This window comes from Pseudophryne corroboree, chromosome 7, assembly GCF_028390025.1.
Source record: "Pseudophryne corroboree isolate aPseCor3 chromosome 7, aPseCor3.hap2, whole genome shotgun sequence".
NCBI lineage: Eukaryota > Metazoa > Chordata > Amphibia > Anura > Myobatrachidae > Pseudophryne > Pseudophryne corroboree.
Genome location: NC_086450.1, coordinates 165,259,349 through 165,381,244, shown reverse-complemented (window position 1 = coordinate 165,381,244; position 121,896 = coordinate 165,259,349). Strand labels below are relative to the sequence as shown.

Sequence of the window (121,896 nt, the reverse complement as noted above, 5' to 3'; positions counted from 1 at the left end):
CTGACTGAGTCAGTGGGCGGGACTATGTAGTGGAGGCCCCAATGCATCCTGGGAGGCCAGAAAGCTCGTGACCGTGTTGGTGCCATTTTCGCTGTCGCTCGACAATATCCCAATGTTATCCTGTGGACCCAGCCAGAGAAAGTTAGTTACCATTGCATCAAAACTTTTGATGGCGGAAGCCCGGCCATCATTTGATGCTGGGCTTCCGATGTCCATCCCTATGACTAAGTGATTTGTTCATATTTACTGTAACCTTTTATGAAATAGAAACAAGTCAATAAAAATAAGTGTAATTTTCATTTTTATTGGTTTTGGTTTTTTGGTGGGGATAGCATACAGGTTTTATTTGTACAATATTTAACAATCACTTTTACCAGGGTATTTTCTGTAGGTACTTGCAAAAGGAAAAACAAAAAAACTGCAGTTAAGAAACAGTAGTGCAGCAACCTGTTCCTGAATGCTTACCGATACACAGAGCCAAAGCTAGGATTGTTTACTAAAATCAGAGGTAACGGATTATATGGACTGAGAACTGCATAATAACATAGTTGCTGGTTGAAATATCTGAGGTAAATGATTTTCAATCAAACGACACTTTCCCTTTGCATCGTTTTGCAATTAAACCATAAATAAACTTTATGCATATTTACACCAAATGCACCTAAGTAAGAAAAGTCATAAAAAGTTTTCAAACAGAGACTGGAAAACACTGGTAAATTGAAAAAACCCTTAGCAAACAAAAAATTGGCAGTTGTAATAGTTTTGAGCTATTGTCACAGATAACCGGGATTAAAAGACCTTCATTACATTCAGTACATGTCTCAAGGCATTTGGAAAATGAAAACCGGTCAGACAGTTCTTACATCATGAAATGTGTCACTCATTTGTATTGTGAAACATTGATTCAGTAAGCTCAAGTCCAGGCTGCATCGATAAGCTCTGCAAATACACCCGCCAGGATATTCTCAATGTTTCTCCACCAATTTCTATGCCGATTAAATTTAAATTTGGATTGTCATTCGTAGCATAAACCAAATATTGGGTACAGAGCCAAGAGTCACTAAGGATTTGCAAATGTCAGAATGAAAATGTAACTGATGCATAAACATAGTAGAGGCCGCCATATTGTGGCATAATAGTAGTGAGTAAGCCTATCACCAGTCTCTCCTGAACGTAAAGCCTAGATACTGGTACAATGGCAGCCTCTGCTATATTAAAGCAATAGAGAGAATGGAATAGACTGCAAGATAAGAGCAGGAGATGCATACAAACTTAAGGATGTTCCTATCTGTACATAACTATACATCTGAGCTCGAGACAAACTATACAATTAGTGAATAGTCTGGCAGCAAAGTTTTATAGCTGAAATCAGCTAAGTTTGTTCTATAAATAATATATGTGGTATTATCGGTTTACTGTGAAAATGTGTCTATACAGGAGGCAACTGTGACATTGTACATACAAAGTAAAACTTCAAAATGGTAAATTCATTAAATAAAATACTCATTGAGCACTATTTTTACCATTCATCTAAAGAAATACATGATATTTAGTGTGTAACACACATGTACTACACACTGTATACAAGAATTCCCATCCAACAATGCCTTTCTACAGTTTATTTAAGGAACCAGTACATTATATTGAGTCTGGCAAATGCCAGTAGGTAAGTTATATTAATTGATCCATCAAGGAAAATAACTTTATTGACAGCATGACAACCAGGGTCCCATTCCCCAGCCTATAGCATTGTCCATCTGTTCCTGGGTGATCAAAGCAGATGCAAAGCTCACTGCTTGTGTCTCGGGGCTGCTTTGTGGAAGATGGTGAAGAAATTGTTGCTGCACTAAAGCAGCCATATACAGCAAAGATGGGAAGATACAGAATATATATATGGGCATGATTTTCTTCAGCAAACACAAAACTGTCCAAGCATTAAAATACGCTCTTTATCACCTGGGTACTTTCTATCCAGGCAAAGAGCACTGCGAGCTTGCACGAGAGATTTTACCTCTAAAGATAAATTAGAGATTTAAGAATACAATACAGTTATTTATTTAAGGCAATTCACCAGACAAATCCCACTGCTGCCAGTTGTCATTGGCACATTTGAAAGGGAGAAATAAGTTAACATCTCACAATTATTTTTTTTTAAAACACACAATAATTCCTGGTCAATTGCTAGAATACAATTCGCATTACAATTGCATGGGTTTAAGTTACACATGATTTTAGGGAAAACAATTCTGTTTAAATACTTGTTAGAACAAACAACTTATGTCTGATAAAAGTATCAGATAATATATTCACTCAAAACGATGCGTTTTGAAAAGAATCTCTTATTTTAAGAACACTCAGAGTACCATTTAACCATTCCTGCGGGTGCATTGGGGGAGGGGGTACAGCTACTGAAACCTGAGGGAACAAGGTCACAAACTGAAAGTTGTTTTTGCATGTTAAACTTAAACAGACGTCCATCAATTCCTTGCCTCCTTCAGCATTGGTCACCCTGCGGCTTGTGAACTGTGCTGCTCCCAGAAAGTGAGTGACCAATGTTCTGCTTGATGATATCTGCATCCTAGGACATTGCACGCTTACAGTGAGCCTGATTGGTAGAAACAGTGTAAAAAAATTTCCTGCATTTATAATTGACAAAACGTAATACTTGCTAATGTATAGGTTCACTGAAAAATTCAGACACAGAAAGCTTTACTTTGGCATGCACAAAAAGTAATGTACACCCAGTGCAGTCCGTTCATTTGTGAGCCGCCAGCATTCTTGGTAAACGCACCTATGCATGCCCTAGGAACCGGTCACATTCAGGCCTAGTGCATAGAATAGAGGTTACAGTCTAACATATATTGGCTCAGCGCACAATATGGCTGCTTCCACTATATGTAGGCAATGGATGCACCTTAACTTCCTTTTCTCCACCCTAACACAGACTTTGGCACCTATTCCTATGTCCAACCAAAACACACCAATGGTGTGTCAAGTCTATTTTCCTGCTAGTCTGTCCTATCCATATCAGTATTGGTTACACTGTGAAACAGTTGCATAATGGAGAGTATTACATTTCACCAATTTTCCCTGATTTTTTTTCCTTTATTAAACGGCAACACATGAAATCTGTGGTGCAAAAATCTGTATCCGTTTAAAGAAACGGGGAGATCGCTAGACGGCAGATTTGGAGTACTGTGCTGACACGATGGCACTGTGTGATTGTAATTCTGAAAGCATAGTGAGGAATTCTGGGTCGCGAAACTTCCTGAGGAGATCCGGAAACAGCTGTGCTGGCCGTTCTCTGAACAGACAACACACAACATAAAGAAACTGAGGAGAACAGAGTGTTCCAGTGTTAGAGCTTTTGCAAAATTAAAAAGAAACATGCTTCTATTTTCAATAATTCCTCAGACACAGCAAACCTATATAATACATTGGCAGGTAAGAAAGAATTACCTACCTGGGGGTGGGGTGGTTGGGCTCCAAGAACTTAAAAAGGTTATAAAACACTGTTTAGGAATGGTTACTTGTTGTGGACATTAACCTTTCCAGTAATAGAGGCGCTAGAAAGTCATTCATTTAACCCACAAGCAATGTATTGAAGACACCTCTGATGGGTTCAACACAAGTTACTGTGTTTTTTTCTTAAGTAACACAAAAATGTGATACATATAAAACTGGTTGCATTTATTATTAAAATTGCTTAGTGTTTTCAAATGTATAATTTAGAGACTGTGGAACTGAGGTATAGCTTGTTGAGGGAGGTTAAAGTACGCTTGGAAGCCTCTTTAAAATGTCCCACAAATTATTTTAGGTTTCTATACATAAAACAGCAGCACAGGGAGCATTCACAAGCTGTGTCATATTGGTATTACAATAGTCATTTATAGAAACACAACAGCAAATGCAATAAAAAGTTACCCTTTTTAAGTCTGAAATGAAATGCTTTGATTTAAAAAAAAAAAATATTACATATATATATATATATATATATACACACATATATATATATCTATATATATCTATAGCAGTAGTTCACTCAAGGTTTCAGTCTTTTCTGACATGATTAGAAAACTGGTGTCAGTTAATTATCCAGAGCAAGGACAGTGTTTTCTTCATGTTTTATTCATTCCTCAATTTGTTGCAGAACCGTTCCAGGTCCTGTGGAATGAAATAAGTCTGGTGCTTCCTGTATGACGGACATCGCAATAAAAGACCAACCATTCTAAGAAAGTCATTCCTTAGCTTAGCAGCTCTGAGTTCTGTTGGTCAAGTGCAAGTATCATAGACTAGATTCCTTGGGTGGGAAGTCCACATTCGTCACCATGGTAACCACTGTTACAATGTCCTCTGTGGTAATAATGTTTGTGAGTCTTTGCATCTGGATAACCCTCTCCTCTACGCAGCCGGCCGATAACCTGGCCTCCGCGTCGTGATCCCAGCATTCTTCTATCGTTTCACAGAGCATCGCCAGCCCCTGCAAGGGAAAACAAGTCTTCAATGACCAGGCCCTACTGTACAGAAACGGGGACAAACACCACATGCCTGTAGTACTGTAAAGCCTGTGACAACCAATAAATCAATGTCAAAATACTGTTGGGTGTAGGTACAGTTGTGCTCATAAGTTTACATACCCTAGCAGAATTTGTGATTTTCTGGCCATTTGTCAGAGAATATGAATGATAACTCACAAACTTTTCTTTCACTCATGGTTAGTGGTTGGGTGAAGCCATTTATTGTCAAACAACTGTGTTTACTCTTTTTAAATCATAATGACAACAGAAACTAGCCAAATGACCCTGATCAAAAGTTTACATACCCCAGTTCTTAATAGAGATGTGCACTTGAAATTTTTCGGGTTTTGTGTTTTGGTTTTGGGTTCGGTTCCGCGGCCGTGTTTTGGGTTCGACCGCGTTTTGGCAAAACCTCACCGAATTTTTTTTGTCGGATTCGGGTGTGTTTTGGATTCGGGTGTTTTTTTCAAAAAACACTAAAAAACAGCTTAAATCATAGAATTTGGGGGTCATTTTGACCCCAAAGTATTATTAACCTCAAAAACCATAATTTCCACTCATTTTCAGTCTATTCTGAATACCTCACACCTCACAATATTATTTTTAGTCCTAAAATTTGCACCGAGGTCGCTGGATGACTAAGCTAAGCGACCCTAGTGGCCGACACAAACACCTGGCCCATCTAGGAGTGGCACTGCAGTGTCACGCAGGATGGCCCTTCCAAAAAACACTCCCCAAACAGCACATGACGCAAAGAAAAAAAGAGGCGCAATGAGGTAGCTGTGTGAGTAAAATAAGCGACCCTAGTGGCCGACACAAACACCTGGCCCATCTAGAAGTGGCACTGCAGTGTCACGCAGGATGGCCCTTCCAAAAAACACTCCCCAAACAGCACATGACGCAAAGAAAAAAAGAGGCGCAATGAGGTAGCTGTGTGAGTAAGATAAGCGACCCTAGTGGCCGACACAAACACCTGGCCCATCTAGGAGTGGCACTGCAGTGTCACGCAGGATGGCCCTTCCAAAAAACACTCCCCAAACAGCACATGACGCAAAGAAAAAAAGAGGCGCAATGAGGTAGCTGTGTGAGTAAGATAAGCGACCCTAGTGGCCGACACAAACACCTGGCCCATCTAGGAGTGGCACTGCAGTGTCACGCAGGATGGCCCTTCCAAAAAACACTCCCCAAACAGCACATGACGCAAAGAAAAAAAGAGGCGCAATGAGGTAGCTGTGTGAGTAAGATAAGCGACCCTAGTGGCCGACACAAACACCTGGCCCATCTAGGAGTGGCACTGCAGTGTCACGCAGGATGGCCCTTCCAAAAAACACTCCCCAAACAGCACATGACGCAAAGAAAAAAAGAGGCGCAATGAGGTAGCTGTGTGAGTAAGATAAGCGACCCTAGTGGCCGACACAAACACCTGGCCCATCTAGGAGTGGCACTGCAGTGTCACGCAGGATGGCCCTTCCAAAAAACACTCCCCAAACAGCACATGACGCAAAGAAAAAAAGAGGCGCAATGAGGTAGCTGTGTGAGTAAGATAAGCGACCCTAGTGGCCGACACAAACACCTGGCCCATCTAGGAGTGGCACTGCAGTGTCACGCAGGATGGCCCTTCCAAAAAACACTCCCCAAACAGCACATGACGCAAAGAAGAAAAAAAGAAAAAAGAGGTGCAAGATGGAATTGTCCTTGGGCCCTCCCACCCACCCTTATGTTGTATAAACAGGACATGCACACTTTAACCAACCCATCATTTCAGTGACAGGGTCTGCCACACGACTGTGACTGAAATGACGGGTTGGTTTGCACCCCCACCAAAAAAGAAGCAATTAATCTCTCCTTGCACAAACTGGCTCTACAGAGGCAAGATGTCCACCTCATCATCATCCTCCGATATATTACCGTGTACATCCCCCTCCTCACAGATTATCAATTCGTCCCCACTGGAATCCACCATCTCAGCTCCCTGTGTACTTTGTGGAGGCAATTGCTGCTGGTCAATGTCTCCACGGAGGAATTGATTATAATTCATTTTAATGAACATCATCTTCTCCACATTTTCTGGAAGTAACCTCGTACGCCGATTGCTGACAAGGTGAGCGGCGGCACTAAACACTCTTTCGGAGTACACACTTGTGGGAGGGCAACTTAGGTAGAATAAAGCCAGTTTGTGCAAGGGCCTCCAAATTGCCTCTTTTTCCTGCCAGTATAAGTACGGACTGTGTGACGTGCCTACTTGGATGCGGTCACTCATATAATCCTCCACCATTCTTTCAATGGGGAGAGAATCATATGCAGTGACAGTAGACGACATGTCCGTAATCGTTGACAGGTCCTTCAGTCCGGACCAGATGTCAGCATCAGCAGTCGCTCCAGACTGCCCTGCATCACCGCCAGCGGGTGGGCTCGGAATTCTGAGCCTTTTCCTCGCACCCCCAGTTGCGGGAGAATGTGAAGGAGGAGATGTTGACAGGTCGCGTTCCGCTTGACTTGACAATTTTCTCACCAGCAGGTCTTTGAACCCCAGCAGACTTGTGTCTGCCGGAAAGAGAGATCCAAGGTAGGTTTTAAATCTAGGATCGAGCACGGTGGCCAAAATGTAGTGCTCTGATTTCAACAGATTGACCACCCGTGAATCCTTGTTAAGCGAATTAAGGGCTCCATCCACAAGTCCCACATGCCTAGCGGAATCGCTCCGTGTTAGCTCCTCCTTCAATGTCTCCAGCTTCTTCTGCAAAAGCCTGATGAGGGGAATGACCTGACTCAGGCTGGCAGTGTCTGAACTGACTTCCCGTGTGGCAAGTTCAAAGGGCATCAGAACCTTGCACAACGTTGAAATCATTCTCCACTGCGCTTGAGACAGGTGCATTCCACCTCCTATATCGTGCTGAATTGTATAGGCTTGAATGGCCTTTTGCTGCTCCTCCAACCTCTGAAGCATATATAGGGTTGAATTCCACCTCGTTACCACTTCTTGCTTCAGATGATGGCAGGGCAGGTTCAGGCGTTTTTGGTGTTGCTCCAGTCTTCTGTACGTGGTGCCTGTACGCCGAAAGTGTCCCGCAATTCTTCTGGCCACCGACAGCATCTCTTGCACGCCCCTGTCGTTTTTTTAAAAATTCTGCACCACCAAATTCAAGGTATGTGCAAAACATGGGACGTGCTGGAATTTGCCCATATTTAATGCACACACAATATTGCTGGCGTTGTCCGATGCCACAAATCCACAGGAGAGTCCAATTGGGGTAAGCCATTCCGCGATGATCTTCCTCAGTTGCCGTAAGAGGTTTTCAGCTGTGTGCGTATTCTGGAAACCGGTGATACAAAGCGTAGCCTGCCTAGGAAAGAGTTGGCGTTTGCGAGATGCTGCTACTGGTGCCGCCGCTGCTGTTCTTGCGGCGGGAGTCCATACATCTACCCAGTGGGCTGTCACAGTCATATAGTCCTGACCCTGCCCTGCTCCACTTGTCCACATGTCCGTGGTTAAGTGGACATTGGGTACAACTGCATTTTTTAGGACACTGGTGAGTCTTTTTCTGACGTCCGTGTACATTCTCGGTATCGCCTGCCTAGAGAAGTGGAACCTAGATGGTATTTGGTAACGGGGGCACACTGCCTCAAGAAATTGTCTAGTTCCCTGTGAACTAACGGCGGATACCGGACGCACGTCTAACACCAACATAGTTGTCAAGGCCTCAGTTATCCGCTTTGCAGCAGGATGACTGCTGTGATATTTCATCTTCCTCGCAAAGGACTGTTGGACAGTCAATTGCTTGGTGAAAGTAGTAAAAGTGGTCTTACGATTTCCCCTCTGGGATGACCATCGACTCCCAGCAGCAACAGCAGCAGCGCCAGCAGCAGTAGGCGTTACACGCAAGGATGCATCGGAGGAATCCCAGGCAGGAGAGGAATCGTCAGAATTGCCAGTGACATGGCCTGCAGGACTATTGGCATTCCTGGGGAAGGAGGAAATTGACACTGAGGGAGTTGGTGGGGTGGTTTGCGTGAGCTTGGTTACAAGAGGAAGGGATTTACTGGTCAGTGGACTGCTTCCGCTGTCGGCCAAAGTTTTTGAACTTGTCACTGACTTATTATGAATGCGCTGCAGGTGACGTATAAGGGAGGATGTTCCGAGGTGGTTAACGTCCTTACCCCTACTTATTACAGCTTGACAAAGGCAACACACGGCTTGACAAATGTCGTCCGCATTTCTGTTGAAATACTTCCACACCGAAGAGCTGATTTTTTTGGTATTTTCACCAGGCATGTCAACGGCCATATTCCTCCCACGGACAACAGGTGTCTCCCCGGGTGCCTGACTTAAACAAACCACCTCACCATCAGAATCCTCCTTGTCAATTTCCTCCCCAGCGCCAGCAACACCCATATCCTCCTCATCCTGGTGTACTTCAACACTGACATCTTTAATCTGACTATCAGGAACTGGACTGCGGGTGCTCCTTCCAGCACTTGCAGGGGGCGTGCAAATGGTGGAAGGCGCATGCTCTTCACGTCCAGTGTTGGGAAGGTCAGGCATCGCAACCGACACAATTGGACTCTCCTTGTGGATTTGGGATTTCGAAGAACGCACAGTTCTTTGCGGTGCTTTTGCCAGCTTGAGTCTTTTCATTTTTCTAGCGAGAGGCTGAGTGCTTCCATCCTCATGTGAAGCTGAACCACTAGCCATGAACATAGGCCAGGGCCTCAGCCGTTCCTTGCCACTCCGTGTGGTAAATGGCATATTGGCAAGTTTACGCTTCTCCTCCGACAATTTTATTTTAGATTTTGGAGTCCTTTTTTTACTGATATTTGGTGTTTTGGATTTGACATGCTCTGTACTATGACATTGGGCATCGGCCTTGGCAGACGACGTTGCTGGCATTTCATCGTCTCGGCCATGACTAGTGGCAGCAGCTTCAGCACGAGGTGGAAGTGGATCTTGATCTTTCCCTAATTTTGGAACCTCAACATTTTTGTTCTCCATATTTTAATAGGCACAACTAAAAGGCACCTCAGGTAAACAATGGAGATGGATGGATACTAGTATACTTATGGATGGACGAGCGACTGCCGACACAGAGGTAGCTACAGCCGTGGACTACCGTACTGTTTCTGCTGCTAATATAGACTGGATGATAATGAGATGAAATTAATATATATATATATATATATATAATATCACTAGTACTGCAGCCGGACAGGTATATATATTTATTATGTAATGACTGATGACGGACCTGCTGGACACTGTCAGCTCAGCAGCACCGCAGACTGCTACAGTAAGCTACTATAGTAGTATGTATCAAGAAGAAAGAAAAAAAAAAAAAACCACGGGTAGGTGGTATACAATTATGGATGGACGAGCGACTGCCGACACAGAGGTAGCTACAGCCGTGGACTACCGTACTGTGTCTGCTGCTAATATAGACTGGATGATAATGAGATGAAATTAATATATATATATATATATAATATCACTAGTACTGCAGCCGGACAGGTATATATATTTATTATGTAATGACTGATGACGGACCTGCTGGACACTGTCAGCTCAGCAGCACCGCAGACTGCTACAGTAAGCTACTATAGTAGTATGTATCAAGAAGAAAAAAAAAAAAAAAACACGGGTAGGTGGTATACAATTATGGATGGACGAGCGACTGCCGACACAGAGGTAGCTACAGCCGTGGACTACCGTACTGTGTCTGCTGCTAATATAGACTGGATGATAATGAGATGAAATTAATATATATATATATATAATATCACTAGTACTGCAGCCGGACAGGTATATATATTTATTATGTAATGACTGATGACGGACCTGCTGGACACTGTCAGCTCAGCAGCACCGCAGACTGCTACAGTAAGCTACTATAGTAGTATGTATCAAGAAGAAAGAAAAAAAAAAAAACCACGGGTAGGTGGTATACAATTATGGATGGACGAGCGACTGCCGACACAGAGGTAGCTACAGCCGTGGACTACCGTACTGTGTCTGCTGCTAATATAGACTGGATGATAATGAGATGAAATTAATATATATATATATAATATCACTAGTACTGCAGCCGGACAGGTATATATATTTATTATGTAATGACTGATGACGGACCTGCTGGACACTGTCAGCTCAGCAGCACCGCAGACTGCTACAGTAAGCTACTATAGTAGTATGTATCAAGAAGAAAAAAAAAAAACACGGGTAGGTGGTATACAATTATATATATATTATATACAATTATATATATATATATATATTAAACTGGTGGTGATTAATTAAACTGGTGGTCAGGTCACTGGTCACACTATCAGCAACTTGCAAGTAGTACTCCTAAGCAGACAATCACAATATATACTGGTGGTCAGTGTGGTCACAATGGCAGTGTGGCACTCTGGCAGCAAAAGTGTGCACTGTACGTTAAAATATGTACTCCTGCTCTCAGACTCTAACTGCTCCCCACTGTCTCCCCCACAAGTCAGTTATACAGTCACACTATCACTTCAGCAAGTAGTAGTACTCCTCCTAATGCTCCCCAAAATTACTAAAGTAAATACTGTGTCTCTCTCTACTCTAGTCTCACTCTCTTCTCTATAAACGGAGAGGACGCCAGCCACGTCCTCTCCCTATCAATCTCAATGCACGTGTGAAAATGGCGGCGACGCGCGGCTCCTTATATAGAATCCGAGTCTCGCGATAGAATCCGAGCCTCGCGAGAATCCGACAGCGGGATGATGACGTTCGGGCGCGCTCGGGTTAACCGAGCAAGGCGGGAAGATCCGAGTCGCTCGGCCCCGTGTAAAAAAACCTGAAGTTCGGGCGGGTTCGGATTCCAAGGAACCGAACCCGCTCATCTCTAGTTCTTAATACCGTGTTTTGCCCCCTTTAACATCAATGACAGCTTGAAGTCTTTTGTGGTAGTTGTGGATGAGGTTCTTTATTTTCTCAGATGGTAAAGCTGCCCATTATTCTTGGCAAAAAGCCTCCAGTTCCTGTAAATTCTTGGGCTGTCTTGCATGAACTACACGTTTGAGATCTCCCCAGAGTGGCTCAATGATATTGAGGTCAGGAGACTGAGATGGCCACTCCAGAACCTTCACTTTATTCTGCTGTAGCCAATGACAGGTCGACGTGGCCTTGTGTTTTGGATCATTGTCATGTTGGAACGTCCAAGTACGTCCCATGCGCAGCTTCCGGGCTGATGAGTGCAAATTTTCCTCCAGTATTTTCTGATAACATGTTGCATTCATCTTGCCATCAATTTTGACCAATTTTCCAGTGCCTTTGTAGCTCACACATCCCCAAAACATCAGCGATCCACCTCCGTGTTTCACAGTAGGAATGGTGTACCTTTCATCATAGGCCTTGTTGACTCCTCTCCAAATGTAACGTTTATGGTTGTGGCCAAAAAGTTAAATTTTGGTCTCATCACTCCAAATGACTTTGTTCCAGAAGTTTTGAGGCTTGTCTCTGTGCTGTTTGGAGTATAGTAAGCGGGATGCTTTGTGGCATTTGCGTAGTAATGGCTTTCTTCTGGCGACTCGACCATGCAGCCCATTTTTCTTCAAATGCCTCCTTATTGTGCATCTTGAAACAACCACACCACTTTTTTTGATAGAGTCCTGTATTTCAGCTGAAGTTATTTGTGGATTTTTCTTTGCATCCCAAACAATTTTCCTGACAGTTGTGGCTGAAATTTTTGTTGGTCTACCTGACCGTGATTTGGTTTCCACAGAATCCCTCATTTTCCACTTCTTAATTAGAGTTTGAACACTGCTGATTGGCATTCTCAATTGTTTGGATATCTTTTTATATCCCTTTCCTGTTTTATACAGTTCAATTACCTTTTCCCGCAGATCCTTTGACAATTATTTGCTTTCCCCATGACTCAGAATCCAGACACGTCAGTGCAGCACTGGATGAAAGATGCAAGAGTCTTTCAGGAGTCCAGAAACTCACTGACCTTTTATACACAAACACTGATTACAAGCAAACACATCACAGGTGAGGATGGTTACCTTTAGTAGCCATTCAAACCCGTTTGTGTCAACTTGTGTGCATGTTATCAGGTCAAAATCTCCAGGGTATGTAAACTTTTGATCAGGGTCATTTGGGTAGTTTCTGTTGTCATTATGATTTAAAAAGAGTAAACACAGTTATTTGACAATAAATGGCTTCACCCAACCACTAACCATGAGTGAAAGAAAAGTTTGTGAGTTATCATTCATATTCTCTGACAAATGGCCAGAAAATCACAAATTCTGCTAAAGGGTATGTAAACTTATGAGCACAACTGTATACAGTTGAGCAGGCCAGGTTCATACTTACCGCATGTTTCTGCCAACATTCCCTTAAAATGGGTCTTTTCTTTTTATGTACAACCACCTCCTGCATATCCTCAAGAGACGGGTGCTGGCCGACTTCCTCCTCAAAGGGTAACATGTATTCATCCACAGGCCCTACGGAGAGGTGTCAGAAAATACAATGGTCACTAACACTTGTGTTGAACAATAAATCCCACTCCCTATACTAAATGATGAAAACTGAAGACAAGTAGCAGCTTTGTAATCCTGTAAAAAGCAATAACGCCGGGTGACGCGTGTAGTATGACAAATTGTATGCTGAAACAGAGCAGTTTCATACTAACCATCAGATGCTGTGCACCGTGACGCCAGCTCCCAGAGAACCAAGCCTAGCGCATACATGTCTATCCTCAGGAAGGAGTCTCTCTGGAAATTGATAGCGCCCTCTAGCACTTCTGGTGCCATATACCTCCGAGTGCCCACCTGAAACAAAAATCAACCTATGTCAGATGAATGCGAGTTGGAAGTCACACTGGTTGTGTACAGCAAATTGCAATGTAAAAATTAGAGCTATATATTCTACAGGACAATCTTCTCTGCTATACCTTCCTGACAGCGTTGATGTACAATAAGATATAAAAACGAGAAAATGCAATACAAACATGAAAGCGCGCAAGACGCAGTTTAAAGTATGTACGACATACGGATACATTTATTTTCCCTGTGTTTTACTATTAAACTTGCTGCATTTGTGGCACAATCACACAAAAGACCATAAGATCCAGGGGGGAAAGCTGCTCAGAGAAACAAATACTGAATGCTGCGTTCTCAATGTGGGACTCCCCTTAACACTAGCAGCACCTGCTTCCATCCTGCTCTATTTTCTGGACAGCACCTACTGTGTGACAGGACACAAAGCTAGAGGTGCATCAAGAAAGTATGAGGGAAATGATATAGCTGGGGAGCAGACAGAATGGCGGCCTTTTCTAGACTGGAATCCAGATTGATCTTCATACCACATGTTTCAACAAAAGAATATCATCACACTAGTTTTAAGAATTAATAACATTCTTGTTAACAATTCCCAATCTGTCTGCACAGCCTAACTATGTTTTAAGTACCTTCTTATTTTAAATATGCTTTTCTTGACACTTTCCATAGAAATCTTTTTCCAAATGATCAGAATTCTGTGCAGAGTTTATATGTGCTTTTTGCCTACTTGCATAGGTAGTATGTAGAGTCTTTGCTATTCATACGAATTTAAGTGCAATGTATAGATATATTCTTTTGCATATTACTTTTATATATTGTGTTTCGTTAATGTCTTTTTTTTTTTATACTTTGGTCTTATTTTCCTTATGTGTATGGGTCACTTTTCTTCTTTATCTGATGCTGTTTGTGTGCACACTGGTGTTTTCTATTTTTTCTAGGCAGCCAGAGCCCAGATGGGGTGTTAGTGGTTGCCTAGGCAACCATTGGGACTAGCAGGTCTATGTATTAAGCCTTGCAGAGAGAAAGCGGACGGAGATAAAGTACCAGCCAGCTAGCTCCGGTCATTTTTCAAACCCAGCCTGTAACATGGCATTTTGGAGCGGATTGGCTAGTACTAGTATCTCTGTCCACAGCTTAGTACATAGACGCCTAGGTGCTCTGATGTCATCATGATGCACTATGTACCTTCCAGTCCCACCCACTTAAGCTCCTTTCTCAAACTGACATAGTGGGGGATATAAGCTTTTACTACCTTTTATGCTTATTTGTTTTGGATTCCCTGACAACAGGACTCCCAAAAGCCCAGAGACTATTTTGTAACATTTGTTCTACTAAACCCTGAGGAGCAGTGCTGGTTACATATACTGTGATCTATACTTTAATTGTACATGGTACAGGTTGGCAATAATTATACATGACTTTGGAGTCAAATTTAAACACTGCTGTTTCACAATACAGCAATATCTATGGAGGCCTGGGGGTTACGTTGGCAAAATCTGTAAAATTCCAGCCTCAACCCCATTTTTGATGGTTGAGATCCCTTACCGAGAAGAAATTGTACACCAAGATTAACAATCAGACAGAGATTAACAAGCCCCACCCTCTTTCAGCATCACTGAGCAGGATATGTGTGACCACCGCCCACACCCAACATCTGCCCAGTCTCTAATCGCATGGACATGAGCCACACTTACCTGACCATGAGTGTCACCAGCAGATTTACCAGCTTCAAACTTTAAAGCCAGACCAAAGTCTGCTATACATGCTGTCAGGTTGTTTTTCAGGAGTATATTTTTGCTCTTGATATCCCTATAAAGAAATACATGTATTAAAATGTGAGTCAGTGATTAAGTACTTAATGAAAAAGAAACTAGACATCTTAATAAGCACATCTTGGACACATGTAATTTGAGGGCAGAGAAGAACCACTTGGCCCATCTAGTCTGCCCCTGAATACACAGACGATAGATATCAGGTAGATATGAGGGATATTGGGGCAGATTCAATTGTTGCCAGTGCCCCCTGCAGGGCGTCTATGCTAATGGGCGTCTTTCAGAACTAGGGAGGCCAATCCCGGGCCGTTTTTTCAATCCCGGGATTCGGGATTGAAAAACGGTCAATACCGGGATTGCAGTAGGGATCAGTGAAGGTTGTAGGGAGCAGCACTGAAGGGAGGGTGTAGGTAGCAGTGCCGGACTCAGGAGGGAGGGTGTAGGTAGCGGTGCGGGAGGAAGGGAGGGTATAGGTAGCGGTGCGGAACCCGGGAGGGAGGGTGTAGGCAGTGGTGCGGGACCCGGGAGGGAGGGTGTAGGTAGTGGTGCGGGACCCGGGAGGGAGGGTGTAGGTTGCAGCGCGGGAGGCAGGGTGTAGGTTGCAGCGCGGGAGGGAGGAAGGGTGTAGGGAGCACTGACTGCACGGAGGGAGGGAGGGTGTAAGTAATACTACTTACTATTAGGCGGGCGGCAACCATGGACACACTGAACGCGGCGGCATTTCAAATGAGTTGCGGACCGGCAGCCAATCAGCCGCCTAATATTAGTAAGTAGTATTACTTACACCCACCCTCCCGCACATGCGCAATGTAATCCCGTGAATCCCGGGATTGGAGGCTCCAATCCCGGGATTCAAATCCTGGCATTTTTGGGCCCAAATCCCGGATCCCGATCCCAGGATTGGCCTCCCTAATCAGAGCTATTCAGCTGTTTCTCCGATAGATGCCCATTAGTAGTTAACGCACCTGTCCGTTAGTCTAAAGCACTTGACTGGGCGTCCAAAGAACAGGTTTGGGCACCCAAACGACAGACTTTTAATAATTTTTTTCTTCTAGCTCCGGAACCTGCAAGAAAAATTTGACTGCTGCAGCTAAAAACACTGGCCTATCTACCTCATATCTATATACCTACCTTCTGTCTCATATACAGTATATCTACCTCATATCCATCTATAGGGCAGACATGAGATATAAAGACAGATGAGATAGATAAAAGATTAGTGTTCACATTAGCCTGACTGTGCCTTCCCACCGCGGGCCGCAGTGTTCCAAGAGTGGGAAAACTTGCAGTTACCGATCACCGGCGTTGGAGTGAATAGATGCTGTGTGCGCACGGCATCTATTCACAGTGAGGGGAAGGCTTGGGGTAGCCCAGAATGTCTGTAAGTGCTGGGCATGCCCCCAAGCATGACAGCGACAGGACTTTCTCCTATTTTATCATCCACGTGGACTACAATTCAGAACCTGTGGCAAGCGAAACAAGGCACCTTGCCAGAAGCATGCCATGCGACGAGACGCAGTACACTAACTGGGGGGTTCCACGTGCTCAAATGTACAAATTGACTCACACACAAAAAAAAAAAAAACACTAAAAAACCTCATGTCAACCTTTTGGGGTCGACTGTTGACCTTTTATATCATACCCCCTTCCTTACAGGCTTTAATAAGGTGCTAATACCTTCAATATTTTCACCAATTTTCAGCATTGGTTTAATTTCCTAAATGTTATCAGTAGCTCATTAGCATAAATTACACATCACAATCCTCTACCAACCAGGATCCACTGCCTGCACCCATGATCCGCTCAGCCTACCTTAGGAAAGGATGCCCTATTTAAACCAGCTATGCCAGTGAACTTATTGCCAGAACTACTTCACTCCAGATACCTGATTCCTGGCTCTTTGCAGTGTACCTGCACATCTGTTCCAGTTCCTGTGTGTGCATTATCTACTGATGTCTTGCTATCAGCTTCAAGCTGTGCTCCATACCCCGCAAACTCCACCAACAGCTCGAGGTTGTGCGCCATACACAACAAACTCCACTAACAGCTATATAGACATCAAACTCCAACATCCGCTGCAGGCTGTGCACTATACACATCAAACTCCAACATCGGCTGCAGGCTGTGCACTATACACATCAAACTCCAACATCGGCTGCAGGCTGTGCACTATACACATCAAACTCCAACATCGGCTGCAGGCTGTGCATTATCATACCATCCAACATGACCGTCTCCAGGAGGGACAGAATGCTCTGCTCCTGGATTTCACTCTTAATTTAGGATTGCCATCACCTGTGGTGAAACAATTTTCTTATCCATTAACCTGTTCAAAACAGGTGCCAGCAATCATACATTAAAAGAAAAGTCCAGAAGCAGAGCATTGTGTCCCTCCCGGAGAGGGTCATGTTGGGAGGTATGCACTATACACATCAAACTCCAACATCGGCTGCAGGCTGTGCACTATACATCAAACTCCAACATCGGCTGCAGGCTGTGCACTATACATCAAACTCCAACATCGGCTGCAGGCTGTTCATTATACACATCAAACTCCAACATCGGCTGCAGGCCGTGCATTATACACATCAAGCTACAACATCGGCTGCAGGCTGTGCATCATACACATCAAACTCCAACATTGGCTGCAGGCTGTGCATTATACACATCAAACTCCAACATCGGCTGCAGGCTGTGCATTATACACATGAAGCTCCAACATCGGCTGCAGGCTGTGCATTATACACATCAAGATCCAACATCGGCTGCAGGCTGTGCATTATACACATCAAGATCCAACATCGGCTGCAGGCTGTGCATTATACACATCAAGATCCAACATCGGCTGCAGGCTGTGCATTATACACATGAAGCTTCAACATCGGCTGCAGGCTGTGCACTATACATCAAACTCCAACATCGGCTGTAGGCTGTGCATTATACACATCAAACTCCAACATCGGCTACAGGCTGTGCATTATACACATCAAACTCCAACATCGGCTGCAGGCTGTGCATTATACACATCAAACTCCAACATCGGCTGCAGGCTGTGCATTATCATACCACCCAACGTGACCGTCTCCAGGAGGGACAGAATGCCCTGCTCCTGGATTTCACTCTTAATTTAGGATTGCCATCACCTGTGGTGAAACACCTTTCTTATCCATTACCCTGTTTAAAACAGGTGCCAGCAATCATACATTAAGAGAAAAGTCCAGAAGCAGAGCATTGTGTCCCTCCCGGAGAGGGTCATGTTGGGAGGTTTGCATTATACACTTCAAACTCCAACATCGGCTGCTGGCTGTGCATTATACACATCAAGCTCCAACATCGGCTGCTGGCTGTGCATTATACACATCAAGCTCCAACATCGGCTGCAGGCTGTGCACGATACACATCAAGCTACAACATCAGCTGCAGGCTGTGCATTATACTCAAACTCCAACATCGGCTGCAGGCTGTGCACTACACACAGTTTGCAGCCGATGTTGGAGTACATGAAAAGGGTTCGACTATGCAATATTCTGCAACCTTGCTCAACATGGCACTCCCCAGCTAAGAAAAAGGATCAACATGACTTACCTGTGGGCAATTGCAGGTTTATGCCCATCCTTTAGACCTGGGATATCTTCATGGAGGTACGCCAGACCTCTAGCCATTGTTTCAGTAATGTGGTAGAGTTCATTCCAAGTGACAACATTTGCCTTGAGAAAGTCTGTAAGTGATCCCTGCGTGGAAGCAATAATCACCATTACACAGAGGTTTTAACACAGTTGTCCAGTAAGAGCTATTCCTGTACCGAAAAACAAATTCAGAAGGTGACAATCTAAGGTACTGATAGAGGTGCACCTGTTGCTGCCCCACACACACAGAAAAGGGAGACATTTTGATGAAGCCCCCTGGCATCTATGAATGCACTAGGTCTTGAACTTTCAGCGGTTCAGGTCCAAAATGTCTGCTTCCACTGTGTGTACATATCGTTTCTTGGTGATTTAGGCTACATTTCAGTGAACCTTTGTGGACTCTGTCCTAAGCTCTCAACAGCTGTTTACCTTGTCGTGGAACATTGTAATAAGCCACAGATCTGTGTCAAGGTTCGTTCCACGCTTTTCTGCACCAATAAACTGCAGAATATTTTCATGCTTCATGCCTGGCAGGCTGTAAATTTCATACTCGTTTTGCCACGACAATTTGTCCTAAATAATGAAAAAGTGAAGAAAATTAAGTTTTAGGTGAATTAATACAATAGTACAGTACATCTATAGCAAGTGCATGTCATGCATAAATACCTGTCGGATTCTCTCTACATCATTTGGGAATATTGTTGATAGGAAACATCACATAACTGATGTGTCTGTACAGTAACACCAGGACGTGAGCTCTGTAGTTCCTTGTGCAAAATGTAATATGAACCAATGTGTGTCTGATGTACCAACTACCAGGCTAACATGTTCTTTGTTAAATGTAGCCATCTAAATGCCAAATAAAATTAGCTTATTTCCTCTGAAAACTACTGAATTGTCTCTAAAATACATAATAATTTAACAAACACACGGGAATAATTACCAGTTATTTATGTAGCGCACACATATTCCGCAGCGCTTTACAGAGACTATTTGGCCATTCACATCAATCCCTGTCACAGTGGAGCTTACAATCTATATTCACTACCACATATACACGCACACACATTCATGCTAGGGTTAATTTTGTTGGGAGCCAATTAACCTACCAGTGTATTTTTGGATTGTGGGAGGAAACACATGCAAGTACGGGAAAACATACAAACTCCACACAGTTAGGGCCATGGTGGCAAACTCATGACCTCAGTGCTGTGAGGTAGCAATGCTAACCATTACACCATCTGTATATATGTGTATAGCCATATGCTGAAGTGCTTTCAATAAGTAATCATTCACTGACCACTGGAACTTACAACCTAAATTCCCTAACGCACACTGTGACCACCTCAACCTTTCGTGGGAGCAGCTAGCAGACACTGGCTCAATGTTGCAATTTTCCTTAAGTTCAATTATTTCACCCATATCCTCACAGAAAACACCTGCGTGTAGAAAGTTTAATAAGGGCAATCCTACACACACTATAAACAGGTTTTTCATTGTGATGCTATAGAACACTTAAAGTGCTGTTCTCTTGGCTCGGCCACAATCAAGGTAAAATAAATATACACAAATATTTGAACATTTGTGTATGTTTGGTAAAGCAACTATTATTTCTTTAGGAACAGTTTCTTATATAATGCAGCATATTCCGTTGCGCTTTACAATAGGAAACAACAATGATAAAACAAAACTGGGTAACAACAAGTAGTCAGAGGTAGGAAGGCCCTGCTCACAAGCTTACATCAACTCTAGATTCATCGCCAAATAGTCCCCTCCCATGTGCCGGGTAACTAGGCCGGATGTCTTTCACTCAAAATGTGCATCTTATTCGCATAATTAAAACTAAGAGAAGAAACAAAGCTACATTGCTAGAGTACACAGATACATTCGGTGTGCAACATTTGTTTAGCTGTGGGCGACTGAGTCTGTATCTGTCTGAAAAGGGCTCCAAAGCGAGCAGCTGTAACTTTATCTCACACCAAGTTCCACTGTGTTCTTTCTGCAACTTTACAAGGCTGGCGTCTTAGGTGCACTGTGTGCGGCTTTTCATTGCGCTGCGACTCTAATAGTCTAAAGTAAAATACAGTACGCTACACCTCTCGGCACGTTTTAGTCTCAGCGGGTGTCCTGACGCCTTATCACCCAGTAAGTGAGGACACATCTGTATTACAAGTTTTGTGTCTAAAAGAATTTCTACCTATCAGCTTAAACTAATGAAAACCTTTCAATGTTTTAAACAGTAATTCCATTTCTCTGAAAATGTTGGGGGTTCTGGTAGGTGGGCAGGAATTAAACACATACTCAGGCTACACTGAGAAAACATTTCCTAAAAACACATTTTTGTGTACTTTGAATAGCGATAACAAGTCTGAGCAATCAGAATGAAGTATTTGGATAATCAAGTTTAAACATGCCAAGACATACCTGTAAGGGGAATATTTTGACAGCTACAAGTTCGTTTAATAACTGTGCTTTCCACACGCAACCAAACCTTCCTCGAGCTTTCACCTCTAACAACTGCAGAGGTTTTAACCCCAGCAGGGGAGAAGGTGGGGGAGGACCTGGATCCTGCAAGAGAGAGGGCGGTTAATGTCAGGTTCAGTTATGGGAACAAGTTATTAAGCTGTCCTTTTCATACATGCAATAACTAGGATATGCATATACCCACACTGTAACCCAGCATGTTAAATTACACTATCCTGCCAGATTGGGCTGTACAGCTGGAATCGTTCTTAACAATAATATTCTGACAGAAGGATGAGAAATGTTGCAGACATGTAGCACATGCAATGTGATACGTGTGAATTTATGACATAAAACAATAAAATGAAAACCTTTTGTAGGCTTTTATAAGGAGTAAGACAGCAGTGAGGGCAACTCCCGTGGAGCTATATATTATGGGGCTGATGCAGAGTTCCACGCAACTCTCCTGTACTAGCTTCTGCATTGTGTGCATGGAACTAAGGGAGGAATTCAATTCCCAGCTCCACAAAGTAGCTCTTGGGTTAAGTCAGTAGTGCAATAAAATGGACAACATTGAGGCTGGCACTGTAGTCAGGAGATAACCTGGTTTACCATGCAACCAACTGAATAGCTCAGGACACTTCACCCAGTAGCTACATCACCATGCTGGGAATTGACTCCGTCCCCGCTAAATGCGTATATTTGCCTGTATGCATAATTATATACGTCTCTATGACCAACTCAACCATATCCATATGCTTGCTTTCATAGCCGACACTATCACCAGTCGGCGCACTTGCAACAACCCAACCCCTAGTGCAAACGATTAGTATAAAAACAGGCATAAATATACATATGCACAATTCTGCTTAGCCCGCAATCCCATCTAAGTGCCCTCTGTGAAAACTCTGTTACCACCCAGAAACATTCCCTGCAGAAACCAGCGGAGAGGCAACAGAGTTGCATATGTGCACAACACCAAGCTAGGTATGATGCTAGGTATGATGGTAACTCTGCATTTGCCCCTATGTGCGAAACAGCCAGTGGGGAGATGCCTCAAACAGGACACATTTAAGCTACAATGCATGCCGTACATTAGAACAAATATTTTAAATTGTTACCATTGAAAACAGATCTAACTATAAAATCCAGCAGCTTTACCCAAACCCATACAGTTCCTGTTTAAATTACAGAATATAATAATAATAATAATTAAAAAAAAATGAGCAGAACACAAAGTATTTACATTCATCTTTCCATAAGGCAGCTCCTGCATCGGTGAGCAAAGCGATTTGTTTATTTAGAAATGGTTAGGGAGTTTTGTGTCGCTATTAATGCACTGCATTGAATCCAGAATTGCTGAGTGAGCAAGTGCACAGGCTAGTGTGTGTCTACATGTTATAGTCTGGAAGAAACCCACAAAAGTATCATGCATAGCATTGGGGGTTACCAATCTGCAGAAACAAGTCATCTTACCTCTATCATAATGTGAAAGGCGTGCTTGTGAAGAAAAACACATATGCAAAAGGAATTACTATCTGCACCTCATTAATAGCTCAGGTCAAACTTACATTCTTAAATTGCATGTGTTTTTATAATCTCCCCAGGACTACAAAACAATGTCAGGCCAAATCAATCCCATCCGTAATTCTAAACATGATTAGACTATTGCAGCTATAATTACTAACACACGTAAAGACGGTGTGCACTTTTACTCTTGTCCACAAGAGGTCGCTATTGTAATAAATAATAATTAGTCAGAAGAGGACAACAAGAAGAGACCTGCTTTGCTGAAAGGAGCACACAGGCCACTTCTGTGTGTAATCAACTGAACAGATATGTGTGTCATTTCCACTCATTACTTCCTACCCGTAAGGTGCAGAAATAGCTACACTTTCTCTAGTAACTAGACAGCACAAAGTGGATTTGTTTATATGAAATTCACTGATCAGGGGAAATATAAATGATTGTACAGGGGCCAGCTTACAAAGTATAAACTATTCGGCTAACACACTGGAAGGTAGTAAGTGACAATTCTTGTGCAGAGTACAGCACTATGCAGCATATTACTGGGATCATGGCTGCCGAATGGAGGAAAATCTACTCCAAGTAACAGAACCCCTATAGAACAAGTGACAGCACCACCAGTTGCAGAGACTGCGTCAGTCCTGTCACAGAATCGTGCGCCACAAGCAAATGACTCCATACATGGAAAGAGAAGAGAATGAAACTAAAGTTAATCACGGGAGTTTCACAAAAAACTAAACCAGTTCTAAAACAACAGACAAATATTAAACCGCAGATTCAAAAACCTCACAATTTCATATTATTTCTGCTAAATAATGCAGGCAGTAATTATATAACTTTACCGCACTGTATAGAAAAAAAAAATACTAAATAAATCTACTAGAAACTTTACTTCCTTAATCAGCAAGTCCATCAGTGGAATATCTATGAGGAAAGGGGCAATGTCCTCCAAGCTCATATACAAGCTGAGGCCTGTCCCTCAACAATGTACTAAATTCTGCCATGTCCTCTAACTAGCTGCTTAACCCTTTATGACCCACTGCATGTTTTCAGTGCAACCCAGCGATGATACTGGTAAAGTAGACGGATGAGGCCCTAAGTAACCCAAAAATAATTATTGTTTGGTCATTTTCATTTTTAGTACATAAAGCAATGTAGCTCGTACACAAAAACATTGGGGTCGATTCAATTGTTTTTGACGTCTAAAAATCCCGTCTAAACTGGACTTTTTAGATGCCCAAACAACTGTAACAATTCAATTGCGTTTGGGCACCCATGCACATTGCGCATGTCACGCCCAAACAGACAGGGTTACCTCCTCTAAATTCCCTGCTTTGGGCGTCCAAACACCTCAGGAGGCAGCGAGAAAAAATAAGATTTTACACCTACCGTTAAAAATCTATTTCTCGTAGTCCGTAGAGGATGCTGGGACTCCGTAAGGACCATGGGGTATAGACGGGCTCCGCAGGAGACATGGGCACTTTAAGAAAGACTTTGACTCTGGGTATGCACTGGCTACTCCCTCTATGCCCCTCCTCCAGACCTCAGTTAAAGAAACTGTGCCCAGAGGAGATGGACAGTACGAGGAAAGGATTCTAGTTAATCCAAGGGCAAGATTCATACCAGCCACACCAATCACACAGTATAACTTGTGATAAACTACCCAGTTAACAGTATGAACAAACAACATAGTCCCAGTCCAAACCGATGAAACTATAACATAACCCTTATTAAAGCAAGTAAAATCTTATTTTCTCTAACGTCCTAGAGGATGCTGGGACTCCGTAAGGACCATGGGGATTATACCAAAGCTCCCAAACAGGCGGGAGAGTGCGGATGACTCTGCAGCACCGATTGAGCAAACAGGAGGTCCTCCTCAGCCAGGGTATCAAACTTATAGAACTTTGCAAAGGTGTTTGAACCCGACCAAGTCGCTGCTCGGCACAACTGTAAAGCAGAGACCCCTCGGGCAGCCGCCCAAGAAGAGCCCACCTTCCTAATCGTGTTACAGATCCAGCGAGCAATAGTCTGCTTAGAAGCCGGAGCGCCAACCTTGTTGGCTGCATACAGGACAAACAGTGCTTCTGTCTTCCTGACCCTAGCTGTTCTGGCCACATAAATCTTCAAAGCCCTGACCACATCCAAGGACTTGGAATCCTCCAAGTCACGCGTAGCCACAGGCACAACAATAGGTTGGTTCATATGAAAAGATGAGACCACCTTAGGAAGGAACTGAGGACGAGTCCTCAATTTCGCCCTATCCACATCAAAAACCAGATAGGGGCTTTTATGTGACAAAGCCGCTAGTTCCGAAACTCGCCTTGCTGAAGCTAAGGCTAACAACATGACCACCTTCCAAGTGAGGTACTTCAACTCCACCGTGTTGAGAGGTTCAAACCAATGTGACTTTAGGAAACTTAACACCACATTAAGGTCCCAAGGCGCCACCGGAGACACAAACGGGGGCTGAATATGCAGTACTCCCTTCACAAAAGTCTGTACTTCAGGAAGAGAAGCCAATTCTTTTTGAACGAAAATGGATAAGGCCGAAATTTGAACCCTTATGGACCCTAATTTTAGGCCCAAATTCACTCCAGTCTGAAGGAAGTGAAGGAGACGGCCCAAATGGAACTCCTCCATAGGAAAATTCCTGGCCTCACACCAAGAAACATATTTTCTCCATATGCGGTGATAATGTTTCGATGTCACGTCCTTCCTAGCCTTGATCAGGGTAGGAATGACCTCATCCGGAATACCTTTTTCCGCTAGGATCCGGCATTCAACCGCCATGCCGTCAAACGCAGCCGCAGTAAGTCTTGGAACAGACAGAGCCCCTGTTGCAGCAGGTCCTGCCGTAGAGGAAGAGGCCACGGATCTTCTGTGAGCAACTCCTGCAAATCCGGAGCCACGAGGATTGCGCTCACTCCTCTTTGTCTTATTATTCTTAACACCTTGGGTATGAGAGGAAGAGGAGGAAACACATAGACCGACCTGAACACCCAAGGTGTCACCAGGGCGTCTACCGCTACCGCCTGAGGGTCTCTTGATCTGGCGCAATACCGCTTTAACTTTTTGTTGAGACGGGACGCCATCATGTCTATTTGGGGCAGTCCCCACTGACCCACGATCTGTGAGAAGACTTCCTGATGAAGTCCCCACTCTCCCGGATTCAGGTCGTGTCTGCTGAGGAAGTCCGCTTCCCCGTTGTCCACTCCCGGAATGAACACTGCTGACAGTGCGCTTACATGACCTTCCGCCCAGCGAAGAATTCTGGTGGCTTCTGCCATTGCCACCCTGCTCCTTGTGCCGCCTTGGCGGTTTACATGAGCTACTGCTGTGACATTGTCCGACTGAATCAGGACTGGCTTGTCGCGAAGCAATGCCTCCGCTTGACGTAGGGCGTTGTATATGGCCCTCAATTCCAGGACGTTGATGTGAAGACAAGTCTCTAGACTTGACCAGAGACCTTGAAAATCTCTTCCCAGTGTGACTGCTCCCCAACCTCGGAGGCTTGCGTCCGTGGTCACCAGGATCCAGTCCTGAATGCCGAACCTGCGGCCCTCTAGGAGGTGAGCACTGTGCAGCCACCACAGGAGAGATACCCTGGCTCTGGGAGACAGAACGATCCTTTGATGCATTTGTAGATGAGACCCGGACCACTTGTCCAGTAGGTCCCATTGAAAAGTCCTCGCATGGAACCTGCCGAAGGGGATGGCCTCGTAAGACGCCATCATCTTCCCCAGGACACGTGTGCAGTGATGCACTGAAACCGTCTTTGGCTTTAATAGGTTCTTGACCAGAGCCATGAGCTCCTGAGCCTTTTCCATCGGAAGAAAAACATTTTTCTGGTCTGTGTCCAGAATCAGGCCCAAAAAGGTCAGAGGCGTTGTAGGAACCAGCTGCGACTTCGGAATATTGAGAATCCAGCCGTGTTGCTGTAACGTCCTCACAGACCGTGAAACGCTGTCAAGGAACTTCTCTCGAGATCTCGCCTTTATGAGGAGATCGTCCAAGTATGGGATAATTGTGACACCCTGCTTGCGCAGGAGCACCATCATCTCCGCCATTACCTTGGTAAAAATCCTCGGGGCCGTGGAAAGCCCAAACGGCAACGTCTGAAATTGGTAATGACAGTCCTGTACCGCAAATCTCAGGAACGCCTGATGAGGAGGGAATATCGGAACATGAAGGTATGCATCCTTTATGTCCAGGGAAACCATCCAATCCCCCCCTCCAGGCTGGCGCTGACCGCTCTGAGCGATTCCATCTTGAACTTGAACCTTTTTAAGTACAGGTTCAGGGATTTTAAATTTAAAATGGGTCTGACCGAACCGTCCGGTTTCGGGATCACAAACAGGGTTGAGTAATACCCCTTCCCTTGTTGCAGAAGGGGAACCTTGATTAACACCTGCTGAAGACACAATTTTTGAATTGCATTTAACACTAACTCCCTCTCTGAAGGAGAAGCTGGTAGGGCCGATTTGAAAAACCGGCGAGGAGGCACCTCTTCGAATTCCAGCTTGTATCCCCGGGAAACAATATCTATTGCCCAGGGATCCACCTGTGAGTGGACCCAGATGTGGCTGAAAAATCGAAGACATGCCCCCACTTGAGCTGACTCCCCCAGGGAAGCCCCAGCGTCATGCGGTGGATTTTGCAGACGCAGGGGAGGACTTCTGCTCCTGGGAACTAGCTGTGTGCAGCTTTTTTCCCCTGCCTTTACCTCTGGCAGGAAAGGACGAACCCCGTACCTTTTTGTTTTTAATGGAACGAAAGGACTGCATTTGGTAATGCGGCACCTTCTTAGGTTGCGGGGGAACATAAGGCAAAAAATTCGATTTACCTGCTGTAGCAGTAGAGACAAGGTCCGAGAGGCCTTCACCAAACAACTCCTCCCCCTTGTAAGGCAACGACTCCATATGCCGCTTTGAGTCGGCATCCCCCGTCCACTGCCGGGTCCACAAGAGTCGCCTAGCAGAAATAGACATAGCATTTATTCTGGAGCTTAGTAAACAAATGTCTCTTTGAGCATCCCTCATATATAACGCAGCATCCTTGATATGCCCTAGGGTCATTAAAATGGTATCCTTATATAGGGTCTCAATCTCCGTAGATAAGGAATCTGTCCATGCTGCGACAGCACTACAAACCCAGGCCGATGCCATAGCCGGTCTAATAATAGTACCAGAATGTGTGTAAATGTACTTCATGGTAACTTCCTGCTTACGATCAGCAGGATCCTTGAGGGTAGCTGTATCCTGGGATGGTAGTGCTACCTTCTTTGATAAGCGTGTCAACGCCTTGTCTACTTTAGGCGAAGATTCCCATCGTATCCTGTCCTTTTGTGGGAAGGGATACGCCATAAGAATCCTCTTGGAAACTTGTAATCTCCTGTCTGGAGATTCCCAAGCCTTTTCGCACAATTCGCTTAGCTCATATGAGGACGGAAAGGTGACCTCAGGTTTTTTCTCTTTATACATGTGTATCCTCGTGTCAGGGACAGGGGGTTCCTCCGTGATATGCAAAACCTCTTTAATAGCAATAATCATGTAACGAATACCCTTAGCCACTTTTGGCTGTAACTTTGCATCCTCATAGTCGACACTGGAATCTGAATCCGTGTCGGTATCTGTGTCAGTGATCTGGGATAATGTGCGCTTTTGAGACCCGGAAGGTCCCGGTGCCACTGGGACAGGCACGGTCTGACTACCTGACTGTTCCCTAGCCTCAGCTTTGTCTAATCTCTTATGTAATAAAATAAGAATTTACTTACCGATAATTCTATTTCTCGGAGTCCGTAGTGGATGCTGGGGTTCCTGAAAGGACCATGGGGAATAGCGGCTCCGCAGGAGACAGGGCACAAAAAAGTAAAGCTTTACTAGGTCAGGTGGTGTGCACTGGCTCCTCCCCCCATGACCCTCCTCCAGACTCCAGTTAGGTACTGTGCCCGGACGAGCATACACAATAAGGGAGGCATTTTGAATCCCGGGTAAGACTCATACCAGCCACACCAATCACACCGTACAACTTGTGATCTAAACCCAGTTAACAGTATGACAACAGAAAGGGCCTCTTAAAGATGGCTCCTTAACAATAACCCGAATTAGTTAACAATAACTATGTACAAGTATTGCAGATAATCCGCACTTGGGATGGGCGCCCAGCATCCACTACGGACTCCGAGAAATAGAATTATCGGTAAGTAAATTCTTATTTTCTCTATCGTCCTAAGTGGATGCTGGGGTTCCTGAAAGGACCATGGGGATTATACCAAAGCTCCCAAACGGGCGGGAGAGTGCGGATGACTCTGCAGCACCGAATGAGAGAACTCCAGGTCCTCCTTTGCCAGGGTATCAAATTTGTAAAATTTTACAAACGTGTTCTCCCCCGACCACGTAGCTGCTCGGCAGAGTTGTAATGCCGAGACCCCTCGGGCAGCCGCCCAAGATGAGCCCACCTTCCTTGTGGAGTGGGCTTTTACAGTTTTAGGCTGTGGCAGGCCTGCCACAGAATGTGCAAGTTGAATTGTGTTACAAATCCAACGAGCAATCGACTGCTTAGAAGCAGGTGCGCCCAACTTGTTGGGTGCATACAATATAAACAGCGAGTCAGATTTTCTGACTCCAGCCGTCCTTGCAATGTATATTTTTAAGGCTCTGACAACGTCCAACAACTTGGAGTCCTCCAAGTCGCTAGTGGCCGCAGGCACCACAATAGGTTGGTTCAGATGAAATGCTGATACCACTTTAGGGAGAAAATGCGGACGAGTCCGCAGTTCTGCCCTATCCGAATGGAAGATTAGATAAGGACTTTTATAAGATAAAGCCGCCAATTCAGATACTCTCCTGGCAGAGGCCAGGGCTAGTAACATAGTCACTTTCAATGTGAGATATTTCAAATCCACCTTTTTCAATGGTTCAAACCAATGGGATTTGAGGAAATCTAAAACTACATTTAGATCCCACGGTGCCACCGGAGGCACCACAGGAGGCTGTATATGCAGTACTCCCTTGACAAAAGTCTGGACCTCAGGGACAGAGGCCAATTCTTTTTGGAAGAATATTGACAGGGCCGAAATTTGAACCTTAATGGATCCCAATTTGAGACCCATAGATAATCCTGATTGCAGGAAATGTAGGAAACGACCCAGTTGGAATTCCTCCGTCGGAACCCTCCGATCCTCGCACCACGCTACATATTTTCGCCAAATGCGGTGATAATGTTTCACGGTGACTTCCTTCCGTGCCTTAATCAAGGTAGGAATGACTTCTTCTGGAATGCCTTTCCCTTTTAGGATCTGGCGTTCAACCGCCATGCCGTCAAACGCAGCCGCGGTAAGTCTTGAAAAAGACAGGGACCCTGCTGTAGCAGGTCCCTTCTCAGAGGTAGAGGCCACGGTTCGTCCGTGAGCATCTCTTGAAGTTCCGGATACCAAGTCCTTCTCGGCCAATCCGGAACCACTAGTATTGTTCTTACTCTTCTTTGCCGTATGATCTTCAATACCTTTGGTATGAGCGGCAGAGGAGGAAACACATACACTGACTGGTACACCCAAGGAGTTACCAGTGCGTCCACAGCTATTGCCTGTGGATCTCTTGACCTGGCGCAATATTTGTCCAGTTTCTTGTTGAGGCGAGACGCCATCATGTCTACAATTGGTCTTTCCCAACGGTCTATTAACATGTTGAAGACTTCTGGATGTAGACCCCACTCTCCCGGATGAAGATCGTGTCTGCTGAGGAAGTCTGCTTCCCAGTTGTCCACGCCCGGGATGAACACTGCTGACAGTGCTATCACGTGATTCTCCGCCCAGCGAAGAATCTTGGCAGCTTCTGCCATTGCACTCCTGCTTCTTGTGCCGCCCTGCCTGTTTACATGGGCGACCGCCGTGATGTTGTCCGACTGAATCAACACCGGCTTTCCTTGCAGGAGAAGTTCCGCCTGGCTTAGAGCATTGTAGATTGCTCTTAGTTCCAGAATGTTTATGTGAAGAGACTTTTCCAGACTCGTCCATACTCCCTGGAAGTTTCTTCCTTGTGTGACTGCTCCCCAGCCTCTCAGGCTGGCGTCCGTGGTCACCAGGATCCAATCCTGAATGCCGAATCTGCGGCCTTCTAATAGGTGAGCCTTCTGCAACCACCACAGAAGTGACACCCTTGTCTTTGGTGACAGGGTTATTCGCAGGTGCATCTGCAGATGCGACCCTGACCATTTGTCCAACAGATCCCTTTGGAATATTCTTGCATGGAATCTGCCGAATGGAATTGCTTCGTAAGAAGCCACCATTTTTCCCAGGACTCTTGTGCATTGATGTACTGACACTTTTCCTGGTTTTAGGAGGTTCCTGACCAGATCGGATAACTCCTTGGCTTTTTCCTCTGGAAGGAAAACCTTTTTCTGAACCGTGTCCAGAATCATTCCTAGGAACAGCAGACGAGTTGTCGGGATTAAATGGGATTTTGGAATATTCAGAATCCACCCGTGTTGTCTTAGCACCTCTTGAGATAGTGCTAAAGCTGTCTCCAGCTGTTCTCTGGACCTTGCCCTTATTAGGAGATCGTCCAAGTATGGGATAACTAATACGCCTTTTCTTCGAAGAAGAATCATCATCTCGGCCATTACCTTGGTAAAGACCCGAGGCGCCGTGGACAATCCGAACGGCAGCGTCTGAAACTGATAGTGACAGTTTTGAACAATGAACCTGAGGTACCCCTGGTGTGCGGGGTAAATCGGAACGTGTAGATACGCATCCTTGATGTCCAAGGATACCATAAAGTCCCCTTCTTCCAGGTTCGCTATCACTGCTCTGAGTGACTCCATCTTGAACTTGAACTTTTTTATGTAGAGGTTCAAGGACTTCAGATTTAGAATAGGCCTTACCGAGCCATCCGGCTTCGGTACCACAAATAGAGTGGAATAATACCCCTTTCCTTGTTGTAATAGGGGTACTTTGACTATCACCTGCTGAGCGTACAGCTTGTGAATGGCTTCCAACACCCTCTCCCTTTCGGAAGAGACGGTTGGTAAGGCAGACTTCAGGAAACGATGAGGAGGATCCGTCTCTAATTCCAACCTGTACCCCTGAGATATTATCTGCAGGATCCAGGGGTCTACCTGCGAGTGAGCCCACTGCGCGCTGTAATTTTTGAGACGGCCCCCCACTGTCCCCGAGTCCGCTTGAGAGGCCCCAGCGTCATGCTGAGGTTTTTGCAGGAGCCGGGGAGGGCTTCTGTTCCTGGGAAGGAGCTGCCTGTTGGTGTCTCTTCCCTCTTCCTCTGCCTCGTGGCAGGTACGACAAGCCCTTTGCTCTCTTATTTTTGTAGGAGCGAAAAGGCTGCGGTTGAAAGGTCGGTGCCTTTCTCTGTTGGGGAGTGACTTGAGGTAAAAAAGTGGATTTCCCGGCAGTAGCCGTGGCCACCAAGTCTGATAGACCAACTCCAAATAACTCCTCCCCTGTATACGGCAAAACCTCCATGTGACGTTTTGAATCCGCATCGCCTGTCCACTGTCGTGTCCATAAGGCTCTTCTGGCTGAAATGGACATAGCACTCACCCGAGATGCCAGTGTGCAAATATCCCTCTGTGCATCACGCATATAGATAAATGCATCCTTTATTTGTTCTAACGACAGTAAAACATTGTCCCTATCTAGGGTATCAATATTTTCAATCAGGGATTCTGACCAAACTACTCCAGCACTGCACATCCAGGCAGTTGCTATAGCTGGTCGTAGTATAACACCTGCATGTGTGTATATATTCTTTTGAATAACTTCCATCTTTCTATCTGATGGATCCTTAAGTGCGGCCGTCTCAGGAGAGGGTAACGCCACTTGTTTGGATAAGCGTGTGAGCGCCTTGTCCACCTTAGGGGGTGTTTCCCAGCGCGCCCTAACCTCTGGCGGGAAAGGGTATAATGCCAATAACTTTTTTGAAATTATCAACTTTTTATCAGGAGCAACCCACGCTTCATCACACACGTCATTTAATTCTTCTGATTCAGGAAAAACTGTTTGTAGTTTTTTCACACCATACATAATACCCTGTTTTACGGTATCTGTAGTATCAGCTAAATGTAACGTCTCCTTCATTGCCAAAATCATATAACGTGTGGCCCTACTGGAAAATACGTTTGAATTTCTACCGTCGTCACTGGAATCAGTGCCCGTGTCTGGGTCTGTGTCGACCGACTGAGGCAAAGGGCGTTTTACAGCCCCTGACGGTGTTTGAGGCGCCTGGACAGGCATTAATTGATTGTCCGGCCGCCTCATGTCCTCAACTGACTGTTTAAGGGAAGATAAACCATCACGTAATTCCACAAATAAAGGCATCCATTCTGGTGTCGACCCCCTGGGGGGTGACATCTGCATATTTGGCAATTGCTCCGCCTCCACACCAATATCGTCCTCATACATGTCGACACCACGTACCGACACACACCGCAAACTCACAGGGAATGCTCTAATGAAGACAGGACCCACTAGCCCTTTTGGGGAGACAGAGGGAGAGTCTGCCAGCACACACCACAAAGCGCTATATATACAAGGGATATCCTTATATTAAGTGCTCCCTTATAGCTGCTTTAATATATATATATATAGCCATTAATGTGCCCCCCCTCTCTGTTTTACCCTGTTTCTGTAGTGCAGTGCAGGGGAGAGACCTGGGAGCCGTTCTGACCAGCGGAGCTGTGACAGAAAATGGCGCCGTGTGCTGAGGAGATAGGCCCCGCCCCTTTTTCGGCGGGTTCTTCTCCCGCTATTTTTCCAGTCAGGCAGGGGTTAAATATCTCCATATAGCCCCTATGGGCTATATGTGAGGTATTTTTAGCCTTGTATAAGGTTTATATTTGCCTCTCAGAGCGCCCCCCCCCAGCGCTCTGCACCCTCAGTGACTGCCCAGTGAAGTGTGCTGAGAGGAAAATGGCGCACAGCTGCAGTGCTGTGCGCTACCTTATGAAGACTGAGGAGTCTTCAGCCGCCGGTTTCCGGACCTCTTCACGCTTCAGCATCTGCAAGGGGGTCGGCGGCGCGGCTCCGGGACCGGACTCCACGGCTGGGCCTGTGTTCGATCCCTCTGGAGCTAATGGTGTCCAGTAGCCAAGCAGCAAATCCACTCTGCATGCAGGTGAGTTTACTACTTTCCCCCTAAGTCCCACGTTGCAGTGATCCTGTTGCCAGCAGGACTCACTGTAAAGAAAAAAACCTAAACTAAACTTTCTCTAAGCAGCTCTTTAGGAGAGCCACCTAGATTGCACCCTTCTCGTTCGGGCACAAAATCTAACTGGAGTCTGGAGGAGGGTCATGGGGGGAGGAGCCAGTGCACACCACCTGACCTAGTAAAGCTTTACTTTTTTGTGCCCTGTCTCCTGCGGAGCCGCTATTCCCCATGGTCCTTTCAGGAACCCCAGCATCCACTTAGGACGATAGAGAAATTTACATTAGCATTCAAGACATTCCACATATCCATCCAGTCCGGTGTCGGCGTTGCCGACGGCGACCTGACAATCATGCACTCCCCCTCCTCCTTAGGTGAGCCTTCATCGTCAAACATGTCGACACACGCGTACCGACACACTCCACACACACAGGGAATCTCTTTTCTAGACAGGTTCCCCTTTTAGGCCCTTTGGAGAGACAGAGAGAGAGTATGCCAGCACACACCCCAGCGCTATATGACCCAGGAAAAAACACAGAATGTTTACCCAGTAGTGCTGTTACAGTATATATATATATATATATATATATATATGCGCGCCAATTATGTGCCCCCCCCCCCCCCCCCCCTCTACTTTAAAACCCTCTTTCACCGTGCGTCAAGCAGGGGAGAGTCCGGGGAGCTTCCTCTCAGCGGTGCTGTGGAGAAAAAATGGCGCTGGTGAGTGCTGAGGGAGAAGCCCCGCCCCCTCGGCGGCAGCTTCTGTCCCGCTCAAAATATGTAAAACATGGCGGGGGCTCTTTAATATACATGCACAGTGCCCACCTGTACATGTATATAGTTCATTTTGCCATAGGAGAGGTTTATATTGCTGCCCAGGGTGCCCCCCCTGCGCCCTGCACCCTTACAGTGACCGGAGTATATGAGGTGTATGGGAGCAATGGCGCACAGCTGCAGTGCTGTGCGTTACCTCAGTGAAGCTCACAAAGTCTTCTGCCGCCTTTGAAGCCTTCCTTCTTTTTTCCGGCTCTGTGAGGAGGACGGTGGCGGCGCGGCTCCGGGATGAACGCCCAGGACGAACCTGTGTTCCAATCCCTCTGGAGCTAATGGTGTCCAGTAGCCTAAGGAGCAGAGCCTATCATTTAAGTAGGTCTGCTCCTCTCTCCTCAGTCCCTCGATGCAGGAAGTCTGTTGCCAGCAGTGCTTCCTGAAAATAAAAAACCTAACAAAGATACTTTCTTAGCAGCAGACTCAGGAGAGCTCCCTGCAGTGCACCCATCCTCCTCTGGGCACAGTCTCAAAATGAGGTCTGGAGGAGGGGCATAGAGGGAGGAGCCAGTGCACACCCAGAGTCAAAGTCTTTCTTAAAGTGCCCATGTCTCCTGCGGAGCCCGTCTATACCCTATGGTCCTTACGGAGTCCCAGCATCCTCTAGGACGTTAGAGAAAAAATGTGTCCTCTGCGTCCGCTGGCCACCCAAATGGCAGAACATAGCGGCTGCAGAAAAACATTTGAATCTGCCCTATTGCGAGTCATTCAAATGTATTATTACTATTTATATAGCGCACACATATTCCACAGCGCATTACAGAGAATTTTTGTCCATTCACATTACATACATTCACATTAGTCCCTGCCCCAGTGGAGCTTACACTCTATATTCCCTACCACATGTACATATATTCATGCTAGGGTTAATTTTATTGGTAGCCAATTAACCCAATAGTATATTTTTGGTTTGTGGGAGGAAACCCACCCCACGCAACCACAGTACTTTCATTTAAATGGACATTGGAATTTGAATGGCAGCCGTCATCACAATACAGTCTACGCAATTAATTATTTTTAATAATGTTCATCTAAGGGGTCATAAAGGGTTAATCCTGCAAATTTATAGCTGAAACTTAAACCAATGTCACCCTAATGACAATAAAAGTAATTAGATTAGTACATTTCACTATAATGGGACTTAACCTTTTAAGACAGTGCAGTTTCTTATTGAGATCACTATAAATGGAGTATAGTCTTTGGCCAGCACAGGGCTCCTGTAGTTACAAATGCATACAGTAAGTAAAAGAAGAATGTGGAGCAAAGAAATAAGATCTACACTAAAAAGGTTTACAGTCAAGAGGTCAACCACTAATGGTAGACAGGGTCAAAAGGTCGCCACGCATATGGTAGACACAAGGTTTTTTTTGTTTTGTTCTTTTAATTTTCAACTTTTTCATACTTTACCATCCACATGGACTACGATTGTGAATAGTGACCCTGCCTTTGCTCGCCATGCGAGGGGACGTGGTACACTAATGGGGTTTGTTTGTTGCAAAAAAGCGTCAAAACGCCCCCCCAAAAAAAAGAAAAGAAAAAAAATGGTGTCTACCTTTTTTGGGTCGACCATTTCCATATTGACCTTTTGACCCTGTCGACCTAATGCATGTCTACCATTAGCGGTAGACCTATTGACTGCAGACCTTTCTAGTGTAGATCTAGTAATCCACTCCCGAAATAACCCCAGAAACACTTACACTTGTACCTGCTAAACTCAAGAATACATTATTGTTCCCACTGAAACTTTCTGGAAAGCCCACGAGAACATCCTATCATTACTACACTTTGTTACACACTGTAGTGACTAGACGAGTGGCCGGCCCAGTACTGACACGCTACAGATACGTGGAAAGCACATCTGTCATACAGATGCCATTTTCTATGCACAATCACTAACATTCACCCATAGGAAAGGTCATTCTAGAGGACACATATAGGCAGGAAAATATGATCAGTTACCATGTGGTGTGAACAGATAACAATGTAGAAAGAAAACAGTAAGGAAGGGACAAGCCCTGTTATTTGGGGACAATGCTACACCATGAAGAGAAGTCACTTTTGCTTGAGATTACTGTTCATTAAAGACTTGCACTGGCAAAGACAGCAGGCACCAGGCATCTGGGCAACGCTAATTTACACACACAGAGCAGACCAAGACATTTTATGAAGCCCACTGAGCAAACACAGTTTACTCCTTTGCGTTTCTATAAGTCTATACTGAAGAGCACGACTGCCATTTACAGCACCTACTTGTAGATTTGTACACTTTCCATTAAACAAAAAACAAATAAAGTGTTTAATTCCACGGTAGGCAATGTGTTTCGCCTTCCTACTGTACACTTGGCCCAAATTACTATATACTCTGGATATGCAAACAAATGACCCAACAAAACCATAGCTTTAGCAGGCATGGATGCGGCACAGTGTAACGGATTAACGGAACACAAGACCTTTTACATAAGCTGCGTCAGAGCAACAGTGACAAAGCCAACATGTCTGTCTATGCAATGTGTCTATTAAAGCAATGTGTTCACCATTTCTGAATAATGCATCGCAAAAAAACGTAATAGACTGAACACAGCAACATATGTACAGAAACACTGTTATAATACTTTGTTCTAACATTAAGATTTAAAAGTACTATATCAAAGGCCCGGGACCTGAAATCTGAGAGACTGTTAATATAGTACCTGCAATGAGTTTCCTGATTTATTTTCCAGATAAGCTTAAGATACAGTAATGTCAATCACTCTACAGTACAACACATTAAATATGACCTGCTACAGGCCTCCTAGAACCACCATTCCCCAAGGAATTTATTTAGCGCACAGCCAAGAGACATGCAGAATAAAAAGTACAGGACTGGTGCAAGGCACAATGCAGTCTGATGGTCACTATAGGGTGCTACTAATAGAACCCTGGTTATTGCATAAGGCATAACCACCATCAGGGTTTGTTCTATTTAAGGAACTCTTCTACTCAGTCAGCAGTTACGGAGACAAGTATCATACTGGCTATATCCTAGACCCATATTTGAGCTGTCATTATAAAAAAAACCATGCACCAGGTACAAAAACAAAGTCAAATTAATTTTCTTAAAAAGATAGAAAACCCCTAGGGAAATTAGGGATGCGGTCGTTAGGTCGACAACTTAGGTCGACATTGGCATTAGGTCGACAGGTCAAAAGGTCGACATGAGGTTTATTTAAAAAAAAAAAAAATGTTTGGACTTTTTCATACTTTATGATCCACGTGGACTACAATTGGGAATGGTAACCTGTGCCGAGCACAGCGAGGCACCTTGCCCGAAGCACTGCGAGCCATGGTGCACTAATTGGGGTCCCTGTCACTTTACGAAGAAAACGACACCAAAAAAGTCCAAAAACTCATGTCGACCTTTTCACCTGTTGACCTAATGCCCATGTCGACCTTCAGTGGTCGACTTAATGACTTTCGACCTAAGTTGTGTCGACCCAATGACCCACACCCGGAAATTATTATACCATTGCTCATATCAATACAATAAATCAGAATATTTACATAAGAAAACCACTGCACTATAGAAGAATGGGGTCTCACTGAATGCACATGTAAGATGAGTGACTTACCTGTGTGGGGACCAGTACCGGAGGATAAGCAAGTTTATGATGTCTGTACATCCAGAAAGAAAAGAGGATGATTACAGCAAATCCCATGATAGGCACCAGAGAATAAAGTAACGTATTGAACAGAGGTGGCTTCGTTGTAACTGGGTTTGAGGTGGCTGTAAAACAAAATGAAAATTTCAGCAAAGAGCAAATAACCTCACAAGACCAATGCGATTCACCTTCAGAACGGAAATCTGTGCTCTGAATACAACTGCTCTACTGCTGTCTGTTCTATGGAGCAGTACAGACTATGAGGCCAATTCAATTGTGTTTGGGCGCCCATGCACATTGCGCATGTCGCGCCTAAAGAGACCGGGTTTAGCAGCCTAATACGGCTAAACCCATCTAACCTAACTGCAAAGTGCCGAGCTTCAAAACATTTTCTCTTGCACCTCAGGAAGCTGCGAGAAAAAAATGTGAGCTCCACAAACGCTGGGCGCCCGAACGGCAGTACAATTGAATTGCTGCAGTCGGGTGCCCTCTAGTGGTGGCTGCACAAAAAACAACTGAATCCGCGCCATTGCTGGGAACATTCATTGGGATCTTCTGTAAGAAATTCTTTAATACAGGTTTAACGTCAAATTAAGTGAACAAAATAATAGTTCTACAAAAATTGAAATTTAAAAATATACTATTAGCCAATATCCATCAATTCTTTCAGGATCAGCGGTTATGTATATTTACATAATCAGAAAACATTTCATAGCTTATGTGTGTGTTCATTTCATCAAACTAATTTTGTAACTGTTTATTAGCCTTTAAATGGCTGTTATTAGAGATAAAACCCAGTGGTCACAGGGGTTAATAAACATATCTGCAAATGAATGCACAGATGGGAAATATTGTTTGCAACAAATAAATATTAAAGTGTGGAAGATTGTCTAAAAGCATTTTCATAGGCAGACAGTCTGATCTATCCCAGCTATATTCAGGGGCTGTGTGCTCCCCATACCAAGAATTCCTCCTATTACCTCCATTACTCATTGGCCTCAATTCGTTTAAGCGCGAATTGTATATAGTCAATTCAGCGCCATGTTATGCCAACTTGCGGATCTCTTCTTGCACCCCTCCTGGGGTGCGAGCAGAAATCCGACAAACTACTGGCACAATGCTGCTTTCTGCCCTTAGTAAGGCAGAAACAGCATTGCACCAGCCACTTAAGTCAGAGAATGCTGGTTCCACGACTAAACACCATGCTTAAGGCGTGAGAACCGGCATTCTCCAACATAAATGTGATGAATTGAACAGCTCCAGGAGCTATTCAAGTCACTCTGAATTGAATCGAGCCCAATGTCACTGCGGCTTAAAGCCAAGCATTAAAACTTATCCTGTCCAGTTGTATGGAGCTCTTTCCATATCGCTGCTAAATGTAGGCAACCCAGCTACTAGTAACAAAGTGTTTGGTAATATTCTTGTATACCTTCATTTAAAGTAGGATAGGATGAAATAACTTACGATGTGTAGTCTCCGTTTCTGGGAAGTGGAAGAATCGCTCATTGCAAACATTGCCTTCACAGCAACAGAAAAACACATCTGGGTTCTCCTTCCTTTCTGTACAGTAATTTCTGAATGTAACAATGAGGAAAGACAAGATGTTACATCTAATGGTTTAAAATATGCAAATATATAAATCCTTCGTACTTTCTCATTCTTGGCTCAATACAATTCAGATAAAGGGTTCAAAATGTAAAATTCAGCATCTCCAAAAGGAGTTTTCTATCATGTAAGAAAAAGTGGGTGGGTGGGGGCGTCCTTGCTGCTCTCCTGGAAGATATTGGAATCTGAAGAATGGAAGATTAACTTCACCTATTATGTAGAGAAGATTTATACCTGTGCAGTGTATAGGCCTATACTGGGACCCACATTTGAAATTCATTTAATTGCAAAGTGCATAATCCAGCTATAGAAGAGCCAATTCCCCCAGCAACCTCAAGTTGCGTGGTGACATCACCAGTCAGAAGAGGAAGGATACATATAAATACACTCTAAGGGAACAGAGGATGAATTACTGAGATTCATCACCAGCAGCAATATACACCAAGATTTTATATATAGCCTATTCCAGGGCTGACCAATCTGTGTCTCTCAAGCTATTGTGAAACTACACATCTTCTGAGCATGCACTGCCAGAGTTTTAGCATTCTCTAATAGCAAACCTATTGCAGGGCATGATGGGATTAGTAGTTTCATAACAGCTGGAGAGTCACAGTTTGGCCAGACCTATTCATAGTATCTTTTAATTGTTAACTGACTCTCAAGTATATCTGATCAACTCAAAACCCAGACAATTTCCTACTGCAGCATTCCTGCTAACTATCTATTTAGGCAGATGCAAACAAAACATCAATGTTTTAGAACAGAAAACAAGTATGTGTTAAAATGAATATGAAAAAATGGAAGGAATTCAAAGGTTATCCCGCCGGCAGCCAGTAGATGGTGCCCAAACGGAGCTATTCAATTGTAGCTTTATTCGGAGGCGATGAAATAGATTTACCGGTAAGTAAAATCTTATTTTCTCTAACGTCCTAGTGGATGCTGGGGACTCCGTAAGGACCATGGGGATTATACCAAAGCTCCCAAACGGGCGGGAGAGTGCGGATGACTCTGCAGCACCGAATGAGCAAACACATTCTACTTGTAGAACTTTGCAAAAGTGTTTGAACCTGACCAAGTAGCCGCTCGGCACAGCTGTAATGCCGAGACCCCTCGGGCAGCCGCCCAAAAAGAGCCCACCTTCCTAGTGGAATGGGCCTTAACTGATTTTGGCAGCTGCAATCCAGCCGCAGAATGAGCCTGCTGAATCGTGTTACAGATCCAGCGAGCAATAGTTTGCTTTGAAGCAGGCGCACCAAGCTTGTTGGAAGCATACAGGATAAAATAAGAATTTACTTACCGATAATTCTATTTCTCGTAGTCAGTAGTGGATGCTGGGAACTCCGTAAGGACCATGGGGGATAGCGGCTCCGCAGGAGACTGGGCACAAAAGTAAAAGCTTTAGGACTACCTGGTGTGCACTGGCTCCTCCCCCTATGACCCTCCTCCAAGCCTCAGTTAGGATACTGTGCCCGGACGAGCGTACACAATAAGGAAGGATTTTGAATCCCGGGTAAGACTCATACCAGCCACACCAATCACACCGTACAACCTGTGATCTGAACCCAGTTAACAGCATGATAACAGAGGAGCCTCTGAAAAGATGGCTCACAACAATAATAACCCGATTTTTGTAACAATAACTATGTACAAGTATTGCAGACAATCCGCACTTGGGATGGGCGCCCAGCATCCACTACGGACTACGAGAAATAGAATTATCGGTAAGTAAATTCTTATTTTCTCTGACGTCCTAGTGGATGCTGGGAACTCCGTAAGGACCATGGGGATTATACCAAAGCTCCCAAACGGGCGGGAGAGTGCGGATGACTCTGCAGCACCGAATGAGAGAACTCCAGGTCCTCCTCAGCCAGGGTATCAAATTTGTAGAATTTAGCAAACGTGATTGCCCCTGACCAAGTAGCTGCTCGGCAAAGTTGTAAAGCCGAGACCCCTCGGGCAGCCGCCCAAGATGAGCCCACTTTCCTTGTGGAATGGGCTTTTACAGATTTTGGCTGTGGCAGGCCTGCCACAGAATGTGCAAGCTGAATTGTACTACAAATCCAACGAGCAATAGTCTGCTTAGAAGCAGGAGCACCCAGCTTGTTGGGTGCATACAGGATAAACAGCGAGTCAGATTTTCTGACTCCAGCCGTCCTGGAAACATATTTTCAGGGCCCTGACTACGTCCAGCAACTTGGAGTCCTCCAAGTCCCTAGTAGCCGCAGGTACCACAATAGGCTGGTTCAAGTGAAACGCTGAAACCACCTTAGGGAGAAATTGAGGACGAGTCCTCAATTCTGCCCTGTCCGTATGAAAAATTAGGTAAGGGCTTTTATAGGATAAAGCCGCCAATTCTGAGACACGCCTGGCTGAAGCCAGGGCTAACAGCATTACCACTTTCCATGTGAGATATTTTAAGTCCACAGTGGTGAGTGGTTCAAACCAATGTGATTTTAGGAACCCCAAAACTACATTGAGATCCCAAGGTGCCACTGGAGGCACAAAAGAAGACTGTATATGCAGTACCCCCTTGACAAACGTCTGAACTTCAGGAACTGAAGCCAGTTCTTTCTGGAAGAAAATCGACAGGGCCGAAATTTGAACCTTAATGGACCCTAATTTTAGGCCCATAGACAGTCCTGTTTGCAGGAAATGCAGGAAACGACCCAGTTGAAATTCCTCTGTAGGGGCCTTCCTGGCCTCACACCACGCAACATATTTACGCCAAATACGGTGATAATGTTGCACGGTTACATCCTTCCTGGCTTTGATCAGGGTAGGGATGACTTCATCCGGAATGCCTTTTTCCTTCAGGATCCGGCGTTCAACCGCCATGCCGTCAAACGCAGCCGCGGTAAGTCTTGGAACAGACAGGGTCCCTGCTGAAGCAGGTCCTTTCTTAGAGGTAGAGGCCACGGGTCCTCCGTGAGCATCTCTTGAAGTTCCGGGTACCAAGTCCTTCTTGGCCAATCCGGAGCCACGAGTATAGTCCTTACTCCTCTCCTTCTTATGATTCTCAGTACCTTGGGTAGGAGAGGCAGAGGAGGGAACACATACACTGACTGGTACACCCACGGTGTTACCAGAGCGTCCACAGCTATTGCCTGAGGGTCCCTTGACCTGGCGCAATATCTGTCTAGTTTTTTGTTGAGGCGGGACGCCATCATGTCCACCTTTGGTTTTTCCCAACGGTTCACAATCATGTGGAAGACTTCTGGGTGAAGTCCCCATTCCCCCGGGTGGAGGTCGTGTCTGCTGAGGAAGTCTGCTTCCCAGTTGTCCACTCCCGGAATGAACACTGCTGACAGTGCTATCACATGATTATCCGCCCAGCGAAGAATCCTTGCAACTTCTGCCATTGCCCTCCTGCTTCTTGTGCCGCCCTGTCTGTTTACGTGGGCGACTGCCGTGATGTTGTCCGACTGGTCAACACCGGCTGACCCTGAAGCAGAGGCCTTGCTTGACTTAGGGCATTGTAAATGGCCCTTAGTTCCAGGATATTTATGTGAAAATAAGAATTTACTTACCGATAATTCTATTTCTCGGAGTCCGTAGTGGATGCTGGGGTTCCTGAAAGGACCATGGGGAATAGCGGCTCCGCAGGAGACAGGGCACAAAAAAGTAAAGCTTTTACCAGATCAGGTGGTGTGCACTGGCTCCTCCCCCTATGACCCTCCTCCAGACTCCAGTTAGGTACTGTGCCCGGACGAGCGTACACAATAAGGGAGGCAATTTGAATCCCGGGTAAGACTCATACCAGCCACACCAATCACACCGTACAACTTGTGATCTAAACCCAGTTAACAGTATGATAACAGAAAGAGCCTCTTAAAGATGGCTCCTTAACAATATAACCCGAATTTGTTAACAATAACTATGTACAGTATTGCAGATAATCCGCACTTGGGATGGGCGCCCAGCATCCACTACGGACTCCGAGAAATAGAATTATCGGTAAGTAAATTCTTATTTTCTCTATCGTCCTAAGTGGATGCTGGGGTTCCTGAAAGGACCATGGGGATTATACCAAAGCTCCCAAACGGGCGGGAGAGTGCGGATGACTCTGCAGCACCGAATGAGAGAATTCCAAGTCCTCTTTTGCCAGGGTATCAAATTTGTAGAATTTTACAAACGTGTTTTCCCCCGACCACGTAGCTGCTCGGCAGAATTGTAATGCCGAGACCCCTCGGGCAGCCGCCCAAGATGAGCCCACCTTCCTTGTGGAATGGGCCTTAACAGATTTAGGCTGTGGCAGGCCTGCCACAGAATGAGCAAGTTGAATTGTGTTACAAATCCAACGAGCAATCGTCTGCTTAGAAGCAGGGGCACCCAACTTGTTGGGTGCATATAGTATCAACAGCGAGTCAGATTTTCTGACTTCAGCCGTCCTTGAAATGTATATTTTTAAGGCTCTGACAACGTCCAACAACTTGGAGTCCTCCAAGTCGCCAGTGGCCGCAGGCACCACAATAGGTTGGTTCAGGTGAAACGCTGATACCACCTTAGGGAGAAAATGCGGACGAGTCCTCAGTTCTGCCCTATCCGAATGGAAGATTAGATAAGGGCTTTTATAAGATAAAGCCGCCAATTTAGATACTCTCCTGGCGGAAGCCAGGGCCAGTAACATAGTCACTTTCCATGTGAGATATTTAAAATCCACCTTTTTCAATGGTTCAAACCAATGGGATTTGAGGAAATCTAAAACTACATTTAGATCCCACGGTGCCACCGGAGGCACCACAGGAGGCTGTATATGCAGTACTCCTTTAACAAAAGTCTGTACCTCAGGAACTGAGGCCAATTCTTTTTGGAAGAATATTGACAGGGCCGAAATTTGAACCTTAATAGATCTCAATTTGAGACCCATAGACAATCCTGATTGTAGGAAATGTAGGAAACGACCCAGTTGAAATTCCTCCGTCGGAACACTCCGATCCTCGCACCACGCGACATATTTTCGCCAAATGCGGTGATAATGTTTCGCGGTGACTTCCTTCCTTGCCTTAATCAAGGTAGGAATGACTTCTTCTGGAATGCCTTTCCCTTTTAGGATCTGGCGTTCAACCGCCATGCCGTCAAACGCAGCCGCGGTAAGTCTTGAAAGAGACAGGGACCCTGTTGTAGCAGGTCCCTTCTCAGAAGTAGAGGGCACGGGTCGTCCGTGACCAACTCTTGAAGTTCCGGTTACCAAGTCCTTCTTGGCCAATCCGGAGCCACTAGTATTGTTCTTACTCCTCCTCACCGTATAATCTTCAATACCTTTGGTATGAGAGGCAGAGGAGGAAACACATATACTGATTTGTACACCCAAGGTGTTACCAGTGCGTCCACAGCTATTGCCTGTGGATCTCTTGACCTGGCGCAATACTTGTCCAGTTTCTTGTTGAGGCGAGACGCCATCATGTCTACCATTGGTCTTTCCCAACAGTTTATTAGCATGTGGAAGACTTCTGGATGAAGACCCCCCTCTCCCGGGTGAATATCGTGTCTGCTGAGGAAGTCTGCTTCCCAGTTGTCCACGCCCGGGAAGAACACTGCTGACAGTGCTATTACGTGATTCTCCGCCCAGCGAAGAATCTTGGCAGCTTCTGCCATTGCACTCCTGCTTCTTGTGCCGCCCTGTCTGTTTACATGGGCGACCGCCGTGATGTTGTCCGACTGAATCAACACCGGTTTTCCTTGCAGGAGTGGTTCCGCCTGGCTTAGAGCATTTTAGATTGCTCTTAGTACCAGAATGTTTATGTGAAGAGACTTTTCCAGGTTCGTCCATACCCCCTGGAAGTTTCTTACTTGTGTGACTGCTCCCCAACCTCTCAGGCTGGCGTCCGTGGTCACCAGGATCAAATCCTGTATGCCGAATCTGCGGCCCTCCAATAGATGAGCCTTTTGCAACCACCACAGAAGATATACCCTTGTCCTTGGCGACAGGGTTATTCGCAGGTGCATCTGAGGATGCGACCCTGACCATTTGTCCAACAGATCCCTTTGGAAAATTCTTGCATGGAATCTGCCGAATGGAATTGCTTCGTAAAAAGCCACCATTTTTCCCAGGACTCTTTCCTGGTTTTAGGAGGTTCCTGACAGGTCGGATAACTCCTTGGCTTTTTCCTCGGGAAGAAAAACCTTTTTCTGAACCGTGTCCAGAATCATCCCTAGGAACAGCAGACGTATCGTCGGAAAACAGCTGCGATTCTTGGAATATTTAGAATCCAGTCGTGCCGTCGAAGAACTACTTTAGATAGTGCTCTTCCGACCTCCAACTGTTCTCTGGAACTTGCCCTTTTTAGGTCGTGCAAGTAAGGGATAATTTAGATGCCTTTTTTCTTTGAAGAAACATCTTTTCGGCCATTACCTTGGTAAAAAGGCCCGGGGTGCCGTGGATAATTCAAACGGCATCGTCTGAAACTGATATTGACAGTTCTGTACCACGAACCAGAGGTACCCTTGATGAGAAGGACAAAATTTGGACATGGAGGTAATCCTTGATGTCCAGGGACACCATATAGTCCCCTTTTTTCCGGTTCGCTATCACTGCTCTGAGTGACTTTATCTCGATTTGAACCTTTTATGTAAGTGTTCAAAACATTTTAGATTTAGACTATGTGTCACCAAGCCGTCTGGCTTCAGTACCACAATATAGTGTGGAAAAATAATACCCTTTTCCTTGTCGTAGGAGGGGTACTTTGATTATCACCTGCTGGATATACAGCTTGTGAATTGTTTCCAATGCTGCCTCCCTGTCGGAGGGAGCCGTTGGTAAAGCAGACTTCAGGAACCTGCGAGGAGAAGATGTCTCGACTCTCCAATCTTTACCCCTGGGATAATACTCGTACGATCTAGGGGTCAACTTGCGAGTGATCCCACTGCGCCCTGAGACTCTTGAGACTACCCCCCCACCTTGAGTCCGCTTGCACGGCCCCAGCGTCATGCTGAGGACTTGGCAGACGCGGTGGAGGGCTTCTTTTCCTGGGAAAGGGCTGCCTGCTGCAGTCTACTTCCCTTACCTCTATGTCTGGGCAGATATGACTGGCCTTTTGCCTGCATGCCCTCATGGGAAAGGAAAGATTGAGGCTGAAAAGACGGTGTCTTTTTTAGCTGAGATGTAACTTGGGGTAAAAAAGGTTGGATTTCCCAGCTGTTGCTGTGGTCCCCAGGTCCGATGGACCGACCCCCAAATAACTCCTTCCCTTTATACAGCAATACTTCCATCTGCCGTATGGGATCTGTATCACCTGACCACTGTCGTGTCCCTGACATCTTCTGGGAGATATGGACAACGCACTTATCTTGATGCCAGAGAGCAAATATCCCTCTGTGCATCTCACATACATATATATAGAATGCATCCTATTAAATGCTCTACATGAATAAAATATTTTCAGTCAGGGAATCCGACCAAGCCAACCCAGCACTGCATCTCCAGGCTGATGGCGATCGCTGGTCGCAGTATAACCACCGTATGTGTGTATATACTTTTTAGGATATTTTTCCAGCTTCCTATCAGCTGGCTCCTTGAGGGCGGCCGTATCTGGAGACGGTAACGCCACTTGATAAGCGTGTGAGCGCCTTATCACCCTAAGGGGTGTTTCCCAACGTACCCTAATTTCTGGCGGGAAAGGGTATAACGCCAATATTTGCTATCGGGGTAACCCTACGCATCATCACACACTTCATTTTATTTTATCTGATTCAGGAAAAACTACAGGTAGTTTTTTCACTCCCACATAATACTCTTTCTTGTGGTACTTGTAGTATCAGAAACACGTAACACCTCCTTCATTGCCCTTAACGTGTGGCCCTAATGAGAAATACGTTTGTTTATTCACCGTCGACACTGTATTCAGTGTCCGTGTCTGTGTCTGTGTCGACCGACTGAGGTAAATGGGCGTTTTTAAAACCCCTGACGGTGTTTCTGAGACGCCTGGACCGGTCCTAATAGATTGTCGGCCGTCTCATGTCGTCAACCGACCTTGCAGCGTGTTGACATTCTCACGTAATTCTCTAAATAAGCCATCCATTCCGGTGTCGACTCCCTAGAGAGTGACATCACCATTACAGGCAATTTCTCCGCCTCCTCACCAACATCGTCCTCATACATGTCGACACACACGTACCGACACACAGCACACACACCGGGAATGCTCTGACAGAGGACAGGACCCACTAGCCCTTTGGGGAGACAGAGGGAGAGTCTGCCAGCACACACCAAAAACGCTATAATTATATAGGGACAACCTTATATAAGTGTTTCTCCCTTATAGCATCTTTTATATATATACAATATCGCCAAAATCAGTGCCCCCCCTCTCTGTTTTAACCCTGTTTCTGTAGTGCAGTGCAGGGGAGAGCCTGGGAGCCTTCTCTCCAGCTTTTCTGTGAGAGAAAATGGCGCTGTGTGCTGAGGAGATAGGCCCCGCCCCTTTTTCGGCGGGCTCGTCTCCCGCTATTTTTGAAGTTAGGCAGGGGTTAAATATCTCCATATAGCCTCTGTGGGCTATATGTGAGGTATTTTTTGCCTCTAATAAGGTTTTTATTTGCCTCTCAGAGCGCCCCCCCCAGCGCTCTGCACCCTCAGTGACTGTTGTGTGAAGTGTGCTGAGAGGAAAATGGCGCACAGCTGCAGTGCTGTGCGCTACCTTTATGAAGACTCAGGAGTCTTCAGCCGCCGATTTTGGACCTCTTCTCTCTTCAGCGTCTGCAAGGGGGCCGGCGGCGCGGCTCCGGTGACCATCCAGGCTGTACCTGTGATCGTCCCTCTGGAGCTAGTGTCCAGTAGCCAAGCAGCAAATCCACTCTGCACGCAGGTGAGTTCACTACTTCTCCCCTAAGTCCCTCGTTGCAGTGATCCTGTTGCCAGCAGGACTCACTGTAAAGTAAAAAACCTAAGCTAAACTTTCTCTAAGCAGCTCTTTAGGAGAGCCACCTAGATTGCACCCTTCTCGTTCGGGCACAAAATCTAACTGGAGTCTGGAGGAGGGTCATAGGGGGAGGAGCCAGTGCACACCACCTGATCTGGTAAAAGCTTTACTTTTTTGTGCCCTGTCTCCTGCGGAGCCGCTATTCCCCATGGTCCTTTCAGGAACCCCAGCATCCACTTAGGACGATAGAGAAATGACGTTTCCATGCTTGACCACAAGCCCTGGAAATTTTTTCCCCGTGTGACTGCTCCCCAGCCTCTCAGGCTGGCATCCGTGGTCACCAGGACCCAGTCCTGAATGCCGAATCTGCGGCCCTCTAGAAGATGAGCACTCTGCAACCACCACAGGAGAGACACCCTTGTCCTTGGAGACAGGGTTATCCGCTGATGCATCTGAAGATGCGATCCGGACCATTTGTCCAGCAGATCCCACTGAAAAGTTCTTGCGTGGAATCTGCCGAATGGAATCGCTTCGTAAGAAGCCACCATTTTTCCCAGGACCCTTGTGCATTGATGCACTGACACTTGGCCTGGTTTTAGGAGGTTCCTGACTAGCTCGGATAACTCCCTGGCTTTCTCCTCCGGGAGAAACACCTTTTTCTGGACTGTGTCCAGAATCATCCCTAGGAACAGCAGACGTGTCGTCGGAATCAGCTGCGATTTTGGAATATTTAGAATCCACCCGTGCTGTCGTAGTACTACTTGAGATAGTGCTACTCCGACCTCTAACTGTTCCCTGGACCTTGCCCTTATCAGGAGATCGTCCAAGTAAGGGATAATTAAGACGCCTTTTCTTCGAAGAAGAATCATCATTTCGGCCATTACCTTGGTAAAGACCCGGGGTGCCGTGGACAATCCAAACGGCAGCGTCTGAAACTGATAGTGACAGTTCTGTACCACAAACCTGAGGTACCCTTGGTGAGAAGGGCAAATTGGGACATGGAGGTAAGCATCCTTGATGTCCAGAGACACCATATAGTCCCCTTCTTCCAGGTTCGCTATCACTGCTCTGAGTGACTCCATCTTGAATTTGAACCTTTGTATGTAAGTGTTCAATGATTTCAGATTTAAAATAGGTCTCACCGAGCCGTCCGGCTTCGGTACCACAAACAGCGTGGAATAATACCCCTTTCCCTGTTGTAGGAGGGGTACCTTGATTATCACCTGCTGGGAATACAGCTTGTGAATGGCTTCCAATACCGCCTCCCTGTCGGAGGGAGACGTTGGTAAAGCAGACTTCAGGAACCGGCGAGGGGGAGACGTCTCGAATTCCAATTTGTACCCCTGAGATACTACCTGCAGGATCCAGGGGTCCACTTGCGAGTGAGCCCACTGCGCGCTGAAATTCTTGAGACGACCCCCCACCATACCTGAGTCCGCTTGTAAGGCCCCAGCGTCATGCTGAGGACTTGGCAGAAGCGGGGGAGGGCTTCTGTTCCTGGGAAGAGGCTGCCTGCTGCAGTCTTTTTCCCCTTTCTCTGCCCCGGGGCAGATATGAGTGGCCTTTTGCCCGCTTGCCCTTATGGGGACGAAAGGACTGAGCCTGAAAAGACGGTGTCTTTTTCTGCTGAGAGGTGACCTGGGGTAAAAAGGTGGATTTCCCAGCCGTTGCCGTGGCCACCAGGTCCGATAGACCGACCCCAAATAACTCCTCCCCTTTATACGGCAATACTTCCATATGCCGTTTGGAATCCGCATCACCTGACCACTGTCGCGTCCATAACCCTCTTCTGGCAGAAATGGACAGCGCACTTACTCTTGATGTCAGAGTGCAAATATCCCTCTGTGCATCTCGCATATATAGAAATGCATCCTTTAAATGCTCTATAGTCAATAATATACTGTCCCTGTCCAGGGTATCAATATTTTCAGTCAGGGAATCCGACCAAGCCACCCCAGCACTGCACATCCAGGCTGAGGCGATTCCTGGTCTCAGTATAACACCAGTATGTGTGTATATACTTTTTAGGATATTTTCCAGCTTCCTATCAGCTGGCTCCTTGAGGGCGGCCGTATCCGGAGACGGTAACGCCACTTGTTTTGATAAGCGTGTGAGCGCCTTATCTACCCTAGGGGGTGTTTCCCAACGCGCCCTAACCTCTGGCGGGAAAGGGTATAATGTCAATAATTTTTTAGAAATTAGCAGTTTTTTATCGGGGGAAACCCACGCTTCATCACACACCTCATTTAATTCATCTGATTCAGGAAAAACTACGGGTAGTTTTTTCACACCCCACATAATACCCTTTTTTGTGGTACTTGTAGTATCAGAAATGTTCAAAACCTCCTTCATTGCCGTGATCATGTAACGTGTGGCCCTACTGGAAAACACGGTTGTTTCCTCACCGTCGACACTGGAGTCAGTGTCCGTGTCTGGGTCTGTGTCGACCATCTGAGGTAACGGGCGCTTTAGAGCCCCTGACGGTGTTTGAGACGCCTGGACAGGTATTAACTGTTTTTCCGGCTGTCTCATGTCGTCAACAGTCTTTTGTAAAGTGCTGACGCTATCACGTAATTCCTTCCATAAGACCATCCAGTCAGGTGTCGACTCCCTAGGGGGTGACATCACTATTACAGGCAATTGCTCCGCCTCCATACCATTTTCCTCCTCATACATGTCGACACAACGTACCGACACACAGCACACACACAGGGAATGCTCTGATAGAGGACAGGACCCCACTAGCCCTTTGGGGAGACAGAGGGAGAGTTTGCCAGCACACACCAGAGCGCTATATATATACAGGGATAACCTTATATAAGTGTTTTTCCCTTATATAGCTGCTGTATTTATTAATCTGCCAAATTAGTGCCCCCCCTCTCTTGTTACCCTGTTTCTGTAGTGCAGGACTGCAGGGGAGAGTCAGGGAGACGTCCTTCCAGCGGAGCTGTGAGGGAAAATGGCGCTTGTGTGCTGAGGAGATAGGCTCCGCCCCCTTCTCGGTGGCCTTTCTCCCGCTTTTTTAAGGAAAAACTGGCAGGGGTTAAATGCATCCATATAGCCCAGGAGCTATATGTGATGTATTTTTAGCCATCTAAGGTGTTTTTATTGCGTCTCAGGGCGCCCCCCCCCCAGCGCCCTGCACCCTCAGTGACCGGAGTGTGAAGTGTGCTGAGAGCAATGGCGCACAGCTGCGGTGCTGTGCGCTACCTTATTGAAGACAGGACGTCTTCTGCCGCCGATTTCCCGGACCTCTTCTGTCTTCTGGCTCTGTAAGGGGGCCGGCGGCGCGGCTCTGGGACCCATCCATGGCTGGGCCTGTGATCGTCCTTCTGGAGCTAATGTCCAGTAGCCTAAGAAGCCCAATCCACTCTGCACGCAGGTGAGTTCGCTTCTTCTCCCCTTAGTCCCTCGGTGCAGTGAGCCTGTTGCCAGCAGGACTCACTGAAAATAAAAAACCTAATTTAAACTTTTACTCTAAGCAGCTCAGGAGAGCCACCTAGTATGCACCCTTCTCGTTCGGGCACAAAAATCTAACTGAGGCTTGGAGGAGGGTCATAGGGGGAGGAGCCAGTGCACACCAGGTAGTCCTAAAGCTTTTACTTTTGTGCCCAGTCTCCTGCGGAGCCGCTATCCCCCATGGTCCTTACGGAGTTCCCAGCATCCACTAGGACGTCAGAGAAACAAAGAGTCTGTTTTCCTGACTCTAGCCGTTCTGGCTACATAAACCTTCAAAGCCCTGACCACATCAAGCAACTCGGAATCCTCCAAGTCAGTAGTAGCCACAGGCACCACAATAGGTTGGTTTATATGAAAAGATGAAACCACTTTTGGCAGGAATTGTGGACGGGTCCGCAACTCTGCTCTATCCGCATGGAAAACCAGATAGGGGCTTTTATGTGACAAAGCCGCTAATTCTGACACACGCCTAGCCGAAGCCAATGCTAGTAGCATGACCACCTTCCACGTGAGATTCCACCGTTTTGAGTGGTTCAAACCAGTGTGATTTCAGGAAACTCAACACCACGTTAAGATCCCAAGGTGCCACCGGGGGCACAAAAGGGGGCTGAATATGCAGCACTCCCTTCACAAACGTCTGAACTTCAGGTAGAGAAGCCAGCTCTTTTTGAAAGAAAATGGATAGGGCCGAAATCTGGACCTTAATGGAACCCAATTTTAGGCCCAAAGTCACTCCTGACTGTAGGAAGTGAAGGAAACGGCCCAGCTGGAATTCCTCCGTAGGGGCATTCCTGGCCTCACACCAAGCAACATATTTGCGCCATATACGGTGATAATGTTGAGCTGTCACGTCCTTCCTAGCCTTTATCAGCGTAGGAATGACCTCATCCGGAATGCCTTTTTCCGCTAGGAAACGGCGTTCAACCGCCATGCCGTCAAACGCAGCCGCGGTAAGTCTTGGAATAGACAGGGCCCTTGTTGCAACAAGTCCTGTCTTAGAGGAAGAGGCCACGGGTCCTCTGTGAGCATTTCTTGCAGATCTGGATACCAAGTCCTTCTTGGACAATCCGGAACAATGAGTATTGTTCTCACTCCTCTTTTTATTATGATTCTCAACACCTTGGGTATGAGAGGAAGAGGAGGAAATACATAGACCGATTGGAACACCCACGGTGTCACCAGGGCGTCTACAGCTATCGCCTGAGGGTCTCTTGACCTGGCGCAATACCTCTGTAGTTTCTTGTTGAGGCGGGATGACATCATGTCCACCTGTGGCAGTTCCCACCGACTTGCAACCTGTGCGAAGACTTCTTGATGAAGTCCCCACTCCCCCGGGTGGAGGTCGTGCCTGCTGAGGAAGTCTGCTTCCCAGTTGTCTACCCCCGGGATGAACACTGCTGACAGTGCGCTTACGTGATTCTCCGCAAAGCGAAGAATTCTGGTGGCTTCCGCCATCGCCACTCTGCTCCTTGTGCCGCCTTGTCGGTTTACATGAGCAACAGCGGTGATGTTGTCTGACTGAATCAGAACTGGTTGACCGCAAAGCAGGGTCTCTGCTTGACGTAGGGCGTTGTAAATGGCCCTTAGTTCCAGGATGTTGATGTGAAGGCAAGTCTCCTGACTTGACCACAGACCTTGGAAATTTCTTCCCTGTGTGACTGCTCCCCACCCTCGGAGGCTTGCATCCGTGGTCAGCAGGACCCAGTCCTGAATGCCGAATCTGCGGCCCTCGAGAAGGTGAGCACCCTGCAGCCACCACAGGAGAGACACCCTGGCCCTGGGGGATAGGGTGATTAACCGATGCATCTGAAGATGTGATCCGGACCATTTGTCCAGTAAGTCCCATTGAAAGGTCCTCGCATGGAACCTGCCGAAAGGAATGGCCTCGTATGATGCCACCATCTTTCCCAGGACTCGAGTGCAGTGATGCACTGACACCTGTTTTGGTTTTAATAGGTCCCTGACCAGTGTCATGAGTTCCTGAACCTTCTCTATCGGGAGATAAACCCTTTTCTGGTCTTCTCGGAGCCGTGGAGAGACCAAACGGCAACGTCTGAAATTGGTAATGACAATCCTGTACCACAAATCTGAGGTACGCCTGATGAGGTGGATAAATGGGGACATGAAGGTATGCATCCTTTATGTCCAGAGACACCATAAAATCCCCCCCCCCTTCCAGGCTTGCAATGACCGCTCTCAGCGATTCCATCTTGAACCGGAACCTTTTTAGGTATATGTTCAGGGATTTTAAATTCAATATGGGTCTGACCGAACCGTCCGGTTTCGGTACCACAAACATGGTCGAATAATAACCCTTTCCTTGTTGAAGGAGAAGAACCTTGACCACCACCTGTTGAAGATACAATTTGTGAATTGCAGTTAACACTATTTCCCTCTCGAAGGGGGAAGCTGGCAGGGCCGATTTGAGGTATCAGTGAGGGGGCATCTCTTCGAATTCCAGCTTGTATCCCTGAGACACAATATCTATTGCCCAGGGATCCAACTAGGAGTGAACCCACTTGTGGCTGAAATTTCGGAGACGCGCCCCCACCGGGCCTAAATCCGCCTGTGGAGCCCCAGCGTCATGCGGTGGATTTAGTGGAAGCCGTGGAGGACTTCTGTTCCTGGGAACTAGCTGTGTTGTTTAGCTTCTTTCCTCTGCCCCTGCCCCTGGCAAGAAAGGACGCACCTCAGACTTTCTTGTTTTTCTGTGATCGAAAGGACTGCATTTGGTAATACGGTGCTTTCTTAGGCTGTGAGGAAACATATGGTAAAAAATTTGACTTTCCAGCCGTAGCTGTGGAGACCAGGTCCGAGAGACCCTCCCCAAACAATGCCTTAGCCACGTAAGGTAAAACCTCCATGTGCCTTTTTGAGTCGGCATCACCTGTCCATTGCCGAGTCCACAGGACCCTTCTGGCAGAAATCGACATAGCATTTATTCTAGAACCTAGTAGGTTAATGTCTCTCTGAGCATCTCATATATAAAGGACAGCGTCTTTAATATGCCCCAGGGTCATTAATATAGTATCCTTGTCTAAGGTATCAAGTTCCTCAGATAAGGTATCCGTCCATGTTGCTACAGCACTACACACCCAAGCCGACGCGATTGCCGGCCTCAGTAAGGTACCTGAATGTGTATAAATGGACTTCAGGGTACCCTCCTGTTTTCTATCCGCAGCATCTTTGAGGGTAGCCGTATCCTGTGATGGCAGGGCTACCTTCTTGGATAAGGTGTCAAAGCTTTGTCCACCCTAGGGGAGGATTCCCAGCGCAACCTTTCCGTTGGCGGGAAAGGATACGCCATAAGAATCCTTTTGGAAATCTGCAGTTTTTTATCTGGAGATTCCCAAGCCTTTTCACATAACCCATTGAGCTCGTGTGAGGGGGGAAACGTTACCTGCGGCTTCTTTTCCCCATACATATGAACCCTCCTGTCAGGGACTGGGGTTTCCTCTGTGATGTGCAACACATCCTTAATAGCTATAATCATATAACGGATGGATTTAGCCAACTTTGGCTGTAACTTTGCATCATCGTAATCGACACTGGAGTCAGAATCCATGTCGGTATCCGTGTCAATAATTTGGGATAGTGGGCGCTTCTGAGACCCTGTCGGCCTCTGCGACATAGGATCAGACATGGGTTGGGACCCTGACTGTCCTGAGGCTTCAGCTTTTTCCAACCTTTTATGTAAGGTATTAACATTCTCATTTAAAACCTTTCACATATCCATCCAATCAGGTGTCGGTGCCGTCGGCAGAGACACCACATTCATTTGCTCCCGCTCTGCTTCCACATAGCCTTCCTCATCAGACATGTCGACACAAGCGTACCGACACACCACACACCCAGGGAATGCCCTTTTTGAAGACAGTTCCACCACAAGGCCCTTTGGTGAGACAGAGAGAGAGTATGCCAGCACACACCCCAGCGCTATATAACCCAGGAATAACACAGTAACTTAATGTTAACCCAGTAGCTGCTGTATATTGTGTTTTTAGCGCCTAATTATGTGCCCCCCCCCCCCTCTCCTTTTACCCTTTTCTACTGTGATCTGCAAGGGAGAGCCTGGGGAGCTTCTTCTCAGCGGAGCTGTGGAGACAAAATGGCGCTGGTGAGTGCTGAGGGAGAAGCCCCGTCCCCTCGTCGACGGGCTTCTGTCCCGCTAAAATACATATCTTTTTGGCGGGGGCTCATACATATATACAGTGCCCAACTGTATATATGAGTACTTTTGCCAACAGAGGTCCATATGCTACCCAGGGCGCCCCCCCCCCTGCGCCCTTACAGTGACCGGAGTATGTGAGGTGTGTTTGGAGCAATGGCGCACAGCTGCAGTGCTGTGCGTTACCTCATGTGAAGAACGGAGTCTTCTGCCGCCGATTTCGAAGTCTTCTTGCTTCTCATACTCACCCGGCTTCTGTCTTCCGGCTCTGCGAGGGGGACGGCGGCGAGGCTCTGAGATCGGACGACGAGGGTGAGATCCTGTGTACGATCCCTCTGGAGCTAATGGTGTCCAGTAGCCTAAGAAGCAGGACCTAGCTTCTGAGAGTAGGGCTGCTTCTCTCCCCTCTGTCCCACGATGCAGGGAGTCTGTTGCCAGCAGAGCTCCCTGAAAATAAAAAACCTAACAAAATACTTTCTTACAGAAAGCTCAGGAGAGCTCACTGAACAGCACCCAGCTCGTCCGGGCACAGATTCAAACTGAAGTCTGGAGGAGGGACATAGAGGGAGGAGCCAGAGCACACCAGACCCTAACTTCTTTCTTAAAGTGCCCATGTCTCCTGTGGAGCCCGTCTATTCCCCATGGTCCTTACGGAGTCCCCAGCATCCACTAGGACGTTAGAGAAATTACCCGTTTGGGTGCCTAAATGGCACTTTTCGTGATAGCACCCAGCACGTTGGTTGATTTTAGCTGCTTTATGCTAAACCCTACACTAATAAGTGCGATGGGTGTCACTTTAGAGATCGGGCGCGCAAAATAATTGAATTCCGCCCCCACTGAATGAGTATTGTATGCAATATGTAACATTATACACTAGTAAAACATAGTTTTATTACCTGTCATAACAATTTATATCATCGAGCCAACAGCCTTGCTTAAGAATTTCTACAGATCCAGAGATGTTTTTCCATGTGGCAAAGCAATGTCTCCTCTTGTCGTTGTCTCCCTGGCAGTGCTCAATGCCACTACGATTTGTTTTGTCCTTCTCCCAGCTGGCATTATAGTAGATACATTCCTGGGTCTCCGACCTCCCCAGTATGGCTCCTGTAAGCAACAGGCCACAAACTTATATTAACACTTTAAAGGAAACAAATATATACACATAAACAAAATTGCCTGTACAGTCTGATTATATCTCACTAGGGGGGAATTGAATTTTCCCTGTGGTTTGCACTAGATGGTGCCTGTCAAAGCAATTAGATTGTTACTGTGGGGGGTGGCCAGCTAAAATGTGTGATAAGTTGGCACTCAGGAGCTTGAGCGTTTAAAGTCAGTACTTTACACGGTTTTAGCACGAGTTAAACCTAGTACTAATGGGTGCACAAGTGCGGCTCTCGCATTAGACGGAGAGGAAGAGTGTTTTACACAACTGAACTGCTCCGAAGGGCGACCGCAAAACAATTGAATTCAGAGTCTGCAGGGGACACTAAACATCAGATACACAACGCTAATTTTTAGACAGACAATCAGGTAGCAGCAATTCAATGCATGGTGTCATATAGGATATGGTCAACAGGATCAGTCATTTCTCAGACCAGAGTAGGAAACGCAAGCTAAACGACTCTGAATACTGAAAGATTATTGGTGCAAGATGGCATTTGAGTATCTCAGAAACTGCTGATCTATTGGAATGTCACACATCTCTCTTTAGGGGTGGTATTCAGCATTCCGGCTGTTGGGATCCGGGCACTCAGAATATCGGCGCCGGAATTCCGACACCCGGGTTACAGACAACTATTCTCCTTCTTGAGGATCCACGACCCCCCTGAAGGAAGAATAAATAGCGGACCCACAGCGTGGCTAGCACAGCGAGTCCGCAAGGGCCTCATTTGCGCTCGTCCTGCTGCCGGCAGTTGGGATCCTGACGCCGGTATGCTAGCCGCCGGGTCCCGGTATGCTAGCCGCCGGGACCCTGGCCGCCGGCATAACTTACTACACCCCTCTTTAGAGCTTATAGAGATATGTTTACAAAACAAATATCCAGTCATACCCATTTCAGACATCAGACCCGGGAAATTGCTGGGTCCGAGTTCCATGACCCTGATCCTGCAGACCAGACGATATATCGTTCACATCGTCCAGTGTGTATACACTACATCGTTAACAATGCGCACTCCCCCGGCTCGTTAACGATGTAAATATCTTTAGTTCTCACCTTGAAATGTACAATATCTTTACAAGACTGCATCCTTCTGGATGTGGCCTGTTGACGTCACTGACGATATAGTAAATTATATTGTTCAAAGTGTATGAACAATATTGCATCAGCAAGTGTGTACCCAGCCTTAGTCCCGGGTCATTTCCTGTAAGACATACCAAAATCCTGGGATGATGCGCGTTCACGTGCATATCCCCGGGATTTTGATGCAAGCCTGAAAGGGGTATAAGTGGCAGTACTGTGGGCGAAATGTCATTAATGAGAGATCAAAAGAGAATGGGCAGACTTGATAAAGCTGACAATAGAAAACAGTAACTCAGTCATTCACTGTAACAGTAGCAAATGCAGCACAGCACACTGAACCTGAAGCACTATAGCAGGAGACCCCCGGCGGTTTCTGCTCCCATCAGCTAAGGACAGGAAACAGAGGCTACAGTGGACACAGTATCACCAAGGATGGGCAGAACTTTGTAAAACCATTGCCTGGTGGATCTTGATCTCTGCTGTGAAATGCAGATGGGAGAGTGAGAACATGATGTATACATTAATGTATGAATTTATCCTGCCTTATGTTAAGAGTTCAGCAGCTGGAGGGGGTGAATGAATAATAGTGTGAACAATGATCTCTTGGCACTCACTAATACCAACTGAGCATCATTTAAATGCAGCGGAGCAATATTTTAAATACCACAACTTATGTGAGTACTGTTGCTGACTTTGAGCGCCCATTTTAATAGCATGCTCTACCCATCTTCAACTGGCTGCTTAAAAAAAATGCACTATGGCACAAAGCACATAGCTGGTTCCATGAACGTAACAATGAAGGGAATTATATTCTAAGCGATGTGTCAGGGATACAGCGACATCACGGCGATACCCTTTAAGCACATATCTGCTATTTATTTTTCTCAAGGTTTCCTCACACAACTTCAGGTGTGATTGTAAACTAGCTATGGTGGCAGATGGCACAACAGCGGTGATTCAAATGTTTTGCCGGCAGTGCTAATTAATGGGCGCTAGTCATTCAATTGTTGCTTCGTTCGGGTGCGAGTGCCACCGGCACCGACAATTCTACTCACAGCCTCTGAGGTGAAGAGCAGAAATGTGCGCAAGTCCCATATGAGCGCCCAAACGGTACATTAGTCAGGTTTAGCCGCTTTACGTAGCTAAACCTGGTCTATTTGGAACAAATAAATCGCTCCGTCAGCATCCATTAATTATCAAGTATATGTAAACAATTGAACTGCGACAATCAGGGTATTCTGATTTATATCAAATTGATTTAGAACAATTTTTTTTTTTAAACACAGGATTTAAAAAACAATTAGCCACCAATGTGCGCTGTTAATAACATACAGAGAAGCTGGAAATCAACTCAATGATGTTCATCAAACACCAGAAATACAATTTGGACAAGAAGTGAGTGATTTGATCTGCGCTTATCTGTTAAAACACGTGTACATGTTCCACCTCAGTGAAAAAATAAAATATTCCACACACATAAAAACAAAATAAATACTGAGCTTTTTTGTGAAGGCAATACGGATTCCTATTGCAGCTCTTCCTCAATGTTGTAGGCTCACTCTTTTTTGCGATTAAACCTAAAACAACATAAATGCTCCTCCCCACAATTGCTCAAATGGCATAGGAGGAATGAGCATAAAAGATACAATAATAGTGCAGCGTTCTTTAAACCAGGGACACCAGCTTTAATAAAATGCACTTACAGCATATACATTTTGTAACGGCATATAGAAACCCTTTCAGGGTAGGCACAGTTGTGTAAAGGACATCAGATGAACCAAACGATTCTTCTTAATAATGATGCATTCTTCTTTTCTATGCAGCAATAACAAATAGATTAAAAGATGGCATATAAACATCCTTTTAAGGACAACCACGGCTACACAAAGGACATCTCACGGAGCTGTACTGTTGTTCCCAGTGTGAGCAGTGGCATTACCTGTGGGGACATTCCTTGGCGCTGGACATTTACTCGGAGGGTGAACGCAGTATCCGGACCTGCTGACCATCCTTATACCTGTTCTGGGAACAACAGTACAGCTCCGTGAGATGTCCTTTGTGTAGCCGTGGTTGTCCTTAAAAGGATGTTTATATGCCATCTTTTAATCTATTTGTTATTGCTGCATAGAAAAGAAGAATGCATCATTATTAAGAAGAATCGTTTGGTTCATCTGATGTCCTTTACACAACTGTGGCTACCCTGAAAGGGTTTCTATATGCCGTTACAAAACTTATATGCTGTAAGTGCATTTTATTAAAGCTGGTGTCCCTGGTTTAAAGAACGCTGCACTATTATTGTATCTTTTATGCTCATTCCTCCTATGCCATTTGAGCAATTGTGGGGAGGAGCATTTATGTTGTTTTAGGTTTAATCGCAAAAAAGAGTGAACCTACAACATTGAGGAAGAGCTGCAATAGGAATCTGTATTGCCTCACAAAAAAGCTCAGTATTTATTTTGTTTTTTGTGTGTGTGGAATATTTTATTTTTTCACTGAGGTGGAACATGTACACGTGTTTTAACAGATAAGCGCAGGTCAAATCACTCACTTCTTGTCCAAACACAGGATTTAAAAAAATAAATAAATAAGGTGTTTAATGTATTGTTAAAATGAACTTTGAAAATTTTCATTTTTGACAGTTGTGTTTCATGAATTCAATATATATTACCATGGATGTAGAGTGTGGGGCCGATTCAATTGTTTTGGGCGTCTAAAAATCCCATCTAAACTGGACTTTTTAGACGCCCAAACAATTGTCACTATTCAATTATGTGCGGGCTCCCATGCACATTTAGCCAGCTAAACCCGTCAAAACTCTCTGCTTTGGGTGTGTAGAGTTTCAACACATTTTATCTCGTACCTCAGCTTGAAAAAAGGGTGTCCTCCGTGGCCGCCCTAACAGCAGAACAACTGAATTGCTGCCGTTGGGCACCCTCCAGTAGCAGCAGAGATAATGACAATTCAATTGGCCCCTTAGAGTAGTCTACATCCATGTTTTTACTGGTAATTGGCACACTGTGCAATATGCACCACTATTCAAGTTCCAAGCAAAGCAACCCTGTTTATTGACCTCTTGTTTGACCACAATAGATTGGTAAAAAATGCACAATGGGGTCGATTCAATACAGCAATTTATGAATAGCGCCGGGAATTAGCTCCCGCCGCTATTCAATTCAGCTCCAGTTAAGTCGGCGATGGCCCGTTCTCGCCGACTAAACAGGTTGAATTGTCGGGAGAACGGGCATCCTCAGACTTAAGTCCCCAGCGCGAGGCTGATTCCCGACAGAATCAGCCTCGCGCCGGCCGCGAGGCAGCACTTTTGTCGGGTTTCTTCTCTCATCCCCCGGGGATGAGAGAAGAATTCCCGACAATTGCGGGTAACTAGCAGCTGAATTGAATAGCGTCGGGAGCTAATTCCCGGCGCTATTCATAAGTTGCCGAATTGAATCGACCCCAATGTTTCAGAAACTGTAGCTGGTAATGAAAATATCATGGTAGAAGAAGAGCAATTGCTAACAGCTGCAGTGTCATCAGCATCAGAAGAAATATTCTCCACATTTGGTGCAGTCAAAACTGAGAAATCGCTTGGGTACTGACAAAGTTGCAAAACGTGTGTTTCTTTTTAAAGACTTCAGTAAACCTGTGTAGGCTTATTCAGATTTACAAATCAAGCAAGGCAATTGCCAACTATTGTAACTTTTAACATCATTACGGTTTCTGTTTTGCAGTCTGTGATGTGTTTAGTTTGCTGTACCATGCCAGCATTTATTGTGACACCGGGCAAGTCATTTAAATCAAATGTATTTAAAGTCACAGTATTTTAAAAGAACTTTGTATTACTGTTTTTACTTGGTTTATTTGTTTACATTATCATTTTTATAAAAATCCAATTTAAATAAAAAAAAAAAAAATCAGATTTTTTTTAAATCATGATTCTTCACACCCTGGCCCAAATAGTGTCACAAAACTGATTTCCTCCCAATGGGTTCAGTGTAAACCAAAGGCCTCTGCAGCCAACAGATCGCAATTCAATAAGGCATCACTGGTACGTGGTAGAAAAGGATAAAACTGTCCTTCAAAAGTGAGTAACTTCTTGTTAATGGAATATAATGTCTGATGGGAAATGGCTAGCTTTGGAAACCAAAAAGCCCAGTATTACACAAAAAAACAAGAGTAACTAAATATGAAAGAGCAGAAAGACAGCAATACCCGATACGGTTTCATGAGTCACAAATGACTCACAATTTTATCTTATCTAATTATTATTAAAAAAATATTGCAAAGCGCATCAATATATTATTATCTCCTAAATTGCACATTTTAGTACAGACCTCTATGGGACTGCAAACCAAAACGTGTGATTCATAGACTATGAAAGATGCTGTCACAGGCAGACCAATGGCATATTACAGCCACTTCCCCTCATTTATACTCTGGTACTGTGTAATTACTGAAAATGATTGGAGAAAGTGGAAATATTTTTACAACATTTGACCAGTAGTTACCTCCTACTTAAGGGATTCATTTGTTGCAGGTTGAAACCCTAATTGTATATCAGTAACTAGATGTGGCCGCATCATAATCCCTCTACTGAACACACAGGGGTGATTCTACTGAGGATGTAGATACAATACAACACTTTCTGGTAAATTCTCACAACAGACTCACAATCCAAACAGACAAATGTGATTTCTCTTTTTTATTTGCACTGGGGCACACTCAATTGGCCCACGGGACTAACCACTATGGAGCTATTCAGTTACCGCAGGCGGTAAGTCCTAAGTGTGCACTTAACTTGGATTTCTGCTCGCACATCAGGTTGTGGAAAAATACATTTGCGTCAAGTTTACCATCCGTGCACTTAACCTGGGAGCTAAGAGCCACAATAATAGGCCCTACACACTGGCCGATCCGCCGCCGAGCTGCCCTTACTTTGTTACCACAGACACCTTGGGCAATTATGATATTTGTTGTTTTATATCAATACATTATTCTCACATGAAACTTTGCAAGACCTTACTAGAAAAATGCAGATTCGAGGCATTAATGAGCACCAGTTCTGAAATATCTTAACACTAGTACCCCTAATAAGGTAACATCTAATTGGCTGAATAACATTGAAATGCATAAATATGGTGTAAATATTATAGATTCATCACAAATATAAGCCAGTAAATCCAATAGCCCTTTCAGATTGACAATAGCCGGGTCTCACCCGGGAATGTGTACACGGGTGCTTCCCAGGTGCGACCCGGCTTGAGACCCCTTCAAACTTGCGGGCCGTCCCGCATATTGCTGGGTTGGTGAGATAACTGCTGACACTACCGGACCGCCTCTTCCTATGCAGAGAACGGGTGCCGGGTCGCCTTGACCCGGCTTACCCGTTCACACTGCACTGCATCCTGGGTCGTTTCCGGCTTCAAGCCAGGTCGAGACCTGGGATGAAATGCCGGGACGCTGGACCCGGAATACTCTCTCAGGACCCTTTCACACTGAGCAAATTCCCGAGTTGATGCGTGTTCATGTGCAATAACCCGGGCAATATTTGTCAGTGTGAAAGGGGTATTATTCATCTCTAGGCTTGCCATACTATCCCTTTAAATAAATTACACAGGTTATGTGGCAGGCTCACTTCGAGCCTGCATTTCACCTGGTGTTAATCAGCCACAGAACCTGAGTAATTCATGAATGTCTCGGTTTAAAGGGATAGTATGGTAAGTCAATTTATCTCTAAGGGGGCAATTCAATTGTTTTTTTAGGTGCCTGCCATTCGGGGTGCAATCACTGCCGAAGCAGACATTTCTGCAGCCTCCTGAGGTGGCAAGCAGAAATGTGCTAAGTGTCCTGTTTTGGTGCCTGAACTGGAGTTTTCAAGTTGTGGGAACTATGTTAACAGAGTTTAGCCGCTTTTGGACATTTAAAAAGTAATGGGTGCTCACACAGAGCAACAGTAATGGGTGCTCACACAGAGCAACAATTGAATTGTGCTGATGGGTGCCCATTGCAAACTTGAATTGCGCCATAAGTGTGCTTGCAGTACTGACTACATTCGGTGGAGACCACAAGTGGGGAAATTCAGTTGAATGCAATGTTGAATAGCACAGGGAATACAAGCTATTCAATTAGCCACGCTGTAAACCCACAACTAGGGGATTTCTGCTCACACCATCCTGAGATACAAGCAGAAATCCGACTAAACTTGATGCTAGTTGCAGGCTTACCGCGTACACCATCAGCATTGCACCTGGAACTAAAGTCAGAAAATGCTGTATATCGTGACTGAATGAATAGGATTCTTCCCCAGTGCTATTCAATATTGCATTCAATTGTATTGCCCCAATGGAAGCTGAAAGATCACATAATAAAACACATCTTTTACATCTGATCTCCAAATATTTCACAATAACCTCAATTTTTGTGGTACGGATAAGGGCAGCTTTACTTGCTTGGCACGTTAACAGAGCAATTACCCTGGACTCAATAATTAGGGATGTATATTTATGATAAAAAAAATAAAGACAAGCGGTGTGTATCATTTTCATGTCTACCATTTATATTCAGCTTCATTCTACCTTTACAAAATGCATAGACATACACTGCCACCAAATTCTGTGGCATATCTCCCCTTTCACTCCCACAAGGCTCTGCTCTCAACCCCCAGCTTTTCTAGTTGTACAGATTTGAACGAGTGTTTTCACTCAGCCCCACTTCAGCCAAACGTGCGAACAGACATGATGGGCTCCCGCAGCATTCACACTTGATTGGCATTACAACTGAATAGTGGCCATTACTTATGGGTGCCCACAAAACAACTGAATTCCCCTAAGGGGACGAAACAGAATTTCCCTTCTAAGGGGTTGTAAGTTGCCAAAATTATCAGTACCTATGTTGAGATGGTGGAGTCGTTTACATTTTTGTAAATACGATGTCATTGATCAAAAAGGCACAAGCAGCTTCTTTTACCTTGGGCGCCTAAGAGCTGCAGGGGTGAGTAAAGCTCTATTAAACTTTTATAAATGCTCAACTGAGAGTGATCTGACCTTCTGCATCATTGGGGTCGATTCTATTCGGCAACTTAAGAATAGCGCCGGGAATTAGCTCCCGACGCTATTCAATTCAGCTCTAGTGACCCGCAATTGTCGGGAATTCTACTCTCATCCCCGGGGGATGAGAGAAGAAACCCGACAAAAGTGCTGCCTCGCGGCCGGCGCGAGGCTGATTCTGTCGGGAATCAGCCTCGCGCCGGGGAGTTAAGTCGGAGATTGCCCGTTCTCCCGACAATTCAACCTGTTTAGTCGGCGAGAACGGGACATCGCCGACTTAACTGGAGCTGAATTGAATAGCGTCGGGAGCTAATTCCCGGCGCTATTCTTAAGTTGCCGAATAGAATCGACCCCAATGTCTTTTATAACTGCACTGCAATTGAGCGAGATGTGTTACAGTGCCTAGTAACGCATCAATTCAAATGTCAGGCACCCATTAATCAGTGCTGCTATAACAATTAAACGTCCCCCATAGTGTGAAAAAAGTGTGTGGTGCTTAAAATCGAAAATTCTACTGTGTACATATTTAATTGCTCAAATTACAGTAATTGTTGCATTTTGAAACTACCAATTATTGAGCGATCATAATTTGAGATGAACTCAAATATGCATACCCTATTATTATTATCCTTTAATTATATGGCGCCACAAGGAATCCGCAGCGCTCAACCTGTGGAGCTGAAGCAATTGTTTTAGTCTGCGGCTACCACCAGGGGGGCGCAAATTGGAGCAATTCAATTGTTGCTATGTTTAGGCGCCCAGTAGTCGCTGGGATGACATCTCTTCTCACAGCTTCCTGAAATGCCAGAAAAAATGTACGCTAAATTGGCACTCTAGGCATCCAAACAAGCAGAACTTTAGATAGGTTTAGCCATTTTACGCAGCCAATTCAATTGTTTTTCCACCAGGGGGTACCAAACGGAGCAATTCAATTGTTGCTCCGACTAGGCGCCCAGTAGCCGCGGGGCTGACATTTTTTCTTGCAGCCTCCTGAGGTACGAGAAAAAAATGTGTGGAAACTCGGGAGTTTGGATGCCCAAAGCAGGGAGTTTAGACAGTTTAGCCGTTTTAGGCACAACATGCGCAATGTGCATGGGCATCCAAACGTAATTGAATTGTGACAATTGTATGGGCAATTAATTGCTGTCTTGTCAGTGTGATTTAATTACCTGGGCTCAAGCATGGATAAACGTGAAACCTAGTGGTATATTTGCTAAAGGTTGATTTTCAGCAGTTTTTACCAACAAAATTTGATCTAAACCAAAGTGTTCCATGGGCTAAAACACACATTTACTAACATTTAAAAAAATAAGAATTTACTCACCGGTAATTCTATTTCTCGTAGTCCGTAGTGGATGCTGGGGACTCCGTAAGGACCATGGGGAATAGACGGCTCCGCAGGAGACTGGGCACATCTAAAGAAAGATTTAGGACTATCTGGTGTGCACTGGCTCCTCCCCCTATGACCCCCCTCCAAGCCTCAGTTAGGAACTGTGCCCGGAAGAGCTGACACAATAAGGAAGGATTTTTGAATCCCGGGTAAGACTCATACCAGCCACACCAATCACACCATATAACACGTGATAGGAACCCCGGTTAACAGTATGATAACAAATGGAGCCTCTGAAGAGATGGCTCACAACAAAACCCGATTTTTGTAACAATAACTATGTACAGGTATTGCAGACAATCCGCACTTGGGATGGGCGCCCAGCATCCACTACGGACTACGAGAAATAGAATTACCGGTGAGTAAATTCTTATTTTCTCTGACGTCCTAGTGGATGCTGGGGGCTCCGTAAGGACCATGGGGATTATACCAAAGCTCCCAAACGGGCGGGAGAGTGCGGATGACTCTGCAGCACCGAATGAGAGAATTCCAGGTCCTCCTCAGCCAGGGTATCAAATTTGTAGAATTTTGCAAACGTGTTTGCCCCCGACCAAGTAGCTGCTCGGCAAAGTTGTAAAGCCGAGACCCCTCGGGCAGCCGCCCAAGATGAGCCCACCTTCCGTGTGGAATGGGCTTTTACAGATTTAGGCTGCGGTAAGCCTACGCAGAATGCGCCAGCTGAATAGTGCTACAAATCCAGCGCGCAATAGACTGCTTAGAAGCAGGAGCACCCAGCTTGGTGGGTGCATACAGGATAAACAGCGAGTCAGTCTTTCTGACTCCAGCCGTCCTGGAAATATAAATTTTTAGGGCCCTGACTACGTCCAGCAACTTGGAATCCTCCAAGTCTCTAGTAGCCGCAGGCACCACAATAGGTTGGTTCAAGTGAAAAGCTGAGACCACCTTTGGGAGAAACTGAGGGCGAGTCCTCAATTCTGCCCTATCCATATGGAAAATCAGATAAGGGCTTTTACAAGACAAAGCCGCCAATTCTGAAACCCGCCTGGCCGACGCCAAGGCCAACAGCATGACCACTTTCCACGTGAGATATTTTAAATCCACAGTCTTAAGTGGTTTGAACCAATGTGATTTCAGGAATGCCAAAACCACATTGAGATCCCAAGGTGCCACTGGGGGCACAAAAGGAGGCTGAATATGCAGTACTCCTTTGACAAAAGTCTGAACTTCGGGCAGTGAAGCCAGTTCTTTTAGGAAGAAAATCGACAGAGCCGAAATCTGGACCTTTATGGACCCCAATTTGAGGCCCAACGTCACCCCTGCTTGCAGGAAGTGCAGGAATCGACCCAGTTGAAATTCCTCCGTCGGGGCCTTCATGGCCTCACACCAAGCAACATATTTTCGCCAAATGCGGTGATAATGTCTTGCGGTGACATCCTTCCTGGCTTTGATCAGGGTAGGGATGACTTCCTCCGGAATACCCTTTTCCTTCAGGATCCGGTGTTCAACCGCCATGCCGTCAAACGCAGCCGCGGTAAGTCTTGGAACAGACAGGGTCCCTGCTGCAGCAGGTCTTGTCTGAGCGGCAGAGGCCAAGGGTCCTCTGTAAGCATCTCTTGAAGTTCCGGGTACCAAGCTCTTCTTGGCCAATCCGGAACCACGAGTATGGTTTTCACTCCTCGCCTTCTTATTATTCTCAGTACCTTGGGTATGAGAGGTAGAGGAGGAAACACATAAACCGACTGGTACACCCATGGTGTCACTAGAGCATCCACCGCTATCGCCTGAGGGTCTCTTGACCGGGCGCAATATCTTTTCAACTTCTTGTTGAGGCGGGACGCCATCATGTCTACCTGTGGTTTTTCCCACCGGTTGACCAGCATTTGGAAGACTTCTGGATGAAGTCCCCATTCTCCCGGGTGGAGGTCGTGCCTGCTGAGGAAGTCTGCTTCCCAGTTGTCCACTCCCGGAATGAACACTGCCGTCAGTGCTAACACATGATTCTCTGCCCATCTGAGAATCCTTGTGGCTTCTGCCATCGCCATCCTGCTTCTCGTGCCGCCCTGTCTGTTTACATGGGTGACCGCCGTGATGTTGTCTGACTGGATCAATACCGGCTGGTTTTGAAGCAGGGGTCTTGCCTGGCTTAGGGCATTGTAAATGGCCCTTAGCTCCAGGATATTTATATGAAGAGAAATCTCCTGATTTGACCACAGTCCTTGGAAATTTCTTCCCTTTGTGACTGCCCCCCAGCCCCGAAGGCTGGCATCCGTGGTCACCAGGACCCAGTCCTGTATTCCGAATCTGCGGCCCTCTAGCAGATGAGCCCTCTGCAGCCACCACAGCAGCGACACCCTGGTTCTGGCCGATAGGGTTATCCGCTGTTGCATCTGGAGATGGGACCCGGACCATTTGTCCAACAGGTCCCACTGGAACGTCCTTGCGTGGAACCTTCCGAATGGAATTGCTTCGTACGAAGCTACCATTTTTCCCAGGACTCGTGTGCATTGATGTACCGACACTTTTCCTGGTTTTAGGATGTCTCTGACCAGAGATGACAATTCCTCGGCTTTTTCCAGTGGAAGAAACACTCTTTTCTGGTCTGTGTCCAGAATCATTCCCAGGAACAGAAGACGTGTCGTCGGGACCAGCTGTGACTTTGGAATATTGAGAATCCAGCCGTGCTGTTGTAGCACTTCCTGAGAAAGTGCCACCCCCACTATCAACTGTTCTTTGGACCTCGCCTTTATCAGGAGATCGTCCAAGTACGGGATAATTAAAACTCCCTTCTTGTGAAGGAGTATCATCATTTCGGCCATTACCTTGGTAAAGACCCTCGGTGCCGTGGATAACCCGAACGGCAGCATCTGGAACTGATAGTGACGGTCCTGTACCACAAATCTGAGGTACTCCTGGTGCGGAGGGTAAATGGGGACATGCAGGTACGCATCCTTGATGTCCAGGGATACCATGCAATCCCCCTCCTCCAGGCTCGCAATAACCGCCCTGAGCGATTCCATCTTGAACTTGAACCTTTTGATATAGGTGTTCAAGGCTTTTAAATTTAAGATGGGTCTCACCGAACCGTCCGGTTTCGGTACCACAAACATTGTGGAGTAGTAACCCTTTCCTTGCTGAAGGAGGGGTACCTTGACGATCACTTTCTGTGAATACAGTTTTTGAATAGCCACCAACACTGCCTCCCTGGCAGAGGGAGTTGCCGGCAAGGCAGATTTTAGGAAACGGCGGGGGGGAGACGTCTCGAATTCCAGCCTGTACCCCTGAGATACTACTTGAAGGACCCAGGGATCCACTTGTGAGAGAGCCCACTGTGTGCTGAAAAACCTGAGACGTGCCCCCACCAGTCCCGATTCCGCCTGAGCAGCCCCAGCGTCATGCTGTGGACTTACCGGACGCAGGGGAGGACTTCTGCTCCTGGGAACTAGCTGTGTTCCGACAGGGAGTCTGACCACGCAGCAGCAGCACTGCACATCCAAGCTGATGCAATAGCGGGTCTCAATATAATGCCAGTGTGTGTGTATATAGCTTTTAGGGTACTTTCCAGCTTTCTATCAGCAGGTTCTTTTAGGGCGGCCGTATCCGGAGACGGTAGTGCCACCTTCTTTGATAAGCGTGTCAATGCTTTATCTACCCTAGGGGGTGTTTCCCAGCGTGACCTATCCTCTGGCGGGAAAGGGTACGCAGCCATTAACCGTTTAGAAATGATCAATTTCTTATCTGGGGAAGTCCACGCTTCCTCACACACCTCATTTAATTCGTCAGATGCAGGAAAAACTACTGGTAGTTTTTTCTCACCAAACATAATACCCTTTTTTGTGGTACCTGGGGTATCATCAGAAATGTGTAATACATTTTTCATAGCCTCAATCATATAACGGGTGGATCTATTGGAGGGTACACTCGTCTCATCATCGTCGACACTGGAGTCGGTATCCGTGTCGACATCTGTATCTGTCATCTGAGGTAGCGGGCGTTTTATAGCCCCTGATGACATTTGAGACGCTTGGACAGGCACAAGCTGAGTAGCCGGCTGTCCTATGTCGTCAAACCTTTTATGTAAGGAGCTGACACTGTCATGTAATTCCTTCCATAAGTCCATCCACACTGGTGTCGACCCCGCAGGGGGTGACATCACATTCACAGGCATTTGCTCCGCCTCCACATCATTATCATACATGTCGACACAGCAGTACCGACACACAGCAGACACACAGGGAATGCTCTTACAGAGGACAGGACCCCACAAAGCCCTTTGGGGAGACAGAGGGAGAGTATGCCAGCACACACCAGGGCGCTATATATACACAGGGATATCACTATACAGAGTGTTTTCCCCTATAGCTGCCTATAATATATATATACTGCGCCTAAATTGTGCCCCCCCTCTCTTTTTTACCCTTTCTGTAGTGCAGGACTGCAGGGGAGAGCCAGGGAGCTTCCTTCCAGCGAAGCTGTGAGGGAATAATGGCGCCAGTGTGCTGAGGGAGTTGGCTCCGCCCCTTTTTCGGCGGGCTTTCTCCCGCTATTTTATCGTTTCTGGCAGGGGTTAATATACACCTATATAGCCTCTGGGGCTATATATGGTGTTAGTTTTGCCAGCCAAGGTGTTATTATTGCTGCTCAGGGCGCCCCCCCCCCAGCGCCCTGCACCCATCAGTGACCGCAGTGTGTGGTGTGCATGAGGAGCAATGGCGCACAGCTGCAGTGCTGTGCGCTACCTTGGAGAAGACAGAAGTCTTCAGCCGCTGATTTTCCGGACCACTTTCTTGTTTCTGGCTCTGTAAGGGGGACGGCGGCGCGGCTCCGGGAACGGACGACGAGGTCGGGTCCTGTGTTCGATCCCTCTGGAGCTAATGGTGTCCAGTAGCCTAAGAAGCCCAAGCTACCACCACTTAGGTAGGTTCGCTTCTTCTCCCCTTAGTCCCTCGTTGCAGTGAGCCTGTTGCCAGCAGGTCTCACTGAAAATAAAAAACCTAAACTATACTTTCTTCTAGGAGCTCAGGAGAGCCCCTAGTGTGCATCCAGCTCAGCCGGGCACAGAAATCTAACTGGGGCTTGGAGGAGGGTCATAGGGGGAGGAGCCAGTGCACACCAGATAGTCCTAAATCTTTCTTTAGATGTGCCCAGTCTCCTGCGGAGCCGTCTATTCCCCATGGTCCTTACGGAGTCCCCAGCATCCACTAGGGCGTCAGAGAAATGAATATTAAAAAAATTATTTGTTAACTATATTTGATATTAATCCCAAAACACATACACAAAAAGAACATCAGGGGCTCAATGTCAGGGTCTCTTCCATAGCTAAGGGGCCAATGCAAATTAAGTGGTGAGTCTGCAGGGGGCTGGGAATAGGCAATCTTCTATTTATCTGTAGGACTCATCAGTACTTACTGTATGTAGTAGCACAGGGGTGGGTAACCTCCGGCCCAAGGGCCGTATAAGACCTGCACAGCCACTTGATCCGGCCCACCTAACCGAGAGGGATGCTAGACGGAAGCTGATAATTTGTTACCAGCGGGCACCCGGCGCCTTCCCCTCAGCAGCTCCTGGAGGCAGGAGTGCACTCCTGAGCTCCGGCTTCTGGCTCTGGCAGTGTGCGGCGCTATGGGAGAGATGTCATGACGTCTCTCCCATAGTTCTGAGGAGCGGGCGGCCAGGCGGAGGGCAGCGGTCCGGAAGCAGGAGTAGGGCTGGTAAGTATTGTTTTTTTTTCTTTTAATATGTACATTTGTAAGCAGCGCTACTAGGGGGCATATCTAATGGGGCATACCTTCAGGGGGCAAACAACTGACTGGATGGAGGCATATCTAATGGGGCATAATTATAGGAGGCATAACAAATGACTGGGGGTATATTTAGTGGGGCATAACTACTGATTGAGGGCATAACTACTGGGGGCAAGCTCATTTTTAAGTTGATCATTTTTGTATGGCCCCCGAAGGATTTTATAAATATCCAAATAGCCCTTGGTAGAAAAAAAACTTCCCACCCCTGTAGTAGCAGATGGTCAGAGTACACAGATTTTCCAGTAAAGTAGAGTGGAATAACAACAGTAAAATATGAGGGCCTTACACATTTTTAAATTAGATGTGCCAGTTCCCACTAGCTAACCCCTCAATACCCCAGCGTAAGCTCCAGTGTTCCCTAGTGGAATGAAAATAATATGCACCTTGCAGAACATACACACCATGTTCTCTTACACACCCATCTACCTGATTCTACAAAAGCAATTAAAAGTTCTTCCGCTGCACCAAGTGATTGCAAACGGTTGACGTGGTTTTAGTTCCCTAAATTTCAATACACAGATGAAGACCTTAGGCAAAATTGGCAACACTGGGGTCGATTCAATTCGGCAACAGATGAATGGCGCCGGGAATTATCTCCCGACGCTATTCAATTCAGCTACTAATTACCCGCAATTGTTGGGAATTCTCCTCTAACCACCGGGGGGATGAGAGAAGAAAACCGACAAATGTGCGGCCGGCGCAAGGCTGATTCTGTCAGCAATCAGCATCGCTGCGGGTAGTTAAGTCGGGTAGTTAAGTCGGAGAATGCACGTTCTTCCAACAAAACTACCTGTTAAGTCGGCGAGAACGGGCATTCGCGGACTTAACTTTAGCTGAATTGAATAGCGTCGGGAGCTAATCCCCGGCGCTATTCATCTGTTGCCGAATTGAATCGACCCCAATGTTTCTTACCAATAAGCTATTAGAAATATCTGCAGTAAATGTGAACAGCAACAATAAGGTCATTATGTTTTGTGAGCTTCTAAGGAACAAAAGCAGATTGTGTATTTAAATGCATAAATCAGTTACAGCTCGACAACACAGGGTATGTATATGCAGCATGTACTCTCCTTCACTCTTCCTACTACTGCCACAACATGTGCATTCTTGCACCCGATTAGAAAATTCTTTTTATATCTTCACAAAAGAGACACACCCATATTTAAATAGAAGTCAAACGTGTTTCGCTGTTGGAAAAAAAAAAAAAAAAGAAACACCTCCTTCTAGCAATGGTGAAATACACCCAGTATCAGCCTTCATCAAACCAGTAAATCAGGATTTAGTGTCCAGGACATGTGTTGAACACAGCATGTAACTAAAGGAAACTATAGTACAAATCCACAATTCTGGGATGAGGCCACATGCACAGTATGAATGTAACCATGGGCGAGGGAGGGTCTGCACTACAACACTGACATTTAGGTCATCATCTGTTCTATATTGTGTGCGTAGGGAGGCCGTCAGTATCCAGCAAATTTTTCCTTTTTCATTGTCCCTCCCAGCATCACGGCAGAGGCTCAATATATAGAACTGGACAGGCAGAGGCCGTTACACTCCCTCCCCATAACACCATGGCAGTGCAGTGTCAAATAACTACTTTGGCATAAATGGTTAAGTAAAAAAGGCTCAGTGGTTGATGTATCCAGCAGTGATAAGAATGAAGAAGTGGGCCAGTGGTGAAGCTACCCACAGCAACTGATCAGCCACTACCTATCATTTTATAGAATGTAGTTGGTGAATGTTAAGGCAAAGCTGATTTGTTGCTATGGGCAACTCCTACACTTCACACACCAACATACAGGGCCGGATGTAATGGCGCCGGAGTTCAGCTGCTGTGCTGGATGCCGGTCAAATTCAGACTTTTTTTTTTTAAAGTGGCAATCACTTACAAAGCATGATTTTGCCTTGCAAGCGGATTGCCCCTTTAAAAAACGTTCCGCGTTAAACCGGCATCACGCATAGCCGCCAAACTCAAACGTCATTACATACGGCCCATAGGGTGAGATTCAAATGTTTAACCGCCAACAGCGACTAGAGTGGGCCCAAACGTAGCTCCAATCGGGCGCAATGACTGCCAGCGTCTGCATTTCAGCTCGGACCCTCTGGACTCAATTGAACATCACCCTTGCGATCTCCCGTCACTTTAGACGGGAGATGGGGATGACAATCAATTGAATTCCGCCCTTATTTATTGAAACAGGTAAGGCAAACATTATCTGTGCGATCATGGACCATTCATGCTAATGAGGATTATTAAATCATGCATAGGTGAGAATCGATTTTGCTGGCTCAGTAATTATCACACCTGCTTCCACAGACAGACATCCACAAAACATGACATTTTGGGACATCTTGAGGGTTGAGGACCTCTGGTCTACCACACTCAGCAGGAGATCATATTCGTTCAATATTTCCTTATACCCCATAGAGGTGTACATAAAGCAGTTGAAGATAGCCTGCCTGCAGTCAGACATCACAGCAGTACACCGAGAAGAACTGTATTGCCCAGATGTCTCCTTCATTCTTATAGTGACATGTAAATGGAGGGGAGGCCCTTACAGAGATTATAGGAGGGAGATTCAATTGTTTTCCCTGCAGCTGCCACTAGTGGACGCCAGACTGAGCAATTCAATGGTTTCTCTGAGCTGGCGAGCAGAAATGTAAGAAACATCTGTGGTTTCAGCACCCTAACAAGGGCTATAGATTTGGGCTCGACAAGTGCGATAACTAATGGGTGCCAGGAACAACTGAATTGCTCCATCAGGCACCCATGGATAATAGCGGCGCCAAAAAGAATTTTTATTCCCCCTACATCTCTATCGAAGTGGCTGATATAATGCATAAGGCAATCTTTACAAGCTAGCTCAGGAGGGACAGCATATGTGAACTTAACTGGCATCTCTCCATAGGGGTCAAGTATTTCTATGTAAGGTTCTGCCTCTCCTTCATTCACATGACAGAATGGAGATTACAGGCAATGCTTAGTTAAGTAAAGTTGTTTTGAGTTACCAGCACTCCCCAATGCCTTTAATGGTCCAGCATAATAGTAAATGTGTGGGGGTGGACCTTTGACAACCATGGTGTCAGACTGATTTTCTTACGATGCAACATTACATGCTGAATCAGTGGACAGAAAGGACATAGAGCCAGATATAATGAAGTACGAGTTGGCTGGAGGTGCGGTTCTCAGCCGAACTGAAACGTGTTTTTTTTAAAGTGTCAATCATGTACACGGCAAAATCCTGCCTTGTTGCAGCTTTAAAAATATGTCCGAGTTCATTACATCCAGCCCAGTGTTTATTTTATTTTGTTTTACCGAATTCCACCTACATTTTTAGTTATGTTAACGTTAGCCTTTGACCAGTTAATACTAGTTACATCGCTATCAATTCTATTTCATCCAACATGACACACAGATGGAAATATAAATCTTCTTGTATTACATAGGGACTTGCCAAGAATCGCAGGCATAAATCTGAACATTGCTAGCTTTGAGCAATTTTTAAGTTTTTATAATGTACCATTATTATACAAACTCTGGTGTGAGTGATAATACACTACTATACTATAAGTAATTTATTAAACTACCACTTCACCAAACCCATCCAACTCTCCTCCTAACCCTCTTGTCTATGCTCACTGTCTACCCCTTCTGTGTCACTCCGGTCTGTTAGCCCCTCACCTTTTAGAGTGTAAGCTCACAAGAGCAGGACCTCCTGTCCTCATGGCCTTTCCTTTTCTTACTTACACTATCTTATACTCTATACTCCCTCTGATGGCACCTGACCCCGGGTTTTCTTTACCTGTCCTATATTGCCTTGAACTGTAAGTGCTGTTTTCTTGTTTGCTCATTTGATTATGTACTGTGTAATGGGCGCTTCGGATCCCTTCTGGCGCCATATAAATAAAGAATAATAATAATAATAATAATAAAAACACAGAAATATACAACCAATATTCAGCTCATGCATATGGGAGATTTTACATTTCTTCTTTTGTAACAAAAACTGGAGACAACTAATAATTGTCATTATGTAACAAGTCACAAAGGGGTCGATTAAGTTGAAGGCGGATTGAGTGGCGCCAGGAGGGAGCTCCCGGAGCTACTCAATTCAGCGCAAAGTTATCACCAACTAAAGGATTTCTTCTCGCACCCCTCCGTGGGTCCGAGCAGAAATCAGACGAAACTAGGTCCATGGTGCTGTTTTGTGCCCTAGCACCACGCAAAATGCATTGTGGCAAGGAACTTTATACAGAGAATGCCCATTCTCGTGTCTAAGCACCCAGTTTAGTCTGCGAGTACGGGTATTCTTTGACTTAGCTTTGCGCTGAATTGAATAGCTCTAGGAGTTCCTTCCCGGAGCTATTCCATTAATTCTGAATTGAATCGACCCCAAAGATTCCATGGGAGGAATTCAATTGTTTTCCTGCCCTCCCGCCCCTGATAGCCCCCGCCGGCAGCAATTCAATTGTTCAGCCTCGGCCATGAGAACGGAGAGAAATGTGCAGCACTGGTGATGGAGAGACCTGTAGCGTCCGCTGCAGCATCAGGGATGGCAACGGGGAAGACTGTCTGCACGCATTGTCTGTGAGTAACACACACTGGGGTCAATTCAATTCAGCAATTCAACTGTCGCTGGCGCAATGTGTCCAAGGAGCTCTACCTGGCGCAATGTGTCCAAGGGGATCTACCTGGCGCAATGTGTCCAAGGGGCTCTACCTGGCGCAATGTGTCCATGGGGCTCTAGCTGGCGCAATGTGTCCAAGGGGCTCTAGCTGGCGCAATGTGTCCAAGGGGCTCTAGCTGGCGCAATGTGTCCAAGGGGCTCTAGCTGGCGCAATGTGTCCAAGGGGCTCTAGCTGGCGCAATGTGTCTAAGGGTCTCTACCTGGCATAATGTGTCTAAGGGGATCTACCTGGCATAATGGGGCCGATTCAATTCGGCAACTTAAGAATAGCGCCGGGAAATAGCTCCCGACACTATTCAATTCAGCTCCAGTTAAGTCGGCGATGTCCCGTTCTCGCCGACTAAACAGGTTGAATTGTCGGGAGAACGGGCATTCTCCGACTTAACTCCCCGGCGCGAGGCTGATTCCCGACAGAATCAGCCTCGCGCCGACCGCGAGGCAGCACTTTTGTCGGGTTTCTTCTCTCATCCCCCGGGGATGAGAGAAAAATTCCCGACAATTGCGGGTCACTAGCAGCTGAATTGAATAGCGTCGGGAGCTAATTCCCGGCGCTATTCTTAAATTGCCGAATTGAATCGACCCCAATGTGTTTAAGGGGATCTACCTGGCATAATGTGTCTAAGGGGATCTACCTGGCACAATGTATAAGCGGCACTACTGTGTGATAATACGACTAACACTACTGTGTGGTGTAATGTGAATTGGTATTATGTGGTCACACCACTTCCCAATGAAGACACGCCCCTAAAATTTTGCTGCGCACCTTAGGTACGCACTGTCCCTGTTTTCAATATGTTAGTGGGGCACCAATTCACTTTTTCGCACAGGGCACCAAAATGTCTAGTTACTGCTCTGGTGCTGCATGTCCTGTATGCTACACAGCCCAGCAGAATTGGGTATCCGTTCAAATGGTCGACAATGTTAAGGTCAACACTCATTAGGTCGACACTGACATGGTCAGCACATGAAAATGGTCGACACATGAAAATGGTCGACGTGAGTTTTTACCTTTTTTTGGAACTTTTTCATATTTTACGATCCACGTGGACTACGATTGGGAACGGTAACCTGTGCCAAGCGCAGCAGTAGCGGAGCGAGGCGCCTTGTCTGAAGCATGGCCACATGCAAGGGGACACGGTGCACTAATTGGGAACCGCAGAATTGTCACCCCTCTCCCTCCTATTGCAATAATATTGTAGTGTCCAAATCAAATCTGTTTTAATATTTTAATAATTAATAAGATGAATAAACTTTGTTCCGATGGCATCCAGAAAAGGACAGGTAGGACCCCAATTTTTAAGTGAGGGATCCTTGGAACCCACTTTTTTTTTTTGGGGGGGGGGGGGCTCAGCGCGATCACTGCATAAATGTATGAGTAAACTGGTAAAGCACCATTCCCCCCAGTACATAATTTGAACGTCCACGTACATATTACTAATCTATATATAAATCTTCATTTACGTTTCCCCTTCAAATAAAACTGTGTATTTGATGATCAAAACCGATTTCTTTTTCGAAACTGTTTCATATTTGTAATCTGGTCTGTATACATAAAAAAGGAAAACTGTGATACCCTGCTGTGGTGAGAAAGACAAAGCAAAGACTAAAGTTACACTAAAACAGCACGCAAATCTGCAATATTACAAGCTGGGAGCCAGGATCAAAGCGGTAGGAGAATGCAGACAAGGAGTCTAGACTGACTGCTACTAGAGAGAGCATGTGAAGTGTATAAACCAACGTGTGCAGATTACATTAAACACGCTAAGGCCATAGTCATGATCTCTATATAGGTCTACATGTATACATCCCACATTTACCTAAACTCTCCTACAGGCTCAGAAATATATATATATATATATATATATATATATATATATATAGGATCCATTGACTGATCAATGAAAGCTCTCAGATGGCAGACATGATGGAGCCAGGGCACATGCAGGAGACATAGTGGAGGAAGGAAGCCTGACCTGAACAATATACAGTAAAACACAATCTCATCAGATTCCTTCATCATAGAGGGGGAAGACTATACCCACAGTATATAATACATCAGCTACCGTCATCATTAACAGACCTTTATATCCACTGTGTGTTCCTTTATTTACGTTATACAGGTAAATTACGGATTTAAAGGCATAAAAGTCAGCAAAATGAGAGATTCTGGCTAGGCTAGACTGAAGGATGATCATCGGTTTAAAAGGAAGCCCTTACTTCAGAGGTGTATTAAGTAACTATGATCTTGTCTGCCTGGAATACTGTAGTACTCACTTTTTTTTTTTAATGGCATTTATATGAAATGTTACTATTACTACAAGTATAACAATATTAGTTCTGTAAAGTCTGTCTCTGGTTTGTATTCAAGAACCACAGATATTAAGCAGGGAATGGCTGCAGGAAAGAGAGAAGATTTTAAAAAGTAAATAACCTAGTAAACAAATAGCTAGCATAATATATAGGCTTTGTAGAAGGAAAACATGAAAACTAAATAAATGACTTAAACAGAAGACGTTAACTTTACATTAAAAATGCAATTCCATTCGCCCCCAAATAATAAAACATACCATTTTACAATCTAACTGGTCACCTGCTCTCATATCTCCTTAGGGCTGAAACACACACGCCGGCTTTTGCCGGCCGGGAAAAAGCCGGATGGCTTTTTCCCGTGCCGGCATTGTAATTAACAGTGTGAAGTGTAAGGTCCTTTCACACTGCACGGCCCCGGCCCGTCTTTGCAGCCAGTGGACCGTGTGTGAGAAGGGGAGCTTTCACACACAACGTTTTTTTTCCAAGCCGTGTCTAATGCTGCGCATGTGCACAGCATCACACACGGCTCAAAGCTGTTGTGTGTGAAAGACTGCCGGATGGTAAAAAGCCGGACGAAGTATGTCCGGCTTTTTGCCATACGGGAGAAACCGACGCATGTGATACAGCCCTTAGGGTTTAGAAACAAGCTGGGGACATACCTTATGATTAATTATCTGTCCAATCTGGCTGGTTGGGACAAAAAGCTGGTAATGTATAATAGCACACTTCAAAACAGGCAAAAATGATCGTTCAGACAAATTGGTCCAATACATTTGATTTACCCAATTTATCCAAACAATCCTTTTTGTCCGTTTTCTGGTATTGAGGAGCAATGATTGATGGTTATTTGCTTCCACACATTACCAAATTTTTGTTTCTACTAGCCAGACAATCTTAAGGGGTGTACCCAGCTTTACAGCTTGACACAGTAATTATAGGTCACTTGGCAATCACAGCCATATGACATAGGTGCAAGGGGAAGGATCTTTTGACGTATCACAGCATAAACAGCTCCCCCGCTCCATTACCGCCCCTTACTCTACCAGCGAGGTGTGGGGGCTTGGGGCAAGCTTACTGTTGGCAGTGGCAGCTATAAAGCTGCTATTATTTCTATTACAGTATTACACTTTACTTATATGGCGTCACAATGGATCTGCAGCGCCCAGTTGCACAGCACATAAATAAGCAAAGCAAGAAAACAGTGACTTACAGTACAAGACAATATAGGACAGTGTATATAAACATAGCTGCGCCAGCAGATGACACTGAAATTAGTATTACGGTGGCAGAAAACGGAGGGATTTGGTGCTGTTGAAGGGAGTATGGAGTAGAAGATGGTTTAAGACAGGGGTGGAGAACCTTATTCTTACCGAGGGCCATTTGGATATTTATAAAATCCTTTGGGGGCCTTACAAAAATGATCAACTTAAAAATTAGCCTGCTCCCAGTAATGCCGCTTCACACACACACAAAAAAATCCACAATACTCACCGCCGCCCTGCTCCTGCTTCCGGACGCTGCCCTCACCTGGCCGCCCGCTCCTCGGAACTATGGGAGAGACGTTATGGCGTCTCTACTATAGCGCCGCAGCCGCACACTGCATGAGCCGGAAGCCGGAACTCGGTAGTGTGCTCCTGCCTCCGGCTGCCGCTCAGGGGCAGGAGCCAGGAGCCCGCTGGTAACAAAATCTCAGCGGGCGACCGGCATCTCCCTGGTTTAGGTAAGCCGCCGGGCCGTATGGTTTACGAGAAGAAAAAGCACATGAGGGAAGAGGGCCCTGTTTGTGAGAACACTTACATTCTAAAGGGGAGGGCAGACAGACAGGGATGACACAGATGGGGTAGACTGAGCGTGGAACAGTGATTTTTCAAATGGGAAGATTAAACACAACATCCTGGTCATTTGCTTCCTTACATTACCCAATTTTTGTTTCTACTACCCAATCATTAGGCACGTATCCAACTTTACAGCTTGTCATAGTAATTACATGACAGTTGACAATCAAAGCCACATGACATAGGTTCAAGGTTTTTTTTTTAAGTGTCAGAGCAAAGAGCTTAAGCCCTTCCCCCCTTACTCTACCAGTGAGAAGCTTGCGCATGGGCTTTGTGCAAGCTTACTGTTGCAGTGGCAGCCATATAAATCTATCCAACAGTGATTTTGCAAAAGGGAAGACTAAACACAACATCCTGGAAAAATGCTTCCAAAATAAATTGAAGTAGTGCAAACCTTACTGTTTAAAAAACAAACACTGCGGGATTGCACCTCTACCAGATCATAAGTACAATATGGGCCAGAAGAGATTTGTACACACCACTATGTAACTACTGCCAGATCTTCTATTGACACACCAAGAGTAATCCTTCTCTCACTGAGAGCATGCCACAGAATTATCTGCACTCACACTGCACATATACATACCAGGGATATTTCTACACTACAGGAAAGTTAACCATTCACTGCAAGTAGGTAGACAAGAGCAGAGACATGTAACACCCCTTTCACACAGAAAGTCAAATTACCGGGTGAAGAAGTTCTACCCGGTAATTTGTGTGAAGGGGGTCTACCGAGGGTGAAAATTCCCGGGACTTCGACCCAGGATTTAAACTAGCGTTTGAGACCCAGGAATTTTGATCCGGGTTGACCCTTTCACACAAATGAAATACCTGTGTTGATCCGCAAATTACCGGGTAGAAATTATTGACCCTGTAATGTGCTTGTAAGGGGGGTCATTTCTGTCTGAAAATGGTATCAAAGGGACATCTATAATAATGTGAACAGGCAACAACAAAAAAGCTATGCTGCTTTCTCCAAACTATAGTAGAATACAAATAGAATCTGACCAATTCTATGGGGGCAATTCAGTTATTTGAGTGAATTAGCTCCTGTCTAAAGTAACAGGGTGCTAATTTAATTGTCTGCCCCACACATGTCGCAATAGCTGCATCCTTGCACACTAATATGACTGGGCGCTCTGCAGTTAGCGTGCACCTGGAACCTGCGATTTACCCAAAGACCCTACTGAAGATTATGTGAGAAACCTGCAATAAGTGCAGCCTTGGGGCTGGTCGGCCAAAACAATTAAATGAGCTTCGGGTCACTTAAGACAGGAGCTAAGCCTCTCAAACAATTAATCACCCCCTACGAGTGACAGAACTCTGAACTGGTGGAGGCCAATACCCTACAATATATTTATTGAAATGTAATTGAAAAAAATATATACATATGAGTACATATTTATGTAATGGCGGTGTTCACCATTCACAACCTGGATTTTAACTAATGTGAATCTATATTAAACCAGGATATACCTCCAAATCTCACTGTGCTGCAACAAAAATACTAGTTATAAACCAATCAGCCATAAAATTTAAACCAATGACTAGTGATGTAAATAACATTACTCTCGTTACAATGGCAGGGTTGGATAGATTATGCAGCAAATTAACAGTCCATTCTTGAAGCCGATGTGTTGAAAGCAGCAAAAAAATGGGCACGCATAAGGCTGAGTGACTTTGACCAAATTATGATGGCTAAATGACATAGGTCAGCGTAACTCCAAAATTGCAAGTTTTATTGGGTGTTCTCAGTATGCCATGGTTAATACCTACCAAAGGTGGTCTGACAGCCAGTGTAGCAGTGACAGGGTCATGAGCGCCCAAGGCTCACTGATGAGCATGTGCAGCAATCGCTAGACTATCTGGTCCAACCCTACAGCACAAATTGCTGATAAAGTTAATAATGGCTTTTAGAAAGTTGCTAGAACACAGAGTGCATCACAACAAAAACGGGTTGGAGTGACCATACTGACTCTTGTCCACCGGCAAAAGCGCCTACAATTAGCATGTGAGCGTCAGGACTGAAACATGGAACAATTGCCTGCTTTGATGAATCATGTTTTCTTTTACATCATATGGATGGCCAGGTGTGTGTGCATCATTTACCTGGGGAAAAGATGGCACCATGATAAGAATGTAAGTTGGCGGTAGCAGTGTGATGCTCTGGGCAATGTTCTGCTGGGAAACCTTGGGTCCTAAATATTGTTGCAACCAAGTTCACCGCTTCATGACAACGGTATATTTTACCTATGACAGTGGTATCTTTCAGCAGGATAATGTGCCGGGCCACACTGCAAAAATGATTCAGGAATGGTTTGCGGAACATGACAAACAGTTCAAGGTCTTGACTTGGCCTCCTACCATTGTATTTTACTGTTCTTAGAGGCATGGCTGGGAACAGCATTTGATGGGCATGCTGGCCCTTGTAGTGCAATTTGGAGGATCTTGGGGGTGCCTATAGGTAACTTGGCTTCAAATGTATATATTTATGAGCTATTAACAAGTAACATAAGCATGTGAAATTATATGACCCAGAGTGGGGTGGGTGCTATTATTACATAGCATTAGGGACAAACAGAAACAGAGAAGTCTTGACATGGCCTGGCGGCTTAATCATATATTTGCAAATATGTAAACTGAGATCTGTATTTCTACTATCAAGTAATTTTTAAACATCATTATTGATTCTTTTTAGTGTACTGGAGGAATATATATTTTTTTTTTCTGGTCTAGAATAACCGCTTCCTTTCATGCACTTGTGAAGGAGCACTAAATTGACTGAGCAGCTACCTTTGTATATTACTTGTCTTTCAAAATCCACAGATCTCAATCCGATCGAGCATCTGTGGGAAGTGCTGGAAAAACAAGTCACCCACATGGCAATTTACAGAACTGAAACTGCCCCATCCGCTTACGAGAAAGGACACATTCAGAAGTCTTGTGGAGTTCATGCCTCAATGGGAACATACAAAATATTAGGCAGGTGCTTTTAATGTTATGGCTGACAGAAGGATATTTACACAGGGTTTTCAAACATGAACCCAATACAAGGAAGCACACCCCACTCTGCACACATTACCCATCCCAGAATAGAGCCCATCAGGATCATAGAAGAATAAAGGCTCATTGACAGAATTATCAACTACAAATAATGTGTGAACCTCTACATGGAGGTGATGCTTTGCATGTGGCCATGCAAAATGTTCACAATTTTGTAATAGCTAACCTTATTCCAATTTAACAATTTTTATAATCAAAAGCTTTACCTTTCATTAAAAAAAAAACTGACTTTTGCTGTCAACAAAAATCCCAGTCTATTTATTTTGATTGTGTTATATGAGGGAAAAATAGGAGTAAAGGACACCAACCAATTCCACAGTGTTTCTTCAATGACAGTTGCTGTACCAAGGAAAGTTACCCCAGTATATAAATGGTCTCCTGAGTACAGGTCCATAAAGCTCAATGTAATGTATTACGCAATTATACAGCTGAAACACGTTTGGCTTTTATTCTACAGCCCTTTGGCATATGATCAGAAATGAATAATAAGGGGTATATGCAATTCACGGCGAATCGCGGCAAATTATCGCCGTTTTTTTAATTCGACACAATTCGACAGGTGAATTCCGGCAGGTGGCTGCCGGAGTTCACCATATTCAATGAAAAACGGATTCGACAGTCCCGCGGGCGAAAATCGGCCGATTTGCCGGATTTTGCCACGATTTAAAAAAACGGGAAAAACCCGGAAAAAAAATGGCGTGGGGTCCCCCCTCCAAAGCATAACCAGCCTCGGGCTCTTCGAGCTGGTCCTGGTTCTAAAAATGCGGGGAAAAATTGGGCAGGGATCCCCCCCGTATTTTTAAAACCAGCACCGGGCTCTGCGCCTGGTGCTGGTGCAAAAAATACGGGGGACAAAACGAGTAGGGGTCCCCCGTATTTTTCACACCAGCATCGGGCTCCACTAGCTGGACAGATAATGCCACAGCCGGGGGTCACTTTTATACAGTGCCCTGCGGCCGTGGCATTAAATATCCAACTAGTCACCCCTGGCCGGGGTACCCTGGGGGAGTGGGGACCCCTTCAATCAAGGGGTCCCCCCCCCCCAGCCCCCCAAGGGCCAGGGGTGAAGCCCGAGGCTGTCCCCCCCATCCAAATGCTGCGGATGGGAGGCTGATAGCCTTGAGTAAAATTACAAGAATATTGTTTTTTCCAGCAGTACTACAAGTCCCAGCAAGCCTCCCCCGCAAGCTGGTACTTGGCGAACCACAAGTACCAGCATGCGGGAGAAAACCGGGCCCGCTGGTACCTGTAGTTCTACTGGAAAAAAAATACCCAAATAAAAACAGGACACACACACCGTGACAAGTAAAACTTTATTACACACTGCCGACACACACATACTTACCTATGTTCACACGCCGACATCGGTCCTCTTCTCCATGTAGAATAGTTAGAATAGGGAGACAAGAATAGTTCCGGTAGGTGCCCAAAGAACAACTGAATCTCCCCCATTGTGGTCAGGTACCACCCAACGGTACACTTCTAAATGGCAATACGTGTGAGAGGGTGAAATGCTGAAAGCAACTGTCTCATATATACAGAGCAATTTTAAAGAACTAATCAGAAATGAATATTTTTTGGAGATAAAGTAATGAGAGGAAAGAAGAAAAAATAAAACTAATGAGGTTTGGCCTTGTAACAATTACATAAAACAGTTAAGTATCGAGGGACTTTTAGATCACATGTACACTAGTTCAGAGGTTTTAAAGTATATCCATGCTTGGCCACAAGCGACTAACTCAGTCAATTTGATTTAACAGTCTGTGCTGAGCCATGGATATACTTAAAACCTGGAGCATTGGGGTGCCTTGAGGATTGCATTGGGAACATCTGCCATATTTGTTATAAAGAAGGCCAGGGTTTCCCAAACTGCGTGTGCATGGAGTATATAATAAAACTGACTGAGGTAATTTAGTCACATGTGCTTAAGTATGGATATGCCCAATACTCGGAATTTAAGGGTGCCTTGAGGTCCTAGTTTGGGAACCAGTGATGTAGGCTACCATAATTTTGTCATTAGTAATTTTTTTGCTGCTGATGGTTCCATGTAACTTTTTTTCATTAGCTCCCAAAATTAGAGCCTGTATTCACGGACAAACAAAACAAACTTTCCCTGCATTATCTTAATTATCTTGTTTCCCAAAAGTGTCTAGAACTTTGCAGCATTCACACACTTAATAGCTGCTATTGTGTATGCACATTTCCAACATAAAGAGGATGACGTGAAATTAATCAGTTTGCGTATAACAATACAGCCCATAAATTCACAGAGAACCAGAGACAAACGCAGAGGCTGGATAAGTGCTTTGGGGGATGTCCAAGTACCTGTGGTCATTTACCGCAGGTAATTATAACCCCGGGGGCTATCCAATTAGCCCTGATAAGCTGGAAAGTGCAGTGACTTAACTGGCATTTTGTTTCACCTCCCTCAGGCAGGCAAAACCAAACGCCCAAAAGCAGCCCCATTTCAGCCAGTGAAAACGCACGTTTCACTGAACCTGTGTGTTTTCATGAGAATTTTTCGCACCTGATGTTTTATCATACCTAACTGGATACAGCCCTTTATGCTTCAGTGAGGTGACTGGCTCTTCACGAACTATTAAATCAGCACACGTGTGAATCAATGCATATTTCACAGAGGAGAATTACGATGATGGGGGTATGTAGTCTTTTTAATGCATCACTGCTTGACGGTGTACTCGCATATCAATACATCTTTAGCGTGGGATTCCAACTTTAGGATATACAGGTTAAGGTATTATAAACCTTGCATAAACATTCCAACATGGCAGTCAATTAAAACTATTCTTTATTGTACAAGAATTAGAAAATGATTGGGACTCTAGAAGTTTAATAGCAGAAATAAATAATAAAATTCAGGGATCATCACAATGAACTGGCATACAAGCAATATCAGAGGTACTTTTTGGAGAACTAAAAACAGACAAGTAAAAAAAATAAGATTTTACTCACCGGTAAATCTATTTCTCGTAGTCCGTAGTGGATGCTGGGACTCCGTAAGGACCATGGGGAATAGCGGCTCCGCAGGAGACTGGGCACAACTAAAGAAAGCTTTAGGACTACCTGGTGTGCACTGGCTCCTCCCACTATGACCCTCCTCCAGACCTCAGTTAGGATACTGTGCCCGGAAGAGCTGACACAATAAGGAAGGATTTTGAATCCCGGGTAAGACTCATACCAGCCACACCAATCACACCGTATAACTCGTTATACTATACCCAGTTAACAGTATGAAATATAACTGAGCCTCTCAACAGATGGCTCAACAATAACCCTTTAGTTAGGCAATAACTATATACAAGTATTGCAGACAATCCGCACTTGGGATGGGCGCCCAGCATCCACTACGGACTACGAGAAATAGATTTACCAGTGAGTAAAATCTTATTTTCTCTGACGTCCTAAGTGGATGGTGGGACTCCGTAAGGACCATGGGGATTATACCAAAGCTCCCAAACGGGCGGGAGAGTGCGGATGACTCTGCAGCACCGAATGAGCAAACTCTAGGTCCTCCTCAGCCAGGGTATCAAACTTGTAGACTCTTGCAAAAGTGTTTGAACCCGACCAAGTAACAGCTCGGCAAAATTGTAAAGCCGAGACCCCTCGGGCAGCCGCCCAAGAAGAGCCCCTTTCCTCGTGGAATGGGCTTTTACAGATTTAGGGTGCGGCAGTCCAGCCGCAGAATGTGCAAGTTGAATCGTGCTACAGATCCAGCGAGCAATAGTCTGCTTAGAAGCAGGAGCACCCAGCTTGTTGGGTGCATATAGGATAAATAGCGAGTCAGTTTTCCTGACTCCAGCCGTCCTGGAAACATATTTTTCAGGGCCCTGACTACGTCCAGTAACTTGGAATCCTCCAAGTCCCAAGTAGCCGCAGGCACCACAATAGGTTGGTTCACATGAAACACTGATACCACCTTAGGAAGGAATTGGGAACGAGTCCTCAATTCCACCCTATCCAAATAATAAAATCAGATAAGGGCTTTTGCATGATAAAGCCGCCAATTCTAATACACGCCTGGCCGACGCCAAGGCCAACAGCATGACCACTTTCCACGTGAGGTATTTTAGCTCCACGGATTTAAGTGGCTCAACCCAATGCGACTTCAGGAAATCCAACACCACGTTGAGATCCCACGGTGCCACTGGAGGCACAAACGGGGGCTGACTATGCAGCACTCCCTTAACAAAAGTCTGAACTTCAGGCAGTAAAGCCAGTTCTATTTTGGAAGAAAATCGATAGAGCCGAAATCTGGACCTTAATGGAACCCAATTTTAGGCCTATAGTCACCCCTGACTGTAGGAAGTGCAGAAATCGACCTAGCTGAAATTCCGCCGTTGGGGCCTTCCTGGCTTCACAGCACGCAACATATTTCCGCCATATGCGGTGATAATGGATTGCGCTCACTTCTTTCCTAGCTTTAATTAGCGTAGGGATAACTTCCTCCGGAATGCCCTTTTCCTTCAGGATCCGGCGTTCAACCGCCATGCCGTCAAACGCAGCCGCGGTACGTCTTGGAGCAGACAGGCCCCCTGCTGCAGCAGGTCCTGTCTGAGCGGCAGAGGCCATGGGTCCTCTGAGATCATTTCTTGGAGTTCTGGGTACCAAGCTCTTCTTGGCCAATCCGGAACAATGAGTATAGTTCTTACTCCTCTCCTTCTTATTATTCTCATTACCCTGGGTATGAGAGGCAGAGAAGGGAACACATACACCGACTGGTACACCCACGGTGTTACCAGAGCGTCCACAGCTATCGCCTGAGGGTCCCTTGACCTGGCGCAATATCTTTTTAGCTTTTTGTTGAGGCGGGACGTCATCATGTCCACCTGTGGCCTTTCCCAACGGTGTACAAACATTTGGAAGACTTCTGGATGAAGTCCCCACTCTCCCGGGTGGAGGTCGTGTCTGCTGAGAAAGTCTGCTTCCCAGTTGTCCACTCTGGGAATGAACACTGCTGACAGTGCTAACACATGATTTTCCGCCCATCGGAGAATCCTTGTGGCTTCTGCCATCGCCATCCTGCTTCTTGTGCCGCCCTGTCGGTTTACATGAGCGACCGCCGTGATGTTGTCTGACTGGATCAGCACCGGCCGGTGTTGAAGCAGGGTCTAGCCTGACTTAGGGCATTGTAAATGGCCCTTAGTTCCAGAAAATTTATGTGTAGGGAAGTCTCCTGACTTGTCCATAGTCCTTGGAAGTTTCTTCCCTGTGTGACTGCCCCCCAGCCTCGAAGTCTGGCATCCGTGGTCACCAGGACCCAGTCCTGTATGCCGAATCTGCGGCCCTCTAGAAGATGAGCACTCTGCAGCCACCACAACAGCGACACCCTGGCCCTTGGAGACAGGGTTATCCGCCGATGCATCTGAAGATGCGACCCGGACCACTTGTCCAACAGATCCCACTGGAAGATCCTTGCATGGAACCTGCCGAATGGAATTTCTTCGTAAGAAGCTACCATCTTTCCCAGGGCTCGCGTGCAGTGATGCACCGACACCTGTATTTGTATTAGGAGGTCTCTGTCTAGAGACGACAACTCCTTGGACTTCTCCTCCGGGAGAAACCCTTTTTTCTTGTTCTGTGTCCAGAACCATACCCAGGAACAGTAGACGCGTCGTAGGAACCAGCTGCGACTTTGGAATATTCAGAATCCAGCCGTGCTGTTGTAGCACTTCCCGAGATAGTGCTACTCCGACGAACAACTGCTCCCTGGACCTCGCCTTTATAAGGAGATCGTCCAAGTACGGGATAATTATTTCGGCCATTACCTTGGTAAATACCCTTGGTGCCGGGGACAGACCAACGGCAACGTTGGAATTGGTAATGACAAACCTGTACCACAATTTTGAGGTACTCCTGGTGAAGAGGGTAAATAGGGACATGCAGGTAAGCATCCTTGATGTCCAGTGACAACATGAAATTCTCCAGGCTTGCAATAATCGCCCTGAGCGATTCCACTTTGAACTTGAACCTTCGTATATAAGTGTTCAAGGATTTCAATTTTAGAATGGGTCTCACCGAACCATCTGGTTTCGGTACCACAAACATTTTGGAATAGTAACCCCGGTCTTGTAGAAGGAGGGGTACCTTGATTTCACCTGCTGGAAGTACAGCTTGTGAATTGCCGCCAGTACTACCTCCCTTTCTCCGAGGGCAGCAGGCAAGGCTGATGTGAGGTAACGGCGAGGGGGAGTCGCCTCGAACTCCAGCTTGTATCCCTGTGATACTACTTGCAGAACCTAGGGATCCACCTGTGGGCAAGCCCACTGGTCCCTGCAGTTCCCGAGACGCGCCCCCACCGCACCTGTCTCCACCTGTGGAGCCCCAGCGTCATGCGGTGGACTCAGAGGAAGCGGGAGAAGATTTTTGATCCTGGGAACTGGCTGTCTGGTGCAGCTTTTCCCTTCTTCCCTTGTCTCTGTGCAGAAAGGAAGCGCCTTTGACCCGCTTGCTTTTCTGAAGCCGAAAGGACTGTACCTGAAAATACGGTGCTTTCTTAGACTGTGAGGAAACCTGAGGTAAATTTTTTCTTCCCAGCTGTTGCTGTGGATACGAGGTCCCAGAGACCATCCCCAAACAATTCCTCACCCTTATAAGGCAGAATCTCCATGTGCCTTTTAAAGTCAGCATCACCTGTCCACTGCCGGGTCTCTAATACCCTCCTGGCAGAATGGACATTGACTTAATTCTGGATGCCAGCCGGCAAATATCCCTCTGTGCATCCCTCATATATAAGACGACGTCTTTAATATGCTCTATGTTAGCAAAATATTATCTCTGTCTAGGATATTAATATTGACAGGGTATCAGACCACGCTGCAGCAGCACTATTCATGCTGAGGCAATTGCAGGTCTCAGTATAGTACCTGAGTGTGTATATACAAACTTCAGGATAGCCTCCTGCCTTTTATCAGCAGGCTCCTTCAAAGTGGCCGTATCCTAAGACGGCAGTGCCACCTTTTTTGACAACCGTGTGAGCGCCTTATCCACCCTAGGGGATATCTCCCAACGTGACCTATCCTCTGGCGGGAAAGGGTACGCCATCAGTAACTTTTTAGAAATTACCAGTTTCTTATCGGGAGAACCCACGCTTCTTTACACACTTCATTCACTCATCTGATGGGGGAACAAAACACTGGCTGCTTTTTCTCCCCAAAAATAAAACCCTTTTTATGTGGTACTTGGGTTCATGTCAGAAATGTGTAACACATTTTTCATTGCCGAGATCATGTAACGGATGTTCCTAGTGGATTGTGTATATGTCTCAACCTCGTCGACACTGGTGTCGACATCTGTGTCTGCCATCTGAGGTAACGGGCGTTTTTTGAGCCCCTGATGGCCTTTGAGACGCCTGGGCAGGCGCGGGCTGAGAAGCCGGCTGTCCCACAGCTGTTACGTCATCCAGCCTTTTATGTAAGGAGTTGACATTGTCGGTTAATACCTTCCACCTATCCATCCACTCTGTCGGCCCCACAGGGGGCGACATCCCATTTATCGGCCTCTGCTCCGCCTCCACGTAACCTTCCTCATCCAACATGTCGACACAGCCGTACCGACACACCGCACACACACAGGGAATGCTCTGACTGAGGACAGGACCCCACAAAGTCCTTTGGGGAGACAGAGAGAGAGTATGCCAGCACACACCAGAGCGCTATATAATGCAGGGATTAACACTATAACTGAGTGATTTTTCCCCAAATAGCTGCTTGTATACACATATTGCGCCTAAATTTAGTGCCCCCCCTCTCTTTTTAACCCTTTGAGCCTGAAAACTACAGGGGAGAGCCTGGGGAGCTGTCTTCCAGCTGCACTGTGAAGAAAAAATGGCGCCAGTGTGCTGAGGGAGTTAGCCCCGCCCCTTTTTCGGCGGACTTTTCTCACGCTTTTTTCTGGAATTCTGGCAGCCCTGGGACTATATATTGTGATGATTTGCCAGCCAAGGTGTTTATATTACTGCTCAGCCCCCCCCCCCCCCCCCCCCCCAAGCGCCCTGCACCCATCAGTGACCGGAGTGTGAGGTGTGCATGAGGAGCAATGGCGCACAGCTGCAGTGCTGTGCGCTACCTAGTTGAAGACCGAGGTCTTCTGCCGCCGATTTTCCGGACCACTTCTTGCTTCTGGCTCTGTAAGGGGGACGGCGGCGCGGCTCCGGGACCGAACGATCGAGGTCGGGTCCTGTGTTCGATCCCTCTGGAGCTAATGGTGTCCAGTAGCCTAAGAAGCCCAAGCTATCTCCAGTCAGGTAGGTTCGCTTCTTCTCCCCTTAGTCCCTCGCTGCAGTGAGTCTGTTGCCAGCAGATCTCACTGTGAAATAAAAAACCTAAAATATACTTTCTTTCTAGGAGCTCAGGAGAACCCCTAGTGTGCATCCAGCTCAGCCGGGCACAAGATTCTAACTGAGGTCTGGAGGAGGGTCATAGTGGGAGGAGCCAGTGCACACCAGGTAGTCCTAAAGCTTTCTTTGGTTGTGCCCAGTCTCCTGCGGAGCCGCTATTCCCCATGGTCCTTACGGAGTCCCAGCATCCACTTAGGACGTCAGAGAAATAAATAAATATAAAAAGACTAAAGGTGCATACACACGGAGCGATATAACTGAGCGATTTTGACTATATAGTCAAAATCGCTCAGAAAGTTAGTGCATATCTCTCCATGTGTACACAGCCAGCGATAGTGATGCGCATCCCCGCCAGATCGCTATCGCTGCTAAAAATAGACTGTGCAGGCAAGTCAATTTTGGCTAGGTCGCTGGAAAAGAAAAAGCACCCCTTTGCTTAAATGAGTTAGCCAAAATCGCCCATAGCCAAAATCGCTGGTAAAGTTAGTCAAAATCTCCTACAGCCAGTTCAAGGGAAAACGCTCAGTCAAAATCTCTCAGTCAAAATCTCTCCGTGTGTATACACCTTAATTCAGCAGGGAACCCTGGTTAAAAAAAAACCCTCACAACCTACAGATGTGAATATAAACAAATAAATACATATATTTGTATATTTACATTTGTCTCAAATTTGATCTGAGACTGGAATAATGTACCCAACAGCTACACGTTGGGCGGCTTAACAGGCACTACAGTTTAGCAAAGGTACATTTTCCGTATGTCACCACATTAATGTGACCTTTATAGTCCACATAAAAGGAACATCAACATTGATCCCATTTATCAAAGTGTTTATTCCATATTTTACTGTTGTACCCCTTTCACACACTAATCCCAGGCCAGAGACGGCTTAATAAACCCAGGTCGTGTGCCTGTGTGAATGGTTCATGCCGGATTATGTGACCCGGGTTCACGTCCCTGGTCATGACCTGGCTATTATGGCTGCTAATGTACATTGCAAAAACCAATTTCTGAAAAACAAGATGGTGTCATAGGTGCGTTTGCCCGCCACTTACTACCTTTAGCATTTTAGAATGTGGCATAAGTTATTTCTCATATGTAGATACTATAAAATTGTATAAGGAGAAAGTGCATGAAGAATGTACGCAAGTTTTATGCACCAGCTATTTCACTGTAGGAATTTGTACTACATTCTATAGTCATTTTAGGCAATTCACAAAAAAGTGTTTGTTCCTTTTTAAACTCATGTATTACACTCCTTTTCTGTATTGTGGACTTCAGTAAGCTCTATATATGTATATACTAACTTACTACACTCACCTGTATAAATAGTGTGCCTTCATGTCTTGTGAAATGGCACTTATCTCCCCATATACACATACAAACAATGCTAACACTCAGCCACAGGTGAAAGCTCCTCACTCATTTAAACTATTTCCAAAACAAGTTTCTCTTACTGTGTGAAAACTACCTCCCTCTGATATGCGCAAAGTTACACTTTAGTGTCCAGGCTGCAATATCTAGCAGGGGGTTATACGGAACAGGTTAGCTGAGGGGACAAGCACCATGTTACCCTTGTTCCTGTCTGAAATGTTTGCCCACAAACACCATGTATAAATGCTGCTAGCATGAATAGACGGAGTCTAGGCAGAAATACAGTACTATAGTCCCCCATAGTGAGAGCAGACTGGAGCCTCTCTTATGTCATACAGAAGTAGCATTTTTCTTCTTCATAAAAGCAGCATAATGTCCAGCAACTATAATGATAGAGTAAGTAATGTAAGGTGATTTGAGTCCATTCATTTAACAACCACCCAAAAGGTCTTTCAAATTGCTGCACAAATGCAAGGCTTTAGGCTAAAACATGTATGAACAAGAAGAACCCTGAAAACATTGGAAAGAGTCACAACCAGAAAAAAGGGAGAACCACAGTCACAATACTACTAAAAAAAAAGCATAAGTGGTTACAGATTTCTAGACAAAAAAGACAAAACACACCCTTTTCAGTACTAGAGGACAACCAATATTTAGCACAAAGTAAACAAGAGACCAGGCATAAATGCCAACCAAATTACTCATATAGTTTTTGCTTTCTAGTGTGAAAATATACTTATGAATACAAATAAGCAGAATACACAGTAAATCTCTTAGAGTAAAATTAAACGTCCATTCTCCTTTCTGTAGTGGATATGCACAAGGGAAAGGTCAATGGACCAGCAATACAACTAGTCCACACAATGAACCCCCACACTGGTATACAATTCCTTACCAGCTAAGGCCCCGAATCATCAGAACACCATAAAGAAGATAACACAGCGGGCATTATGCTACTATGTCCTACATTCTCTACCACTTCCGACACACAGAACTGAAGCCTCAAACTAAAGTTAGGCTAGCCATGATGACGAGGTATCACTTTACCTGCTATGTTACATATTTATTGGGCCAATCTCACACCTTGTACCAATGCACATTCAAATTGTCACATTCGCTTACATTGCCCGTCATGAAGTCTGTTGAATATTACAATGCACAAGCTCCCTAACCTGACCCAGCAGGTTCTACATACTGTCATTCTGCCAGAATACAAAACCACGACAGTCCTCTGTACTATACTATGACACGCAGATATTAATCATTGCATCAACTAACCAAATTGCTCATTTACCGGTAGCATTTATTATGATACATCACAAAGTGCTTCTTGTGACATTAACATATGTTACTCACTGTACCTACAATATGTTGCCCATTAAAATCTAGAACATAGTTACGACTACACAGTTCTATACAAATACTTTATTTTATTTTTTATAGATATTTCTGTAAGAAAAAGTGAGGAAACATACAAATACTAAGGTGGGCACACCTTGAAATGAAAAGTATAATTACAATTAACTTTTATTTAACTTTAACTATTTATCAAAGTTGGCTGGTTTAAACCAAATAACTTCTTTAGAAAAAACTATTTTTATTATGCTGTGACTACAGGCATGGCACCAACACTTCTTAAACAAGAAAAGCTTACTACACTAAAAGAATTTGTGTTTTTATTCAAAATGTTTAATAGCAGTGGAATGCCCAGTGCTAATGCTTAACTTATTTTCTATTTCATCTATGAGTAGTATTATTATTATCCTTTATTTATATAGCGCCACAAGGGTTCCGTGGCACCTAACAAAGTACATAAATAAAACAAGAACAGTGACTTACAGTACAAGACAATAAAGAACAAGTGCAACGTATATAAACATTTCTGCAGCAATGGCATGACACTGATATATAAGCATCAGGGTGGCTAAAACAGAGGGCTAGGTGCCGTGGTAAGGAGTATAGTGTAGATTCAGAAGATAGTCTTATGCTGGGTACACACTGATAGATATATCTGCAGATCAATTGATCTGCAGATATATCGATGGACGGATCGGGCAGTGTGTTGTGCATACTGACGTCATGAACTGGGCGGGCGTGTGCACACGCCCGCCCAGTTCAGCTGTCAATCACCGCCGGCTGCCGCAGCATGTGTATTGGCGATTGGCTGGTCGCCCGTACACACACAGCGATGCGCCAATATATCGTTAGATATAGTCCGTTGGCTGTGCTGCAGGGCCAACGCGATATGTCTGTGAACGATGAAGTTCACAGACATATTGTCCATACACACTGGCCAACGGACCAGCGATATATCAGCCGTTCAACAGAATGGCCGATATATCGGCCAGTGTGTACGGGCCTCAAGGCCCCTTTTCCACTTGGAGGAGGGGATGGGGGTAGCGAGGTGAAATGCGTGTAAAGAGACCCGTATGAGTGCCTAAACAGGTCTTTGCACGCTTGCGCCCATTACTTTAGTCGGGTTTAGGTGTTTTGCGCACCTAAACCCGAGTGTAATGGGCATGATCAGCGCGATAAGTGGGGGCATTTGAATATCTCCCTGCAATCTCCCGTCACTTTAGACGGGAGATCGGGGGTTCCCTCTTAATGTTAGAAAGCATTAAAACATGGTTGATCAAGATTTCTAATACATGGTTCCATTTTTCATGAAAATATGAATGCAAAAAAAATATACACTGCTCAAAAAAATAAAAGGAACTCTAAAATAACACATCCTAGATCTGAATGAATGAAATATTCTTATTAAATACTTTGGGGTCGATTCTATTCGGCAACTAATGAATAGCGCCGGGAATTAGCTCCCGACGCTATTCAATTCAGCAACTAATTACCTGCAATTGTCGGGAATTGTTCTCTCATCCCCGGGGGATGAGAGAAGAAAGGCGACAAAAGTGCTACCTCGCGGCCGGCGCGAGGCTGATTCTGTCGGGAATCAGCCTCGCGCCGGGGAGTTAAGTCGGAGAATGCCCGTTCTCCCGACAATTCAACCTGTTTTGTCGGCGAGAACGGGCCATCGCCGACGTAACTAGTTGCTGAATTGAATAGCGTCGGGAGCTAATTCCCGGCGCTATTCATTAGTTGCCGAATAGAATCGACCCCTTTGTTCTTTACATAGTTGAATGTGCTGACAACAAAATCACACAAAAATTATCAATGGAAATCAAATTTATTAACCCATGGAGGTCTGGATTTGGAGTCATGCTCAAAATTAAAGTGGAAAAACACACTACAGGCTGATCCAACTTTGATGCAATGTCCTTAAAACAAGTCAAAATGAGGTACAGTAGTGTGTGTGGCCTCCACGTGCCTGTATGACCTCCCTACAACGCCTGGGCATGCTCCTGATGAGGTGGCGGATGGTCTCCTGAGGGATCTCCTCCCAGACCGGGACTAAAGCATCCGCCAACTCCTGGACAGTCTGTGGTGCAACAAGGGTTGGTGGATGGAGCGAGACATGATGTCCCAGATGCGCTCAATTGGATTCAGGTCTGGGGAACAGGCGGGCCAGTCCATAGCATCAATGCCTTCGTCTTGCAGGAACTGCTGACACACTCCAGCCACATGAGGTCTAGCATTGTCTTGCATTAGGAGGAACCCAGGGCCAACCGCACCAGCATATGGTCTCACAAGGGGTCTGAGGATCTCATCTCGGTACCTAATGGCAGTCAGGCTACCTCTGGCGAGCACATGGAGGGCTGTGCGGCCCCCCAAAAATTCCACCCCACACCATTACTGACCCACTGCCAAACCGGTCATGCTGGAGGATGTTGCATGCAGCAGAACGTTCTCCTTGGCGTCTCCAAACTCTGTCACGTCTGTCACATGTGCTCAAGTGAGAACCTGCTTTCATCTGTGAAGAGCACAGGGCGCCAGTGGCGAATTTGCCAATCTTGGTGTTTTCTGGCAAATGCCAAACATCCTGCACGGCGTTGGGCTGTAAGCACAACCCCCACCTGTGGACGTCGGGCCCTCATACCACCCTCATGGAGTCTGTTTCTGATCGTTTGAGTAGACACATGCACATTTGTGGCTTGCTGGAGGTCATTTTGCAGGGCTCTGGCAGTGCTCCTCCTGTTCCTCCGTGCACAAAGGCGGAGGTAGCGGTCCTGCTGCTGGGTTGTTGCCCTCCTACGGCCTCCTCCACATCTCCTGATGTACTGGCCTGTCTCCTGGTAGCGCCTCCATGCTCTGGACACTACGCTGACAGACACTGCAAACCTTCTTGCCACAGCTCGCATTGATGTGCCACCCTGGATGAGCTGCACTACCTGAGCCACTTGTGTGGGTTGTAGGGAGGTCATACAGGCACGTGGAGGCCACACACACTACTGAGCCTCATTTTGACTTGTTTTAAGGACATTACATCAAAGTTGGATCAGCCTGTAGTGTGTTTTTCCACTTTAATTTTGAGTGTGACTCCAAATCCAGACCTCCATGGGTTAATAAATTTGATTTCCATTGATAATTTGTGTGTGATTTTGTTGTCAGCACATTCAACTATGTAAAGAACAAAGTATTTAATAAGAATATTTCATTCATTCAGATCTAGGATGTGTTATTTTAGTGTTCCCTTTATTTTTTTTGAGCAGTGTATATTTTTTGGTTTGTTTATTTTCAAACTGTTTTTCCCAAACCTACTCTTTACCTAATACCCCTTTTCCACTAGCTCAAAAAACATGGGTAAATGCACGGGGGCGCGCATTTACCCGTGTTTTTTGCAAGTGGAAAAGGGTCAACCCGGATCAAGTGACCCGTGAATCCTACCCGGCTATCTACCTGGGTAGGACACGGGAATGATCCGGGTAGGGTTGTAGTGTAAACGGGAGCCGTGTCGATGCGACACGGCTCCCATTTACACTGTATGGAAGGCCGGCGCTGGGAGATCATGTGATCTCCCTGCGCCGCCCCTGCCGCGTCACTAGAAGCGTCATCAACCCGGCATATGCCGGGTTGTGACTGCTGATGGGAAAGGGGCTGAGCACGGGTCGCAGCAGGGGGCAGCTCCCGTGTCAGGCTCCCGGGTGCGACCCGTGCTCGTAAGTGGAAAAGGGGTATAAGGAGTATGTAAAGGCACTAAGGACAGATTGTGTAAAGGTTGATTTAAACTGATCTGTTTTAGTGCAGCAATAAATGCCCCTATATCCTAGAGCCGAAGCACTATGACTAATTTTTCTCCCTGAAACACTATAGGAGAAATTCAATCAATTCAGAGGAACACTTAGGAACCGACAGGTTGTTACTGGTACAAAACACTGCTTATTTTTGATTGCATATCATGCAGTGGTGATGCTTTGTGCACTGTACTAACCAGGAAATGTGTGCAGAAGGACATTGCACTTAAGGGTATCTCCCTACATAGCTAACCAATAAGTAGCTGTATTAGTAGCAATTAGCTAACAGTATTAGTTAGAGCCTATATCAGAGCTAGACCAAAATCAGTCCCACAGTTTTACTCCTGGAAACTACTTTTTACCACATTGGTATGATCCCTAATTGTTAAGACTCCACAGCTGCTAGTGACGAGAGAGTCAAGCTGCTACATTACATAGCATTGTCATGCTTACCCTCATTTCCATATCGGAGGCGATCTGTGTGCTCTGATCGGGTGCCCATTGCTGTATATGCGCCTTTTAGCTGCGAACAGAGGCTAATACTATCTAAAACCCTGGTTAAGGTGCCTAAACCATGGACTTTGCACACATTTCTTCTCATACCTCAGGAGGCTAATGGGCGTCTAAAAGGAGCAACAATTGAATTGCTCCATTTTGTGCCCCCTAGTGGTAGCCACAAGGGGAAAACAATTGAAATGGGGGTGAGGGGGACTTCACAGAGTGGTACACTATGAAGTGGTGGGGTTGGGGCACACCACGGTGTGGCACACTATGAATTGGGGGGCACCACGATGTTGCATACTATGAATTGGGGGCATACTATAAACTGAGATCCCTAGTGTAGTGTGTGCATGCTATGTATTTAGGGCAAACTGTGTGAAATACTGTAAACTGTGCACCAGAGATGGGGACTGAAGGTGCATGTGTGGTGTTTTCATGTGATGTGGGGAAGTTTGAGGGTACTGAAGGGGCATGTGGGGTCGTCTGAAGGGCACTGATGGGGCATTTGTGGCGGTCCATACAAGTTTTCATATGTTTTTGGTTAAGGAAACAAGACATCCATGTGGACGGAGACTCACAGGCTATCTCCAAGTAAAACCACATAGCTGTGCAAGAATTTGGCATAGAGACTGTGGATTTACCAAAACAAAGAGACAAAATAAATAAATAAAATAAATAAACACAGCAAAGTTGTATATTTGGAATGTGGATCACAAGATACAACTCTAATTCAGAATACAAAAAAAGTATATACAGTATTTGCCATCACAACAAAATCATAGCCGTTGTATTACTTAACTAAACGGTGTAACTAAAATAACTGAAGTAGTTGCACTAAAACGCATCTTTCCAGCACATAGTCTATCCCATCTTAGTAGGGTAAAGCTTTTCTATTACTAACATTCTGGAGACACACAAAAAACAAATCTCATTGACAGGTGTAGAATTTCTAAGGTAACAAATATTCCGTACAAATTATTATTATTATCCTTTATTTATATGGCTCCATAAGGGTTCCGCAGCGCCCAATTACAGAGTACATATGCACATAATCAAAACAGGAAAACAGTGACTGACAGTTGATGACAATTTAGGACAAGTACAGGGTAACTAAGCATAACTACACCAGTAAATGACAGAGAAGTTCCAGGTGGCCAAAAAACTGCTTGATTTGGGCAGTTGAGGATTATTAAAGTAAGAAAAGGATAAGCACATGAGGGAAGAGGGCCCTACTCGTGAGAGCTTACAATCTAAGGGGAGGGGTAGACAGACAGGGGTGACACAGATGGGGTACATAGAGAGCGTAGAATAGAGGGTTAGGATGAGATTTGGCTGGGTTTGGTAAAGAAATGGGTCTTAAGGTCAGCCGTACTACACCCCTGAACAAGTATTATCCCCTTAATCTAAAATTGGTGGGTAAGGATCTGCACAATAAAGATTTTATGTGAATGAGCATGAGGACCTATACAAGATTCAACACAAAATATTTATTGAGTGGTCTCACCATTCATGACCCCTCCCCCATCATTGAAAGATCATGAGCTTTATTGATTTTGCGGTTCTAAATAAATAACATGAATGTACAAGCACAGGAAATGAGGGCACATACATATTTTCCTAGGTGGCAGTGTAGCTTTAAAGGGGGAATGCAACTGTTTTATGAGGTGCGTTAATTAATGGGTGCCAATAGAGCAATTCAAATGTTTCGGTCACATCAATTAATGTGCTTGTCACACACAAGTAGACGCGGGATTAGCCACCTATAGCAGCTAAACTTGTCTAAAGTTCTGGTTAGGGTGTCCAAACCACAGAGTTTTCGCATATTTCTTCTCGCCACCTCTGGAGGCTGCGAAGAAAAATTTAACCTTCGTCGGCATGACCGCCCAAATGTAGCAACAACTGAATTGCTCCATGAGGGCGCCCATTAGTAAAAGGCGCTGTGAGAACAACTGAACAGCACACTAAGGGGTCAATTCTATTCGGCAACTTAAGAATAGCGCCGGGAATTAGCTCCCAACGCTATTCAATTCAGCTGCTAGTGACCCGCAATTGTCGGGAATTCTTCTCTCATCCCCGGGGGATGAGAGAAGAAACCCGACAAAAGTGCTGCCTCGCGGCCGGCGCGAGGCTGATACTGTCGGGAATCAGCCTCGCGTCGGGGAGTTAAGTCGGAGAATGCCCGTTCTCCTGACAATTCAACCTGTTTAGTCGTCGAGAACGGGACATCGCCGACTTAACTGGAGCTGAACTGAATAGCGCCGGGAGCTAATTAAGTTGTCGAATAGAATTGACCCCTAAGTTATAATTAAGCACAGGCTAAAAGAAATGTTTTACTCTTTGACACTCCCACCCAAATGTTCATATGGCAGATAACCATCAAAAATAGCAACGCAGTTTGTTAATGCTGGAGCTTGCGCTCAAACTATGGGAAAGTTGTTTGCTGCACCCCCTGCTGGGTATCTGAACAAATGAGTACCTGATGGAGCAATTCAATTGTTGCTGCTTGCAGACACCCATTAGTATTCATGACCTCAGAAGACCCTGGTTTAGCCGCTCAAAGCTGCTACACACATCTAAAGCATGGACTTTGCACACATTTCTTCTCACACCTCAGGAGGTTGCAAGAAAAAAATGTGTCTCCCGCAGCTAATTGGTGCCCGAACAGAGCAACAATTTAATTGCTCTGTCGGGTGCCCATAAGTTTAGATGCAGGGAACGCCACAAACAACTGAATCGCCCCCTATGTGTTCACACTATGCAATAATCCAGCTGAGCAGATGATTTTCGACAGGAGCACTCAGGGGTGATTATTGTTCCAAAGGCAGTCGGATTGGATATGACCAGCTGAATGACATGTTGAAACGTTGCACATTTTATATCTTGTATGCATTTCTGATCATTTGGCCGACATTTCTGGCCATAGTTGAATCAAATTTGTGAAGAGCTTTAGGAAAGAAAATGGAACAGAACAATAAATCACTAGTGTGTACACTAAAAATCGGGTGTTCAAGATTGTTTCATTGCTGAGAAAATCATAAAACTTGATTGGATAATGGAGCCAATTCAATATTTTTTTTCCCCCGTGGCTGCCACCAGGAGGCGCAAAACTGAGTCATTTAATTGTTGCTCCGTTTAGACGCCCAGTAGCCGTGGGGCTGAAATTTTTTCTCGCAGAAAAAAATGTGTGGAAAACTGAGCACTTTGGATGTCCAAATTGGAGTTTGAACAGCCAAAGCAGGGGGTTTAGACTGGTTTAATAGTTTTAGGCGACTAAACCTGGTCTGTTTGGGCGCAACATGCATGGGCGCCCAAACATAATTGTTTGAATAGTGACAATTGTTTGGGCGTCTAAAAAGTCCTGTTAAGACAGGATTTTTAGACGCTCAAAACAATTGAATTGGCCACTTTGAGTGAAATCATTCAGGTGTGTACTTTGACTTATACTTGAGCCTTAATGAATCACCAAAGAGAACCATTTACTTACTGGAGGGAATTGGAGGGACCAGATGTTCAAAGGCAGGATGAGCTGGGCATCAGCAATTCTGGGTATACACTGCCAGATAAAATGCCTGTCAGACTGACAGGCATTTTATCTGACAGGCTGCAGATATCATGACTATATACTATGAGATGGCTACAGTGTATGGCCATCCATATCTGCATTCCTCCCCTAGGCAGGAGACATTTCCCCATTCCTCTGCTGTGAAAGAACAGGGCCACGGTGGTTTATATGCTGCCTGACGTGGCTGACTTTCAACTTAGAAAATATTACATTGGATGGACATGCTGGAAGAACTGGCACGCCCAACCAATCAATATTTTCAGATCGCTCGTCTGCATACAGGGGGTAATTCCAAGTTGATCGCAGCAGGAATTTTTTTTAGCAGTTGGGCAAAACCAAGTGCACTGCAGGGGGGGCAGATATAACATTTGCAGAGAGAGTTAGATTTGGGTGGGTTATTTTGTTTCTATGCAGGGTAAATACTGGCTGCTTTATTTTTACACTGCAATTTAGATTGCAGATTGAACACACCACACCCAAATCTATCACTCTCTGCACATGTTATATCTGCCTCCCCTGCAGTGCACATGGTTTTGCCCAATTGCTAACAAACTTGAAGCTGCGATCAACTCAGAATTACCCCCACAATGTACAATAATCTGGGTGGCCTATCAATATTGGTCTTATCACCCAGGTAATTGTAGAGTGTATGTCCAGCTTTAGACATCTAAACAACAGATTTAACAACTCTCAAACCGTAAATAAAAAGTAAACTTACCTGAGAAGCAGTGATAAAGAGTGACAGGTACCAGCAGATGTAGAATGTATCAGATAAATCCAGTCCTAACGCTCATCAGATAATTCACATACTGGGGGGTGGTTCAGAGGTGGACACAGGTAAAGCATTGGGAGCTTACATCTGCACATGCGTTCTTATGTTTACCACCAGAGGAAGCTTATCAAAATTGTATGTAGATCCACGGGCATTGTCACGTGGACATTCTGCGCCTGCCAGAACACGCCATCAGTGGATTTGCACCGCAGGCAGTGACCGTCTCAATAGGATGCCCATCAGCTTCGGCATTAGCATAAAGTTGCTGTAATGAATGTGACTGTGTCCACCTCTGAAACATCCCCACTATCTCTCCAACACTACTGGCCCCCAAAACAGATGTGCAGGATAAAACATTTTAAAAATGATCAAGTTTATTATAAACCTCAAAGAAACCAATCAAGTGATCATCAAAAGCTAGTAGCACAAGGGTTCCTGGTCTGTGAGGATCCATATTACACTATGTATCGGTAAAAGGCTGCAACTAAACATCCATGTACTCTGCAGGAGCGAGCAGACAAGAATATTTGAATCAGCGATTGCATGCTTGGAATAAAGAACAGGCATCACTATGTACCACTGGTAAAAGGGCAGATGCCACACTAGTATGTTGATTATATTTTTCCACTATATTTTGTAACAAATGTTCTATTTGGGCAGGTCTATCTTTACCTTCTGTTTGAGGTCACTGGGCATGATTCAATTCTGAGAGAGTTGAATAGCGCTGGGAATTAGCTCCCGAGGCTATTCAATACAGCGCCCTGTGACACCTTGACGACAGAAATCCAACAAAAGTGCTGATGCATTGCTGATTTCTGCCCTTACCGCCCTAAACACCTTGCTTAGTCCGGGAGAATGGGCATTCTCCAACTTACATTGTACTGAATAGAACTGGGATCTAGCATTGAATCGTGCCCAGTGTATGTAACTTGGTTGTGTTATGATCCCTCTCCATGTACACCACTGCATAATAGTTTAGCACTTTATAGGAGAGATAATACAATATATAAAAAATATGTATGAAAATACTATGTAAACAAGCACGTGATCAGAAAGAAATAATGGCAATTTACGAACAATAACAGAAGCCTTTGCAAACTACAAATGAACGCTCCTTGTGTATTTGCACTCTGCTCTAAACGTAGAATATTTGGCTGTTTTCCACCATAGGAAATATTGATTCCGATTCAAAGACTGATGCCATTTAAACTAGAGTATAAAAAGAATCTGGTAATAAATATGCATGACTATGCTGCAATGCAGTTTTCCAAAAAGTATTTTGTAGGGTCTGCACCATAAAAACATATGAAGAAGAGTACATAGCCAAGTCACTCCAGTACAGTACATAAACTGCCTAAAAACATCCCCTCATGGCTACTACCTAATGACTGTGATATGTACAGACATTCTATGTAGCCCACTAGTCCCTGATCAGACGTCAAGGTCTTTTCACTTACTTGACCTGACCCTCCTACCATGGGCTTGCCTACCGATTGGCCTCTGCATAAACATTTAATTCTGCTTTCACCACAAAATATACAATCCTACAAAGTTGTAATAGGGAACTTTAAAACCCAATGTTTCTCATTTAAGTTTACCAATAGTAATGCACAAGCCTATTATGGTATAATGGGACACTTGTGAGGCCCTGGAAAAAAATAATGCCATAACATTTTTTTTTAAATGGTCAAGTTTGGAAACCAGGACCGTAGACACACTATTTGATTGTGATGCATGTGCTGTTTATTTTATCTACAACAAGTAATGTAGCTATAGAATCACAGAGTGGAATTTAATTAAGCGAAAATAACACAAAGTGCCATTCTGCCAGTATCGCCAGTTTCCCTCGCAACCCATAAAGATGAGAAGGAAAACGAGCAATGATGGCCTTACCGTTTATAGCCGAAGTGTGTGTAGCCAAGTGGCACATTGCGTTGAATTTAATTCCCCCCACAATGTACTTTTTTACAATTCTATTAACATAGCTAGGATACGAGCCTCTACAATTAGGAACAAATCACTCGGGGATTGCACTTCATCAATGATGTTTCACTGTAAATAAAACTGTAGAAGACACTATTTACACATTAAGGGGCCGATTCAATTGTTTTAGGCATCTAAAAATCAGGTCAAAATTTGACTTTTTTTTTTTTTTTTTAGACGCCCAAACAATTGTCACTATTCATTGTGTTGGAGCGCCCATGCAAAATGCGCATGTTGCACCCAAACAGACAGGGTTTAGATGCCTAAACGGCTACACTCAACTACACTGCCTGCTTTGGCCATCCAAAAGGAACAAAGTGCTGAGTTTGCACACTTTTTCTGGCACCTCAGGAGGGCATCTAAACGGAGCAACAACTGAATTGGGCTGTTTTGCGCCCCCTGGTGGTAGCCACGTGGATAAACAACTGAATCGCCCCCTAAAAGTACAAAAGATATCCCTATAGATTGCAAGCTTGCGAGCAGGGCCTTCCAACCTCTATGACTGTTTGTTATTAATCAGTTTTGTTTTGTCATTGTTTCCTCCAACTGCAAAGCCCAACAGAATTTGCTGCGCTATATAAGAAATGGTTAATAAATAACATACCTTGTTTACTAGACAAGAAAGAAAGTGCTTCTATTTCACATACTGTATCAACTGTACATTCTGCGTTTCAGGAAGTGAGGAATGCACAAGGTCTACTACAAGCCACCATGTAAAACCTCAATTTTACTTGTGGTAGACTACACCAATCATTAAGTACAACATGAAAATACTGGAAGTCCAACTTTCTATACCACCACATTATGCAATAAAACCTCTCGTGACGAGTGATCACTTGTGCAGGAAGGAACTTGTGTGATTCCCATCATTACAGGACGGATTGGGCTTTTAGACTGGCGAGCACAAGCCTTGGTTCATCCCCGATTAAACACTTATGCATTTAAAGAAGCAAAGTAACAAAAATGTAAATTGATAAGATTTAGCTTTGCAATTTAAACAAAGCTTGTTGGCTTCCATCTGGTTCACCGCTTGCAGAACCTGCACTTTCACAGAACAGCACTGCCACGCTGAATCAATACCACTATAGACAGCAAACTTAACTCCCCCTATTTAATAACCACAAGGAAACTGATCTATTCAGCAGAGCTCCCTACCACGTGAAAGCTTTATAAGTACAGCTGAATGTGCGCATTTAGTGAACAATACCGAACCTAACTAACCGTGGGTGAGCAAGGAGCATCAGTGCTGAATGGCACTGGCTGTGCCACAGTCACACCACACCAATGAAGCAGAACACGTTCCGCTGACTGGAAGGGAAAGACAAATGACACATTAAACATTCTGATGGCTTCTGTTAGCAAACACCATAGTCTTTCAGTTCTGCCACTGTACAGTGTTCTATAAGCTCAACAGAGGCCTGCAGCACAAGCACACAAGCCAAGCATATGCAGCTTGCCATCTACCAGCAAATAAACGTCATTTAAGATGTCAGCTCTTTAAGTGTGAGAACCAGACGTCAGCTTAATAGAGAAACTGGCATCAAAAAGACCCTAACTGGACAGTGACTTCGAACACAGTCAGGATTTTAATACCACAGCATTCGTATTAGCCACTGTGTTCACAAATAAATCCACTTCATACATGAAATATTGCCATCTGAATGTGCCACTAAAGACATTTTAGAACATGGAAAGATTTGTTATTGGTATGTGACTAGCATACCAACGTGTGACACTGTAATTGTGTGCTGCATTTTGTGTATAGGACTAATTTTGCAAAGTAGATAATATTAGGAAAACAGACGCGAGAGGGGAAAAAATCCCCCACACACTCCTTTGGCGAATGTCACCTTCCCATTACGTGAGAAATGCAACTGCAGCAACATATCTGTCACCGGGAGGATTTGTGCTACATGTTTGCCTATAGCCAGCCACCTGCTTAAACCACTTAGAGCTAGATGCTTTATCAAACGTTAAACTTACAGCTGCTTTTAACGTCTACTATTTGGGCATTCCAGGCATTTATCCATTACTTGCACTAATACACATGCACATTACTTGCATGTCAACCTCAGCAAAAGGAAAAAAAAATGGCCACATCAGAAGAGCCAGACAGCCAATAAAGGCAGTGTACTGCACATGGAGCTCTGTCCTGAAATGCTCTACCATTAGCCACATGACCAGCGACCAGAGAGTTAATGCTGTGCGCTCCAAAGTGCTCATTCCAGCCTGGCAGGATCCCTCTATCCCTCCCAGCCAGCATGAAGAATGCAGGCTCACCTGGTGTAAATCCAATGGAGTGCATTATACCATTACAAAAAAAAAAAAAACAATGTTCTGAAATATCAACAGTGTGAGCACAAAACATACTCAATGTAGAGCCCCACATAAAATTTAAGTATCCTCAGTCTAAGCTAAAGCAGGATCCCTAAGAAAATGTGATATACAGTATATTAACAGAACACAGCACACAACACATACAAGTAACAGATGTAGCAAATATATGCACATCAGATAAATGTACCCAAGATCATTGATCACGCATGATCTAGTCATACACAGCAATAGCAAATGGACATCTATTACAGAGAAACATGCACCCCAGCCAAACTCGATGCAGATCTCCAAACACAGAAATCCAGGTACCCCAATTACACCCAACGCAGACCTCCAATAACAGCAACCTCTATGGAAATACATATTATTTACCGGCGGACGGGATGCCGGCTGTCAGGTATCCTCAACTCGACAGCCGGCATTTTAACTGCAACCCATAAAGACATCCAATGCAGACCTATCACAGCAACCCAAATGTACAAGATGTAGTCTGATCTCCAGTCACAGTTCCCCCAAATGTACAAGATGCAAATCTCCCCTCACAGCTCCCACAAATGTACAAGATGCAGATCTCCCCTCACGGCTCCCCCAAATGTACAAGATGCAGATCTCCCCTCACAGCTGCCCCAAATGTACAAGATGCAGATCTCCCCTCACGGCTCCCCCAAATGTACAAGATGCAGATCTCCCCTCACAGCTGCCCCAAATGTACAAGATGCAGATCTCCCCTCACAGCTCCCCCAAATGTACAAGATGCAGATCTCCCCTCACAGCTCCCCCAAATGTACAAGATGCAGATCTCCCCTCACAGCTCCCCCGAATGTACCAGATGCAAATCTCCCATCACAGCTCCCCCAAATGTACCAGATGCAAATCTCCCATCACAGCTCCCCCAAATGTACAAGATGCAGACCTCCCATAACAGCTCCCCCAAATGTACAAGATGCAGACCTCCTATCATAGCTCCCCCAAATGTACCAGATGCAAATCTCCCATCACAGCTCCCCCAAATGTACAAGATGCAGACCTCCCATCATAGCTCCCCCAAATGTACAAGATGCAGACCTCCTATCATAGCTCCCCCAAATGTACCAGATGCAAATCTCCCATCACAACTACCCCAAATGTACAAGATGCAGACCTCCTGTCATAGTTACCCACTACAGATCACGTAACTGCAATCCAGGTGCCACAAATATCCTCATACCTAGGTAACAGTGGCAGACCACTTATACCCACTGCAGCCCTCACCCTATACTGTATGGAACAAAACAATGTGTGAACCCCAAAACACATCCCAACATAGGAAGACACATTATACACACACACACACATCTGAGCCCTCTACACAGCAGTGTGCAGCCACTAGTACAGGGCAGCGAGCACACATCATGTGTGACACATGTGTGTAGTATGTGCAGTGCTTACCTGACGAGCAGGAGATGAGGAACACGGCAAAGGCCAGCTTAGTGGCGGCTCCCATGTCTCCCGGCCGGAGATAGATCCGCACGGTATAGCAGTAACAGTAATGAGGGTGAGGGTGGTAGGGGAGTCTCCAGCACGTGCACCGGGTCACCAGCCGGAGGGCAGGGTGAGAAGCAGCAGCAGGCGGGAGAGAGGGGCCCCCATGTCCCGGGGGTGGCGGGTAGTACGGAGAATATGAAGGAGGGATGAGACGTCGCGCACACGATGAGGGATCGGGTCAGCGCTCACCACCTCCCGGGACACAGCGGGCGCCGCTCGGCCTATCCTCCCAGTCACTCGCCCCGGAGAGGGAGCTCAGTGTCCGCACTGTGTCTCCGGCCTACAGGGCGCCTCCTTTCGCCGAGTCCGCTCATCGCTGTCCATTCAGCCGCACGGAGACCAAACCAAGATGGCGGCCCCGAACGATTGTTTTTGTTTTCTCGCCTCCTCCTCCGCGACTACAGGCAGGGCGGGGCCAGGCGGCGCGGCGCTAGCGGTGACAGGCAGGGGCAAGCAGCCAATCAGGATCAAGATGGGCGGGGCTGTAGGCGATAAGCAGAGGGGAGAGAGCTGACAGGAGGCGGGATCATTGGTAGGTGGTTGAGTGACGTATGTAAGGGCTTGGTATCGCTGATAGGGAGGAGGTGATAGAGCTGCGCTGTGTGTGTGTGTAGATATAGAGACGCTCTCACACACTACAGGGCAGGCTGCACAGCATAGAGATGCCATATGTACAGCTTGGTACAGAGGGTTCAATCTCTAATGTTATCTCCAGAGCTGCAATAAACTGCTGGGGGCAGAGGGTCCCCATAGTAATAATAATGTTATTTGTATGGAGCTTTTTTCCCAATAGGGCGCAAATAATATTTGCTTTAAAAAGAAAAAAAGATACAAAATAAAAAAAAACTTTTTAAGGATGGAACTATAGGGACATTGGTGAAATGCGTGCATAAATAGTCTTGAGTCTCTTTTTGAAGGATTATAGAGTGGAGGCTTCTTAAACTGCGAGGAAGCGAGTTCTGTAGAGCCGGGCCGAAAAGCTAAAAGCTGGACCCGCAAATGAATTGGAGATTCTAGGCGTTGCTGTAATCAGGGGTGGATTTAGAGGTCAGGCCGCCCCTAGGCACATTAGTGGCCCTGCCCCCACAATCAAGATATTGCTTCCTTCCTTTTGCATCCAGTACAGATACCTCAAGACCACCAAAGCAGCCCCAACCTCACATTACTACCACCGCCTGGTTGTACTGTCCGCTAGTGCCGTCCCTAGGCACGTGCCTCACATGCCTAGCGGGAAATCCACCACTGGCTGTAATCATTTATCTATAGACGCATACCCACAAACTGTACCTTTTTGGCAAATACAGTACCTTTTCTCTAACGTCCTAGTGGATGCTGGGGACTCCGTAAGGACCATGGGGAATAGACGGGCTCCGCAGGAGACTGGGCACTCTAAGAAAGATTTAGTACTACTGGTGTGCACTGGCTCCTCCCTCTATGCCCCTTCTCCAGACCTCAGTTAGAATCTGTGCCCGGACAGAGCTGGGTGTATTTTAGTGAGCTCTCCTGAGCTTGCTAATTAGAAAGTATTTTAGTTAGGTTTTTTTATTTTCAGAGAGCTTCTGCTGGCAACAGACTCTCTGCTACGTGGGACTGAGGGGAGAGAAGCAAACCTACTAACTGCGGCTAGGTTGCGCTTCTTAGGCTACTGGACACCATTAGCTCCAGAGGGATCGAACACAGGAACCTAACCTTGGTCGTCCGTTCCCGGAGCCGCGCCGCCGTCCCCCTCGCAGAGCCAGAAGACAGAAGTCGGCGGGTTGAAACAAGAAGACGTCAAAATCGGCGGCAGAAGACTCCTGTCTTCATATGAGGTAGCGCACAGCACTGCAGCTGTGCGCCATTGCGCCCACACTAACCCACACACTCCGGTCACTGTAGGGTGCAGGGCGCAGGGGGGGGCGCCTTGGGCAGCAATTAAGTACCTCCTGGCAAAAGCAGCATATATACAGTTGGACACTGTTATATGCATGAGCCCCCGCCATTAATTTCACACAAAATCGCGGGACAGAAGCCCGCTGCTGAGGGGGCGGGGCCTTCTTCCTCAGCACTCAGCAGCGCCATTTTCTCTCCACAGCTCCGCTGAGAGGAAGCTCCCCAGGCTCTCCCCTGCAGACTCACGGTAGAAAGGGTAAAAAGAGAGGGGGGGCACATAAATTTAGCGCATTTAATATATATACAGCAGCTACTGGGTAAACACTAAGTTACTGTGTGATTCCTGGGTCATATAGCGCTGGGGTGTGTGCTGGCATACTCTCTCTCTGTCTCTCCAAAAAGCTTTGTGGGGGTCCTGTCCTCATATAGAGCATCCCCTGTGTGTGTGGTGTGTCGGTGCGCGTGTGTCGACATGTTTGACGAAGAGGGCTATGTGGAGGCAGAGCAAGTGCAGATGAATGACGTGTCTCCGCCGACGGCGCCGACACCTGATTGGATGGATATGTGGAAGGTGTTAAATGATAATGTAAACTCCTTGCATAAAAGGTTGGATAAAGCTGATGCCTTGGGACAGTCGGGGTCTCAGCCCATGCCTGATCCTACAGCGAAGAGGCCGTCAGGGTCTCAGAAGCGCCCACTATCCAAAATTGTTGACACAGATATCGACACGGATTCTGACTCCAGTGTCGATGAGGATGATGCAAAATTGCAGCCTAAAATGGCTAAAGCCATCCGCTACATGATTATAGCAATGAAGGATGTATTGCACATATCAGAGGCAAACCCTGTCCCTGACAAGAGGGTTTATATGTATGGGGAGAAAAAGCAAGAGGTGACTTTTCCCCCTTCACATGAGTTAAATGAATTATGTGAAAAAGCGTGGGATTCCCCCGATAGGAAAGTGCTGATTTCCAAAAGGTTACTTATGGCGTACCCTTTCCTGCCAACGGACAGGGTGCGCTGGGAATCCTTCCCTAGGGTAGATAAAGCTCTGACACGCTTATCTAAGAAGGTGGCCCTGCCGTCACAGGATACGGCCGCCCTAAAGAATCCTGCAGATAGGAAGCAGGAAAGTATCCTGAAGTCTGTTTATACACATTCAGGTACTCTACTGAGGCCGGCAATTGCGTCGGCCTGGATGTGTAGTGCTGTAGCAGCATGGACAGATAATCTGTCTGAGGAAATGGATACCTTAGACAAGGATACCATTTTACTAACCCTGGGGCATATAAAAGACGCTGTCCTATATATGAGAGATGCCCAGAGGGACATTTGCCTACTGGGCTCTAGAATAAATGCAATGTCAATTTCTGCCAGAAGGGTCCTGTGGACTCGGCAATGGACAGGTGATGCCGACTCCAAAAAGCACGTGGAGGTTTTACCTTACAAGGGTGAGGAATTGTTTGGGGACGGCCTCTCGGACCTAGTTTCCACAGCTACGGCTGAGAAGTCAAATTTTTTGCCATGTATTCCCTCACTGCCTAAGAAAGCACCGTATTACCAAATGCAGTCCTTTAGATCACAAAGAATCAAGAAGGTCAGAGGTGCGTCCTTTCTTGCCAGAGGCAGGGGTAGAGGAAAGAAGCTGCACCATACAGCTAGTTCCCAGGAACAGAAGTCCTCCCCGGCTTCCACTAAATCCACCGCATGACGCTGGGGCTCCACAGGAGCCAGGAGCAGTGGGGGCGCGTCTCCGAAATTTCAGCCACCAGTGGGTTCACTCACAAGTGGATCCCTGGGCTATACAGATTGTGTCTCAGGGATACAAGCTGGAATTCGAAGTGATGCCCCCTCACCGTTACCTCAAATCGGCCCTGCCAGCTTCCCCCATGGGACGGGAAGTAGTGTTAGCGGCAATTCACAAGTTATATCTCCAGCAGGTGGTGGTAAAGGTTCCCCTCCTTCAACAAGGAAGAGGATACTATTCCACAATGTTTGTGGTACCGAAACCGGACGGTTCGGTCAGACCCATATTGAATTTAAAGTCCCTGAACATTTATCTGAAAAGATTCAAGTTCAAAATGGAATCGCTCACAGCGGTCATTGCAAACCTGGAAGAGGGGGATATTATGGTGTCTCTGGACATCAAGGATGCTTACTTGCATGTCCCCATTTATCCACCTCATCAGGAGTACCTCAGATTTATGGTACAGGAGCTCTCCACGGCACCGAGAATATTTACCAAGGTAATGGCAGAAATGATGGTGCTCCTTCGAAAGCAAGGAGTCACAATTATCCCATACTTGGACGATCTCCTCATAAAGGCGAGGTCCAGAGAGCAGTTGCTGATCAGCGTAGCACACTCTCAGGAAGTGTTGCAACAGCACGGCTGGATTCTGAATATCCTAAAGTCGCAGCTGATTCCTACAACGCGTCTGCCTTTTCAGGGCATGATTCTGGACACGGACCAGAAGAAGGTGTTTCTCCCGGCGGAGAAGGCTCAAGAGCTCGTGACTCTAGTCAGAGACCTCTTAAAACCGAAACAGGTGTCGGTGCATCGCTGCACGCGAGTCCTGGGAAAGATGGTGGCATCATACGAAGCCATTCCCTTCGGCAGGTTCCATGCGAGGATCTTTCAGTGGGATCTGTTGGACAAGTGGTCCGGATCGCATCTTCAGATGCATCGGCTGATCACCCTGTCCCCGAGGGCCAGGGTGTCTCTTCTGTGGTGGCTACAGAGTGCTCACCTTCTCGAGGGCCGCAGGTTCGGCATACAGGACTGGGTCCTGGTGACCACGGATGCGAGCCTCCGAGGGTGGGGGGCAGTCACTCAGGGAAGAAACTTCCAAGGGTTGTGGTCAAGTCAGGAGGCTTGTCTGCACATAAATATCCTGGAACTAAGGGCCATATACAACGCCCTGAGTCAAGCGGAGCCTCTGCTTCGCAACCAACCGGTGCTGATTCAGTCAGACAACATCACCGCAGTGGCTCATGTAAACCGCCAGAGCTGCACAAGAAGCAGAGTGGCGATGGCGGAAGCCACCAGGATTCTTCGTTGGGTGGAGAATCACGTGCAAGCACTGTCAGCAGTGTTCATTCCGGGAGTGGACAACTGGGAAGCAGACTTCCTCAGCAGGCACGACCTCCACCCGGGAGAGTGGGGACTTCATCACGAAGTCTTCACTCAGATTACAAATCGATGGGAACTGCCACAGGTAGACATGATGGCGTCCCGTCTCAACAAAAAGCTACAAAGGTATTGCGCCAGGTCAAGAGACCCTCAGGCGATAGCGGTGGACGCACTGGTAACACAGTGGGTGTTCCAGTCGGTCTATGTGTTTCCTCCTCTTCCTCTCATACCCAAGGTGCTGAGAATCGTAAGAAAAAGAGGAGTGAGAACAATACTCATTGTTCCGGATTGGCCAAGAAGGACTTGGTACCCGGAACTGCAAGAAATGCTCACAGAGGACCCATGGCCTCTGCCTCTCAGACAGGACCTGTTGCAACAGGGGCCCTGTCTGTTCCAAGACTTACCGCGGCTGCGTTTGACGGCATGGCGGTTGAACGCAGGATCCTAGCGGAAAAGGGCATTCCGGAGGAAGTTATTCCTACGCTGATAAAGGCTAGGAAGGACGTGACAGCAAGACACTATCACCGTATATGGCGAAAATATGTTGCCTGGTGTGAGGCCAGGAAGGCCCCTACAGAGGAATTCCAGCTGGGCTGGTTTCTGCACTTCCTACTGTCTGGAGTGACTATGGGCCTGAAGTTGGGGTCCATAAAGGTCCAGATTTCGGCCCTATCCATTTTCTTTCAAAAGGAACTGGCTTCTCTTCCTGAAGTTCAGACGTTTGTTAAGGGAGTGCTGCATATTCAGCCCCCTTTTGTGCCACCAGTGGCACCTTGGGATCTCAACGTGGTGTTGGGTTTCCTGAAATCCCACTGGTTTGAGCCACTTAAGACCGTGGAGCTAAAGTATCTCACGTGGAAGGTGGTCATGCTATTGGCCTTAGCCTCGGCTAGGCGTGTGTCAGAACTGGCGGCTTTGTCATGTAAAAGCCCCTATCTGGTTTTCCATATGGACAGGGCAGAATTACGGACTCGTCCGCAATTTCTGCCGAAGGTGGTGTCATCTTTTCATTTGAACCAACCTATTGTGGTGCCTGCGGCTACTCGTGACTTGGAGGATTCCAAGTTGCTTGATGTAGTCAGCGCTTTGAAGATCTATGTAGCCAGGATGGCTGGAGTCAGGAAGACTGACTCGCTGTTTATCCTGTATGCATCCAACAAGCTGGGAGCTCCTGCTTCAAAGCAAACCATTGCTCGCTGGATCTGTAGCACGATTCAGCAGGCTCATTCTGCGGCTGGTTTGCTGCATCCAAAATCAGTGAAAGCCCATTCCACAAGAAAGTGGGCTCTTCTTGGGCAGCTGCCCGAGGGGTCTCGGCATTACAGCTTTGCCGAGCTGCTACTTGGTCGGGTACAAACACATTTGCTAAGTTCTACAAGTTTGATACCCTGGCTGAGGAGGACCTTGTGTTTGCCCATTCGGTGCTGCAGAGTCATGCGCACTCTGCCGCCCGTTTGGGAGCTTATGTTTAATCCCCATGGTCCTTACAGAGTCCCCAGCATCCACTAGGACATTAGAGAAAATAAGATTTTACTCACCGGTAAATCTATTTCTCGTAGTCCGTAGTGGATGCTGGGCGCCCGTCCCAAGTGCGGACTTTCTGCAATACGTGTACATAGTTATTGCTTAATAAAGGGTTATGTTATGTGGGCATCCATTGTTGATGCTCTGTTGTGGTTCATACTGTTGACTGGGTAAGTTTATCACAAGTTATATGGTGTGATTGGTGTGGCTGGTATGAGTCTTACCCTGGATTCCAAAATCCTTTCCTTATAATGTCAGCTCTTCCGGGCACAGTTTCCTTAACTGAGGTCTGGAGGAGGGGCATAGAGGGAGGAGCCAGTGCACACCAGTAGTACTAAATCTTTCTTAGAGTGCCCAGTCTCCTGCGGAGCCCGTCTATTCCCCATGGTCCTTACGGAGTCCCCAGCATCCACTACGGACTACGAGAAATAGATTTACCGGTGAGTAAAAACTTATTTTTTTTATGGTCTGTACCGATTTTTGGCTCTCCAAATTTCCATTGACAGCAGCGGTGCAAGTATGTGGGTACGCTCGGGTACGGAGTACCCATAAGAATTTGGCAGTGGGTACTCAGTACCACCTGCCACACACTTTGCCATTACCACAATTATAATGTGCCACAAAGCAAGCAACAAGACCATGGTGCTTGGCAGCATGACGGCTCCCCCCACTTTGTCAGGGTTACTGGAAGTGCGACAGTGGCTGTATTTTCCTGTCATAATGGAGGCATTACTGTATATTGTTATTAAATTGGGGGCATTACTATATATTTCTATTATACTGGAGGTATCACTATATATTTCTATTATACTGGAGGCATTACTATATATGTTTAGCCTTGCCTCCAGATTAAAAAAGGGTCTGTCATGTGGCCACGCTGCTAGTGTCATGTAGTAGCCACTACTACTAGCAGCATGTGGCCACGCCCCCTCACAACACATGACCACACCCATTTTTTTGGCACACAGTACCACTAATTAAATATTTCTACTTGCCCCACTGATTGACAGTATAGGAAAAGGCTTTACCCGTGGCCATGCCCTCTTTCTAATTTGTACCGATTTTTATGTGTAAAATGTTGGAGGGTATGTAGACGGCGATAAGCAAGTGGGACAGTAATGAATCCGAAGCTGCTTCAAGTACCTTGGGCCATTGTCATGTAGGGTTTTGAAAGTCAGTAAGTCATTCTTGAAATAGATTTTGCCATCTTACAGGCAGCCAGTGAAGGGAGTCGAGAATGGGTATTATGTTGCAGGAGCAGGGCTGGTTAGTGAACAGACTGACAGATGCAGTTTGTACCAGCTGCAAATGTTGCAATTCTTTTGCTGGGAGACCCAGATAGAGGTAGGGATGGACACTGGAAGCCAGTCATTCAAATAGTGGACGGGCTTCCACCATCGAACGTTCTTATGCGATGGTAGTTAACCAACATATTGAAATCATTTAATGGTAAATCCATTGCAATGTTTGCGCATTAGCAATTTCCCATTGCTGAATGGGGGCAAGACTGAGGGCGGGCTAGGTGTGGGACTGAGGGCGGGGCCCAGAATAGAGACGGGCTGTTACAAAGAGGTGGAGCAGCTGCAGCATTGGACACAGACACCGAGCCAATAATGCACCAGTGACGCCATGGCCGGTGAGCTGAGTGATGCCATGGACATCGAGGAGAGTGACACAGCCAGCCCATCACAATCTGCATCGCTATTGCTGCAGGGGCAAGGGCTGTGCTCTGATTCTCACAGTCTCAGAGAGTCAACCACAGCAAGCAATCTGCTCTGTTGCCTAGCAGTAGCCTGGGAGAGGGGAGGGATCAAGCGGGTCATGTCTGAGGCACAGAGACAGCCTCCAATGGGTCACCAAGATACGTTCCCCCCAATGCAGAGTACAGCAGACAAGAAGTAGCAGGGGCAATGCAGCTTTCAGTGTTTAAATAAGTTAACCATTGGAACACCATCAAATTATTACTATTTGATGGCACCAAACATCAAATGGTAAAAACACTAACATCACGACAAAAGCATTGATGGTTGCTAACCATCGCAATTTGATTTCCATCCCTAGGTAGGGGTCAGTAGTCCAAGGAAGATGACACAAATTCATGTATGACTCGGTAGATCTTGTAGTATAGAATTACCATATTCTCCTTGTGGCGCATATATAATCCCCTATATAGTACAGAGCTGCCATATACTGCTAGGGGCAGAGGCTCATATATCATCTCCTTCATAATACAGAGCTTCTTATACTGCTGGTCACAGAAGCTCTCATATGTAGTCCTCTCCATAGTACAGAGATACATATACTGCAGAAAGCAGAGGGTCTACTATGTAATCTGCCATAGTACAGAGCTGCTATGTACTGTTGGGGCAGAGACTCTTCCATTTAATTCTCCCTTCAGGTGCATAGCTAGAACCTTGTGTGCCCTATATAGCAACACTGTGAAGTAGCGGATGCCTTCATTGCTTCTATATAGTATATACACAGCGGTTGTTCATTTTATGCAGCATAGTAGTGCCCAAGTTCCTTGTATGCATCATAGTGGTGCCCTAGTTCATTGTATGCCACATAACAGAGTACTAGCTAATTGTATGAACCATAATAGTGCTCTAGTCCACATTATGCCAGTGTCCTCAGTTCATATTATGCCACATTTTAGTGCCCACAATTCAAATTATGCCACACAGTGACCCCAGTTCACATTATGTCATATTGTAATGCTCCCAGTTCACATTATGTTGCACCTTAGTTTCCCCAGTACACATGCCATATTGTAGTGCCACAGTTCACATTATGCCACACAGTGACCCCAGTTCATTTTATGGCACATTGTAGTGTCCGCTTTTCACACTATGCCACACTGTGCCCTAATTTAATTATGCCACACTGTGCCCCCAGTTTACATTATGCACAGTGTCCTTTTGACTTTTAGAGCATACTTTATTACACATATTAAGATAAATTGAAAAATCACATTCAGGTATCAACAATTTATTATGAATTGGGTCTCCCATTTCCAAAAATCCAAAATACAGAATATTCCGCAATAAGGAATATTTTTAGCCCCTCTGATATAGTGAAAATTTGCTTTGTGGTGGTTCAGCGTACACGAACGTTAATTCACAAAATTATGTGTAGACTAAGGGGTAAATGTAATAGGGTGTGAGACGCTAGAGGTGGGGGAATCTGTGCGAGACTGCCTGTATTTTTAAACCAGGTTGATTTTGCCTTGTAAAATGATTGCTGCTTTAAAATGAAAGGCATTCTCGCACAAACTCCAGCACCTCCGGCTTTTAGCACCCTATTACATTTACCCCCATGTGATAAGGGGAGTGATTCCGAGTTGATCGCACGTAGCAACTTTTTGCTGCTCGTGCGATCAACCTGACGCCGCCTATGGGGGAGTGTATTTTAGCATAGCAGGGCTGCAAACGCTTGTGCAGCCCTGCAATGCTAAAAAAGTTTCAAGTAAAACAAGACCAGGGATGCAGTTACTCACCCAGTGCGACGGATCCAGCAATGAAGGTCCCGGTCCTGACGTCAGACATCTGCCCTCCAAACGCCTGGATTCGCCTGCGTTGGACTCACCACGCCTGGAAAACGGTGAGTATCCACCCCGGAACGCCTCCCGCCTGTCCGTCTTCTTGCAATCGCCGACGCAATCACATTTCTCGCTGGCGGCGTCATTGCCTGGCGATGATCTTCGCCAGGCAACGACGTGTGTGCGCAATGCGTGCACCGCGCATGCGCATTTCTGACCCGTTCGCACCGCAGCGAAGAACCGCTGCGTGCGAACCGGTCGGAATGACCCCCAAGGTGTATATGAAACATACATGAATATCGAATATTGACACAAACCTTATTTCTTGCACTAAATTATTAAAAATATCTAAAATGACCTTTAGGATGTGTGTATAAGGTGGATATGAAACATAAATGCATTTTCTGTTTAGACTTGGGTCCCATCCTCAAGATATTTCATTGTGGTATGCAAAGACGACAAAATATGGAAAAAAATCTGATATCCAAAATACTTCTGGTCCAAGCATTTTGGATATGGAAAACTCAACCTGTACCATACTTTAATTTCTATCATTTTAATGTTTTAAACTGGATCAAGTAAAAAACATTTTCCCCAGTTTTATGTCACGTCAAAGAAATTGGACTGAACTAGAGTTTATTTTGTTGAACAGTACGTAAAGATTAAGGGGGCAATTCATATCTGATCGCTGCTGTGCGTTTTTGCACAGCGGGCAATCAGGTCCAAACTGCACATGCGTATGCACCGCAATGCGCAGGCGCGTCAGCTACAACAGGCATCGCCGGTCAGCGACAGGATGGTGCGAAGGATCCAATCGCATGGGCGCTCGCAAAGGTGATTGACAGGAAGAAGCCATTTATGGGTGCCAACTGACCGTTTACAGGGAGTGTCCGGAAAAATGCAGGCTTGCCCAAGCATTTTGAGGGAGGGTGTCTGACGTCAGCTCCAGCTCCGATCAGCAGGATTCAATCGCACTGGAAGAGTAAGTCCTGGGCTGTGCAGAGACTGCACAAACTGATTTTTAGCAGCTCTGCTAACACATCAGAATGCACACTTGCACAGCAAAAATACACACCCCCTGTAGGCGGCGACTATCTGATCGCAAGACAGCAAAAACCACTGCCCAGCGATCAGATCTGAGTTACCCCCTAAATTGCTACCATTCAGCTTGGATCTAGTAGCCCACATGGATAAACGGCTACATTCTGTTGATCATCAAAAAGTTCAGTTCACAGAATGTTATTTAAATCTTCAAGAGTCATCAGATCTTTTGCTTGCATAGAACACTCATATGAAATACATTTTGGACTGGTTGTACAAATTGAAATTGCTGTGTCGAGGGAGACAAAAGATCAGTTTAATCTAAAGTCTTCCTAATCCTATCAAAATGTGAACATACTCTACATAAGTATGATGATGAATGTAGAATTGTAAGCATTTTGAATACAACTACACTTACACCTGAAGAGGCGTATTTTGGCTGCAATGTGGCATTACCACTTAGGTTCAGTTAGGGTGTAATTGTATACAGCGCGCGACGGA

At 45.7% G+C, this 121,896-nt stretch overlaps 1 protein-coding gene across 2 annotated transcripts; it reads right to left on the bottom strand.

The window, feature by feature from the left end:
- Positions 1–284: 284 nt before the first annotated feature.
- Positions 285–110,693, bottom strand: ACVR2A (activin A receptor type 2A). 2 transcript variants are annotated; one of them, XM_063933746.1, is made up of 12 exons: positions 110,195–110,693; positions 57,316–57,523; positions 39,794–39,903; positions 38,300–38,454; positions 22,657–22,680; positions 21,142–21,285; positions 19,147–19,290; positions 18,677–18,822; positions 15,014–15,128; positions 13,172–13,310; positions 12,853–12,983; positions 285–4,480 (listed from the first exon to the last, which is right to left on the bottom strand). In XM_063933746.1, the coding sequence occupies exons 1-12, from the start codon at positions 110,247–110,249 to the stop codon at positions 4,286–4,288; spliced, it is 1,566 nt and encodes a 521-aa protein (XP_063789816.1). In that variant the 5' UTR covers positions 110,250–110,693; the 3' UTR covers positions 285–4,285. The 2 variants fall into 2 exon arrangements, with proteins under 2 accessions (XP_063789816.1, XP_063789817.1); XM_063933747.1 differs by lacking the exon at positions 22,657–22,680 and having other exon boundaries at positions 110,195–110,692.
- Between the last annotated feature and the right edge of the window lie 11,203 nt (positions 110,694–121,896).

Coding starts and splice junctions, on each gene's coding strand:
- ACVR2A (XM_063933746.1), bottom strand. CDS start 110,249: ATGGGAGCCGCCACTAAGCTGGCCTTTGCCGTGTTCCTCATCTCCTGC. Junction 19,291..21,141: donor TCAAAATATTCCCCTTACAG/GTATGTCTTGGC, acceptor TTCATTATTTAG/GACAAATTGTCGTGGCAAAA. Junction 15,129..18,676: donor AAACCTGCAATTGCCCACAG/GTAAGTCATGTT, acceptor ATTTCTTTATAG/GGATATCAAGAGCAAAAATA.